Genomic DNA, 101960 nt, shown 5'->3' on the forward strand with positions numbered 1-101960 from the left:
GGAAAAGTTGATCTTGGGATGCTGGCTTATTAAGAGATTGTTTTTCCTGCTTCTAACAGTGGGGGTGGCTGCAGCTAACAGTTCCCTGGAACGCAGACTGGGAATTCTAATCTGTGATCAACAGTCTTTCCCATGTTGGTGTGAGAGAGAACAAGAATGTCTTAGTTCTGGCTGCTATAACAAAACACCATGGACTGGATGGTTTAAACAACATTTATTTCTCACAGTCCTGGAGGCTGGGAAGTCCAAGATCAAGGTCCCAGTAAATTGGGTGTCTGGTGAGGGCCTTCTTCCTGGTTTTCAGACAGCTGCTTTCTTGCTGTATCTTCACATCGTGGAAAGAGAGGGAGCTCTTGTCTCTTCCTCTTATAAGAGCACTAATCCTATCATGGGGGCCCTACCCTTATGACCTCTGACCTCATCTAAACCTAATTACCTCCCAAAGGTTCCATCTCCAAATACCATCACCTTGGGGATTAAGGCTTCAACATATGAATTTTGAGGGGACACATTTAGCCCATAGAAGGGACCATAAGTTACTGTAATTTATTGGTCAAACCTGTTGCTTCATCCAGTGGGTTGGTGAGGAATCTTATCTCACGATCTTGCCCTTTGGCAATCTTGGCAAATAATGTAAAGAGAGCAAAGTAAATTTATGGAACGTGATATATTCTCCCTACATATTCTAGGAGACATTTTTCTCTCACATTATAATGACAGTGTTTTAAATGCCTAATACAAGTCCCAAGCAACTCAGGCTAGGATATACCATCTCTTCTGAGCAGGAACATTGGAACTTAGTCTTGGGCTGTGGATTGCAAAGACACAAATACAGGAAAAGAGCAACATTAATATTTAAACCTAAACCTGCTGGGAGCACTTTACTTATATTAACTCATTCAATCAGCTCAAGGACACTAGGAATAAGTACTATTATTAGCCTCACTTTACAAATGAGGAAATGGAGGCATAAAGAAGCTAAGTAAGTGATTTACTCAACTTCACACAGATAACAAATGGAGGAAACAGGATTCAAATCCAAGCCCTTTGGTTCAGTAGATCATACTCTTAACCACTATTCTGATATGTTGAAGATGGTAATAGAACTTCTTGTTGATATAGGACGTTAACAGGTTCTAAATTTTTTGCAATACTTGGTCCTATTCAAAAATAAGCCAACATTCAAGATAAGATTTGGTTACTGAAATAAAAACACAGTAGTTAATTTCCATAACTTTTCAGAAAGATTCAGCTATATAAATATGATGAATTTCTCAAACTGATATTTTAAAATGGATTGAAATAAATTTTTAAAGCTCTAATGCTCCATGAATCTACTGTGTGTGTGTGTGTGTGTGTGTGTGTGTGTGTGTGTGTTTGGATGGGTCTAGGGGTATACTCACCTAGGAATGGGACTGCCAAGATTTTGATCTTGAGGATATGGAGATTTAATAAACACTGGCTTGTTCTTTCTTGAATAACATTTAATTCTCTAAATATTTTGGAGATTTCAAGACATCTTCCTGTTATTGATTTCTAGTTCAATTCCACTGTGATTAGAGAACATATTTTGTATGATTTCAATCCTTTTACATTTGTACACATTTGTTTTATGGCCCAGAATATGGTCTATTTTGGTGACTGTTCCATGTGTACTTGCAAAGTAGTTGCTTTCTGTTGTTCAGTGGGGTGTTCCACACATGTCAGTAAGTTCAACATGGTAGTGTTGTTCAAGTCTTCTGTATCCTTATTGATCCTCAGACTGCTTGTTCTATCAGTTACTGAGAGTATTGAGATCTCTAACTTTGTGTAGATTTAGGTGAATAAACTTTTAGGATTATTATGTCCTCTTGATAAATTGACCCATTTGTTGCCAGTCAAATGTCTCTTTGATATATTCTTTGTTTTGAAGTCTACTTTGTCTGGTATTAATATAGCTACTTCAGTCTTCATTTGATTTTAGAAGTACTGTATATAAATATTGTACATATAAGTAGAGTGTATTAGTTAGGGTTCTTCAGAGAACCCTACAATTATATATATATAATTTATTATAAGGCATTGGCGCATGTGATTATGAAAGCTAAGAAGTCCTATGATCTACCATTGCAAGCTACAGATCCAGAAAACCCCTGGTGTAAATTCCAGTTCAACTCTGAAGGCCTGAGAACCAGGAGTGCCAATGGTTTAAGCCTCATTCCAAGGTCAGGAGGAGACCAGTCTCAGCTCAAGCAATTAGGTAGAGAGAGAGAGAGAGAATTCAAACTTCCTTTGTTTTTTGTTCTATTTGGGTCCTCGATGGATTGACTGATCCTTACCTACATTGGGGATAGCAATCTGCTTTACTCAGTCCACCAATTCAAATGTCAATCTCTTCTGGAAACACCGTCACACACACACTCAGAAAAAATGTTTAACTAGATACCTGGGCATCCTACAGCCCAGTCAAGTGGACACAGAATATTAATCATCTCAAGTCCACCCCTTATTAACTTGGTTTAACTTATTAACCCCCATACACATCTCTATAAACCATACTTAATCTCCAAATAAAGATAATAATAAGGTCAGAATTCCATCTCACATGATACAACTATCTTACATACAACTGAAAACATACTAACCCTTTCCCCAGAAGAAGGGGTTGAGAACTTGAGGGATGTTTACACTTCCCCTTGATATCCTGTAACTTAAATACTATGATGTAAAATGAACAATACTTAAATACTATGATATAAAGTAAATAATCTTATGTTGCATGATAAGGAAATAAGAGAGGAAAGAAAAAAATGATATTTGCTTAATATACACACACAAATTCATAACAAAATAAAGAGGAAATATTCAGGACAATTACAGTCCTCATTTCTACAACTGGTCACATGGTTGTAGCTGGTATTTTAACTCTCTTCTTCAGCTACAAAATCTGTATTCCCTTTGCCTTCGGCAAGCACCTCAGCTACTTGTGGTTCTTTACATGATGCAGTGACCCACACCTTCATTCCTGAAAGGTCTGGGCCATTAGTAGTCCTGTCTGGATTGGGATGTTGTTGTTTTCCATTGACCTTAATCACAGGGCATGGTATCACTAAGAGAGGCCCTAAAGGATCTCCTGTATCCCAGACATGCTCTTCCTTCCCTCCACTATGGAGCAGTAGTCCAATTTCTCCTCGGTAGTCAGGATCAGTCACTCCAGTCAGCCCAGTTACTTCCTTCCTTGCCTGTTGATTCAGAGGCCTGAAGAGCCCAATGCGGCCAGGTGGCAGTCTTAACTTCCCATTCAATGGAATCATTTTTGTGTCTCCTGGTGGAAGCATTCACCCTCTGGAACTAAGACTTCTAGGCCAGCAGAGCATAAGATCATGGGAGCAGAAAGCAAAAGTTTTGCTAATGGATTACTAGGGATAATAACAGTGAGTGACGCCAGTGGGTGAGTGATGCCATTCGCATTTCCATCCCTTGGTTCTTGGATTTCTGAACAGTGGATGGGAGAAAGAGCACTATACATTGGATGCTGATTCAGAGCACATACAATCTTCTGCAGATTCTTGCCCCAGCCCTGCAAGGTATTGCCACCTAGCTGGCACTGTAACTAAATCTTCAAAAGGCCAGTCCACTATGCTGTCAAACCAGCTGTCTCAGGATGATGAGGAACATGGTAACACCAGTGGATTCCACGAGCATGTGCCCATTGCAGCACTTGCTGTGAAGTGAGTTCCTAGATTGGAAGCAATGATGTGTGGATAAGACATTCTGTAAGTCCACAGATGGTAGTCTTAGCAGAAGCATTGGATGCAGAGAAGGCAAATCCATATGCACGCTTAGTGTCAATTTCAGTGAGAACAAAACACTACCCCTTCCATACTAGATGTTTTGTTCAATGTAATCAATGTGCCATCAGGTAGCTAGCTGATCACCCTGGGGAATGGTGCTGTACTGAGGACTCAGTGTTAGTCTCTGCTGCTGGCAGACTGGTCACTCAGTGGTGGCCGTGGCCAGGTCAGCCTTAGTGAGTGGAACTCCATGTTGCTGAGTCTAAGCGTGACGTCTATCCCTGCCACGATGGCCACTTTGTTCATGAGCCCATGGCGTTATGATGGGAATGGCTGGGGAAAGAGGCTGACTGGTTCCACAGAACAAGTCATTCTCTCTACTTGACTATGAAAGCTCTCTGCTGCTGGGGTCACATTTTGGTGAATATTTACATGGGACACAAATATCTTCATTTTTTTTTTTTTTTTTTTTTTTTTTGCGGTACGCGGGCCTCTCACTGTTGTGGCCTCTCCAGTTGTGGAGCACAGGCTCCGGACGTGCAGGCTCAGCGGCCATGGCTCACGGGCCCAGCCGCTCTGCAGCATGTGGGATCTTCCCGGACCGGGGCATGAACCCATGTCCTCTGCATCAGCAGGCGGACTCTCAACCACTGCGCCACCAGGGAAGCCCTATCTTCATATTTTTTGAAAATTCAGAGAGGTCTATCCATGTTCCTCTTCCCTATTATTTTCTTGGTACCAATTTTCCAATCATGTCTTTCCAAGTCTCTGACCATCCAGCCAAATCATGGGACACAGCCCAGGAATCTGTATATAATCGCACGTCTGACCACTGCTCTTTCCAAGCAAAGTGGACAATGAGGTGCCCTGTTCAAAGTTCTGTCCACTGGGAGGATTTCCCTTCACTGCTGTTTTCAGAGAAGGGGCTGTAGTGTCACCGCTGTCTGCTCATGGGTGGTGGTTGCATATTGTGCAGACCCATCTGTAAACCAGGCATGAGTTCTCTCTTCCTTTGTCGGCTGATCATGGCGTTCATCGTGTACCATGGGGCCATAGGTGAACACGGGTGAGAGAAGGCAGTGTAGCAGGAGTAAGGATTATAGGCATTTGCATCACTTCTTCACATAACTTACTTATGCGCTTTGGCCTGCTCAGGCCAATCACATATACATCACTTCTATTTGATGATGGAGTGCCGCTGTGCATGTCCAAATTTCTGGCATGGTGGGTCAGATAACACCCTGTTCATGATGGGCAGCTCAGCTCACGTGGTAACTTGGTGGCCCACAATTAAGTGTTCAGTCTCTACTAAGGCCTAATAGCAAGCCAAGAGTTGTTTCTTGAAAGAAGAGTATTTATTTGCAGAGGATGGCAGGGCTTGGCTCCAAAATACTAAGGCCTGTTGCAGCACTTTTTTTTTTTTTTTTGCTGTGAAGTGAGAGGCCCACTAGACGTTGTGCTTTTCTTGGTTGTAGGAGTGGCAGGATGCAACAACTTATCCTTCACTGTAGATGGGATGTCTCCACATGGCCCCACACCATTGGACTGCTAGAAATTTCACTGAGATACTCTCAGTTTAGTCAGATTTATTTCCCAACCTCTAACATACAAATATCTTACCAATAAGTCTAGAGTAGCTGCTATTTCTCGTTCACTAGGTCCAATCCGCATGTCATCAATGCAGTTGGTTGACATGATATTTCATAGAAGAGAAAGTTGATCTAGATTCCTATGAACTAAGTTATGCCATAAATCTCACTCAAGCATATCATGGTGTATGATCCTTTTAATATAATGTTGAACTTGATTTGCTAATATTTTGCTGAGGACTTTTGCATCTATATTCATCAGGGATATTGGTCTGTAACTTTCCTGTCTTGTAGCATCCTTGTCTGCTTTTGGTATCGGGGTAATGCAGGCCTCATAAAATGATTTTGGAAGTGTTCTAGTTTTTGGAACCTTTTGAGAAAGATTGGTATTGACTCTCCTTTAAATGTTTGGTAGCATTCACCGGAGAAGACATCTGGCCCTAGACTTTTGTTTGTTGAGAGGTTTCTGATTACTGATTCAATCTCCTTACTAGTAATTTACCACCCTGTCATTTCTTTTTATAATAGCTCCTGAGTCCAAAAGTCTATCACCTACTGTCTGACTTACCAGTTTATCTAATCTGGTAATTACATGCTAAAATACTAAGTTATTATTTTATTACCTTGTTCAAGAACTTCTTCTGGCTACCCAGGGTCTTCCAGATATAGTGTAACCTGATTTGTCATTCAATATTTGGCCCTTTGCTATTTAGCCATCTTCATCTCTTAGTAACACCTTTCTGCTATTGTCACGGGGCTCCATTCCATCCTCTATGGAAGTTACAGACTGGATAATAGCCCCACAGGCCTGTCTACCTCCATCCACAGGTCTGGCACATTCTTACCATCCCAGCCCTAAGCAGAGTCACTGAGGGCTGGATGTGGGATAATTAATGACTTTCTTATAATTCCACTGGACTCAAGGTAAAGATAACTTTCAACTCTCCCATCTTTCCCAGAAAAATTTTAAAAGTCCTGGTTAAACTGTCCTGCAGACTAATAAGCAATTCTCTAGGTTTCCCATTTTTAAGATTGAGCTTCTTTTTGACCAATGTTCAATTGAAGTATTAGGGCATTGGTCAATTTAATCCTCAAGATTTACCTCAGAATATTTGGAGGAAGTGGTAGGTAGGGTAGAAGGAAGGATTTCTTATCTTGTGTTTTTCGGTGGCTCCCAAATTGAAAAAGAAACTATGAGTCACATATATGTAGAAAATCGTGCTCTCCAAATTTATCTTGCTTTCAGGATAACCACATAATTCAATAAATAAAATCCAGGACGTTGTGTCCAGAAGGAATACAAATAAGTAAGATTGGTTTTTTTTTTGGATAAATAAAGTTTGACAAAGTAGAGTTAAGAAGTAAACGCCATTTCTCAGGTCATGACTTGGTGATTTTCATATGTATGCAAACACACGTACATTTTTGTAATGAACCCCACTTTCTTTCCCTCATGTTGCTCCTGACTCTACCCATGTTTTCTACTGTCCCAGTCTTAGGGATACCTGCAGTAAATTAGAAAGAAAGAGAAATTCCAAGAAATGATAATTCCCAGACTGCAGCTATAGAAGATTGCTTGTCAGAGAGTTGCTTTCTGTCAGGGGTGTAGATCAAATCTCCTGATTAGCTCACAGGATGCTACCATGTGTGACTGACATGCATTCTCTAGTTTTATACTTAGGTAATCTGAAGGAGAGTGGCAGAGTTGGGGACTAAATCAAGTGATAATAAAACACTTTTAGAAAATAATTTGCTGCAATCTTGGAGTCTCTTGAGGTCTCCAGAAGAAGTGCCTGGTCTTGATTTTAACTTTTAAAACTATGGTGGCAAGGGGACAATTCCAAGAAGCAATCCCCCTGGCTTCTTTCTTTGGAAGCCTATTTCTTTCTTCCCATCTGTGATTTTTTATTTTCCTCTTTTCTGGTAAAACTGCCTTCTTAGCAAGGTCAGCCAAGCTAAACGTCCCTGATTTACCAGCAGAACACTGGCTCTCATTGTTGGGTTAAAGGGCAGAGCGCTGAATTGCAAAATAATGTGATTCAGAGCGCTTCAAAGTAGCGCTGGCCCATTAAGCAGTCTGTGAACATCATTGAATCTCTATCCTAAAGTAAACACAAGTTGAAAACCAATTACATGTGCAAATAATAGTGAGGCAAGCAGCAAGAGTAACAATGATAAACAAATCTGCATTCTTCACGAGTTCTTGAACATAATTTTTCTCTGTAACTCTTTTTCCCTAAGACCCTCAGTAAGTCTCTCTGCCCCAAGTAACATGGCTGTGTTTGAACCATAGAGATGAACCATGGAGGCCAGTGGAGGACTGACGGAAAGAGAGGCATCAAGGGGGGCGGGGGGCAACTCTTTGAGAGCGGAAGATAGTGGTTGGGCGGCATTACGAGAAATAATTGCTGGGGAGAGCAAATAGGTCTAAGTTTCGCCTGTCACACAGCCTGACTGTGGCTTATTCTGTATGATAAGAAAGCAAGTAAGAAGGCTGCAATGGGGAATTGCAGTCAGTTAGAGGCCGCCAGAGCAGCTGAGCTGGGATCCTCTGACTAGAGGGGCCGCCTTGTCTACATCCTCTCAAGAAGCGCAGCAACGTTCGCCGAGCCAGGAACGTGGCCACGTGGGGTAAGGATAATCAGCTGGCTTTATATGCAAGTCGCTGAGTTTATGTTAAAATTTGTGATTCTAATAATACATTTGTTACTGTAAGGAACGGCACCAAGAAACGGAGGAGAGCTTAAACAAGCTTTATTTGGGAACGCTCCCGGGCGAGGTTCACTGGTCCGAGAGAAAGGGGCCAGAGAAGTCGCGCCCGGGCGAGGGTTTGGGCAGAATTTATAGGGGAAGAAGGGAAAGGGGTGTGGCGAATCCGGGAGGGCGCAGGGTATTCCTTATTTGGTGATCTTTTCGGGTATCGTGGCAATATCTGGTGCCGGTTGCATCAGTCTTGGGACCATTAGTCCCGCCCCTCGAAAGGCGGGAAGGCTGGGCTGGGTGGAAAGTCCCCAGGTCAGTTTCTGGAACTGGGTGGTCCGGAAAGTTTCGGTCTGATGCAAGCTGTGAGTCTGATTGCGTTCTCCTGCCTCGCCTTACAGTTACTATATACATTGTATAGTTAACATTTGCTTAAAAATGATTCTGTGCGGGGTTTCTAAGTGCTTTACATGTACATTAATACATTTAATCTTCACAATAGCACCTTGAGGTAGATAATTATGATCCCAATATACAGATGTGGAAATTGAAGTACAGAGAGGTAAAGTGATTTTACCAAGTCACACAGCTAGTAAGGGGTGAAGCTGGAATATGATGAAAAGAGACTCGGAAATTCTTGTCAGGGTGAATCCTTCCAAGATTAGGGTTTAGACAAAGATTTAGCTGTGATGCGTGTTTCGTGGGGCCATTCTACCTAATTTCCACAAAGCAATGATAAGGAAGGCTCTGCTGGTTGCTAGGATGGGTGGAGAGTAATAGTGGGGATGGATATATAAAGAAGTATCAGACAAGGTCTTGTGTCAGTGAATTTATACTTTTTGAGAACGTCCTATAGTTCTGCGTGGCTCAGCCCAAATTCTGTTATGACTCTTTGCCCCATGTTCTGATATCGTCTTGTGCAATACTGTAGCTACTAGCTACATATGGCTACTTAAACTTAAAATTAAAAGCTTAATTCCTCCGATGGACTAGCCACATTTCAAGTGTTCAGTTGCCACACGTGGCTAGTGGCCACCATATTGGCCAGTGCAGATATAGAACATTTCCGTCATTGCAGAAAGTTCTATTGGAAATGTCATTTGACTTAACCCACCAAAGAGGTCAACTAAACCTGCGTCTCTTGCCTTCTTTTTCTTGCTCTGTTTCATGTATGTTATGCTTGGGAATAGCTTCTGACTCCATTAAGAATTTAATCAAAGCCATTACCCAGAAAATACACCTATGCAATTCTGCACAGAAATTTGCATACAACTTTGAGGGGAATCACAGACTTTCTGTGTAATAGTTATCCACTGGTGCGTAGCAAATTACCTTAAAGCTTAGTGCCTTAAGACAACATGGATTTATTATCTCATACAGTTTTGTGGTTCAGGAATTCAGGAGTGGTTAGCTTAGTGATTCCGGCCCAGGACTCCCGTTAGACTGCACTGGGGTTGCTTGATTTAGCAAATAAAAATATAAAATGCTCAGTTAAAATTGAATTTTAGAAAAATGATAAATAATTCTTTAGTAGAAGTGTGCCCCATGCAATAATCAGGGCATACTTTTACTAAAAACATTACTCATCGTTCACCTGAAATTCAAATTTAATTGGGCAGTCTGTCTTTTATCCCATAGTCCAGTTAGTGTGTCAACTGAGGCTTCAGTCATCTCAAGGCTTTACCCGGGGCTCATGGATCCATTTCCAAGATGGCTCATTAACGAGCCTAGTAAGTTAGCTCTGCTTGTTTGCAGGAGGCATCAATTCTTGGCCACATGGACCTCTTTTTGGGTCACTTGAGTGTCCTTATGTTGGCAGCTGGCTTCCTCCAGAGTGAGTGATTCAAGAGAGTGCAATACGATGACCTTGGCTTGGAAGTTACACTGTTATTTCTGAACCGTTGTATTGATTGCACAGGGCATTTCTGTTCACTGTGGGAGGGGGGTACGTAACCATCAGGAGGAAGGAATCATGGAGCCATCTTGGAGGCTGGCTCCATCCTCTGGAATTTCTACACAGATGTCATAGAGTATAAGCTCCACGAGGGTAGAATTTTTCTCCTCAACGATTGTAGCCCCAGTGGCTATAACAGTGCTTTGTAGATTATAGGCAGTCAACAAATATTTGTTAAGTGAATGAATAAATGGGACTCTGGCCTAAAATCTCTGACCTAAAAGATTCCTTTGGTTCTTAAAATGTTTTGTAGAAAGAAAAGATGCTTTTCCAAAGAGCTTGGGGATGAAGGGGTTAGAATATAGGTAATAGGGATTTATAAAGAGGAACATCAGTTTAATAAGTTGCCGCTGTTTGAGTAAAGCATCCTAGAACTTGTTTGGAAAACTGGGGATCTTTGAAGAATGCACTAACCATTCTGTCTCTAGACTGCTGTTCTAATCTACAGATCCTCGACTTGAGCTGCAACATTTCCAGCCTCCAGCCAACCCTGCTTACTTCAGACTGGCCTCCACAATCCCAACTGGCTAGAGCCAATTCCTTAATATCCTGTTACTGTTTGTCCTGAATTCAGTGGTTTTTGTATACTGACAGACTCCTGGTTTTTCTCAAGTCTGAAGTTAAGGGGAGATTCTGTCAGCAGCCAGGGACCTCTCTGTTCGGTCCTGAACAGGTCTTTTCCTCCAATTGCATGGCTTGTCCCTATACTTGTGCTACTAAATGTATAAAGGTATATAGTTATGCCACCCCTTAGATTTTCTCTAATTATTTAACATGCAATGTTAAATACATTGCACCCTTAAAGCTGTCTGTCCATTTATCTTTATTTCAAAAATCTGAACAAAGGGCCAGCATATACTTGAGTTCAGTGTTTGAAATTTAAATGTCAATAAGATAAAAATAATAGCAAAAAAATAATGTTGCTCATGAATGATCCTGATAGCGGTGGTGTTAAATGAGTCCCAGGCTCTGTGTTAGAAACTTCTTTGTCTGTACGTGATTGCCTGTATGTAACCTTTCAGGTGTGCATTGTGAAAAAAGAGTGAAGAGTTATTGTTCAGATGCTACGAAGGTTAACACATGCGCACCCGCATACACACAGTTCAAAGGGATCAATGTTCTAGGATAAAAATGGAAAGGAAACTATGAGATTTAATAGAATGTCAGAAAGGGGCTTTTGTAGAAAAGTACCTGGCACAGTCTCGACACGTAAATTACAACTTAAGAACAGACAGGTTAAAGTTTGTCGTAAGACTGTTCTTTAGAGAGAAAAGAGTGTGAGTAATAAGCCAAAGCTGGCAAAGATATGAGACAAAAGGGCTCCGTGTGGGAAATGGCAGTGGTTCTCCTCTTAATGGCGGCAGAATTGTTTCATGTTCTGTCATTTTTTGATATCTGCTGGGATGTAAGCTTCCCAAGATAGAGGGCTGTCCTATGCAAAGCCATGGGGCTGTCACCGCTCAAATCACAAGTTATTCCTCAAGTGAATTGGTGGGCGTGGTTTTTGCTAACAGAAGCCACCAGGGAGAGCCTGGAGGGTAAGGAAGATACCACCACTTCAGCATCCCCACACTAGGTGCCGTCTCTTTCCTCAAGATGTTGCAAGTTTGTGAGTTATGAGGATGAAGACAAGAGTCCGTTATAGAAAAGGCCTAGCGGTTTATTTCCTGATGGTTTACGGATGGTTGCTCATCTCTCTGCACCTTCTCGAGAGGGTCTGCAAGGCAGCTTCGGCTGCTCTCTGGACACTCATGCAGGGGTCTTTTTGAAGTGCTTGAAGCCCTGAAATGGAGAGAATAGCAATGTCCAGTGAATGAAGAAAGCCAAGGCCCAAGCTGTGCAGCACAGGAAGGCTCCCACTTAGGGTCAGTGCTGGGTGGGGCTCAGGCCCCCATGCTCACGTTTTACCCTAAGAGGTAGGATTTGGATCCACAAATTGAGCGTTTATTTTAACACTGAGATAAGGGAAGAGAAGATCCTTGCCTTGTGAGCAGTAGGTTTATAAACAATTGGAAAATCGAAGTCTGTTGGGAATGATGCCTGCAGTGGGATGGAGCTGGGGGTCACCTTACACTCTGGAGAAATTCCAGTATCTAGGGAGCATCAGAGACGATTGATAATGGGGTGCACTACGATTTTACACTACGATTTTATGGCTGACATGGGACTTGGAGCAGCATAGTTTCTCTTTCTCTAAGAATGTAACAGTACCCTGGGCAGAAGCTAGGGCTGGTACTCGCGTGTGGTCAGCTGTTCTCTGTCTATTAACTCCACATATTGGTAGGTCAAATTGAGAACAATGGCATCTAAAATCAACAGGAGAGAAAGTTACTGATTTCACTGTAGAGGAACAGGCCACGGAAAGCAGGTCGGGGCACACTGCACCTGGTAAGAAGTTAAGTGATCTAGCTAGTGAATGCACAAGCTATAGACTCCCTTTGCACCCCCAGGATGATGTGAGGGTGATGTCTCTGGGGTCTTGAGTGCCACGTCTGGAAGTGGTCACTCACCCACCATGTATTTGGGAAAACTCACACCGTGTCCTCCAGGGGGCGGCAGTTGTCAGGGTTTCACACGTGAATAAGCTATGGTCCCTGTCTTCCAAAAAGTTACAGTGTAGTTAGGGGGATCCTCTACATGATCCAGTAAGAGTCCTTAGGTTTTAACTCAATCTTAAATGTGGCCAACCAAGTGGGCCTATTTGCTGGGGGCTGGATTAGTTGGAATGGGTTTCATGATAAGACTTAGAATTTCCTAATAGAAGGATCCTCAGAGATTCACTTACTTTCCTCTTTTATTTTATAGATCAGACAGAGAGGCAGCACAGAGAAATTAAGTGACTTGTCCAGAATCACACAGCAGAGCCAAGGTCCGCTGGTCCCCATGCCCACACACTTTCCACTAGTATCAGATTGCTGCTAAAGCTGTCAGCTCGAACTGAGCTTAGAAGGTTGACTGTGGTTTATATTAAGGGATGATGCAAAGGAAAACACTTAGGCAGGGGCAGCAGGCTTGGATCAAAGACTTGGGGAAAAGAAGGAGCAATGACTTGGAACCAGAAGAAGCATGAAGGACCCAGTAGGGAGAATGGTCTGATGGAAAGAAAGTGAGTGTTGGCAATTCAGAAGCTGTTACTGTAAGTCTGCAAAGAGAACAGGTTCTTTTGAGGGAAGATGTTGTAAGATGTAAAATGAATTCTTTCTGGCTTTCCTGTTTTTCTTTTTTTTTTTTTTTTTTTGGTCTTCCCAGTCATATCGGCATTCACGCTGGGGTAGCTTCCAGGCAAAGCAAAACTGGATGGCAGAGAGCAGACCTGTGAGTGGAGAGCGTGGACGTGCCCTCACCTGTGAGTTTGGTGGCCACGCTCCTGATCAGCTCCCAGCTGCTGCTGAAGAAGGTGAATGAGTGTGTGTGGAGGATCCACAGGATTTCTTGGTTTTTCTTTGCCTGGAAGAGATGTGTGTTACAAAGAGGGCCACTGAAAGGGGGAGGGGGGAGGGGAGGGAAGGACTGGAAGTTTGGGGTAGCTGATGCAAACTCATATATAGGATGGATAAACAACGAGGTCCTACTGTATCGAGAACAGATCCCAGTGGGGACTTGGGGACAGAGCAGAAGGTGATGTGACAGGATACCCAGAATCACTGCTGTCCTTCTTAGATGGTTCTGGCTCTGGCTGGGATTCCTTGCTATGCTCTTTGCCTTCTGGGATTTGCCTGGACTCTTGGCCTGCATTTTTTTGGAAGCAGCACCTACTGCACACTCACCAGCTTCACACAGAATTGCCTGTAGAAATCCCTGGCCCTTGGTAGATCCTGACCATCAAGGAGATGATCTAATACCCCATAGAGTTCCTGGAGGCCCAGAAAAGGAATGCAGATGATCAGGACATCACGGCAAGCCTGAAAAACAGCTTTCTGCAACACAGTCCATAATGTTGGCTCCCCTTCCAGATGGGAAGACACACTGACTGGTTGTGTGTTGGGAAAGGAGCAGTAAAAGTCAGTGATGTGAGGGCTTTACAGTCAGTGCTGCCACCTTCCCAGTTTCAAAGATGGAAGCGCAACCTCGGGAAGTGATGGCAAAAAAGCACCCAGGATGGGAAAATTGGTTTTCAGGTTCATTTGCGAGTGGTGCCTTCAGACCTGGCTTCCGGTCCAGCTAGACCGGGCTTCCCGGCACCCTCTCGGCCATGGGGAGAGGAGGAGGTGCAGGTGTCTGTACAAGGGCCGCTTACAGTTCTAATCCTGGGATTGGGATTGCAGAGGTGGAGAAGGAACGAAATCATGCTCTTTTTTATTTCTTCAGCAAAAAAAATCTTCCACCTTCTTCCTGTTAGGGATGCCAGATTCTCAAATAAGAGGACGGCAGTCAGCCTCACATCATCCTGCTCCTGTGCTGACAGATACGTGTTGTGGGTGAGTCCTCCACACAGGCCATTCCCAGCTGGTACCCCTACCTTACCCACCCTTTCCCACTTCCGTAGAGGCAGGCTGGAGCCCTGGCGCACCTTTGGCATAGCCCCTGGGTGTCCCAAGAATGCCTTTCGTTTCCCAGCAGCTCTCTACCCACACGACATGAATTTAGAGCTGGAGACTTGGTTTCTGACTCTGACGAGCTAGTGGGGAAATGTGACCACAGGAGTAATAAACAGGGGGTGCTGGCAGCACAAGGCCGGGGAGGGCGCTTGTTTGTTCTGTGCTTTGTACAAATTAGCCTGATTGCGTCATTAGCCTGGAGTTATGGGGCCTCTGATCTAAATTGCCCAAGGCCTAGGACTCTTCTCCAAGATCCCAAATACTTTCCAAAGGGATTACAGGAAGCTCAGAAATGTGGGCCTTGTGTCTGAGAGAGAGAGAGCAGATAAACAAGTGCTTAGCCCTACTCTTGTATGTGAAGTTATGGAACTGCCTTGCTTGTTGTCCAGGAGGGTGGGCAGTGCTTTTTAGTAAAAGATGAAGGATGTATGTGATCTGAAGAGGAACCAGAGTATGGCAATGCTTTTTAGAGCCAAAGGGTAAGGTGGTGGAGAAAGATGGCCTTCTATTATCTCGGACACTTTGTTGATATGGTTCAGAGTTCTGGTGAATTTTCTGGAAGTATTCTTTTTTTGGGGGGGGGGTATCTAGAAAACTAGTTTCAAATACCCGTAGAAAGGCAGAGGGATGAGAGGAAAAGCCATTCTGAGTAGCAGAATATTATTTATTTATTTAAAAAATTAAAAAAAAATTTTTTGGCGGCGCCTCGCGGCATGCAGGATCTTAGTTCTCTGACCAGGGATCGAACCCATGCCCACTGCAGTGGAAGCGCAGAGCCCTAACCACTGGACCACCAGGGAATTCCCCAGAATATTATTCAGATTAGCAACAAACAAGGGCCAATAAAAAAGCACTCCTATGAATATGAGGGGGAGAAGATAGAGGAGTTTATTTCGATGGCAAAATAAAATGTGTGAGAAGTGGGCACATACACAAAAATGCCATGAAAAAGGAAGTTAACAAAGATCTTCCATAAAAGAATAAAGATGGCTTGTTAGGAAAAGGCTAGAAAAGTTAATTGAATAACATGAGATGTGACCTCATATAAGGGAAATGTAAGTAGAACTGTTCTTTAAATGTACTAGGAGTAAGGTCAAGGTATATATTTTAAAGATCTCTTTTTAGAAAAAGAAAGCAAACCAGTAACAAAGTATCTAAAAGGTAGAGAGGTATTTACTTAAAAAGAGTCCTCTGAATTTTCTAAAATCAAAGACCTAATGATAGGTCAAGGGAGAATCAACCAATTGGGATGATGAAAAAACAGAAAAGAGAAGGGGTAAAGTGTTTTGGGTGCTGGGAGAGATATTAAAGTTTTACTCAGGTGCCAGCATGGGAAATAGCAGTGAGCAGGTCCTAGAGCATGGGACAGCAGCCAATATTTTCTGTTCTACCACTTTTTCAAAGTGTAGCCATATTTTTAGATTTTCAACAAAGTACTTAAATATTGAAGAGAAGAAAGGGAAAATTTAGAGATTACAGAATTGTATGCTTAATCTACAGAAAAATATAGGGGCAAAGTATCATAGTTGAATATATTTGCAGAAAGAGAGCGTTATAGGACTGTAAATAGCATGTCATGACTAAGACTCAATTTTTGTCAAACTTTACGTTTATGCAAATGTGATGAAATCGATACCTATTAGGAATGCGAAAGGTCTAACCTAACAACCAGATAGACTTTAGCTGTTTTTTTTTTCTTATGCATTACGACTGAGAAATATTCTCTTGACCACAAAACTTGTAGATTGACTTGTGATTATTGGAGGCTCAGATCCAAGAGAGTTACTATCATTGGATCAGCAAAAGTCCAGGGAAACCTAACAGTTGGGGCTCTGTAGGGCTGACTTTAACCCTTTGTTGTTAAAGATTGTCATCAATTATTTGTGTAATGAAAAAAAGAACATCTTCATTATTTTACAGAAGATACTAAATTGAGTGAGAGCCCAGTAAGTATTTTTGGGGACAAGATGAGAATTAAAAGTAAATATTGGTACACTGGAGAAAATAGTTGGAAACCAGCAGAACGCTGCTCTCAAAGGCCAGGTTTAGGCTAGTACACAAACAAGAGAAACTGAAAAATACAATGCTGGAGGACGTTTGACTGAGGGCGAGTGTTGCAGACTGCAGTCTGGAGGTTCGTGTAGTTAATAAATTGCTAAAGAGTCAGGAAGAAAGGGCAAGATTAAAAAAATTTGGAGTGAATAAATAGGAAAAGATTGGATTTGAGAGGCAATTTTTCTTTAGATTGTATTTAATACATCTCAGGTCTCATTTAGGGATACAACACAGTCACTGGCTTGTAAAATATTTAAGGAGCTGAAAAATTAGGTTTATGGTAAATAATGAAGGAAATAAGGACTTTTCAGTCTGGAAACTATCAGGTGAATAGGTAATTTAATAAAGCCTTAATGTTTAAGAAGGATGCATTGGAGGAGGCAGCCAGAAATTTCCATCTCCTCTGACCACATAACAGGAGCAGGCAGGTTTAGATCACAAAAAATAGGTTTAAGTTAGATATGAAATAGATTTTTTACATTGATGTCAGTGAATAAACCAAAACGAAATAATAAAATCTGGTTTCCCAGAAGGTATAAAGAAAAATGACCTTCCTTTGCCTAGGATTGTTGTTGACTGATCTTTTTTTGCGGTACGTGGGCCTCTCACTGTTGTGGCCTCTCCCGTTGCGGAGCACAGGCTCCGGACACGCAGGCTCAGAGGCCATGGCTCACAGGCCCAGCCGCTCCACGGCATGTGGGATCTTCCCGGACCGGGGCACGAACCTGTGTCCCCTGCATCGGCAGGCGGACTCTCAACCACTGCGCCACTAGGGAAGCCCGACTGATCTTTTTTTAAATGAGGGCTATAAACCATGTCAGGGGTTGACTAATTTTTTCCGTAAAAGGCCAAACAGTGAATAATTTAGACTTTGCGGGCCACACGGTTTCTGTAACAACTAATCAGCTCTGCGGGACGAAGTGTGAAAGCTGCCATAGATAATATGTAACCAATGAGCATGGCTGTGTTCCAATAACACTTCATTTACAAAAAGATGCTCCAGGTCGAATTTGGCCGATGAGCCATGGGGCAGTATACTGACTCCTGGATGAAATCAACTGCGCGAGCATTTTGAGTCTTTGAAATCTTGCACGTGGAAAAGGTAGTGTTGGAGGCAATAACATCTAGCCCTGTAGGGTGTACTGTCAGAAGCTGTGTACCCCCAACAGCAGACTTTCTTTTTCCTTTTTTTGAATTTTTGAACTTTATTTATTTTTTATACAGCAGCTTATTAGTTCTCTATTTTATACATATTAGTGTATATACGTCCATCCCAATCTCCCAGTTCATCCCCCCGACCCCCTGTTTCCCGCCTTGGTGTCCATACGTTTGTTCTCTACATCTATGTCTCTATTTGTACCCTGCAAACCGGTTCATCCCAACAGCAGACTTTGAGATGGGGATTTAGGTGTAAGTCACTTATCTGGGAGGTGGGCCCAGGAAGCATGATAGGCAAGAGAGGAGAGCTACGAAAGGGAACATTAGTGAGTGTGGTACCCCTATGGGCAAGTGGAGCACCATCCTTCTGAGGGGTGAGGAAGCCAGGGAGTTTATCTACAAACTCTCTTTTCTTGTTGTTTGAGGGTCCTTTCCCAACACATGCGGCCCACCTTGCTCAAACCAATCATGATTCCTGGGCCAGAGAATACCCTCAGGCAGACACACAGGAAGCCAACAGGCTGCACAGGAATTGAACAGGTGACTTCTGGGCAGGTGATCTCTGGGGCAGGTGACCTCTGGGGCAGGTGATCTGTGGGACAGGTGATCCCTGGGACAGGTGACCTCTGGGGCAGGTGGTTTCTAGGGCAGGCCAAGGCATGCAAATGGACACCAAACTGGTCTGCTACAAGCACTACCTGAACCTCTTTCTGCTATAAGCACTACCTGCACTCACTTCTGGGGAGGGAAGATTCCTGAACAGGCTCACTTACGTCTTCAAAGAAGGTTCTTGTTTGCAGCACTATTTCTTTGAAGTAGAAGCTTACATCTCGGTCTGTGAGCAGCTCCAGGATCTTTTTTAGAGCCTTCAAGCTTTCACAGACGACCTCGGTGCGGGCCAGGTGATAGAGGCCTCTGACGATAGATTCTAACTTTATCTGCTTGCGCTTCTTTACTATTTTGAAATAAGGTCTCTTAATCTCGAAAATTGTTCTATGTGTATCTGGAATAGGGTAGGAGACCCCAGATAAGGGGATTGACATTCTTTTAGGGTCACATGTCCTTCAACCCAAGAGCCACCACTTCAGCGACTTATTTGGATTTTCACTTAATTTCTATGCAACCACAGGATGTGGGTTAGTAAATAATTATTTTAAAACTCTACTTAGATGAACTATTTTGCGAGCCCCCCCAAACTCCTTTTACCTTGTGAGGGGCTCCAGAAGCGCTATTACCGAGCCCTCAGATGGCCATTTGCCTCAGAATGGCGTTGGAGCCCCAGGCACTCTGAACCATCAAGATCAGCACATCCCGTAGATTCCCGTGCTTCCAAAGGATTGGCTCCTTCATGAGCTGAAAGTGACACACTCCTCTCCTTTAGTTCAGGGAAGGGCTGCCCTTCAGGAGAGTTCCAAAGGCATTATAGCTGTGATTAAAGAGTAGGGCCCCAGCTGCTTGTGGGGCAGAGGAGGGAGCCCTCGGGTGAATTCAAATGTCTGGCAGGAACTAAGCTCTGGAAGTGAGCACCCCGCAGGTCAAGGTTATGTGGTGATGAGAACCAAAATACCTAGTGAAGAAGGTATTTCTAATCTAAATGGAAACATGGAGCAGGGAAAACAGGAGTTACTGATAATTTCCTTCCTTGCATTGGCTGGGTCAGCCTTTATCCCGGAGTTTGAAAGGACCATAATATATTTGTTGGTTGCATTTTGTTTTGTCCCTTCCAGGTTGATTCTCTACCCTTCTCTGTCTTGGGAGTTGATGTCTGCAGACCACAGGGCAGGAAGAGGATGAGGCTGGGTTCTTTTTCCTCTCTCTTTCTCCCTCTCTCTGCTCAGGTACTGTGTGTCTGGCAATAGCTGGATCTCTCCATTGCCAAAGATCCCAGAGACGGTCCCTCTTCCGTGGCTCAAATTCCCACTGAACTCCTGAGAGAAATACCCCACTGGGTCCCAACGAGCCTGCTGGGATGGCTGTGCTCCCTTGCCTCAGAGAAGGAAGCTGCGCCCGTTATCCGGTAGTTCTCCGAGGAGGAGGTCAGGGATGGGAAGAGTTGTTCCGTGATGTCCGGAATGAGTCTGTGTTGCCACGCTGCCATGCTCCTAGAAAACCAAGGCTCCCACTGTAGCAGAGGCTTTTTTCTTTCTAAACAGTGGAAGACACTTTAGTTCTGTTTCTCTATCAGGAAACTAAATGATCCAAAAAGGGATGTTAAAAAGGAAAGAGCACCAAGGCTTAACTTTATAATAGCCTATCCAAGTGCCCGACTGAAGTGTAGTTTGCCTAAAAGTGTTCATTGTATCACTATTTAATGCGGGGTTGGTGAGTTTGGGGCTGATCCTGCTGTCTCTTCCCAACCCCTTTGCTCTTTCTTCCCTGTTTTTTTCTCCTGGACTCAGTCCTTACTGAATCAATTGCTGTCAGTGAAGTTGCCTGCGTTGAATTTTTACTTTGTCTTCAGTGTTTTCCTTCGTATCCAGTTCTGGAGTATCTGCACATTACCTGGCCAGTGCACAGACTCCTATGTGGTGCCTACTGGGACTGCTGAAGAGGGTCCACATGTTGTCCCCGTTGTCAGATTCTCTGGCCAGCCCTTCTTTCGTGGCCTGGGCCTGCACACACTTCAGAGTTGTAGTCGAGAGCCTGAAGGAGACAGTTGGCACCACAAAAGTCAGTCAGTACCATGCAAGGAATTGTGAATCCCCAAGTCCTTAATAAATATCATCAAGCTGTCTGTATTCTGTATTTTCACTTATTATGTCTTGGGGCTCTGTATTGATATGTGTGGATCTGGTCACTCGTAAACACTGTATTCTACAGAATAAATACAGCACATTGTGTTTCTTTTTTAAAAAAATGTTCCCTACAATGCTCGCTCACTCCTGGATGAATGGAGGTTGCTTCACTGGTTCTAAAACAAAAAAGCACCTTGGAAATCAGGATGCATCTCGCGATGGATAGTGCGTTGCAATTGTTGGCCAGACAGTAGTTGTGATGCAGTTGCTGTTGCCTGTGTATACAGTGCGTGTACATGCATGGATTTAGGTATGGCTCTTTGAGCTGTGGGCATTTTAGTAAAGTTACATGTTCTATTGGAACTACGTGCGCTGAGCCTAACTGCTATTTAAAATGTCTTTAAAAAGGTTGATTTGGGGGCTTCCCTGGTGGCACAGTGGTTGAGAGTCCGCCTGCCGACGCAGGGGACACGGGTTCGTGCCCCGGTCGGGGAAGATCCCACATGCCGCGGAGCGGCTGGGCCCGTGAGCCATGGCCACTGAGCCTGCGCGTCCGGAGCCTGTGCTCCGCTATGGGAGAGGCCACAACAGTGAGAGGCCCGTGTACCGCAAAAAAAAAAAAAAAAAAAAAAGGTTGATTTGACATCGGAACAAAAAGTTAATGCAAAAAAACAGGAAAGCAGAGCAGTGTGATAAAGGATAACTATACCTACTAATCCTCAAAGAGCTTTTTGGATCAATATAAAATGCAAATTTAATAGTATAAGAAAGCACTGATTCACGACTTAATTGGGACTCTTTTTTTTTTTCCTTTCTCAATGTTACACGAAATAATGTTGCTTCCTTCAACTGGAGAAGTCTTAGATTTGAGGAAATGTGGTATTTATTTTTATTTTATATTCTTTCCTTGGTGGCCTTGAAAATCACAGAATTCCAACTTTCCTTGAAAGGTCTCAATGAAAGAAAACAAAGGAAGTGGATTGGGCCCTCTAGGGAAGAGGACATAACTGCTTGTTCGTTGTATGACCGTTCTGGGCAACTATGCCGGGTACCCAGGGAAGAAGAGCTACGAGGCTCGAGGATGGAGGGGCCTTGTTCCTTCACGGGTAGTTGAGGCCATGCCAGCCCCTTCTGGAGTCGGGTCAGGACTGCTCTGGAAGTCCCTCTCCGCCTGGCTGTTTACCTGCAGGGGTCTACGATCTGCTGCCGCTCCCCTTGCTGCATCACCCGCCGGCGGCGGTTTAGGGTCGACGTGGGCATCTTCTGGCCCAGTGTGCAGCTGACCAGCTTCAGGAAAAGGGCGAACAGCTTTGGGTACAGGCCTGCGACAGGGGTGCCTGTCGACACCCCTTCACAAATTGCACAGGCCACCTGAGGGGAGAAAGGACCCTGTGGTCAGGCAGGGCTGATCTTCCAGTTTGTTTTCTCTACAAAGGATTGCTTTCCAGGTTGACCACACTTGCGGTAAAAGCACATAGAAAAGGGAGGGTTTATTTGTCTGGAAACTTCTTAACTCCTGCTGTGTTTCTCTCTCAGGGCTACCATGTGGGGCGACTCCAAACTCCAGGGGGCACCAGTATTGGGGTCTTTCAATAACAAGTGGATATCTTGAAGACTAATTTGGAAATACAGAGATACAGATTTTCTTTGGGCTGATGAGAAATTTCCTTCTGAACATGATCAGCTGCAGACAAAATCACTGCCATATTTGTCCAATATAAACTGGAATTGATTTAAAACCGGGGTATGAGAGGGGAAGAAGTGCGATTAATGCTACATCACCCAGTGCCAGGTGGGATGGAGTGGGCAGCATCCCGGGCGGGTGGCAGGTTGTCCAATTCACGGAGATCGCCTCTGTCCCCAGGAGGTCATCTTCTAACTCATTCTCCAGTTTGTCTATGAAGGCTCGCAAGAGTTTGCCACTGGAGGCTGGGTTCTCAGCCAGAGCCTTCCACAGTGTCTTTGTGTCACTAGGGAAGCACGGCAGGAAGCCGATAAGGCTCTACTCCTTGGGATGTGAGCTTTTTCATCTGATCCCCTCTAAAACCACATTATGACTAATCACAGTTGCAAGGACGGATGGACATGGGGATAATAAGGGTGTTTTATTTAACAATCTAGCATTCTGGCCTTGGGTTGCCGAGGTTTGTTAATGTCCATCAAGACAGAAACCTCTCATATAGATTCATTTTAGGCAACCAGAAAGGGAAGAAATATTCACTTTCTAATACTTATTCCTATTAAATAAACACACACACACACACACACACACACACACACACACACACACTCCTAAAACTCTCATCATCCAATGAGGACATATATTTGAAAAATACTTGGAAAACCATTACCTGTGATTCAAACACCATTTTTGAAATTATTCAGGTGAGGTGTTTTCAACTTTTGTTTGCTATCTTTCTCTCAAACCACAGATTCTTCCCCAATACCTTACAGAGTGGCCTTCCCTAGGAAAAGGGACCAACTCAGTTAGAATCTACCTGTCAAAGGGCAGAGGCTTCTGTAAAAGGTTGGCAACAACTGCATCCGTGTGAAAGCTGGCTATTTGGGAGATGGCTTCCAACATAAACTGAAAACTTTCCTCCTTTTGTCTGAGGACTGGCATGTGATGGTAAATTATGCCCAAGATCTCCAACAGCTAAAAAGAAAAAGCCAAATCAAACACTGAGTTGCCAGTTTTCCTCTACATGGATGGCTTAGGTCACGTACGGTCAGCATATTGTAGGCGGTGGTTGATGAATTAGAAATAATGTTAAAAAAGCAATTGATTCTACACATGGCCTATCTCTTGCTCAGGACGATTATCGATAAATTGGGCATTTATTCTTAAATCAATTTAGCAAACATTTAGTGAAAGGCTGCATTATGCCAGGTGCTGTGTTGGGCACTGTGGGGCATTTACTAGGGATGAATAAGATGTAGCCCTTTCTCAAAAGGAATGGGTGGTCTCATAAAGGACATCAGCCATATACCCAAGGGCTATGCAGAAGGCTCTGTATGGCAAATGGTGTACAAGAGGTACAGGACTGATAGGGGAATCCAGAAGTAACTGAGGTTACTGTGGAGGGACATCTGGTCTGGGTCTCAAAGGATATATAGCAATTCCAAAAGGCAAGGTGGAGATGGTGGGGAAGGTCATCATCATCAGAAGGAAGAGCACAGGAAAAGATGTAAAATCAGACACCCTGAGAATAGAGCACAGAGGGTTTAGAGAGCAGTGAAACTAATCTTTATGATACTACAGTGGTGAACACGTGTCATTAGACATTTGTCAACACCAAGACTAAACCCTAACGTAAACTAAGACTTTTGGGTGATTATATGATGTGTCAATGTGCGTTCATCGATTGTAGCAAATGTACCACTGTGATGTGGGATGTGGGTAGTGTGGAGACAGGAGGTATACGGGAACTCTGTACCTTCAGCTCCATTTTGCTGTGAATGTGATGGCTGTAAAAACATAAAATCTATATAGAAAAATGTCATGAGAGCATGGTAGAGGCAAATGTGGAAAAAGTTTATGGAATAGGAGAATGGTCCAGTTTGGAGCAAAGAAAGAACGAAGGTGATGAAGATAACTTGATAGGAATGATGAAGCCAGGTGCTAAAGGGCATTGAGGGCCACCTTTCTGAGTTTGGGTGTTAATCTGTGTGCAGTGGGGAATGATATTACACATCTGGCTTTTGACATGGGCAAGGGCATGTCTCCATGCTAAAGAACGTTTGCTTCTAGTGGAAATTTTTCCCGCTTACTTTGGATAGACACTTTTAGGTAAATATAATATTTTCTCAGAATTATAATTCCTTAATCATAAATATCCTGCAAACATGAATACCACACAGTCCCATTTCAGTGATTCTTGGAGAGGATTTAGGTCCCTCTTGTAAGCCTTTATTTAGTGTGTGAACAACTTCCCCTTTTATGCTAAACACACAAATACATGGACATTCCAAATCTATTAACCTTTGATTCTCTCATGACTGGCCCAGGGCCTGCCATGTAGTATGTACTCAATGAATGATTTTGAAAAAAGCTGATTGGACAGTAATTAGCACAGAGGTCATTTCTAAAAGCCATGCTTTGGAAAAATTTTAAATTTAGGGTGGTTGATTCTGGGCTATGGGGACCATAACTTCCTCCTCCTGTTCCCCTTGGAAAGCCTTTATTGAGTTAAAGATTCTTTTCCTCCTCAATCTCTGAATTGCTGGTGTTCTGTTTCTGGCTTTAAGAGAGAGAACAGAGTATCTCCATTTGGAGCTCTTAACCAGGCTTCCTGAATTTAAATCCTGTTCTCTCTGCTTTCCAGTTGGTAGGAGGGACTGAGACTTTTCTTTTAGTCAATTCCCCAATGACAGCCTTCTTTACCAGAAAATACCTATGGGGTGTTCAAGAGCAGCTCGCAGAGTGGCAGTGGGATTAGAAAATTCTCTTGGCCCTCAGTGGCCATCTTAAAGGCATTCGTTCACAAGGTCACGCTCATCCTTGCAGACCTCACAACCCAGTTTTCCATGATCCACATGCCTCTGACCAGAGAGTGGCAGTCTGTAAAGTTCTTATCATCACAGACTAGAGAAGCAATTGAGTGCCTAGACAGGCACTCAGTGTGAGCCTGGCTGTTCCCACGCAAATTGCGTCTCTGTTGAGGCCTCTTGAGGCCGTGTGCACTCCCGCCTGTGGCCCATCAGAGGACCAACTGAGAAGTGGCGACCTACTTCTGGTATTGGCATTTCAGGAGTGTTAGAATTCTGTTCAGTTGTCAGATTGGCTCTTGGTTCACCTGATCTTCTAAAGCAGCTCCCTGCGCCTTCAGGGCAGCGATCATCCAGATGCCACATGCCTTTGTACACGTGGGGTTGAGGCTCTCCAGACTGTCCAGGGTTTCCCCCAGGAACATGAGCATTTCTTCACTTGGAATGAGTCTACTGACAATCTGAGAATGAACCAGAAAGACTCATGTCATCAGCCACCTCACTTCATATCTGGACACCTATTCTTGGTTTTAGGATAATAGAAACCACTGGGATTTCCACAAAGTTAGCATGTGACTGGGGCCATAGAAACCAGAGACAATACTAAAATAGGACATAGATACCACCTTTCAACTTTAAGTAAACTTTCCTTGAAGTTATCTCTTGATCATTTCATTATTTATTAAATTTCAGGCCTGCCAAGGCAATTTCCTCTCCAAACCTGAAGTTACATCATACCCCATAAAGGGAAAATAATGCATAATGTTTATATGCCATTTTATATGTTGTAAAGTACTTTCACATACATTTCATGTATCATAGAAATAAGTCTTGTGTCTGCCAAAGAATAGCTAGGCTTGAAAATTCAGGAAATCACTGTGTACTAAGTGCTGTGCTAAATACCCGGTGCCTCACAGCATCCATACAGAGGGTGAATTATTATTATTTTTAACATCTTTATTGGAGTATAATTGCTTTACAATGCTTTGTTTCTGCTGTATAACAAAGTGAATCAGAAGCTATACATATACATATATCCCCATATCTCCTCCCTCTTGCGTCTCCCTCCCTCCCACCCTCCCTATCCCACCCCTCTAGGTGGTCACAAAGCACCGAGCTGATCTACCTGTGCTATGCAGCTGCTTCCCACTAGCTATTTTACATTTGGTAGTGTATATATGTCCATGCCACTCTCTCACTTCATCCCAGCTTACCCTTCCCCCTCCCCGTGTCCTCAAGTCCATTCTCTACGTCTGTGTCTTTATTCCTGTCCTGCCCCTAGGTTCTTCAGAACCTTTTTTTTTTTTTTAGATTCCATATATATGTGTCAGCATATGGTATTTGTTTGTCTCTTTCTGACTTACTTCACACAGAGGGTGAATTATTATGAACGCTGTCTTTTGCTTTTGCATGTTTCAAGATCAAGAGTAGTCAATAAAAAGTGAAGAAAAGAAAAACTTTGCAATTTTGGTCTCTAAACAAGAACTATACACAATGTTTGGTTGTATATGTCTCTCCGTGTGTATGAATGAAAAGGCAGGCAGGGGAGGTGAAAAGTTAGAAGTTTGAGTAAAGTCCAGGAGCATTATCTGGGGCTTTAGCCAAGCAAGATGGTCATGATTATGAGTTTGTGGGTATGAAAACATTCCTATTCACAACCAACTTCCTCCAGTATTAAATGGCCCGATGAAGTTTGGTAGAACCATCTTTGAGAGGAAATGAGTTCCTTTTCACGAGTAGTTGCATATCCCAGCCGGTTTCTGAGTTACCATGGCTCCAAGATCAAGGCCTAGACTCGTGCCTCTATTCTGTATAACACGAAATGCCTGCCTGGGTCCAAGCTCAACAGTTATGTTTTTTTTTTTCATATTGGGATGGATATTGGCTTAGGAAGAAAGGAAGAAAGGGAATTCATGTTTTCGAGCACCTCTCATGCATCAGACACTTTCTTAGGCATTTGACATATGTTCCCTCCCTGTCCCCCACGGGCTTGTCTCCTATGTCCTCATCACCTTCTCATCCCCGCTGCTGCCTCCTTAGTCCAGGCCACCTAATCTCATATGTAGATTCTTACAGTTTCCTTCAAACTAACCTCACTAGTTTCAGTCTTGCCAGCCTATAGTTTAGTCTCAACATGGCAGCCTGATGACCCTTCAGAAAATGTAAGTCCAGTCACATTCCTCCTCGCAGAACCACCACTAGCCCATAAGGAGCTTTTGCAAATTAGGAAAAGTGCCCTGTTCTCAAGAGAGTTCTCTGTTATTGTCATAGTGACTGAGCTTGTTGGACCCTTTACTGCCCTCTGTGGATAACTGCCATAATACACATATGAACCTATAATGTCCACGTTAGGAATGATGCTGCCTCACACAAGGGTGCCCTTGTACATTTCACAGCTGCCACAGTGTACCTAGTGGTCTTGACTCTTCTGTTCAAAACCCTCTGCTGGCTTTTGATTCCAATTGGAATCAAAGCCAAGATCCTTAACAAGTCTTGGAAGGCACTTCAGTCAGCTCTGGGCTGTCTCTTGGATCTCATGACCCACTTCTTTCTCCACCTCAGGGCCTTTGCACATGCTGTTTCCATCTGCCTGGAATGTTCTTTTCTAGATGTCTTCATGGTTCTCCCTTTCAGAGAGGCCTTCCTAGGGGATCACCCCTCCCGTACTCTTTATTCCCTTCCTTGATCTTATTTTTCTCAGTTGTCACTACCTGACATCATATTTATCTGGCACTCCATCTACTAGGATGCAAGCTCAAAGAGGGCAGGCGTTCCTATCCTTAGAGCCTAGAAAAAAGTGTGGCATGTGGTAGGTGCACAGGGCATATTAGGCGAATGAATAAATGAATGACTTGATAGACCAGTCCTCACAACAGCTCTGAGAGGGAGGTTATGCATTTTTTTTTTTAAGATGAGACTGATCACCCAGTGCACACACTTCAAGCAGTGCACACGGAGTGCGTCTGATCGACCCCAAAGTCCTGTTCCTTCCATTCCACCCCACTGCCTCCCTCACCCTGGAGAGGGCCACTTGGTTCCCCAGGTTTCCCAGAGTATGAAATGATCAGTAGCAGGTGTTGCCTGTGCACATGGACCCAGAGTTAATAAATGAGTGGACAAAGGTCTTTCATTCAGCTAGAATGGCTAGGCTGTTGCCCTCCTGGGTAGCGGGGTGTACACAGCTGACTCGTTTGGAAATCAACCCGGAATCATCCTTACATCCCTTGGCCAGTCCTCCATATCTTTCACCTTTGCTATTTTGGAGGAAATCTTGATCTGGACCTGCACATCATCACATTGCAGCCCTTCCTGCAAATCCTGTAGTCTTTCCACTTCCAGGCGAATGCCTGCAATCAACAAAGCGTGACATAGGAGCTCAAAGAGCTGATAGGGGTTGAAGAAGCTGTCTGTATTTTGATGTGACACTAATTCAGCTGCTGGATGCCTTTAACAAACCCACTGAAGCCTGTCTGATTAGATGGTGAGCATAAGATCAAACACCGATTGAGTAGTTTCTGCATGCCAGCAGCATGCTAAATACTCTGCATGTAATGATCTCATTGCTCCTAAAAATGATCTGAGGTTATTTGCAGTTGAGAAAGCTGAGGCAGAGAGGTGTAAAGCCATTTGGCTGGATCACGCAGTTAGTAAAGATAGGAGAGCTGGAACCTGAACCCTGGTCTGACACCAATGCCCAGGCTCTTACTCCTCTGCTATACTGCTGTCTCTGTTGGAGCTCCATTCTGCACTGAGCCACTCTGGAGGAAATGGTAAGGCAACCATTGTAATAGGAACATCAGCAACTGTGTTAAGTGACTGTTGATATCAATTTGTAAATGCAGACCTAAACGGTAATGATATTCTGTTTGTTGTTTGAATGGAGTATAGTAATTGTGGAAACGCACACCTGAACCACTCTGGAAGGCAGCCTAGCCAATGGGCAGACGACCTGGGCTCAAAGTCCAGCTCCACTGCTTTCAATTGTCCAAGCAGCTGGTAAATTTCTTAACCTCAGATCCCTCATCTGCTTTAACAACTGACTGAACAACACCCATGAGTATTAAATGGGTATTTAATTTAGTATCACACTAGTTACTTGTATCTAGTAAAAAAAAAATAATCATCGTTTTTCTCTCTCTCTACCGTATTTATTTGGTCAACCAAGAAAAAAAGTTATCGTGAATAATGAAGTGTGAGATTTCTTGTTAACAAAGAATATTTAAGGACCTGAACTTTGCATGTTTCAGGAAAATAAAGGACACTAAAGGGAGAATGGGTAGAACAATAATAGAATTCTAATTCCTTTCTTCCTGTGAGGTCCCTCTCTGGCACATTTCTTCTCTTATTAAAATGGTCCTTTAGTTCTCACTTCCTTAATTCATTTTTTTTTTCCTGGCTTTGGTAAAAGCATATACCCTTCATGAATTATCTTCCCATATCCCAAGGGACTGTCCCTTGACTGTCCTATAGCCCAAGAGACCTATTCGGGCTCTGTTGAGTAGTTTGGCCTTTTTGACTGACTCTACCCTCTGCCCCCAACCAAATTCCACCTTTTGGCTCAAAAGCTTTTGCACAGCAAACCTAACAGACTTTTCTTATGCGAATCTTAGAATTATAATATCTCTGTGCTTCCAGCATCAGAACAGTGCCTGACACATGAAAAGTCACTCAAGAAATGTTTGCCGAGTACCTAAGAGAATGAAGAGCCGAGGGTGGGCATGAGCTGCAGTCAACCTGGCTGAGTGTTCCTGGCTGCACCTGGTCTGCAGAGAACTGTGCATACGATGCAGGGCCCAGCTCGGCCAAACACCTGCTTATTTAACCTGGATTTAATCAGGAAGCCCTGAGTGTTGGTTTCAGCCTGAGACTGATGTTTTAAAATTCCTTATATTTCCTGACATTGACAGTTACTCACGTGTCCTGGCAGAGCAGACAGAGGTCCTGCTATGCAAGCTGGAAAAACCTCCACAAAGTTATCTCTCTTAGGAAACTCTGAAAGGCACTTTAGCACCATAATAATAGTGCAATTTCCTCTGGAAGAAAGCCGTGTGATAGAGAAAGCTTTGCTAATATGCGCAATTGCTGTGTGATTTAAATCAGACTCTCTCAAAACATTTTACCTGCTTTAATGACTCTTTATCATGCTCTGGTGGTGTTATCTTTATTTTAAAAAACCAGAAAGCAGAGCCACTGAGGAAAAAGGATCTACAAGAGAGACAAATTGTGTGACATAATTAAGGTATCAGAATTCAGAAATGGCTGAACTGGGGGAGGAGAAAGAGAGGAGGAAGGAGAGAGATAGATGGACGAGGAGAAAAGCTGAGAACAAAAGAAAACAGGTATCTTCTCTGCATCTGTGAGTTTCACATCCTTCCCTCACCTTTTATGCAGAACAGACTAATAGCCGAGCTAGCAGCCGCCTGGCGGATGGAGGTGTCACAGGAGTGAGGTGTCACAGGAGTGAGGAACCAGGAGGCCGAGGAGTGAGCCGATTTTAAAGTTCTCTGGTGCCTGCGGGACAAAGGGGGACCCCAAGGTGACGGGTGGCTTAACGATGTCCCAGGATAGTCCCGACGCTGGATATTAAGTCCCTTGTTCCTTCCGTGCAGGCCCTTAGAATAGAATGGACTCTTGGACTTTAAGGGCAGTGGTCAAGTAAGCGAGCAAGCGAGCAAAGACGCTCTGGGTTAGGACAGACCTGGCTGGTGGTTCTCCGGAAAGGCCCCACCCGGGACTGGAGATCCGTCACGCACAAGTTTTGGATTCCAGCGGCCTCAGGGGTCCCTGCTGTTAGCAAGCAATGCCATCCATCCATTTTAGGGGCTTCCTTACCTCAGTATCGTTTGTCAGCACTTTCGCGGTGATCTGGAAGGCTCTTTCCCTTTCCCACTCTTTTTGTGAAACAAGCCACATTCGGAGAAGCTGTTGGTCAAAAAGTAAAAGTCTTTCCTTAGTATCCTCGTATTCATTCGCTCTCGTTCTCTCGCTCTCGCTCTGCCTCCTCTGGAACAGGGTGCTGGCCTCCCCACGAACCCTTTTTAAGTGGGCTGGCCCTACGTGGTGGGCCACGTGGGTCGGGCTGGACGAGTCCCTGTGACGAGGATGAGGCAGAGTTTGGAGGGTGCCTTGGAGCACCGATTAGGGACTATGGGAGTCAGTTTGAGCAGTGGCCCTACTCACGTTGACCATTTCTTGACAGTCCTCTGCTTTCACGTTATGCCACATCATGGTCCTCAGCAGCTTCCCCAGAGCATCCATGGATCGTTCGTAGAGAAACTGAAATCAAAGTGAGTGTGAGGGTCAGGCCGAGGGGAGCAAGTTCATTCATTCTACTCCACTCTGCACTCCCCTCGGGCCTCGCCCCCTCATACATGAATGTGCTCCGTGTCCGTGTCTGTCTTGCCCTCATTTTTGAGTTTTTCCAGAGGTGGAAGGGGCAGCAGCTTCCGGATATTCTCCTCAAGAATATTAAGATGGTCATTCAGTGAGAGCTGAGGTTTCAGTTTACTGAAACGAGAACCACGGGGAGGAGTGGATATTATGTTGACAAACAAAACATAACCCAGTAGAATTCCCAAGAACTGCCAGTCTGAAGGGGCTGAAGGGGTCAGGTACATTTCTGATGCGCTGGGATGTTGAGGGAGGTGGTGATGGAAGTAGAGAGAGATTGGGGACATAGAACCAGACTGTAGCGGTGGGCATAGTCCACACGCTTCAGGTCTAATTTATTAGAGTGATAAGCAAACCATCACTTGGTTTGCATTACTTTACCCTTTACTATATGATCTAACATTAATCTACTTGTTTTCTTCAGCACTTGACTATGTGTGCGTGTGTGTGTGTGTGTGTGATAGAGAGAGAGAGAGAGAGAGAGAGAGAGAGAGAGATTGATTCTAAGTTTGGAGCAGTGAGTTTTATAAATTTCATATGTCCTCTCATGTTATATGTAATGTCACACATACTATAGGTTCTTATAAATGCACAAGTGAATAAATGATAATGGAATCTTCCTTCTTTTGTTCCTTTCTTTCCTTCCTCTCCCTCTTTCTTTCTTTCTGACATATACTATAGACATTACGAGGATATAAACAAACCTGTACATAACTTGGAAAAATGTAAATGTTCAATAAACATGAGAAACTCCATTTGTTATTAAATAAGTGTAAATTAAGACAATACAATACCACTTGTCAGCAACCAAATTAACAAAGAAGTTAAAAATGATGACACTGTCAGAGAAAGGTGAAATTGGTTCTCTCACTGGAGAGTAAAAGTCAGTAACAGCTGGGACAACTCTATTGAAAGTGTTAAATGTGTTGATAGATGCTGAATAATCTTCTCATCCTTACCGTCTGGCTGGCTGTTTAAAAAACTCAACTTATTGAGCTATAATTTATGCACAACCAGCTGCATCCATTAAAGTGTGCAATCAAATGAGTTTCATACTCATGGAACCACCACTATAATCAATATAGAACATTGCTATCATCCCCCAGTTTTTCCTCATGCTTCTTTGCAGCTCGTCTCTTCCTCTACCCTGGCCCAAGGCAACCACTGATTTGCTTTCTGCCATTAGAGATTAGTTTGCAAGTTCTACAGGTGTCTTGTCCATGTGAGGATAGCCATTAGCAACATGTGGCTATTGAACACTTGAGTTGTGGCTGGTTTGATTTAAAATAGGCTGTAATTGTAAAACACACTGGATTTTGAAGATTTAGTATGAAAATCATGTAAATTATCTTATTACTTCTTTATTTTAAATACTTGAAATAATATACTGAATATATTAGATTAAAATTAATTATTAAAATTAATTTAGCTTGTTTCTTTTTACACGTTTAAAAGTGGCTACTAGAAAATTTTAACTGGCATATGTAACTTGTATTATACTTTATTTCTACTTGACAATACTGTTCTGGAGCCTGGTTAATTCTTAATTGATCTTCAAGATTTATTTGCACTTTCTTTAAACCTCCCTCATCTTTGTAAACATGGCAACTTGTGCCTTCCCTTATTTTGCTTCTTATCGAGTTTTAGAGAAATTATATGAATGTGTTTGGCATTTATTTCCCCTAGTTGACTAAAACTCCTTCAGAGCAAGGCCGTATTTTGTTCAACATTGTCCTTTTAGAACCTAGCTCAGTGTCTGATACATGGATGCAACTCAATAATATTTATTGAAACGAATTGTCAACTTTTATAATTAGAAGTTCAGAGAACACTTTTTGCACAAGGGTGTTCACCAAAGTATTACTTATAGTTTTTAAAAACAAGAAATAATTAAATGTAGCAATAGGAGGTTGATTAATAATGAAATGTAACAATATGAGGCATATCTATGTACCAAGATATTAGGCAGCCATTAAAAATGATGTTTGTTACCTCAACATAATAAATGCCACATATGAAAAGCCTACAGCTAACATCATGCACAATGGTGAAAGACTGAAAACTTTCCCTCTAAGATCAGGAACAAGACAAAGATGCCACTTCTATTTAACATAATACTGGAAGTTCCAGCCAGAGCAATTAGATAAGAAAAATAAATAAAAGGCATCCAGATTGGAAAGGTGAAGTAAATTATCTCTGTCTGCAGATGACATGATCTTAATACATAGACAATCCTAAAGAATCTACAAAAAATATTAAAACTAATAAGCAAATTCATCAAAGTTGCAGAATACAGGGACTTCCCTGGTGGCTCAGTGGTTAAGAATCCTCCTGCCAATGCAGGGGACAAGGGTTCAAGCCCTGGTCCGGGAAGATCCCACATGCCATGGAGCAACTAAGCCTGTGTGCCACAACTACTGAGCCTGTGCTTTAGGGCCTGAGTGCCACAACTACTGAGCCCACGTGCTGCAACTATGGAAGCCTACGTGCCTAGAGCCCGTTCTCCGCAACAAGAGAAGCCACCGCAGTGAGAAACCCGTATACCACAACAAAGAATAGCCGCCGCTTGACGCAACTAGAGAAAGCCTATGCACAGCAACAAAGACCCAACGCAGCCTCAAAAAAAAAAAGTTGCGGAATACAAAATCAACACACAAAACTCAGTTGCATTTTTATACACTTAAACAATGAATCATCAAAAAAAGAAATTAACAGTTCCATTTACAATAGCATCAGAAAGAATAAAATACTTAGGAATAACCAAGAAGGTGAAAGACTTGTACACTGAAAACCACAAAATGTTGCTGAAGGAAATTAAAGAAGACACAAATAAAGAGAAAGACATTCCATGTCCTTGGATTTGAGTATTTATTATTGTTAAGATGTCCATACAAAGCAGTCTACATATTTAATGGAGTTCCTATCAGAATCCCAATGACACTTTTTGAAGAAATAGAAAAATCCATCCTAAAACTCATGTGGAATCTCAAGTGACCCCAAGTAGCCAAAACAATCTTGAAAAAGAACAAAGTTGGAGATCTCACACTTCCTGGTTTCAAAACTTATTACACGACCACAGCAATCAAACCAGTATAGTATTGGCATAAATAAACAGACATACAGACCAATGGAATACAATGGAGATCTCAGAAATAAACTCTAGTATATATGGTCAGATGATTTCCAACAAGGGTTCCAAGACCATTCAGAGGGGAATGATATTGGATTTGGAAATGATTTCTTGGGTATGACACTAAAAGCACAGATGATGAAAGTACAAATAGACAAATGGGCCTACATCAAAATTAAAAACTTCTGTGCATCAAGAACACAATTTAGAGTAAAAGACAACCTATGGAATGAGAGAAGATATTTGCAAATCATATATCTAATAAGGGGTTAATAACCTTATAGAGAATAGAAAGAATATAAAATATATAAATAACTCCTACAACTCAGCAACAACAAAAAGAAAGAACCAAAAAAAGGGACAAAGGATTGAACAGACATTTTTCCAAAGAAGATATACAAATAGGCAATAAGGCTATGAAAAGAGGCTCGAAGTCATTAATCATTAGGGAACGGCAACTCAAAGTCACAATGAGATACCATCTCACACCCATTAGGATGGCTACTGTAAAAACAAACAAACAGAAAATAACAAAGTGATGGCAAGGATACAGAAAAATTAGAACCCTTGTGCACTGATGGTGGGAATGTAAAATAGTGTCACTGCCAGAGAAAACAGTATGGTGGTTACTCTAAAGATAAAAATAGGCTTGACATGATCCAACAGGCCTACTTATGGGTATATACCCCAAATAATTAAAAGCAGGGTCTGGAAGAAATATCTGTGCACCCATGTTCATAGCAGCGTTATTTACAATAGCCAAAATGTGAAAAACACCCATCAGATGAACGTCCAACAGATGAATGGATTAACAAAATATGGTATACACATAGAATGGAATATTGTTCAGCCTTAAAAAAGGAATGATATTCTGATTCATGCTACAACATGGATGGACACTGAAGACATTGTTCTAAGGGAAATAAGCCAGGTGTCAAAAGATAAATACTGTATGATGCCACTTACATGAGTTACCTAAAGTATAAAATTCACAGAGACAGAAAGTAGAATGGTAGCTGCCAGGGCTGGTGGAAGGAGGGAATGAAGAGTTGTTTAACGGGTACAGAGCTTCAGTTTTGCAAGATGAAAAGAGTTCTGGAGATTGCTTTGCACAACAATGTAAAAGTACTTAACACACTGAACTGTACACTTAAAAATGGCTCAGATGATAAACATGTATACTTTACCACAATCAAAAATTAAAAAAATTAATAAAAAATGACTGATGTCTGTGAAGAGTTGGTAATAACATTGGAATATGTAAGATGAGGTGAGAAAAAAAAAACAGGATAAAAAATCATATGCAGAGTAGAATCTCAACTCTGTAACCAACATGGAAGACTAGAAATAAAGACCTGGAAATATACCAAAATGTTGATAAAAAGGGGGGGAGGATTGGGATGATTTTTATCATTTTTAAAAACTTTCTATAGTTTCCAGGTTTTAACAGTGAACTTCTGTTTCTTTTACTGCAGGGGAAAAATATTATTTTAAAAACGTGCTTAAAATTATTATCTTCTTCAGGTTTACTGCTGCTAACCAAACTAGGGTGTGATTAAGGGTTTCATATATTTCTAATGGGACGATTAAAATTTGCCTACAGGCCAAGATAAATTATTTTTGCACAGAAGTTTCAGTCCTCATATATCAGTAAGTCTGACTCTTGTAAGCAGCTCCGCTAGTCCCTGTGAGTCAACAAATGATCAGGCTCTCAGTCAATTCTGTCACTCTGGAAAGAGAAAAAGCCCCCATTTGAAATAACCTATTGATGAACTGTGCTCATGTTTGATCGGTGCACTAGAGTCTGCACCGATCGATAAGTCAGTTGATCAGAATGAGGATATGGGGGAGGAAATATTTTTTCGGTGAGAACAAACAAAAAATTCTCTACCTGAGGTATCTGATGGCGATTAAGACTTTCCACCGAACAGGGCTAGTCAAGGAATCCAGGGGCTCATCCCTGATGAAGTCCTGCAACACAGACAAGGAGGTAAACTGTCTCAGGAAGGACCAGGGGAGTTTCTAGACACAAAGAGGTGGAAACCTCATCGGACCGTTGGGCACCCTCAGGCGGAAATACGCCCAAGGTCTGTTCTTCGGGACTGGCGAGTTTTACCCATTACCTGCACTCTTGGTAATGAACTTCTCAGGGTTTTGCCCATGTCCTCCCTGCACACTCACCAGCATGTAACTCAGCAGCACCTCCTTGTAGGAAAACTTGAACTTCTCATCCTCAGCATCTTGGACAGCAATGCCAGTTTCCGTGATACTTCTTATAAAACTCATCTGCAGATCCATGTCCTAAAGCAAAATGACTCACAGTGCAAGCCAGGGTCTTAGGCACCACACCCGGCTCTACAAATAGGGTTGAAATATGTGCCCAGACAGGAGTGACACTCTGCTCCTTTTGCCATCTCCACCTTAGTCTCGGATCCAAGTTGCAGGGAAGTTGAGAAACTAAGGTCAATCTCCAGCCCCTCCAGCTCCCATCATAAACTGAGGTTTCTCTAGAGCAGTGGCTTTCAAACATTTTTGATCAGAAATCAAAATAGGAAACAGTTTACGATTCTACCCAGTACTTACATGCACAATATAGTGAATATATATATATAAAATACATAACTGAAATAAAAGTTTTATGATATTTATTATTGCTATGTGCAATGTACTCTTCTATTTCTCTTTTATTTCATTACAAACATTTTGCTGGTTTTGATCTATTAGCTATATTAAATTGATTTCATGATCTACTGGTGGTTTACAACCCACAGTTCTAAGAACACTGTTCTAGTTTACAGTCTAACTTCCAAACCACCTAGAACCAAATACAGCTCCTTGTTCTGTCTTAAATTAGGTTCAGGGTTCCTGGCTTCAGAACTGGATTAATTAGTTATATTTTGGGATCTTTTCCTGTGGAATCAAATCAAGAGAACATTTATGCTTACTGTACTTCCAGGGAGCATAATTTGTATTCAAATATATTTATACTCAAACACAGGTATTCAAATATATCACATATGCTGCATACCTTGTTCATCACAGCCATGCCCAGAACCTGAAAAAAATCAAAGGCAGAAGCAGACACTAGAGCAGCAGTTAGAGTTCCCTCATCCCAACAAAAAGACCGACCCATCAACCTGAAGGACAACAGTGAAGCAGGATGCCGAGTCCTTCCAACTGGTGGGAGCTGTTGCCTCCCTCCCCCAGTTTCAAAGGGAGACCCTGTACACTGGTAGATTCTTTGCCCTGGGTGAATCATGACTAAACTACAGAAAGCAGCATAAAGATGTCAAGCCTTTGGGCTTCAGCCTTCTCATTTTAAAGAGGCTCTATCAGACTTTGGTAAGAAAAAGGGTATTAAAGCTCTTGGCAGAAAAAGCGGTGAAAAGTTATAAAATGAAAGTTAATAGGGCAGCTGACTTTGGAATTGAGATATAGTTAGTTCTGCGACAACGCCTGTGTTGAAAATGGCAAATTTGTTTCAACGAAATTGATACATGAGGGAATACTTTTAGCATATTCTGAATTTTGAGTTTGCTTATGAACAGTTTTGTCCGTGAGAGCAAAAAGGTACAACAGTTGAACTGAGCCGCATAGGAAGACTTGTGCACATACCTCGAATATCCGTCAGTTTACTGTGTGTGATGAGCTGCTCTCATTCAAGTCTGGCATTACAGCTGTTTGTCAGATTTCAGATAACCCTCTTTCCCACCACCATTTCATAGTAGCTCATAAATTGCACAGCTGACTTCAGGTGTTTTGCAAGGAAACGTGCCGTCATTTCTTGGTAGTATTTATATATTTCCTAAATGTTTTTTAAATTACTTTTGAAAATTTAATTCCGTTTTTTTTTAATGTGTCATTGATGGGGTTTTTTTGAATGTTGTTCCCCTCACCCCATTTCTCCCATAATCCCTGTGGTTTTTCTGGTACTATCTTGTGCAAATGTTACCTTATAGCAGAACTGACCTCAAAGTGTCCAGTGATCTTTTTTTTTTTTTTTTTGCGGTATGCGGGCCTCTCACTGTTGTGGCCTCTCCCGTTGCGGAGCACAGGCTCCAGACGGGCAGGTTCAGCGGCCACGGCTCACGGGCCTAGCCGCTCCACGGCATATGGGATCTTCCCAGACCGGGGCACGAACCCATGTCCCCTGCATCAGCAGGCGGACTCTCAACCACTGCGCCACCAGGGAAGCCCCAGTGATCTTTATCTGAAACATCTTTGTCTCTTTCCTTTTTTATTTTTATAATGATTTTCCTCAATGATGGACTAAATATTAATGTAACATAAAACGTCTTTGAAAATTTTGTTTTCAGTTCTCATCATTGCTTATCAAATTTTGGGTATGTCAGAATCACTTTTTGAGGAAGGTGTTAAAATTACAGATTCAGTGATCCATCCCTGAAGACTGATTCATTAGGGATCTCCATTTTTAACAGGCTTTCCAGGTAATTCTCATGCAGCTGAGGTGTGAGGATCACTGCCCTACATCCTTCCACTAGCATGTACCTATATCTACAATACCGTGAGCTCCCTATGAGTCCATTCTTCTCACCTACACACATGAATAAATGTCAAGAGCACAGATTTATCAAATAGGTGGTTTGTGGAGGACACAGAAGAGGAGATAAAGGAACATAGTGTACAATCCCTAACATCAAGGTGCTGTCAATCTAATGGGAGAAGCAGATGTGCAGGTAATCAACGAAAACCCCTAAACCTGGCTGTGAATAAGAATCATTCATAAACCTTTAAAAAATACGAATGGCAGACCCCACCCCAGACTTACTGAGGCAACCTCCCTGGATAATGACTCTGGGAAGCCATATTTTAAACCTGATTGCTAGGTGGGTCTTAGGTGGCTAACTTGGTACTAATCAGCAAAATGGCTGAACTGACAACCTGTAGAAAGCATTTTATTAAAGATACAAAAAGTGCTATGGGGGACAGAAATGATTGGATGAATTCCAACTCGGTTTTGTGGTTCCGAGGCAGAAGCATCCTTGGCATGTTGAGGAGTGTCAAGGATGGTCAGCGTGGCTGGGATGATGGTGGAGGGGGAAATTAGTACAACTTGAGGTGGATTGAGTAGATTGACAAGTGATGCATTTTATTCACTTAAAAATACATAAATGGCTCTATTTGTGAGACACTCTTTTAGATGGCTTATAAGTATTACCCTATAAAAGGTTAAACAGCTACCATTAGCAGCTCATCAGAGACTATTACAGGGAAGTAATAAGCCAGCTGCCCTAAAGTAGTACAGGAGTCATTGCTTTAAGTTTAAATGAGGGTGAGATCATGGTGGGTACAACTGGTCTAGGAAGGCAATGCGGGAGTGGTGGGATGTGAACTGCCCAAGGTCTTAAGAAAGAAACAAATCACTCAACTCTGTTTCATAATAAAATGTTCTCTTTCCATAAGTTCTCATCCTCCAAACATACTATACCATACCCTATCTTTCCTTTGGTCTGTGTCCTTTGAGCATGAAGATTTCCAAGAGCTGAGTCCCTCCAAGTTTTGGGAACCCCAGCCTTGGAAATCGATGTGGCCCTGTGTTGGTTGTTACCTGAGAGCACTGGCCATAAAGAAACGACTTGGGATACAATGTCTTGATCAAGCCTGGGGAGGAGCTGCCTCTTGGGAGCATGGAGGGCCACGGCTCCATAGATTACCATGACGTCAGTCTTGGTCAGGCTCTTTTTCCCAGAGAAACTACCCTGAAGAGGAGGAAAGAGAGACATAAAAAATATGACTGAAGGAGTTTCTTTTTCTCTCATGTTTTTTCTTAATTCTATGGGCCACTAGGGAGTTAAGAAATGGGACTGAGATTATTACAATTAGTCTAAAGCTGACACTCTTGCCTATATAAATTTAAACACACAGGACAGTGTTGTGGATCTATCAGGCGTTAAGAGAGGTACCTGTGAGAAGGCTTGCATTAATTTTTACTCAGTAAATTCTTCTCCTTTAGGGGAAGCAGAGTGTACACAATGGAAACTCTCCATGAGGCCTGAGCAGCTGGGACAAACCTAGGCACACACGGAGCTCCTTAGGGCCTCCCAGGTCAGCATTAGTGACAGAAAGTGGGGGAGACTTGTTACCTAGCTGGTCATTCTTCAGGGCCTGGGTTCGGACAGTTCTGACCTGGAATAAAGACTTGGGGACGGGAGCAAGTATAATACGGAGAAAGGATATTCACTGAAGCAGTCAGTGTCATTTGCCTTTGCAATGACCAAGGGCTTTGGAGGAGCAAATTCTTCTTTTTACCTTGCATCGATTCATGAAAAACTTTTCCCGATCTTGGAATGTTTTAAGAACTTTTAAAACAATTTCAAAGTGGTTCTTGGCACAGTATCCTAAGATAGATGTTATTCCCTAAAATCAGAAGAGATAGGACATTTTGAGTTTATTCATCTATTCAACAAATATATACTGAGCACCCATTATGTGTCAGGAACTCTTCTAGGTGCAGGCGATACAGGATTGAACAAAACACATCAAACTCCCCAACCTTTTGAGTGTGCAGCGAGGGGAAGTGATGGGGAAGTGACTGAGAAGTGACATAAAGTGAACACAAATTTGGTAAGCATGTAAATGTAAATGTATAGTATGTCCGAAGGTGATAAGTGCTATGGAGATAAGAAAAGCAAAAAAAAAAAGAGTAGAAGCTGCACACTGGGGGGATATAAATAGGGTGCCCAGAGAAGGCCTCAATACAAGGGTGACATGGAGAAGAGTCCTGAAATAAGCAAGAGACTGAGCCATTGGACTACCTGGGAAGCAGAATTCTAAACAGATGGAGTAAGTGCAAAGGCCCTGAGGTCCATCGAGGAGGGCAGAAGGAACAATCAAGGGGAAGTGCAGGATGAGGTGAGAGAGGAAGTGGGGGTTGGTCTGAGTAGGGCCTTTCAGGCCACAGCCAGTCATTTGGATTTCTAATCTTAGACTAGTGGGAAGCCAGTGGAGGTTTTTTTGAGCTAGAGTTGACTGTAATTTCTATAGGATCCCTCTCCTGCTGAACGCTTACTGTATCTCAAGTGGCTAAAATGTTGAAATCTGGTAGCTCCTGTTTCATGCTCTGTGGTCATATTCCCCCCTTGCCCACATTCTTCCCACCTCTCTTGCTCGAGGCTCACATCACCACTGTACCTTCATGGCAGTTTGTTTATGAGTCCTGTTACATTTCATCTGATTGTATAACCCGGCTAGAACCACCATGACCACTGTCACCAAGGTCTCAACCAGCACTGTTCTTAGTCCTCAGATACCAGGCCACATACTCTCCATTGTCAGAAGATGCTTGGAAGAGATCTTTAAAGGCTTGTGGCCTGATGTCTCTGTGTTCCTTGGCCATCGCCTAAGATATAAACCTGTGTCTTTCAGCCTCTGGGTCCTGTCACGCCACAGTGCTCTGTGTTTCTCCTCTCCCAACCCATCTTCCTAATGTTTTAACTCCTTCCCCTACTTTTCCACCTATGTCCCACTGTCCCTCTATCATGTAAGTCTGGCAAAGCCCTGGATAAATCTGACTCCCCATTTGCCGATCACCTGTCCCTACACCTCATCTGCAGGAGGCTACTGGAAAAAAAAGTGACCCCACGGAGAAAATAGGTGCAGTAGAAGATAATTTCAACCCCCAATGGGGCCCTCAAATCTGCACAGATGTCCTACATCTTTCCCTGAGTCCATTTTCTCTCTCCAGTTCCTCACAGTTGCAACCTCAGCTCTCTTCTCCTGAAGCTGTTCACTAAGCATTCTCCAAGAATAAGACTTTGAGAAGGGTTCTATTTTCCCTTATTTTACTTGGAAGAACCTGAGGGATGTAGGTAGCATGTTGTAGAGGCAAGATTTGAATCCAGCTAGTCTGACATCAGAATCAGAGCTCAGGTGTCACCTGAGGGAGAGAGTCACGCTCGGGAGATGGAAGGCCAGCAGGCTCAGTGAGACTAAGAAAGTTACGCGTTAACACCTTACCCATCCAGAGGTCATTCACTAAGTGACTTGAGTGTGTGGGACACACTCAAGAACTTGAAGTAAAGTTAAGTAAAAGAGGAATTTGAGAAGCTCAAATGGATGTCACAAAGTTCATCTTTTCAAGTTTGTGAACCCCTCAGACGTTGAATGACGGCCATATTGTATGCTTATATCTGAAATAAACTGACATTGTTTCCTAGCCCAGAGCAGAACTGAAAGGGCAATTAGGATGGGAAAAATGGTGCTAGGAATAATGCCAATGAGAAATGTGATGACTGAATATCTGAGAAGGAACAGTTTCAAAAGTTCAGTAAGTCTAGTGGTTTCTAGCCATTTACGATGGGGAAAGGACCCTAAACATCTGAGAATTTCTGAGAAGAGTATATAACAAGACAGACTATGAAAATATATTTTTTACTAGCTGGTCTTTATTAGCCTTGCAGAGTTTTTTTTTTTTTTTTTTTTTAACAGACATTCTCCTTTTTCTTCCACATTCACATATGCTCTCCAGCTTAGGCTAGGGTAGGGAAGAGGCAAAAACACTTTGCAAAAGCTCTTCAGGTTATACTTACATTTTCTCTAGGTGGAAAACCAATCGTATATAAGCTTACTTTCAGCTTACAAGTTTAATGATTTTGATACTTACAATCATACTCTTAAGTTATAAAGCCAAGGTCAAAATATATTTAAAATACTCTTGTTAAGTGAGCGATTAAAATTCATTTTTCAATATCTTCACAAACCTGGTTAGATAATGAAGCACTGATACTTAAATAAGGAAGTTTCATTTTTCTGAAAAATTCTGTTGGACTCTCTTGAATGCATGGATAATTCTGAATGAGTAAGACATTAACATAAGAACTGTCAGAGGTTTTCCAGAAGGAATTCATTATCATTATCATGAGAGGAAATTGAAAGAAAGGGGTCCCACCTGGCATTGATCCCCCAGGTGGTTGGGAGCAGCCAGAGCTTCCTTAATCTGTGAGCTTACAAAGTCTGTGTCTTGGCAGGATGCTAAGGTGGTTCCCAAGGCTTTCCAAAGAAATTTCTGGAAAACAAAGGACAAGCAACACAGTTAAAGGTTGGAAAGCAAGACTGATGAAAAATGGAAAGAGTTAAAACAGTCATTTGAAGAAAAGACATTGAGGTAACTTATGACTGCTTACTAACCATGTACTTTCCTATACTGTCTCTTCAAAGTGTCCCCCCCGCCCCGCCCCCCGCCAAGGCTCTGTCCTCTACCTGTGTTCTTCTGCTCTCCTCTATGCCATGTGCTCCACCATCATAATACCTTTCACTCTACTGTAATTTTTAATTTTCTTATTTGTCTCTATGCTCAGAACTTCAGTTCTTGGTTGCAGAGGGTCTTATTGATTAATTCCAGTGGACGGTCACTGGTAGCTAATAAGTGCTCATTGCATTAACATGCTCAATAAAATTGGGTAATTTTGAAGATAATGCCATCAGATATTCTCAAACTCCACAGTATATTGACTTAGTTTATCGTTTAGGAGATTTAGAGTATAGTAATTTTGAAAATAATACTTTGTATGCTCTACTATTATCTCTCTCCCAGGAGTAGAGTGAGTTGTCCAGAAGTGCTGCCAGAATGGTATTAGGAGTGAAAAAGAAAATTCACATAGGAACTTGTACACACGCATTGTGTCTTTAGTACGGAACTCTGAACTGGGGAGGGAAAGCACCCCATGGAGGAACACTGGAGGCGGAGCATGTGGGGAATCATTCTGTGGCTTCCATCTCCCTTACAGGTGGTGAGAATGTTGGATTCATTATGCCAGCCCTACCCTGGTTACTTCTGCAGTGTCAGGATGGAGAAAAGGCAAGTAGGAAAGTCGTGTCTTCCTGTCATCTTTCGTTAGAGGCCATGTATGATGCAGAGCTATGCCTGGAGGTGTGGGGCAGCCCCTCAGTGGCTTGTGTTTGAACAGTATAGCACACTCCTGGATGTAAATAGGTATATGAACATGTGTGTATATATAGCTATGTAATACCAGATTGGCATCTCTTTATTTAGACTGTCCATCTTGTTACACACAGGAGAGTAAAGTGGCCAGTTGGAAGTCCACTCTAAGGACCCTGCAGAGCTCCGAGGATTGTAGCTATGGAGTGGTCATTATTGATCAGAAAGGATGTATGGCACAGGAGGAGAGGAAAATCTAGTAGTAACAAATGAAGTTAAATTAGTACATTCAGGAGAAATTGTACGCATTAGTCTGACTTGGGATGAGGGGGGACCTAAGGTGATAAAACAGGTGGAAGAACTACCAGAGTAAGAGTAAAACCAGAGTAAGAATCTGACAAGGTAGCAGCCACTTCACTCTCGGTTGTCCAGGCAAAAGACCCCCATGATCATGGAATCATAATGAGGAAAACTGTTTACAGAACTGGAGTAAATATTAATTGGGGTCAAAGCTGCTAGAGTCTATTTAACTCCATCTTGGGAGAAGGACAGGAAAGAGTCTGGAAAAGTCTTGTGCTGAGAAAAAATTGATTTGATCAGGGGGAAATATGACTTACGTGTGAAGGGCTAGCTAGCCTCAGTGGCCCCCAGTACTGCTGATCTGTTGCTTCTCTGCTGAATTTGGTCAGGTTCAATGTATAGTGCATTCTTACTTGGGGACTTGGCTAGGAATCCCAGAAATCAGAAACCCAGAATTGCGGAAAAAAATGTCATTGATTGCAAAAATAGCCATAACCTTTCTATCCCACCTCTATCCACGCCTCCCTGCTATGGGAGTTTGCAGCTCCTATCAAGATGACTCTATTTCTCCATTCCTTGCATCTGGGCTGGTCTTGTGACTTGCTTTTGTCAATGGAATTGGTAGAAGCAATAGTATGCCCCTTCTGAGCTTAGACCTCAGGAGACATTGCATACTTCATTGCCCCCACCATGAGAGCAAGCCTGGGCTAGCCTGCTGGAGGATGAGGGACTGCAAGTAGCAGAAAAAAGCTGTCCTAGTTAAGATCATCCCAGACCAGCCAATCCCCAGTGCACTGCAGTGAGGCTAGTTGAGATCAGAAGACTGCCCAGTTGAGCCCAACTCAAACTGTCAACTTGCAAAATTGTAAGCTAACTAGGTGCCTGTTATTTTAAGCCACCAGGGGTAGTTTGTTATGCTTCTAAAGCTAGTTGGTACACTTACTTTTCTGGTGTTAAGTGTAAAGGTTTAGAGCCATCTAAGCAGCTCATTGCTTGAATTTCTCTGCCTACTCATACAACCATTATCTTGGACTAATCTTGTGGGTTTGGAAACTGTTGGATGAATGGTACTACCTGAGATGCACAAGGCTAGTTCGTGTATAAGAAGATGAGTCATTGCTCACCAAATTTTTCTGATGGGTGTGTCTGCAGGCTGGATAGACCAATTTGGAGAATCAGTACTGTGTACCAAATTAGAGAGTCAGTCAGTGAGAGGAATTTTGAAAATTACATAGAAGAGTTAGAGGTTGCTAATAAAGAATTTGGGGGAAGAGACACTTAATACTGGGAACACTTAATGACTTAGGAAATGTTTTTTCAGAAAAAAAAAATAGGAATACTATAACCACAATGATAACCACCATCTGCTTTTTATTAAACACATGCCATGTGCCAGGCACTTCACTTGGGACTTTATATACTTTATCTCATTGAACCCTCGTAACACTACAATCCTCAGAGGTAGATAAAATTTCCATTTTGTTGGTGAGTATACTGAGGCTCCAGAGAGGTTAAAAAATTTACCTAAAGCTACATAAGCAGTAAGTAGCAGAAGCTGGATTCAAACCCCATTTGGAATGGATGGTTACAATGTGGAGTGTTTGGTAGAGGTCATGTGGAGAGAGAGGAATGAAAGAAGTGGCCTTTGAGCATTCTTTTTTTTCAAGTTTTTAAAAAATTGTAGTAGATTATTTCTCGTAGCCAGCCTCACAAGACTGGCCCAATGTAAACCAAGGCATAAGCTGCATTAAACTAGTGCTATGGTAGGGGCTGCTATTTGCCTTCCAGTATCCATTTTTCTTCCTTCTCTAGAACAGAACCCCTGAATTTTAGTTAGGCATGTATTTATCTTGAAGGCACTATACTCAGCAGTTTTCCTTGCAGATAGGTGTGGCCCTGTAACTTTTGATCAAATGTAAGGTGAAGGGAAGGGAGCATTTTTCTAACCATTTCTCCCTCCTTTTGGTCATAAAGTAGAAGCTAAAGTCCCTGAGCTAAAAAACCAACCTTCTCAACAGAGGTGTTGCCGTAACTGTCCATTTGCTGGTTGAAATCCCGACTCAGTTGAATGGTCCAGGCTACGTCATTGATCTTCCATAACGACTCTTTGAGCAACTGTTGTAGGAGGTGAAAGTCAGATACTAATGTGACGGTTTAATGTGCTTTCTTGGTGCTTTTTTTGTTACAATGTATTCTAAAAGCATAAAGTATATATTACATGGGATTATTCCTTTTCTCATAACAACCTGTTCCAAATTCCCATTAAGAATTAGATGCACAGGAAGGGCAAGTAACTCCGTGTAAGTGCCTTCCTTTTTCCTTTTAAATAAAAATTGCCAAAAAACGTAAAATAGAAACTCATCCAGTCTGAAACTTAAAATTGAAGTTAACATCTTTCAAGGTTTGGGTAGATTTGGAAAAAAACTCCATTTGTCAAAGTTAGTTTGCTTTACACCATACTAAGAAAAAGGGACATTTTTGGAATAGTGAATTAAATGCCTTGAAGAATCAATTAGATATACAAGCACAAGTTGCCAACTTCAACTCGAGTAGTGAAATATTCCTCATTTCATCAATTATTTTGAGCCAGGGCCACAATCAGTTGTCTGAACCCATGTCCCTCTTCATTGAACAATACATAAAAAGGTGTTTTTGTCTTTCTGGAGGACAAAATCCATTTGCAATTTCTAAAATCTACAATTTCTCCTGTGTTTTCTCTACCTTAAGCTTGGAAAGAACACAATGTCAAAACCAATGAAAAGATTTGTATTCATTGTCTTAATAGAAACTCATTGAGTGGATCCTTTGAAGAGAAAAAAATTGTACAACCTTGGCAGTATAAGGGAAGAAAGCAAATGCAGACAGTTTGGAAAAAGAAGCCAAGAAGTATACTCAAGATTGGAGGAAGGAAAAGAACTGTTCTCAAGGCTTCTCAAGAAAGAACCTTCCTTCCTAGTAAGAACAGTTATTTTAAAATGGTAGCGGGGGGCTTCCCTGGTGGCTCAGTGGTTAAGAATCTGCCTGCCAATGCAGGGGACACGGGTTCAAGCCCTGGTCGGGGAAGATCCCACATGCCACGGAACAACTAAACCCATGCGCCACAACTACTGAGCCTGTGCTCTAGAGCCTGTGGGCCACAACTACTGAGGCCGCGTGCCGCAGTTACTGAAACCCGCGTGCCTAGAGCCGGTGCTCTGTAACAAGAGAAGCCACTGCAATGAGAAAAGCCCACGCACCACAACAAAGAGTAGCCCCCGCTTACCGCAACGAGAGAAAGCCCACGCCCAGCAACAAAGACCCAATGCAGCTAAAAATAAAAAAAATTAAAAAAGAAAAGAAAAAAAAATGGTAGCAGGGGAAAATAAGAAGAAAATTTTGAGAGAGGGAGGGGAAGATAAAAGAAGCCAGAATATAGGAGGAGAGGTGGATCCCAGAGTTAAGAACCAGGAAGCATAGAGCCATTGCTTTCAAACCTCATATGGGATAAGATTCACTGTGGGTATCACTAAGACCTGTGAGCTCGCAGCTACCCCACCTAGAAATTCTGATTCTGGAAGGCGGGTGTTGGGGGTGGGGTGCTGTGGAGAGGTCACTGAAATCTGACATTTTAAAGAAGCCATAGTTCACATAAAAAGGTGCTCAACACTGCTAATTATTAGAGAAATACAAATCAACCCTAAATGCCCATCAACAGAGAAATGGATAAAGAAGATGTGGTACATATATACAATGGAATATTACTCAGCCATACAAAAGGATGAAATAATGCTATTGGCAGCAACATGGATGGACCTAGAGATGATCAAACTAAGTGAAGTAAGTCAGACAGAGAAAGACAAATATCATACGATATCACTCATATGTGGAATCTAATTTAAAAAAAAGGTACAAATGAACTTATTTACAAAACAGAAGCAGACTTAAAGATATCAAAAACAAACTTATGGTTACCAAAGGATTTGGGGGGGAGGGGGAGGGATAAATCAGGAGCTTGGGATGAACACACGCACACTACTATATTTAAGATAGATGACCAACACGGACCTACTGTATAGCACAGGGAACTCTTCCCAATATTCTGTGATAACCTATATGAGAAAAGAATCTAAAAAAAGAATGAATATATGTATACATATAATTGAATCACTTTGCTGTACACCTGAAACTAACACAACATTGTAAATCAGCTATAATCCAATAAAATTAAAATATTTTAAAAATCTAGTAAACTTTATAATCAAATTCTTCAAAAACATTTGACAGGTATTTTTTTAAATATAAATTTAAAAACCATTAAAAATACCCTGAGCTTTCTCTAAATAAAAGAGTTACCTATTCTATAATAAATAGTAATAAATACAGAAAAACCCCACAAAAAAACAGAAACAAACTACAATGAGGTACCACCTCACGCTGGTCAGAATGGCCATCATTCAAAAGTCTACAAATAACAAATGCCAGAGAGTGTGTGGAGAAAAGGGACCCTTCCTACACTGTTGGTGGGAATGTAAGTTGGTGCAGCCCCTATGGAAAACAGTATGGAGGTTCCTCAGAAAACAAAAAATAGAGTTACTATATGATCCAGCAATCCCACTCCTGGGCATATATCCAGACAAAACTATAATTCAAAAAAATACATGCACCCCTATGTTCATAGCAGCACCATTTACAATAGGGAGGTCATGGAAGCGACCTAAACGTCCATCGACAGAGGAATGGATAAAGAAGATGCGGTACATATATACAATGGAATATTACTCAGCCATAAAAAGGAACAAAATAATGCCATTTGCAGCAACATGGATGCAACTAGAGATGATCATACTAAGTGAAGTAAGTCAGAAAGAGAAAGACAAATATCATATGATATCACTTATGTATGGAATCTAAAATAGGACACAAGTGAACCTATCTATGAAACAAACAGAATCACAGACATAGAGGACAGACTGGCTGTTGCCAAGCAGGTGGCGCTTGGGGGAGGGATGGAGTGGGAGGTCGGGGTGAGCAGATGGAAGCTTTTATATACAGAATGGATGAACAACGAGGCCCTACTGTACAGCACAGGGAACTATATTCAATATCCTATGATAAACTGTAACAGAAAAGAATGTTAAGAAAAAGAATGTATATATATGTATAACTGAATCACTTTGCTGTGCGGCAGTAATTAACATAACATTGTAAATCAACTATACTTCAATTAAAAAAAAATAAAGAAGCCATAGTTAATTCCTATATAGGTGGCTTATGAACCAAAACTCTGCTGGATTAAAAGCTCCCTGCCCATGGGTTCCTTGATCTCCTGTGGGCTCCTGAAATCAAAATGCTCTCTGTAAAGCCAATGTCCAACTCCTGTCTGCAATTTACTCTTTTGGGGATTTGACATTGTCTGTGGCACTGTTTGGTTGTCAAGGTCCAGAAAGTTATGGATGAGAGAAAGATTCTTTTCTGGAGAAGGGGTACAACATGGCCTTTTGGTGTTTAGACATCAGGAAAAAGATAGTGAGAAGCAGATAGAGGAGGAAATGGAATTGTATTCAGGAGCAAAGAAGTGGAAATTATGTTAATCTCTGTTTCTTTTTATGAATGGTGAAATAATGCAATTACAAGGAGAGGAAAAAAACAAAAAGAGAAGATTTAAGAAAGACGGAAAAAAATATTAGTAAGAAAAATATTAGTAAGTGATATCTTCAAAACTGTCTTAAATTCTGAATCAAATTGAAGACTAAAGATTATTGTTCAAATTGTGATTTAAAGAGCATAAAATTCTTATGTGATCATGTCTAACAGTCTAGTGATTTTCTCAAGAAAAGGAAATGTTGTTTCCTGTCCTTTGGAATCTAATTCTTTTTCGTAAAGATGGGTAACTTTCGGTGATTTCATCACCCCATCATCAACAATTAGTCTAGGAGCCAGCTTTACCTGAAGCAGCATGGTCTCCCACAGCACGATACTAGTGTTCTTTCCTAGAAATAGAAATTGATGCAATAAGTGCCAAAATAAACAAACCCCAGCCCAGTATCCAGGTCAGCACTGACTGCTACTGTTCCATTTCAAGCTTTCTCCCTATGCAGGATGGTTATTTCAGATTAAATTTACTATGTTGGCAATCCTAAATTGCTAGTCAGCTGGACAGAGGGTCTTCAATCCATGATAAAAATCCAGGCTTTTTGCCAATTTCAACAGTAACTACTGAATTACCATATCTTAATATTCTAGCATGGATGAATAATAACTTTTTAGAACAATACCAAAAGAGAACTTCTCTAAATACAAAAAAAAAGACCAGAGCAAAAGTAAAAGTTCCTGCTAAATATGTAACACACCTGGTCCTCTTAAAATGTCAATATAAGTATTTGGTAGAGAAATAGAACATAAGGAGTCCAGGACAAAATAGAGCTGTCTACCTTGCATGTCAAGTTCATTGTTTTTATTGCCTAATGTGAACATTAATGGCTTAAGACATAGAAGTGGTGCCTCATTTCCTTGTGTTCTTGCCTCCTTGGATAAAGACCTGACCCCACTCCTTTGTACCTTCCAGAGGCTGCAGGAGCTCAGGTATGCGTGTTTTCCATAGCTCTACCAAATTTGGGTGAATTATCTCAGGCAATATCTTCAAAAGTCCTATTGCACCGACCCCATGTAATTTCCCTAAACTGGCGAGCATAGATATTACCTGGAGGAAGGAAGAAAAATTGTTACTTAACTCAGGGATACTTAGAAGGCTCACCTACCTTTTCCTTTTTATCACTGTTCTGGATTCTCTTGAATCCTTCATTAGATAATCTTTTAACAAACCATCACAGTCTGTTCTTACTTATTCTAGATCAAAGCTAATACTTAGACAATCCATCTGCCCAATTTTCTTCTGAGGATAAAGGTGTAAAAATATATGGAAACCATCAACCAAAAATAAATGAAACATACCAACACTTAGATATATCTATTAATTAAATAAGGGCATGTGGAAATAGTGCTCAAGCACATATGTGGCCAAAAAGAGAGAGAGAGAAATCTAAACAACAGATGTGGAATTTGTTTGAACGGTTCTTATGGATCAGATCCAGTCTATGTTTATTTAAAAAATCATAAATGAAGTTTAACAAACATTTCAGAGTGAGAAGATAATCTTGCGAATAATAAATCTTCATCAGAGTCATTAGTATAGCAGAACATTTATTATGCCATTTTAGTGTTTCTTTTGTTTTGGAACATCTATGTAATTTTTATTATCATTTATTTGGAGCTGAATTGTCTATATTGGTTTAAATTCATACCACGTTGGTTTTTCATAACTCACTCACCAGAAGTCTGGCCAGTAGCTGTTGTGGTGAAGGAAGTTTCACTAGAAAGAAAAAGCAATTTTCATTACTGCTATGGGGCCTAGAAAAAATCAGATGGGGCTTGGGTTTACAAGCAAAGCCCTGTAGCCTTTCTGGAAACTAGTCTCTCATAAGAGAACTGCTTTGCTTTGTTATTGAATGTACACACCAGCTCCTGTAGAGATGACAAGTGCTGTTGAGTCCTTGGCATTCTTCTTCTTCCTCTCCTCTGCCATAAACAGAATTCTGATGATATTAAACAGGTATTTCAGCATTCCCGTATATTCCCGTATATTCTGCGTATATATACAGCGTTCCCGTATATTCTGCAGGTACCACAAGAGTCAGAATTCTTGGCCATAGCATCTGTGGAAAACATAAGGCAAGATGCAAGGATTGCTTATTCCTTTTCATTATTCCTCTTTGGTCCTCTCCGTGTGTTTCCCTCTAATTTAGAAAACTTTCTCTCACGTGTGATTATTTTGCTCTTCAGGCCAAATCAAAATGAAATCATGAAACACAGTCTCTGCACAGCACATTCACTTTCAGGTGCCACTTGCAGTGAGTGATGGTCAGTGTTTCTCCGTGAGGTTGCTGCTGGAATTTGGGACAGGACAAGTTGTCATTGTGGGTCACTGCAGGGAGGGCTGGGCTCCACTCACCAAGTGCCGTTAAACCCCTTGTCAATATGACAACCAAAAATGCCCCCAAATATTTCTGCAAACTCCAAGACTCGAGTGGAACTGTCCAGAGTGAGAATGACGGGGAGTGGATGGCGCCTGCGCTGCTGCTGCTGGCTGTGCTCCAGGTGCTGATCTTCTCCTTCTTTTTTTTCAATTAATTTATTTATTTATTTTTGGCCATGCCACATGGCTTGCGGAATCTTAGTTCCTTTACCAGGAATTGAACACAGGGCCCCTGCAGTGAAAGCGCCAAGTCCTAACCACTGGATCACCAGCACCAGGGAAGTCCCCAGGTGCTGATCTGCTGATCACCTAATGGAAACTTAGGTGTCCACTTGGACTCCTCCCTTTGTCTTGGCATCTGTATTTAATCACCAAGCCTAAGCCTAATCCTTTTCTTTTTTTAAAAAAACAATTTTTTTTTTTACTTATTTATTTTTTGGCTGTGTTGGGTCTTCGTTGTGGTGCGCGGGCTTCTCACTGCAATGGCTTCTCTTGTTGCGGAGCATGGGTTCTAGAGCGCAGGCTCAGTAGTTGTGGCACATGGGCTTAGTTGCTCTGAGGCATGTGGGATCTTCCCAGACCAGGGCTCGAACCCGTGTCCCCTGCATTGGCAGGCAGATTCTCAACCACTGTGCCACCAGGGAAGTCCCAAGCCTAGTCTTTCTTTTTTTTTGCGGTACGCGGGCCTCTCACTGTTGTGGCCTCTCCCGTCGCGGAGCACAGGCTCCGGACGCGCAGGCTCAGCGGCCATGGCTCACGGGCCGAGCCGCTCCGCGGCATGTGAGATCTTCCCGGACCAGGACACGAACCCGTGTCCCCTGCATCTGCAGGTGGACTCTCAACCACTGCGCCACCAGGGAAGCCCCCTAGTCTTTCTTAAACTGTAAGATTTCTCATGCCCTTCCTACTATTATGACCCAGTTCCAGTCCCTGTGAATCTCATCTCATCTCATATATAGACTCTTTGTGCTTAGTCTACTCTAGAATCAGTGTCTACTCTTAAATCAGTGTCAACACACTGATTTCCTACAGTTATCATTTAAAATGTTTAGCCTTTGCTTAAAATTTTCATTGGCTCCTCAAGGACAAGGAAGGAATTTGGCATTTCAGACCCTTCAGAGTCTGGCCTTAGACTACTCTTTCATCATTCACTGCTAGATCAGAATTCCCCAAACTTTAATATGTATCAGAAATGTTGGAATTTGTTTGCATGCAGATTTATGGGCCCCATGCCCAGATACGCTGATTCATTTAGGTCTGGCACGTGGCCTGAAAATGTGCATTTTAAATAAATAGCCCCGGTAATCCAAAACCCACACCTTAAAAAACCATCCTAGACAAAGCCTGTGATCCCCTTAAACTGGCCTTCTGATTGTCTCCTGGCTGTGCCATGTATTTCTGGCCATTAAATCCTTTTCCAGGTTGTTTTGCTTAAGCAGAATGCAGATTCTAAGGCTCCTCCCCTTGAGGTTCAGGTTATATTAGGTCTCAAGTGAGGTCTGAGAATGTGTGCTTTTAACACCTTCCCAGATAAATGGGGAAAGTTTAGCATTCACTGTGTTAGAATCACCACTTACAGTATGTGTCTAAGTACGTCAGGGGAAGAAGAAAAATAATATATTAAGATGCTTATAAACTGCCATTTGCCATCCAGATATAAAAGATTATTTAGCTAATTTTACACCTGTTTTTGAGGAACTATTATGTGCTGGCACTGAGCGTCCCAACATACTTCCTCTAGTCAGAGCATCAAAAAGCTGATGACACATGGAGTACCAACTCGTATCTTTACTCCTAAATGTTCAGAGCTTTAGAAAGGTGATCAAATTAACTATGAGTGGTGACAAAAGACCCCTCACCTGAGGCATTCCAATGATCAGTGGGTCCAGGGTTTTTAAGACCTCCAGGCTTGTTTCTTGGATACCTTTCTCTCCCTTTTCGGTCTCCTGGGAGTTAGGTTTTATTGGTTTCTCTTTAAGAAAGATGAAATAGATGACTTGTTCATAATCCTTGCTGTCGGTCGCCTCTGACCTTACTTGGAGGAATTCTTAGCCTCTGGGGTGGAGGATGCAGTCACTCAATTTAAAGGGCTTGTGGAATCCAGCAATCTTAGTCTCCAGTATCTAATCCTGTTATAAAGTGCTCTTTGGAGGAATGGGTTAGAAAAAAACACCCCTGGCTGAAGCAGAAAAACAAACATTGTGAGGATCCTTGGACTGCAGTTACTCCTTTTCTCCCTCAGGCCTTTCCCCTTTTTATCTCTGGGGCAAAAATTTCCAATGACACTGCTTCCTAGTGGAGTGGACTGTAATTTCAGCTACAATGAATTTGCTAAGATTACTGAGATCTTAAGCACATGTTTTTCAGGCTCTTCATCCAAAGGAACCGGTGTAACAAGTATGGATGTTTCTTGTTTTCTAGAAACAATTCACTTTCTCTGCCTGTCTCCAAACCACCCCCAAGCTTTTGAGGCCAGGTTTCCTCCTTTTTAGGAAAAACTGATTTAACCTACCTTGGGTTTATTATAAGTTAAAAAGGATATCACTGAAAGAAAACCGAGAACACTAGAAGCCGAAATATTTATTAGTGAAAGTGATAAGGCTGAAATGTAACCTCTAAGTCAGTTTCTAACTTGGACCACAGATATTTTTTTAAAATCCAGTTGAGTCAACTGAACTTGCTACAGGGCAGCACTCAAAATGGCGCCCTCTTCGTACCAGATTCTTGTTGGACGTTGCAAACTGCGAGAAGATGTAGTCAATCAGTGGCCAGCCTTCCTGGGCTTCAATGTAGCGTTTTTCACACATGGTTTGGTTGAGGAGAAGGGTGGAATTCCTCACCTAGAGTAAGGAAAACGCATTCACAACATTTTACTCTGAATAGAAATTAGATTCTCCTATTCTGTAACCTTCATGGATCATTCAGTGGAATCTTTCCAAAAAAGAGTATAAATTGAATGATCTTACTGTAATATATGGAGCAGGAAGTAATCTACAGGTTATGATTTAAGTGTCACTGGCAAAGCTCTCTTTAACCAAAATCTTTCTTCCTAGTTCCCAAGACATATTCTCTATTACTATATATTATGAAACATTAGTAACTTTGGGCTAAAACATGGCCTCGCTTTAAAAATCTTCAGTGAAAGACACCACACTGAAATAAAGTTCCACAATTCCTTATCCACAAATTCAAACTAAATGACTCTGAAAACTGGAATTTTGTTTCTTAAATTTGGTGCCAACTCATTGGTAGCAAAACCCAAACTGAACTGTTTTAAAGCTATTTGTAGTCTTTACCTCTTATTTATTTATTTTTAAAATTTATTATTATTATTATTTGCGGTACGCGGGCCTCTCACTGTTGTGGCCTCTCCCGTTGCGGAGCACAGGCTCCGGACGCGCAGGCTCAGCGGCCATGGCTCATGGGCCCAGCCGCTCCGCGCATGTGGGATCTTCCCGGATCCCTGTCCCCTGCATCGGCAGGCGGACTCTCAACCACTGCCACCACCAGGGAAGCCCTACCTCTTTTATGTAGTGTGATATGCATACATGTTCTTGAAAAAATATTAATAGGTTTGATTGTGGGCTACTGTCACAGTAATGTTTTTCTGAAATCTGGAAAGTTGTGAATTCTGAAATAAGTCTGGCTCTACGGATTCGAGTAAAGAATTATGAACCTGTGTCACAGGTTTTTAATAATTTGGCTTCAATTAATTTATTGGATTGCTTCCCTGGAGGATAGAAATCTCAGATCTAATTCCTTAGTGAACGGGTCTTTTAATGGAGGGTGGGAAGAAAATAATTTTGCACAGGGAGGAAGGGCCACAAGGTGGCAATTAACAATTAGCATACAGGGACTCAGTAATCTCCCTAATTAAGGAGAAAGAGGTATATTTTCTCTTTATTTTTGCCTGATTAACTGGCCTTCCTTAAAGTTTCTGTGCTCTTTTATTCTACCCTAAATCCTAGCAATTCTTTGATTGGCTTGATCAGTTACTGGGTCAGGTTTTTATATATAATCATTCCATTGTTATTTATTGCATAGCTTTGGTTATTTTAAACATAGTTATTGGTGACCAAAGCCTCTTAGGGGAATTTTTTCCTCTTCATTGGCTTCTGTGTAGGGCTTTGATCCAAACAAAATATGGTTTTCATACAAATAATACCACAACTGCTAATTTTAAAAATTGTTCCCATTTAAGTTCTATGTCTTTTCCAACGTGGAATACTTTAATCAAATAATCAGGAAATAATGACAAATCTATTGTGTGCAAGACTTGCTCTAGGTGCTCCCTGATTGGAAAATAGGATGTCTCTGCTCAGAACAGGGTTCAGGGGTTATTATTTTCTGGAGGAAGAAGTATTATCTTTATAATTAACAATTAAGTTTTCAACTAATTAAATTTAAAACTTTTTGAAGAGCATGGCAGAGTGATGCTCTGGGCAAAAATCTTTTTTTTTCTACTGAGAAGCCCTTGAACTGAATGTGCTTTAGAACTTTACTTCGATAGAGTTTATCTTTTGGGGAAAGATGGAGTTCTTTTAAAAGTAGAATTGATAACTGAATTCTTTATAAAGCAATCTCATAAGCAGATTGTTAAACAGTCAAAACCATTTCATTTACTCCTAAAACTATCATTATCCAAATAAAAGTCCCCATTAATTCTCTTACTTTAATACTGAGGTTGCCCATGACGACTTTGACTGTTTTTTCTATTCAAGTGATGTGATCCCTCAACTTGGGCTCTGAAAGATAGAGGGAGAAATTGAGAGACCCACTTCAGAAGGACTACAGTATGTTCTAGAATTGATGAAAACCCATTAGAGTTATGGTACATAGTTGCAAAGTCTCTGGTCCTTAACATTTTATGTTATTCAGTTCCCTCCTACATTCTCCTTTTCCAACTCTTTACACATGTTTATTGCTTTTTTTTGTTCTCTGTTACATTTTGTTTCACCTTGTTTAAAATGTTAGATTCTTAAGTGGATTCAATACATCATGCCTAATGGATTGGCTTTAAATTTCGTAGACAACTTCATGTTTCTTCTGCCAAGTCTTCAGTAAATCCCAGGGTAAACTGGATTTTAAAAAACTATTATAATGATTCACTTTGTTATAAAGTGGAAACTAACACACCATTGTAAAGCAGTTATACTGTAATAAAGGTGTTAAAAAAACTATTACAATGCTGTGGAAAAATGAATTGTCATATTTTATTGAATCCAAGATATAATTTTATGAGGCATCATTATCTCATATTGTGCGAAGTGAAAAACTCTATGGCTGATGATAATTAAAGATGCTATCAATTATAAGATGCATTCTGATACTGTGAAAATATGTGCCTTTTGGAATTAATGAAATATGAAAATTTATTAAATTCTCCTCTTTTCTAAATGTACTAATTTTTAGAATATTGTACATTCTTCCCACCCACTCCCTGTTTATCAGGCTACTTAACCAGTTTACTAGCTCTTTTAAATTCTAGATTCAATTCTCAAATATTCTACTCATTTAGTGGGTGCATCCGTAAATAGCATGAAAGGAGAGAGGTAACTAGAAATGCCTGTTTAGAAGTAGTAGGTTGTAGACAACTAAGAAAACCAAGCTTCACCTGAATATGATGCTCTATAAATTTCCCAAAGACATGGGATAGAATTAGAGACAATGCACAAGTTTCAGTTTGCTTTTTGGTACAAAATAAACAAGTCTGCTGTCATCTTTACTGCTTACCTTCAGCACTGATAGCCGATCTTAATAAAGTCAAGATTCCCATTCGAGTGGCTTCATTATTACTTCTCATTTGTTCATCAAAAAATTCTATCAGGTCTGCAGGGCTGGAATGGGCTGTGGGTTTAAGAAATACTGGAGTCATAAGAACTCATTCTCACCTTAGGTAAAATACTTGTGAATGGGAAGAGGATCATTCCATGAGGATTGTCAAAGTCACTCTTTGGTTGCTAACCAGATTTTATTATGTCCATACTTCTTTAGTATCACAGAATTAATTAAAGAGTTTGGTCACTAAGAGAGCTAGACCCACTTCTGTTCATACCTGTGAATGTAACCTTATTTGGAAATTAGGTTCTTTGTAGATGAAATCAAGTTAAGGTGAGGTTGTCTTAAATCAGTATGACTGGTGTCTTTATAATAAATGGATAGAAGATACAGACAGAGCCACAGAGGGAAGCCTTGTGAACATGGAGGCAGAGATCAAAGTGATGCTTCACCAGCTGTGCAGCTGGAGACTTGCAAGGGTAAGAAGGAAGCAGGGAAGAGTGAAGAAAGACCTGGATGGAGTAGAGAGGTTTGGGTTGGAAATGTTAGAGATGAAGTGAAGAACTTAATTAGGCTGGGGCATAGAGAAGTGGAAACTATAGAAACAGAGGTGGTCAGTTAGGAGAGAACTAGAGCATACTAGAAAGGTATGCAGTGAAGTAGAGGAAATGACATATTTTGGGAGGGTGCAGGTGTGGGAGGTCTAGGATTGCTCTTGTCTCTTGCCCTGAGGGACTATATTAGAGTATAGTTTGGTATCCTGACCCTGGGAACTTGGTGCTTCCTCGACAACCTGTGTCCAGTATTCTAACCAGGTGATGGGCGGGATTGTGACGTGAAAGCAAGAACAAAAGGGAGAGAGTGAAGGAGGGAGAGAGAGACAAGGGATAGATACTAAGAAATGACAAGGAGGAAAAAAGACGACTGGGGTTTGATAGAGTTTCAAATAATCTCAAATGCCAAGAAAAAAGCATTTCCTAGCCTTAGGGTTGCCAACTCTTACAGGTTTGCCTGGAAATAAACCCATGCATATATAGTCAATTAATTTTCAATAAAGGAGCCAAGAATAAACAATGGGGAAAGAATAGTCTCTTCAATAAATGGTGCTGGGAAAACTGGACAGCCGCTTGCCAAAGAATGAAATCGAATTCCTACCTTACACCAAACATGCAAATTAAAGCAAAATGGATTTAAGACTTGAACATAAGACCTGAAACTGTAAAACTCCTAGAACAAAACATAGGAAGAAGCTCTTTGACATTGGTCTTGGCAATGAATTTTTTTGAATTTGATACCCAAAGCAGAGGCAACAAAAGCAAAAATAAACAAGTGGGATTACATCAAACCAAAAGGCTTCTTCTCAGACAAGGAAACCACCAACAAAATGAAAAGAAAACATATGGAATGGGCAAAAATATTTGCCAACCTTATATCCAGTAAGGAGTTAATATCCAAAATATGTCTGAGACTTTTCTGGTTTTAGAACTGAAAGTTCTATTTTCCTGGAAGTCCTTTAGTCCCGGGCAGATCAGGATGACTGGTCACCCTACCAGCTGCACTCTTCTTGGGAGCAGGGAAGATAGGGAAAGGCACAGAATACTTTGAGTTGAAGAAACATTTTGTGTGTAGGTGTGAAAGTAACAGATGTGACAGTTTGCATGCACTTCATCCTTGTCATCATCACTTGGAGACATTTTAATTAAAAACCCTCTGGATGCTGGGTCCTACCTAGAATGAGGAAATAGTCTGAAGCTTCGATTTCATTTTCCTTCACTGGAGGATCTAGAACTCTGCACACCTGAATGAGAAGAAAAAACTCAGGTGGTAGATGTTAAAAAGAGAAAGCTGTTGAAAATGAAACAATCAGATCTGACAACATGGTCTTCTTATCTGGTGGAGTAAATTGATAAAGATGGTCTTCCTCAAGGCCTTTGGAAGGCTAACGTCATAAAGGACTGCCGCGGTCAATATCTGTCTTAGACTCTGGAATGGAAGCTCTCTAAGGTTAGCTGGAGGCTGCCTACGGAGCAACAGCACAGGATGTGGAAAGCAAATCATTACTCACTACCTTTTGTGAGGAGAACAAACCCATAACCTTTCTGTGGTTACCAGTTGTCTTTAGTGATTCTGCTCCTCTACCTTGTTTAGTTCCCCAGCAGCTTGAACAGAAATTCCTTTCTGGAGTTTCCACCACCCAGCTATGCCACTGACCGCTTCTCTACCTCATATTTCCCAAGAGGTATTTAAGTTCGGCTGCCCAAACACGTGTTTGGGTTCCTTGACCCCCCCCCCCCCCCTTGAAAATTAACATCCTCCAGGATGATTGCTGGTCAGCTATCAGAATCGGTTTCTTTAGGGTGTGCCTCTCACCTGAGTGACGTGGAAATCAATCTCTTTGTCTTTATACTGCTTCAGGAGCCAAGGGACCTGGCCCAGGGCGTATTCACAGAGGTCTTCCCGATGCAGCAGCAGGCTCACTGTGGGGCTGTGAGCCTTAATGATGGCCCAAATCTGCAGAGGCAGCAAACAAATACCGTTTCTCACACTTCACTATGCTTTTCGTACATTTCTCAGTATACCAGAAGCTTTAGATACCCCCCAAAAAACTTTCCTCACTGCTTTCCACCGAGCAAGGTTTCTTCAAACAATGTTTAGGTTAAGATCATTGTATGAAGGAGAGTTATATTTGTATCTACATCTATATCTATATTGATGCTCATTTCAATATTTGTCCCGCTCTTCTATTTCTTTAACCTCTCTCTAATGGTCACTTTCTTTTACTATATTAACAAATTTTAAATTTCCCTTATATTAAAAAAAATTCTTTGATTCCATATCATTTTAGCCCCACTGTTACCCTCATCCAATTCTGTTTCTCTTTCCTTTCTCGCAGAGCAAAGCTTTTGGAAGGAGTGGTCTACCGTTTTTACCTCCACTCCCCACCTCCCCTTTATTTCTCAATCCACTGTCATCTGGCTTCCACACGACATGAAAAATGAACCAGTACAAAATATAAATGCAATATATTGATGATAAAATGTAGAAATCATGGGCTTCCCTGGTAGCACAGTGGTTAAGAATCCGCCTGTCAATGCAGGGGACATGGGTTTGATCCCTGGACCGGGAAGATCCCACATGCTGCGGAGCAACAAAGCCTGTGCGCCACAACTACTGAGCCTGTGCTCTAGAGCCCGCGAGCCACAACTGCTGAGCCCACGTGCCACAACTACTGAAGCCCGCGTGCCTAGAGCCCGTGCTCTGCAACAAGAGAAGCCACCGCAATGAGAAGCCCATGCACTGCAACAAGAGAAGCCCCCACTCGTCGCAACCAGCCTGTGCGCGGCAGTGAAGACCCAACGCAGCCGAAAATAAATAAATAAAATAAATAAATTTATTTAAAAGTAGAAATCACAAAAATTAGGAGGAAGCAGAAAACACAGTACCCACAGTACTCATAGATAAGCACTGTCTGGTGTATTTTTAATAAGTTATTTCTTTATTTGTCCTATTCTTTCCTATCTTTTTCTTATGTATTTTAATTTCTTAAAAATTGATACCATTTAATCTATAGTTCTATATTCTGCTTTTTCTACCTAATAAATGCTTTTTTTTCTATTAGCTAAATTTTGCTATACAGCAAACCATGTCAAAACTTAGTGGCTAATAACAATAACCATTTATTTCAACACTGTGTGTCAGCTGGAAGAATTCTTCTACCACATTTCTATGCAGTAGACACGTTTCAAGATTTTTCTTTCTTGAGCACCATAGCAATGTCCTCTGTAGATCTGTCTCTGCTTCTTGAAAATCACTCCTTTCTTTTTTTTTTTTCTCTTTTTTTTTGCGGTATGTGGGCCTCTCACTGTTGTGGCCTCTCCCGTTGCGGAGCACAGGCTCCGGACGCACAGGCTCAGAGGCCATGGCTCACGGGCCCAGCCGCTCCGTGGCATGTGGGATCTTCCCGGACCGGGGCACGAACCCATGTCGCTCGCATCGGCAGGTGGACTCTCAACCACTGCGCCACCAGGGAAGCCCGAAAATCACTCCTTTCTTAGTTTCTAAGATCTCATTCTTCTTGCTTAAGCCTTTCTGAGGTTTCTTTTCTTTTGGCTTTTTAAAGATTTTTTTGATGTGGATCATTTTTAAAGTCTTTATGGAATTTGTTACAATATTACTTCTGTTTTATGTTTTGGTTTATTGGCCGCGAGGCATGTGGGATCTTAGCTCCCCAACCAGGGATCGAACTCGCACCCCTGCATTGGAAAGTGAAGTCTTAATCACTGGACCACCAGGGAAGTCCCCCAAGGTTTCTTATTTCTTAAAAAAAAAAGTACTGTGTAGCATTCTTTATTATGTGGCCAAGACCACCTTCTGAGTTTCTTTTATTTCTGCCTCTTTATATCCCCTTTCCTCTCCACACTTCCCCTTCTCCCACTGGACTCGGTCAAGTATCACGTTATCCCATCCCTAACCTATGCTCCAGTGGGTTTTATCCCCTCTTTAGGGACTGCATGTCTCCTGTAGTGATGACTTCATGGGTTGCAAGCTCAGTTCCAATGCCATGGCCTTTCCAGTGCTCGCCAGGGGTTAAGTGCTTCTCTCCCTGTGCTCCCTTATTACTTTGTGCACCTTCTTGTTACTTGCCTAACTTCCTGTGGGAGGCTAGGAAAGTAGTCAGCAAATTTGCATTGAATTTTGTTTTTCAAGTGGCTTGAAGAAAAGACTTCCTCAGAATATTTTAAAAATTTCATGTTTGCTAATGATTTAACTATCCCAGCATGTTAAAAAATGAATGCTTTAAAAGCTCAAAATATAGAAAAGAAACTGAACTAGAGAAGGTAGCTAAGTGTTAAATCTTTTATAATATAGCAATAAAGAAATTGAAATAGAATATAATTTCACCTACTTTAAAAAATCATAGCTGGAGCTTCCCTGGTGGCGCCGTGGTTGAGAGTCCGCCTGCCGATGCAGGGGACACGGGTTCGTGCCCCGGTCCGGGAAGATCCCACATGCCGCGGAGTGGCTGGGGCCCCTGTGAGCCATGGCTGCTGGGCCTGCGCGTCCGGAGCCTGTGCTCCGCGACGGGAGAGGCCACAACGGTGAGAGGCCCGTGTACCGCAAAAAAAAAAAAAAATCATAGCAATTAAGCAAAATAAGGATGGGATTATATATGTGAATGCACTTTGTAATCTATTCTTTATAAGTCATTACAGTATTTTGAAGCAGACACGCTCCTTCTTTAGATATCATTTTAATGCATTGTGATATTCACAGACACAGGAAATTTCTCTGGACTGGTGTTTTCCCTAATCAGTGACAGCCCAAATATGGGTTATGATATAGCTAAAATTCTATATATTTTGCTCATTTTAGTTAGTTATTGTTCTCTGCACACTTTGGCATGTCCGTTCCATGAGAGTGGGGATTTGGGTCTGTTTAATCTCTGCTGTATCCCCAGTATGGGAATGATGTCTGGCATGTCATGGGGACTCAATAAATATTAGTTGAAATAATGAGTAAATAGTGATTTGAAACAGGAAAAACAAAAGATTTTATAAACATGATAAGATACAACCCACAGCTTTCCAAGAGAACTAAGATGAATTATCATGTCAAAAAGAGAAGAGGAAGTTCAACCAGTATGCCAGGAGAGCTAGCTGGAGGCATGCTGAACCCCACTCACTTGTGTGGGCAAGGTCGTGGCAGCCCACTTGTCCATGATATACCGGAACAGCATGAAGATTTTGTCAGAGAGGTGACTGGCATCCAATCTGGGGTAGGGGAAGTCTCTCCAGTGGTTGACATACTTGTAAATGGCTCTGCTGAACTTCTCAAGGTCTGCATTTAAAAAACAACCACAGACTGAGAAAAATATCAAGGTAGGTAGGACCATAATGTAATTTGAGAAAAATGTACTGATGATTAGCAAATGTGTAATAGTTTCCATAAAATCTTTTGACGCACCAAGTAAATATATAAAAAGTATTCAAGCCACTTTAGTGAACTGTAAATTAAAACCATAATGAAATACTACAACATACCATCTGGAATTGCTAAAATTTCAGATAGTCAATGTCAAGTGTTGACAGGACTAAGGGGCAGCTGATATTTTTACATTCTGCTGGTGAGAGTGTGAATTGATTACAAACACTTTAGAAAACTGTTTGGCATTATCAACCAAAGTTGAATATGCTTTGTCTATGACCCAGAAATTCCACTCCAAGGTATATATATGGGCACTAGATATGCATACATAGGGGCACTAAAAATCTTGTACAAGAATGTTCCTATTCAATTATTTTTGTAATAGCCTCAAACAAAGAAAATGATCCAAATATTTGGTAGAATTTCCATTCTACCAACAGGTAGAATGGAAAAATTGTAGTATAGACACGTAATAGTGTACAGAAATGAAAATGGACTACAGGTACACAAAACATGTACGAATCTCACAAATAGGCAAAGCTAATCTACGGTGTTAGAATTCAGGATTGTGGTTACCCTCAGAAAGGGTGGAGAGGTGATGACTGGGAGAAAAGATGCGGACTTCTAGGGAGTTAGTAATGTCCAGATTTTTTCCTGAGTTTTGGTCAAATGGATGAGCTACTTCATGACAATTCATCAACCTGTATATTTTTGATTTTTATGTTTTTCTCCATGTATGTTTTACTTTAATAAAATTAAAAAATCTTGGGCCTGCAAAAATATCATATATATCACAAATATATTTGCATCAAGTGCATTAAATAATATGTTTTCCTTCAGCCCCTCATGCTATCCCTTTCATTAGATAGTAAAAAAAACTGTAGTTTACTCTCTCAAGAATACCTCATCTACAAATAACTCTATGGAAAAGATCCCAAGTATCTTAGCTTTAGAGCTGGTCAGTTTTGGTTTATTCCTATCCCCTCCAAACTCTCTCTGATAATCTCATGTTACATTTTGTCAAATCCATTTTGCGTGTGTGGGGGTGTGTGTGTGTGTCTTGCACTGCCGTATAATGAGAAGGGATGGTGCCTGGTTCGTTGATGGTATCTGAAACAACAAGCACAATGTCTGTTTATTTGCTGATTGACTGAACACATAGCTAGATGGATGGCTATTAAATTTTATACCTTTTCTTTACTGGCAGTCGGGCAAAGTTGCTTTAAGACTAAAGCACACTTAGATAAATTTATAACACACAGATGAGAATTCCCTTATTCATTGCCATGATGATTTCTGATTTTATTTTCTTTTACCTTCTTGGTTATTGATATTGGAGGTAGAAATGCACTTAGTGGCACCAATATTTTTTTGCTGGGACACAATGTTTGCTGTGATAGTAAGTAGGGAAAATAAAAAATATTGAAAAGTGGGCTAATCTAGTATAGTAGTTTGAGTCCTTGAGTCTGACTGTACGTGTCTCTGCCACGTACCAGCTGTGTGATTGCAGGCAAGCTGTTTAATCTTTCTAAGCCTCAATTTCTCATCTGTAAAATGAACAGAAAATGTTAGCCACCTAATGGGGTCGCTATGAGGGTTAAATGAAATAATAATCTTAAAATACCCAAGGCAGTACCCAGGCACATGGTAAATTCTCAGTATTTATCAGATACAAATATTACCTTTATTGAGGACAGACAAGAGGAAATGGGTAAAACAGAATAGAAAAGACTTGGTTGATAGATAAAGAAGATATTCCTAACAGTATAGGCTTTAAAACATTATAAAAGAGTAGTGCTGGGGATGTCAGAGGTGGAAGGGGTCTTAGCAATCACTTCATTTGTTGTTTTTAGAGGTGAAATTGAGGTTGAGAGAAGGGCAGAATCACCTGATGGCTCAGTGACTGATCGGAGAAAAGAGTCCTGGTCTTCAGACTCATCCAGGAAGTCTCTCACTGTGCTGAAAATGCTTTTTCCAGGAGCTCAAGGGCATGTTTTTCTCTGTAGATTGTCGATTACCGTAGATGTGTTTCAGTTTTGGGGTTGAGGGATTTGTGACCATAGCTTGTTTACCCATTTTCCTTGATTGTATAGTTGCTTGTATTTTGATTAGATTGTTTACTTATCACTTTCACAATATTGCATTACAAAGAGATGCCAGAATTTAGCCTATGGCTAAGAGCTCATAAGCTCTCATAATCGTTTTTGAAAAGTGTGATCCAATTGAAGAAGGAGGCTCGTATAAATGGACCTGGTGTAAGACAGTGGGAAGAATATGGACTGGGTGGTCATGTAGACCTGGATGCCATCTCTCCATCTCACTGACTGTCACCACCCTGAGAAAATCGCTTAACCTCCATGACCCTCAGTTTCTCATCTGTAAAATGGGCTAATAGTACTTTGCAGAACTGCTGTGAGGATTGACAGAGATAACTCCTGAAGAAGGCCTTCCATGTGGTAGGCCCTCAGTAAATGGTAGCTACTATTACTAGAAAGGACAAGACTGAAGTAAAGGGAAAAATAAGACATTTGCTCCATTCATAGTCTGGTCTTAACAAAGAGGAAACCACGGGGATACCCACCGATACAGAAGGCTCCCTTCATCCTTTCCTCCTCCGCCAGCCTGAGCATGGTTTGCATGGTGAGCAGGGTCATCATCATGAAGGGAATGCTTTGGGATGCTGCAGTGAGGAATCGATAAGCATTTCAAGGCTTCATAGGGGAGGCAGATGAGGTGCAGCGGGAAGTTGTTCTCTATCCCTCCCCCACTGTAATGCCAGGCTGTAGTTAGGGAATCAATCTGTAGTTAGAGTACCTTAAGATAAGGTACTGGCTATACGGCCATCTGTACCTGTTGCTTAGTAGCAATTACTTACTTGAATAATTATTTTATTTATGTTCGTCCCTCCCACCAGAACTTGCCTGTATCCCCAGGGCCTAGCACAGGTGATAGGTGCTCAATAAATACCTGTTAAATGAAGTGGTTTAGAAAAGAACATCCTAGGAAACCCTTACTTCATGTAGGAGTTGAGTGGTTTGCAGAATACGGCTTGTGGAAAATGTGCTTCTGCAAACACAAAGCCAGACGAAAGGAAAAATGAGGGTGGGAGAGAGTCCAGACAAATTCAGAGCAGTGTGGACCCGTGACTGGCCAACAGGCTCATCTGTGCTCATAAACAACAGCCCAAATGCCGCTATCAGTATTCTTTAGTATAAAAGAAGGGAGAGATCCTCTCCCTTCTGCTGTTTGCTCCCATTTGGGTTTACACAATTAGAATGATTGTTTCCCAGGGAAAATGTGGACACTATTCCCTCCGTACCGTAGCTCGTTGCCAGTTCAGCCAGGGCAAGCACCACGAATTCATTTGGTAGCTCCAGGATCCCGAAGTTACTTTGTACCTCATACATCACAGAGTTGAAATCATGTGCAGCGAGAGACACCAACACCTCCCCAGTTAGCATTCTTATTTCTCTGAGGATCTGAGGAAGAAAAGGAAAATAACAATAACGGCTAGGAAGAGCGGAACGAGTCAGCAGAGGGGAAATATTGATAGTTTACATAATATTTATAAGTTCCTTACCTTTTCAATAGAGGGAGAACAGGCTGTTACAAACCCAGCGTGTAAGACTCTAGGGTAGGTGTCAGTAGCTGGGAAAGCAGAGGTAATTCAAAAGCACCTCAAAGCCAGGTTTTAATAGGATTCTTGTAAACTTGGGGCAATACATGTTTTCTTGTTAATTAATCAGGTACCGTGAACATAAGATTTACGTTTTATGTTGAAGTGATATGAATTACTGAAGGGAATGGAGAACGAAAAATGGGCTAGGATTTGGGCTAGAAAAACCCAAAGCTAGCTAGAGATTTGGGTTTTAGTATTGTCCTGATCTAATTATCCTTGATGTTGGAGATATTCGGAGGGACTTCTGCTTTTGGTAATAGTGAACAAGGTCAATTTGATCAACTTTCCTGCTCAGGAAAATAAAAAGTGCTGGGCAAGATATTAAAAAATATACTCATAGAAACATCAAAGAGATCACAATATAAGGTGGAATGAATTACTCAGTTGAGAGCTGGACAAGACTGGAAATCCAGAGAGATAAGCCCTGCTTTTGAGGCTGCTTTGTAGCCAACCAATGGTGAGATCCTGGTCATCTCACCTCTTATCTTTTTGGCTAAGACCTCAAAGGGCTGCATTGATATGAAAGGTTAAATAGGCTCTCCGTAGACTGTAGTACAACGTTGAGTCACAGAAGTTGCCCGGAAAAATCTCAAGCCCTGAAATTAATCATAGATTGTGCCCTTGGCAGGTAAACAAGTAAAAATTCTTTCTGGAAGGAAATAACATTATTTTAAGACTCAAATTATTTCTACAAATAATTTTTCAGATACAATGTCTAGTAGATATAGACAAGTAGGCATGAGAAGAGATAAGAATTCATACGGGAGCCAAGAAACTTTGGTTCTAGTTATTGGTTCTGTCAATAGATAGCTGTATTACTTTGCAAACAATCTCTCTAAGCACCAACTTCCTCATCTACAAGTGGATGGAATATTACTCCTAAAGACTTTCTTAACTCTACCTCGGTTTCCTCATCTGTGTTGGGGTAAATAATATGTGCTGTAACTGTATCCGGGTTACCATGAAGATCTAATAAAAGTGACCTGTGGTCCTGGCAGTGATGTAGAAAAGTTTATGGGTGTCTGCATGGGTGCAGTTGGGTTAGGTAAAGACCTGTTGCTGGTCCTGACACTGACTCATCATCAAGGATCAAACTTACATTGTCATCTCTCATGTCCTTAGAAGCATAATAAATCAGCCTTTGGACAATTGCATCATCCAGGATGTCAGTATTCTGAATAACGGAAGTGAGATGACCATAAATGTCTTCCTGTGAACATACAAGGTTACACACAGAAATTTGAGTTGCAAAACTAAAGGAGTCAGATAAAATCCAAATGAATAACACGGTTAAACTAAGCAACATATCTCTACTACACAATGGATTTTATATATCCTAAGTGGGACTTCCTTAACATAATATTTATCCTTAGGAATCAAAGGCTTATAGGTAAAGCAAAGTTCATTCTAAAACCTGTTTTAATTTGACTACATTTCTATGGCAAAATCTAACTGAAGGTAGGCGTGGGCTACCCAACATACTAAAGTCTCTTGAAATTCACTGTTGTAGGGCACTCAGGGCAATGGAAAACCCAATTGTTGCTCTTACTACCAGAGAGTGACTATGGCATTAAGGAATGCAATGCGATTCCCAAAGAGGCTGCTAAGTTATGAAACTTGTTCCTAAAGGGGATTTACAGGCCCTTCCTTCGTTCATGCCTTTGTGGAGAAGAAGTTGTAAATTCTTTTCCACAGAGCTGCAGCCTCTGGCAATTATATGGCTTGGCAGGTGCTGGTGTGTGAGGGCTCTTCTCAGTCTCTTAGGTGGCCACATGGCCTTTGGAAGATGAGAGACTGGTGTCCTGAAATCTCCAAGAGCCTCAGGCATGCTACCTTGAGGTACTATGCCTATGTTTAACATGTGAAATAACTCGCTTTGCATAAGGGATTCTAATTTGGAGTCAGGGTTGAGAACCACTGGATTAAGGGATAAAGGTGTAGGCATTGCCCTTCACAGGGAAGCTATGTTGAATAATGATTAGGAGCATTATTCTGGAGTCAGGCTTGTGTTTGGATTTAATCCTGCTGTTCTTAGGCTTGTAACTTCTCTGGGCCTCACTTTTCTTAGTTGTCAAATGGAAATAACAATACCTACATCATAATGTTGTGAGGAGTGAACATAATACAATGCACTATTGTTTAGGAAGCATCTAGCTCTCTCCAGCCTTAGGTAAGTGTTCAATGAACAGTAACTGTTGTTATTTTACAAAAGGTTGCTGAAGCCAGAAAAGCCTTCAGATTCAGAGAAATAAATCTCTAATTGTGAAACAGCATTATAGATGAGTAGGGGGAGATATTTGGGGATTTTCATAGGAGCCCTCAAATTCCTTACAGGACATTTGGTCCTGTCCAAAACGTTCATAAGACATTTGGTCCACACCAAAAAGTCCTTGACATATTTTGGACAGGACCAAATGTCTGCTAACCCTCAAATTCCACAGGAGGAGGCTGTAATCCACATGGTTGTAAGTCTGACATCTCCCTTTTTCCACATCTATCTGTGTAAGGTTACATAAGGGGGCATTCTTTTGCTAGCTTCTACAGTTGGATACTCCGAATCCTCAAATGTCAAATATCATTGTTTAAACATTACAATGACTTCCATTAAAACTGCATTTTCTGAAAAACTGAATGCCACTTAGGAAGCGGGAGAGAAAAGGGGAAGTTGAAGCAAAGAACGATGTAGATGAAATGTTGCATTAACTGGATTAGAAAAAGTGAATGGGGAAGAGACTTTTCTCTATTTTCCTTACCTTGCTAATATTATCTTCCTTGTTCAGCATGCCGAGAGTGAGGTTAATCTCTCCAAAAATCTCTAAAATGGGCAGGAAAAGAAGAATTAAGAACATGCTGAAATGCCCTCCTGTGAATTACTATGCTATGGTTACCTCTCTCTCCTTCTCATTCTGTCCTTCTCTCTTTCTCCTTCTCTCTCTCTCCTCTCTTTCCTTCTCTCTCCTTCTTTCCTCTCTCCCCTTCTCCCTTTCTCCTACTCTTCTCTTCCTCTTGACTGCCACCTCTTTGATGGCAGAAACTGTATCTTATTCATATTTCTTATAATTGACATACTTGAAAATAGAAGATGCTTAGTATGTTTCAAAACCTGAATTAAATGTGGAGGGGAAGATAAAAGATGCTAGATCCCTGTTTATCTCTCCAGTCATGTAGGCATCACCCTATATCCTCTTGAGACAGGCTCAGCTCTCAGATTCCATGAACTGAATTCCTTACACCTGACTTGAGTAGGGGAGGGCAAGATTGTAATAGAGCTTGTTATTTCCCACCTCCTTCCTCATTGCCCCCACCCCCCAACTTATTTACTCACATTCTCTTTCTCTCTGACTTCCCTTCTGGCCCTCTCAGGTCCCTCTTCTGGTATCATGCTCATGCAACCTTGTTCTTTTCTGATAATGATCTAAATATTTTTGACTTGTACCTTCCAGGAATTATTTGAATAAAGCTTGTTGGAAAACTGAAAACACATATTTGAGTCCAGGGAATTGAGCAATTTCACACCACATGGCAAGTTGGTAGAAGAGATACTTCTCGATGTAGTGATTTTCCACAAGCCAAATCAAACAACATAACCCTTTAGAATAGTCTTTTTTGGCAAAGCAGAATATTTCCAAAGGACTCTGCCAGTATTGAAGATTAAATAAGAAACTGCCTTTCTTTGTGTTGTAGCCCCACTTTCTCCTCGAGTAGACTATACATTTTTAAAGAAGGTAGGACATAATCATCATTGGTCCTTTACAATCCATGTGATTTTATTATTTTGGAATAAAGGGAGAGTAGAGAGAAACAATCTTGCTTTAGCATAGCTTTTCATAAAACCTTTTAAGGTGTACACATCTCCCTCAGTGATGTACACTATTCCTCACCTCACATATGCATATCGTCACACAGACACAAAACACCTAATTCCTCAGGATCCGACGATGCTCACCTGCAGATTCCTCTGTGTCCTTGGCCATGTCTTGGCTGTTTCAGGCTCTCTAAGAGACAGCACCTAAGTATCAGAAATAATAAGGCTAACAAATCGAAGAAGCAGATTGGCAAGTTTCTCACATAAGGTTCACATAAGGGTCTTTAAATAAAAGTCCCTCCACCACTTGATTGGCACAATGATCTGGAAGCTTCCAGTGATGGGCTGCTGCTGAGAAAGATGATGCTGTATTCTACCACTAGGACATTTTCTTGCTTCTGAGCTCCTGCTGACCAACAAAATGGCTTCATCTCACTGAATAGTGTCCCTTTGGTGGAGACCAGAGTATCCGAGAAGGAAGAAATTAGAGACTGAAACTCAAACAATTTTGGTAGACCAAAGGAGTTCTTCTCCCTAAGCCTGGGTCCATTGATCACAGATTTGGGAATGGCTTTCAGTGGTCACTTTACTGGGCTGGTGTTGGTCAAGCCTTTATGGTGATCTTGTTGATTGTTCTACTTGGTGAAAGTCAGTCCACAAACTGGGCATGCTCAGTGGACCGGAATGCCCGTCAGGGGCAGGTGAATGGAACCTCCAAGTGACAGCAGCAAAGCAAGACCTTCTCAGCCCCCCTCGCCTTCTCAGCCTCCCCCGCCTTCTCAGCCCCCCGCCTTCTCAGCCCCCCCCGCCTTCTCAGCCCCCCCCCCGCCTTCTCAGCCCCCCCCGCCTTCTCAGCCCCCCTCGCCTTCTCAGCCTCCCCCGCCTTCTCAGCCCCCCTCGCCTTCTCAGCCTCCCCTCGCCTTCTCAGCCCCCCTCGCCTTCTCAGCCCCCCCGCCTTCTCAGCCCCCCCTCCCGCCTTCTCAGCCTCCCCCGCCTTCTCAGCCCCCCCCCCCGCCTTCTCAGCCCCCCCTCCCGCCTTCTCAGCCTCCCCCGCCTTCTCAGCCCCCCTGGCCTTCTCAGCCTCCCCCGCCTTCTCAGCCTCCCCCGCCTTCTCAGCCTACCTCGCTTTCTCAGCCTCCCTCGCTATGTCCCCTATCACTGATTTGATCTGGATGCTGCCCTCACTCCAGGCTCAGGCTTTTTTCTCTGACTCCATTCTCTCTTCTTGTTTTCAAATCATTCTTTATCTAGACCTCTTGGCTATAATGCTTTCAACTTTACTAGTACTTCAATCTGTTCTCAACTCCCCCCCCCCACCCCAATCCTAAATCTATATACAGTTTCCAATGTATGTCCAGATTGTATGTTAAGGTGGCAGATGTCAGAGAGAGTAGGAACTGGGTACCAGCAATCTATAGGTCTGGGTGTGAAAGGTGCCAAGGAGAGGCTCATGACTGTTCTCAGCTGCTGCTGCTTCTCCAGCTGTCATCTTCCCTTCATTAAGGATATTTCTGATTCAAAGGTTAACTGCTTCCAACTAAACCTTTGGACTCATCTTCCTTTTCATAGATACTTTGCTCTGGATCTATTACAGAGGTCTTCAATAGGCTGGTGGTTAAAAACATTTTCAGCTTCCCAAGTCAGCATCACTGTTTCTCAGAGTGTGGCCCACAAGTGTCTTGTAACAGTTGTCCTTATTTAATCTGGTGTCCGTATTTAAAATATCCATTCCCAGGGATACCTCACACCTGGTAAATTACAGCGGGGTTTGGAATTTGTATTTTTAATGAGTACCCCTAGTGAACCTTAGGTTCACTAAAGTCTGAGAGGCACTGGCCAAGATCCTTGTGCAGTCACCCACTAGTGGATAATTGAGAATTTAACACTTACTTGAAGGGTGTTCATTGTGTTTGGGCAAGAACAGCAGCTGCTCATCTCCAGAACCGTGACTCACTCACCCACTGGAGAATAGACCACGAATTAGTGGGTCAGAGAGGTAACCCGAATCTCTTAATGTCTTATAGGGAAATAAAAATGTTGGAAATGATGTACCCTTAGAATCTTAAAGAACAATGTACAGAATCAATACTAAGAAAGCCAGCCATTTAGGTGATTGTTATAATCAGTTTCTTACTCTTTTCGTGAATTGTGACAAATGATTTTTTCGAGTGTCTGTACATAAAGATTTTCTCAATTTCATAGAGATTTGGGAAGCTAGGAGATGATTGATTTATACTGACTTTGTAATTTATTCATTAGGGCAATCAAAACATCTTTTCTGCTAAATATTCTTTCAGATAAAGCAATTTACCCATCAACCTCTCTTTTCATAAGGTAATATTGCAGAGAGATTTTTTAAGTCATTTTCCCATTATTTCCTACTCTTTATGCTAAGCTAGCACAATATGGGTTTGATTTCTCTGAAGCCCTAGAAGCGTGCTAAACCCTAATTCTCAAAGCTAATAGGATGGCAGGTGCTAACTAATGAAGTATTGTTTCTAGATATATGATTGCAGGGGAGCTGATATTCAACTTGCTAAAGAACTGAGGTGTCTCCCTGGGTATAGTGTAACCACTTGCTTTCAGTGTGACTTGTCAAACGATACTACCCAACCCTAGGAGTACTATGTTCCCAAATGCAGTGTTATCGGGCAAGAATATTAATAAGGCAGTAAAGGAAAAATATAAAACTATGGGAGAATAGATATATGAAAATATTATCAAAATATAGAAATTTAAATTTTGTGAAAATTAAATTTTAGCGGTTTTAATGGTTTCATCATAGAGTACAATTCACTTAAACCTTAACATGAATCTTTTTATTCTTTAGAATAAGTGCTGGATTTTATAAAAGGTATTAAAAATGAAATTAGGCTCTGATTTTTTGGGTTTGTTTCATGATATAAGCCTACTTCCTCGTACTCTAGTACATAAACAGGCAGTAAATATGAGATAGCAGTTTCATACAGAAGTAGATTAAATATGTCTCTGTTGTAAGTGGGCTCCCGTTTTCCTCTTTTAATTTTCCCTTCCTCTTTCCTTCCTCCCTCCTCCGTCTCCTCTCTCTCCTGTCTTCTCTTTGCTTCTCTCCTCCTCTCTGGTCTCTCTTCCTCTCTTCCTGTTTCTCTTCCTCTTTCTTTGCTTTTTCTTCTTGTAGTAAACAATAACAACAAAAGAATGATGTCCAGTATAGTTAAGTGTGGTTCAATTCAACACACATTTACTGACTACTTGTTGGGCAAGAAGCCCTGTGATGGAGGTGCATGGATGTACCATCATGAGAGGTCACGTCCTAACCTCAAGGAATTTGCAATCTATGGGGAGAAGCCAGTCCACTGACACAACTAACTGAGAAATGATCCAGAGTAGTGATGATTATGCTAAGGCATAAACAAAGAGCATAACGAATTGTGAATTCTGTCCACAGAGCACAAGGGTAGTGCTTGAGATGGTCTTTGAAAGTAGAGATGAGGCCTCTGGACAACATACAGAGAAACTCATCTTCTTTCTCTAAGTAGAAGACAGCAGACTCTCTAATTAACCTATTAACCTCTAATTAACCTATTTCTTCATCAATATGAATAGTGAACATAAATAATAACATTTTGATTTTTTTCTATTTATTTACCACAATTTAGACTGCTATTCAAAGCAAATGTACAGTGTTCAGCCATGATACTATGATAAAATATATATTCAAAATACTTTTTTTTCTTCAGAGCAAAATTCATATAGGAAACAAATAAAATGAAGAAACAGTATGAGATTTGGAGTTCAGAAACTTGGATTGTGTCTAAATTCTGCTACAAACTAGTTGTATTACTCTGGGAAAAATCAGTCTCTCTGGACGGAGTTTGAGTTTTCAGTTGCAAAGATGAAATGATCAGGTTAGTTAACATAAAAATCATTCCCTGCATGAAGCAACTTGGTTTTCACTTTCTCAGTGATACCAAAACCAGGTATACTGTTGTTTTTAATCCCTAAACAACAAACTTATAAATGAATTGTATGGACTGTGCCCTTTTGTGGATAGGGAATTTCTGATACTCTTCCCCACATAAACCCAGCATGGAGACTTCCTTCTTCCTTGCACTGATAGCAGCAGCCAGTGATGTAGGGAGAGGAAGTTGGAGGAGCATCTAGGGATTGAATACAAGGCAACCAGCACTGTGGACAGCAAAGGAAGACACATGAATGTACTTTCACAAAGCCTCATAAAATGACTTGAGCCTCAGTTAATGATTCTTGATTAATAATCCTCAAGAGACATGAGCTATGAATTGCTAATCTGAAACATGTATAAACAGCAGTTACTCTCCTGTATATTATTAAGCATGCTGCATTTTAAAATTGAGGCTATGGTTTTAAAGTCATCCCTCAGGAATTCAGAAGAAGCTTAAGAATTTAGTCTTGACAAGGGAACTTGCTGATGGATTTATAAAGTGGTTTCACTCTCAAGTGATAAATAATTCAAGCTCTGCAGATGAGTAAGTAATTTTCTAGCAAATTGTTTCCCCAAAGCCTCTCATATTAGGCATTTCTAGCTTCATTACTAACAGGTGTCAGGAGAAGAACACAGCCTGACTTTGTAATTTGGAGTAGTGAGAGAAGAGACAGGAGACCTTTGTACCTCTGAACACCATGCCTGGTGGCCTGGCATCATGAGAGTTGGTTTTCTGCTTTCTGAAGCTTATTCAACCCTAGTCAGAGATTTTAGAAGGACTAGGTCTTAACTGTCTCAGTGACCTCTTGGACCCTCAGGTTGCATTAGTGAGAAATGAAACATCATCTTTTTGGCTGAGGAGTTCACCTTTAATGGTTTCTAGATAATTCAAAATAAGATTCTTTCATTACCACAGCATTTCAGAATGAATTACTTGGGTCGTGTAACTGCATAAGTATACAAATCTTAGAAGAAACAATCATCAGTATATTTTTAAGGAGTAGAAAAATAGTTCTAGAAATACAATATTCTTTTCAGCTGTTTCATTCGTTGTGCTCTTATATCTCCAACAAATATTTCTAAGTTTTGCTTTATTAATTTTTGTAATGATTATTTTTTACTTCAGAGAAAATAAATTAAAAATACTATAAAAAAGAGACAATTCCATTGCCTGTGGGTGATTATCTTATATTTAGAAAGAAAACTCTTTTGTTTTTGAAGAAACAATCACATTTCTGTTTTGTAATAAGTAATTTTATTATTTTTATAAGATTAAAAACATTTCTAATTCATGATTTTGATGGTTTCAGTGGCTTCTAGGTATGCTGTAAAAATGTGGATATCTTTTTTTTATATCTCTTTTGGAGTATAATTGCTTTACAATGTTGTATTAGCTTCTGCTGTACAACAAAGTGAATCAGCTATACGTATACATATATCCCCATATCCCGTCCCTCTTGAGCCTCCCTCCCACCCTCCCTATCCCACCCCTCCAGGTGGTCACAAAGCACCGAGCTGATCTCCCTGTGCTATGCAGCAGTTTCCCACTAGCCATCCATTTTACATTTGGTAGCGTATACATGTCAATGATACTCTCTCAAAAATGTGGATATCTTCACATTAGACTAAGAAACTTTTAAAATTCTACAGTTGGGCTTCCCTGGTGGTGCAGTGGTTGAGAGTCCGCCTGCCGATGCAGGGGATGCGGGTTCGTGCCCCAGTGCGGGAGGATCCCACATGCCTTGGAGTGACTAGGCCCGTGAGCCATGGCCGCTGAGCCTGTGCGTCCGGAGCCTGTGCTCTGCAACGGGAGAGGCCACAACAGTGAGAGGCCCGCGTACCGCTAAAAAAAAAAAAAAAACAACTTATTAAATAAAACTGTTCAAAACATTTTAATCAAGTGATAGTGAACTGTTAGGTAAAATTTCAAATAATAAAATTTCTGGTTACAAGTCACACTCAAATATGAGTAGGAATTTTTGCTGGAAAGAAGGCAAATCACAAGATGATACTCTGGATCCAGGATTGAGAAACAAACCTAACCTTCATGGCTGGTCCTTGTGTTGATGTATGTAATTCTTCCTCTGCTTCTGTAGTGCACAGAGATGAACACACAGTTCAAGTAGAGGAAACTGGAGCCCATGACAGCATTTTGTGCTGACTAAAATAGAAAAGTAGATATATTCATTAATAAATGTGGGAGATGTTTAGCAATAAAGTTTCTTGATCTACCCAAGGTTCACTTTTGTCTTCTATAAAATGGTTAAGTGAGAAGATTAAATGGGTAATGCAAGGGAAAGGCATGGCACCAAGTTTTCATTAAGTTATTGTTATTTTGTTTGTGTTGTTCTTGTTCTTGTTGAATTTATAACGTAAACAGAAAATAGACTAATCAGGCCACATTATTCCAGCAGCATTATGCTTATTGAAGTTTTAAGAGTATGGTTTCTGATTTTAAGAAAATGTGTTTTTCCAGGACTCTTTATGAAATAATCACACTCATGATATAATCAATCTAATTGTTACTCAATAGTAGTTACTTCTTAAGCATTTCTCATTTATATTATATTTTGTCAAATAATATTCCTTAAATCCTCACTGCTTCCTGTTAGGATATTAATTCAACAAAAGCAAATACACAGATCATTTTACAACCTAAACTATGTGATTTCTAAGTCTGTTTCTCTTTATTGATTATTTTTATTTCTCTTATCGGTCATATTTTCCTGTTTCTTTGAATGTGTTTTTTTTCCCATTAGATGATGGGCATTATTAATTTTTTTCTTGTCAAGTGTTGAATATTTTTGAACTTTGTCCTGTGACACAGCTAAGTCACTTGGAAACAATTTGATCCTTTCTGAGCTTGCTTTTAAGTTTTATAAGGTGTGGGGACCAGGCAACCTTAATATAGGTCTAATTTGGCCCCATTACTGAGGTGATGCCTTTCTGAGTACTGAGTCCCATGAATTATGAAGTTTTCCCCTTTGGCTGGATTCTCTGTTCAAGAGTTCAATCCATCTCTAACAATACCTACCCAAAGATAGCATCAGATTCCACAGGTAAAGGGTTCAGTCCCAAAAGACTGCCCCACACCCCACTCCCCACTTTACATGCCAGTCACAAGCCCAGGTTATCACCTGTGCTTCTGACCTACGAGCTATAGATTGGAGGTTCCCATGAACCCCTCCTCGGGTTCCGCTAATTTACTAGAGCAGCTCACGGAAACTTAGTGAAACATTTTATTACTGGATCACCAGTTTATTGCAAAAAGCTATAACTCAGGAACAGCCATATGAAAGAGATGCATAGGGCAAGGTATGGGGAAAGGGCACGGAACTTCCATGCCCTCCCCAAGTACATCATTCTGCCCACATCTCCCAGTGTTCACCCACCCGGAAACTTACTGAACCCTGCCCTCTTGGGTTTTTATGGAGGCTTTATTGCTTACGCTTCATTGATTAAATTGTTGACCAATGGTGATTGAATTCAATCTCCAACCCCTCTCCCATCTGCAGAGGTCATGGCCTGAAAGTTCCGATCTTAAGCTGGCTCTATTGGCAACTAGTCCCATCCTTTGATGCTTTCCAAAAGTCACCTTATTAACATAACAAAAACTTCTTTATCACTCTTAATACTTAGGAAATTCCAAGGGTTTTAGAAGCCCTGAGCCAGGAACCTGGGTGGAAAACAGATATATATGACAAATATGTTTTGGTTATCTGAACGATAAAAATATATATTTTTATATATAACAATATTGCATATGATTTTAAGGCCAACATGAATCAAAATCTGCTACTGCCTACTGTAACTTAACAACATGTGGGCTATATCAGGATAATTGTTTTTCCCAATTTACAAAACATTAGTGCAGTAGAAAAGACAATACGAAGGAAAAGAAGAGAAAATAAGCTTAAAGACAGCAACTGTAAACTGTACAATTTAAACTATAAACATTTGCTTTATAAAGATAAACTATACAACATAAGAAGGCATACTTTTAAAAGCATGTGTGTATGTCTACATGTTTGTGTCTGTGTCTGTGTGTGTATGTATATACCTTATTTGCATTAAAAATTGGCAAAGTATCTCATTCACAAGTTACAGTATTTAGACATATTTGTAGCTCTGAAGTTGGAACTTAAATATTTCCCTTGCTTGTCAAGAAATGTCACTTATAAGATTTATTAAATGAGTACCATATGCACATCTAAATTTAGACAGTTTTATTTAAGCGACTGAACTAGAAATTCTCACGAGGGCCATTTTGCCTCAATTTGTGCTGACTGCATTGTTGTTAGATTTAGCTTTCTCCACTGCAGGAGGATCATCAGGCTTCGCTGCGTATTTTGCTTTGTCTGGGAATATCTCTCCTTCCTTTGACATATGGTGGAATAGCATGTATGTATGAGAGAACCTTATAACTGGAAGGGATGTTAGGTGGTTGTACAGGCTCACCTACGTCTACTGCAGGACTCCTACTCTCCTCCTCACTCTTTCAGTTCTTATCAGGTGGCAACTTGGCCTCTGCTGGGAAACGTCCAGGGACAGGAACTTTACTGCTTCCACACAGCTAGACTATACCATTTTGACACAACTCCAAATCATTAGAAAGCCCATCTGATGAGTCCATTTCTTTGGTTTTGGAAAGCCTATGTTTGCTGCAGATCTGTCCTTTGTAGTAGGAAAATTCTGTTCTTGCTTCCATATGATAGTACATCAAATATTTGGAAAGGTTTGCAGAACCATTCTACACCTCACAGATTTTCTGTTTTCTAGGAAATTCTCTAAATGTTCTCTTAAATAGTTCTTCCAATAACATGGTTTCCACCTTTCTTACCATCCTTCTCATTTTCTTCTGAATACTTTCTAGTGTTTAAAAGCCCCTCTTTACTGTCTGTAACTGATAACAATATTTCATATTGATGTGGACATTGAATTTCTCTTACTTCAGCATAAGATTTAAGGATTTTTTGTTTTGTTTTGTTTTTTGGTAGTTGTTAGCAGCTCCATTACATTGGGTTTCTATGCTGTAATTAACTCACAGATGCTTTTTCACTTGAACTGCCAGCATACCAGATCTCCCCCAACTTACATTTGTGCAAAGGAGTTTTAAAAGCCAATCCCCAAATGTATTACTTTGTTAAATATAGTCTTACTTATTTTGGTTTATCATTATAATTTACTTTGATCATTTTGTCTCCTAACTTACTGAATATACCTCCTAGTTTTTAGAAAAAAATTAAATATATCTACCTTAAATGAGGGCAAGGAATTCTACTTGCTTATTCATTTCTCTGTTTCTAGTTCCTAAAATAGTGCTAGGCATATAATAAGTGCTCAATAAATATTTGTTGAATGAATAAATTAAAATAAACATTTAAAAATATTTTAGAGCCTATAACTTGGGTATCTCCCCCACAGGAATATTTAGGAATTGATAACACTGGCCAGCCACTAGGGAGAGAATATTAAGGGACCAGAGACATATTTGTTGAGATGAAGGATAAATATTTTTAGAGAACTAAGAAAATAAGCTTACACTTACCCAGGTAGGTGAGCCGACTTCTGGATCCTGGGATTTCAGGTGACATACAAATATAGAACAAATCATAGCTACATATGACACGAGGAGAGACATACTTGTCAGCAGGAAGGAGAATTGAGTTTGTGAGGACCAGGGACTGTCCCAGAGAGGAGCACAGCAGGAGCCTGAAGGCCTCAACAGCCCCAACCCAATGGACAAAACTCAGCTACTAGAAGGAAGAGAGCAGAATAATAATTAATGGAAAACAGGGTCATATAGGTTTACAGATGGACTGCATGGGGAAGGGAGTGGGTCTAGCACTGCATTTTGAGGACTGCTACCCTGGTGCCCAAGATTTACTCCTAGTTCTTGAGATCTGGATCTAATTGGAAGAAGACCTTGAGGGATAAGAGTGTCAGTGTTACGGACTGAATATTTGTGTTCCTTCAAAATTCATATGTTGAGGATGGACCTAGAGATTATCTTACTAAGTGAAATAAGTCAGGAAGGGAAAGAAAAATACTGTATGATATCACTTATATGTGGAATCTAGAATATGACACAAATGAACTTATTTACAAAGCAGAAATAGAAAACAGACTTGTGGTTGCCAAGGGGGAGGGGGATGGGAGGAAGATGGATTGGGAGTTTGGGATTAAGATGCAAACTATTATATATAGAATGGATAAACAACAAGGTCTTACTATATAGCACAGGGAACTATATTCAATATCTTGTGGTAAACCATAATAGAAAAGAATATGAAAAAGAATATATATATATATATATACATATATATATCTGAATCACTTTGCTGTACAGCAGAAATTAACACAACATTGTAAATCAACTATACTTCAGTAAAATAAATTAAAAAAATTCGTATGTTGAAATTCTAACCCCTAATGTGGTAGTATTAGGTAGTGGAGCCTTTGGGAGGTAATTAGGTTATGAGGGTGGAGCCCTCATAAATGGTATAAGGGCCCTTATAAAAGAGACCCCAGAGAGGTCTCTAGCCCTCTTTCTGCCACGTGAGGTTACAACAAGAAGCTGGTGTATGTTCTGCTGTCAAGATTGGCTCGGGAAAGGGGTCTGGTTCTGGACTGCCTATAGGGAGAATTTGGAGAGTCACTTTCTAGAAATGGGACAGATGGAGCAAGGAAAATCACGCAGGAATTGAAATTTGAGGCTGGACCCTAGATTATTCTGTCTTTATTGACATTGATGAACCACCTATTTGAGGATTGATTCTCAATAATTCTATGAATTTTTCTCCCTGTATGTATCCATTACATAGTTTTCTCTCTTGACTATATGGTTGTGAGAGTTTTTGTTAATTGCTCAGTTGAAATAAAACTATGCTCTTTAAGGCACTCCTAATGCTTTTGTTTTGTTTTATAAAGATTGTACATTTATTTATGACTGTCCATATCTATCAAAGTAATTCTCTATGAGCCTAGTTCTCATTTTCACTTTTTCTTTTCCCCTTTATGCTCATTCTTCCTTCTGCACCCCTAATCAAAACATCAGACAGTAAAATTTCACAGAGTGTACAAGGGGAGGAAAGTAGGTTTATTGAGCACATACTAGATGCTAGATACAATATCTTGGTGTATTTAATTATTTTAATGTCTAATCCTCCAACAGAACTATAAAGTGGGCATTACTATTCTTATTTCACGAATGAGGAAACCAAGGCTGACAGAAGATATAATGAAAGGGACTTGGAAAGAAAGATAATTAAATTTCAAAGGCAAACTTGGTCTTTATGATCTAAAATTGAGTCAAGTGGTTAAGTAGAGGAAGTTTCTCTATAGTACTGCCTTCACATTTTCCTTTTGGGACCGATTCTAATGTCTATCCTCCTTGTGTCCTACCCAAGCACATAAATAGTTCAAGCTTGAATTCAGTCCAAATTTACTTATGTCATATCCCATTCTCTAAGGTATGCCTTCCACTTGGCAAGATCAGAATGGAATAATCCAATAAATGTCTCTCTGCATCTGCCCTCGAGGTTCAGATGTTACCGATACAGGGTAGATCTGTGTATTTTCAGGGGGACTTCTTGAGACCCCTGAAAATGACAAGTGTGCAAATTTCAGGTATCATGATAAGCTGGATTATTCTGAGATTTGAGGCAGGAGTAAAGTCATGAAGACAGCAAGACTTTCAGAGTCTTTAAAACATCCCATGCCCAGTGTGTTCAGGGGATACCTTGCTTCTCATGTCTTTGGCTTATATAGTGTACGTTGTCATCTTTCCAATGCTTACACATACCTCATCTCATCAAAGCCCCACAAGGTAAAGAAGGGCATCTATTTTTAACTACATTTTACTGTTGAGGAGGCCAAGGCTTCCACTGACATGGCAACTTGCTCACATCTCCTGACTTCAGGAAAAATTCCCTTCCTTAATTTCTTTAGTGAAACCAGCAGGTGCTCAACATGAGTTGGAAAATGGATTGATTGAGTGTTTAAAAATTTTGTTGACTGGGCGCCTTCAAGATGGCGGGGGAGTAAGATGTGGAGATCACTTTCCTCCAAACAAATACATCAAAACTACATCTACACGTGGAACAACTCCTACAGAACACCTATTGAATGCTGGCAGAAGACCTCAGACTTCCCAAAAGGCAAGAAACTTCCCAAGTACCTGGGTAGGGTAAAAGAAAAAAGGAAAAACAGAGACAAAAGAATATAGATGGGACCTGCACCTCTGGGAGGGAGCTTTGAAGGAGGAAGAGTTTCCACACACTAGGAATCCCCTTCGCGGGCGGAAACTGCAGGTGGTGGAGGGGGGAAAGCTTCGGAGCCGTGGAGGAGAGCACTGCAACAGGGATGCACAGGGCAAAACAGATTCCCTCAGAGAGGATGGGTGCTGACCAGCACTCACCAGCCTGAGAGGCTTGTATGCTCATCTGCTGGTGCAGGTGGGGGCTGGGAGCTGAGGCTCCAGCTTTGGAGGTCAGATCCCAGGGAGAGGACTGGGGTTGGCTGCGTGAACACAGCTTGAAGGGGGCTGATGCGCCACAGCTAGCCGGGAGGGAGTCCGGGAAAAAGCCTGGAAATGCCTAAGAGGCAAGAGACCATTGTTTTGGGGTGTGCAAGGAGAGGGGATTCAGAGCACTGCCTAAACGAGCTCCAGAGACGAATGCAAGCTGCGGCTATCAGTGCAGACCCCAGAGACTGCATGAGATGCTAAGGCTGCGGCTGCAGCCACCAAGAAGCCTGTGTGTGAGCACAGGTCACTGTCCACACCTCCCCTCCCGAGAACCTTTGCAGCCTGCCACTGCCCGTGTCCCATAATCCAGGGACAACTTCCCTAGGAGAAAACATGATGCGCCTCAGGCTATTGCAACGTCACGCTGGACTCTGCCGGCTCGTCCTGCATGCCATACCTCTCCCTCCCCCCGGCCTGAGTGAGCCAGAGCCCCCAGTCAGCTGCTACTTTAACCCTGTCCCATCTCAATGAAGAACAGACACCCTCAGGCGAGCTACACACAGAGGCGGGGCAAAATCTAAAGCTGAACCCCAGGAGCTGTACGAACAAAGAAGAGAAAGGGAAATTTCGCCCAGCTGTCTCAGGAGCAGAGGATTAAATCTCTGCAATCGACTTGATGTACCCTGCATCTCTGGAATACATGACTAGACAACGAATCATCCCAAAACTGAGGTGGCGGACTTTGGGAGCAACTGGAGACTTGGGGTTTGCTTTCTGCATCTAATTTGTTTCTGGTTTTATGTTTATCTGAGTTTAGAATTTAGAGCTTATTATCATTGGTAGATTTGTTTATTGATTTGGTTGCTCTCTTCCTTTTTATATATATTTTTCCTTTTTCTCTTTTTGTGAGTGTGTATGTGTATGCTTCTTTGTGTGATTTTGTGTGTATAGCTTTGCTTTTGCCATTCGTCCTAGGGCCCTGTCCTTTTTTTTTTTTTTTAGTATAGTTTTTAGTGCCTGTTATCATTGGTGGATTTGTTTTTTGGCTTGGTTGCTCTCTTCTTTCTTTCTCTCTTTCTTTTTTTAATTACTTTTTAAAAATTTTATAATTTTTTTCCATTTTAATAACTTTATTTTATTCTTTCTTTCTTTCTTTCTTTCTTTTTTCTCCCCTTTCTTCTGAGCTGTGTGGCTGACAGGGTCTTGGTGCTCCGGCCAGGTGTCAGGCCTGAGCCTCTGAGGTGGGAGAGTGGAGTTTGGGACATTGGTCCACCAGAGACCACACAGCCCCATGTACTATCAAATGGTGAAGCTCTCCCAGAGATCTCATCTTAATGCTAAGACCCAACTCCACTCAATGACCAGCAAGCTACAGTGCTGGACCCCCATGCCAAATAACTAGCAAGACAGGAACACAATCCCACCCATTAGCAGAGAGGCTGCCTAAAATCATAATAAGTTTACAGACACCCCAAAACACATCACCAGACATAGTTCTGCACACGAGAAAGACAAGATCCAGCCTCATCTACAGGAAAAACAGGCACCAGTCCCCTCCAAAAGGAAGCCTACACAATCCACTGAACCAATCTTACCCACTAGGAGCAGACACCAAAAACAACGGGAACTATGAAACTGCAGCCTGTGAAAAGGAGACCCCAAACACAGTAAGTTAAGCAAAATGAGAAGACAGAGAAATATGCAGCAGATGAAGGAGCAAGGTAAAACCCCACCAGACCAAACAAATGAAGAGGAAATAGGCAGTCTACCTGAAAAAGAATTCAGAGTAATGATAGTAGAGATGATCCAAAATTTTGGATATAGAATGGAGAAAATACAAGAAACATATAACAGAGACCTAGAAGAACTAAAGAGAAAACAAACAATGATGAGCAACACAATAAGTGAAATTAAAAATTCTCTAGAAGGAATCAATAGCAGAATAACTGAGACAGAAGAACAGATAAATGACCTGGAAGATAAACTAGTGGAAATAACTACCACAGAGCAGAATAAAGAAAAGAATGAATAGAACTGAGGAGAATCTCAGAGACCTCTGGGACAACATTAAACGCACCAACATCTGAATTATAGGGGTCCCAGAAGAAGAAGAGAAAAAAAGGGGACTGAGAAAATATTTGAAGAGATTATAGTTGAAAACTTCCCTAATATGGGTAAGGAAATAGTCAATCAAGTCTAGGAAGCACAGAGAGTCCCATACAGGATAAATTCAAGGAGAAACATGCCAAGACACACATTAATCAAACTATCAAAAAGTAAGTACAAAGAAAAAATATTAAAAGCAGCAAGGGAAAAGCAACAGATAACATACAAGGGAATCCCCATAAGGTTAACAACTGACCTTTCAGCAGAAACTTTGCAAGCCAGGAGGGAGTGGCAGGACATATTTAAAGTGATGGAAGGGAAAAACCTACAAAGAAGATTACTCTACCCAGAAAGGATCTCATTCAGATTCGATGGAGAAATTAAAAACTTTACAGAGAAACAAGAGTTAAGAGAATTCAGCATCACCAAACCAGCTCTACAACAAATGCTAAAGGAATTTCTCTAGGCAGGAAACATAAGAGAAGGGAAGACTTACAATAACAAACATAAAGCAATTAAGAAAATGGTAATAGGAACATAGATATTGATAATTACCTTAAATGTAAATGGATTAAATATTCCCACCAAAAGACATAGACTGGCTGAATGGACACAAAAACAAGACCCATATATTTGCTGTCTACAAGAGACCCACTTCAGACCTAGAGACACATACAGATTGAAAGTGAGGGGATGGAAAAAGATACTCCATGCAAATGGAAATCAGAAGAAAGGTGGAGGGATTCACTGGCGGCGCAGTTGTTGAGAATCTACCTGCTAATGCAGGGGACACGGGTTCGAGCCCTGGTCTGGGAAGATCCCACATGCCGTGGAGCAGCTGGGCCCGTAAGCCACAATTACTGAGCCTGCGCGTCTGGAGCCTGTGCTCTGCAACAACAGAGGCCGCGATAGTGAGAGGCCCGCACACCGCGATGAAGAGTGGCCCCTGCTTGCCACAACTAGAGAAAGCCCTCGCACAGAAATGAAGATCCAACACAGCCATAAATAAATAAATAAATAAATTTAAATCATATGGACTTCTAAGAAGACCTCTGCTTAAAAAAAAAATAAATGTGGAGGAGCAATTCTCATATCAGAAAAAAATAGACTTTAAAATAAAGACTATTGCAAAAGACAAAGAAGGACACTACATAATGATCAAGGGATCAATCCAAGAAGAAGATATAACAATTGTAAATATTAATGCACCCAGCAGCGGAGCACCTCAATATATAAGGCAAATGCTAACAGCCATAAAAGGGGAAATTGACAGGAGCACAATAATAGTAGGGGACTTTAACATCCCACTTTCACCAATGGAGAGATCATCCAAAATGAAAATAAATATGGAAACACAAGCTTTAAATGATACATTAAACAAGATGGACTTAATTGATGTTTATGGGTGTCATGGAGGAGGCAGCAGTGTAGAAAGGGAGCAATTAGCCCAGGAGGCAGGGGACTGAGTGAGGTTTTGTGAGAGCAATAGCCATAAGATATTAATAGTATTAATAAGAAAATAAGAAAAAAATTAGGGTTCAGAATTGAAACCCTAAAAATAGAAACCATAGTTCACTAAAATATCCTGGCTCATGTATAATCCAGAAGTGCTACTTTATTTTGGACCTTACTCTCCTTCAGGAAAAACCTGCTGCTTTTAATTTACACCCAGCATCTTGGCACAGCAGTGGTAATTTCCCAGCATCCTCTTGTTCAATTTCTGCTGAGCACTGACTGTTGGGATGCTCTTGATGAGGTCTATTATCATTTTGGCAGCTCAACAAGACTTCCATGAAAGAAGCAGAGACTTGGGACAAACACATCCCTGAGCTATTTTCTATTCATATGGACTACACAGCTTTTTTGGTAGAGAGCTAGACTGGTGTAAAGATTAATTGGTATATTAATAGAGCAGGCCTGAAAGTCATAACTGTGGTGCCAGGAAGCTAATAAGCTACATTTCCGAGTGGCATATTCTTTGGAAATCCCTTAGTGTTTCCCTCAAAACAAAAGATACACAAAGAGAGCTAGGGTTGGTGCTTGAGTATTAAAGGAGAAGCTTTTTGTCTTCTTTAAATTTATGGCCAAATGTTTCAGTGATATTTCAGGTACAGTAATGTTGGATAGAATACAACCTGGAAATCTCATGGACATGCAACCACAAACATCTATGTTTCCTGCTCCTGAGTCTGCAGGTCAGCTGGGGTGGTTCTGCTTTAGGTGGCAGGTCAGGGGATTCTTCCATGTGTCTTTCATTTTAAGATCAGGGGCTACAGTGGCATGTTTACAGCTCTGGTTAGACATGGAATACAATGATCACTAATTGGAGCAAGCCACATGGCCAAGCCCTTCCTCAGTGGGGATAGGAATTACACTACACCACAAGGCAGTGGGTGTGTAATTCAGAACCATAATGAAATCTCTACCACAACATTTAAAGTCGGTGATTTTCACATAAAAGTGGACACATTTATAGAAAAATCTGGATTCTCAAATCTTAAATTTGATAGATTTTTCTTCTGAGCCTGTATTTCCCTACTGGCAAAAATTAAGTGGACCCGAGTATAGCTTCCACCCCTCAGAAGAGATGTGCTCTTTCAGATAGCCAGGAACTCCACCACCCAGAATTGCCATTTGTCAACTCTCTTTACTCATCATTATCCTTCTGGTGTTTGGAGGCAATTCAATTTATGACCTGTTGTATTGCAGATGGGTCAAAATGCACAAAAATACCTCAAAGTCCAACTGGAAAGTATCAAAAAACTACTAAAAAAAGTGCAAATAAATTTCCAGGGGAGAACTCTGGGACAGAGATTATTTTTGGCTAGTTGGCAAGTCATTAGGCTAGAAAGAGAACAATCTATGGAACTCCTTATTAAAGAGCAAAAATTGGAGTTGAGTCTCAAATCATGGGTAAAAAGTCTTATCCTAATAAGTGGCCTTCAGACACTAAAGAATATGCAAAATAAAAACATGCCCTGGGTGTTAGTATAAGGGGCAATAATAAGCAAAAAGAGAAAATATAACTAATCTGTTTATCTTTACATAGTCATTTTTCTCTTACATAAAGTCATTTTTCTCTTACATAAAGTCATTTTTCTCTTACTTACATTAAGTAAGTTCTTTGGAGGAAGAGAGACTATGAAACTGTAGGAATAAAAGATAAAAACTAGTTAAACTTTCCCTACAGTTATTGTATTTAAAGTGTGATTTTCATAGGTTGAAATTTTTACATAACCCCTGCTTTCAGAGTCATAGCTGGCCAGTGTCTCTTAGAAACACATCACCCTTATCCCTGGAATGTTGATTATATTCTGTGAAGTCAAACGACTGCTGATCTTGATACTTATTATTTCATAATTGCTTAACTGTGTAGTGTGGCTAACATTTTAATATTTTAAGAACTCTTAGGGAATATTTCTAGGAATAATTGTTTGACTGAAGGATTTTCCTTCATTGTGCATAGAAGCAACATTCACTGTTTTGTAGGTTTTGCAACCTGCAGGATTAAAAAGAAAAATACAACCCAATTCCTGTGCTATGTTGGGACAGGTTTGGGGGGTAGATTAGTCAGCTATTGCCACAAAACTGCTGTGTAACAAATCACCCCAAAGCTCAGTGGTTTAAAACAATGGGATTTATTTTCACAGGTCTATAGGTTGGCTGAGGGTGGCTGAGTTAGGCGCAGAGTATGACTGGATGGTTCTGCTTGTCTTGGCTACATCTACTCATGTGTCTGCAGTTTGCTGGGTTCAGCTGATCCAGGCTGGGTGGATTTGTTTCATGTTTTTCTCATCCTCCCTCTGGACCAGTGAGTCTTTCTCATGGTTCTAGCAGAGGTACAAGAAGGCAAACCCAATCTTGCAAATGCTTTAAAGTGCCTGCTTGCATTATGTCTAGTAATATCCCATGGGCCAAAGCAAGTCACATGGCTGAGACCAGACTTGAGATGTAGAGTTTACTCTCCATCTATAGTGAGAGGGCCCTATAAAGTTACCTGGCAGAGGGTGTATATGCAGGAAGTAGTAAAAAACTGGGAGCTACATGGCAAAGGGTGGTTGTACAGGAAGCGGTGAAAATTTGGGAGCATTAAGGCAATCTATCACTAAGAGATAGATCACACTCTCATTCAACAGGTGCACTACAGATCTCAAGGCTGAAAAAATAAATGGTTTTGGAATTTAAACGGACTTGGATTCACACATTGGCTCTGCTCTTTATTTGCTCAGTTTTGTTAACTTTAAAATGGGGATGGTAACAATACCTACTTATGCTGTAGAAAGTGCTTGGAACCTGGTAGGCACTTAATAAGTGCTAGTTCCTCCCTCTTCAAACATGCTTTCTTTCAAATATCTCTTCATCTTGCTTTATGGAACTGTGGTTTATTTATCAGATTCATTTTATAATCTCTATCTTTAATGAAACCCTCACCTGATATTGTTTGGTGGCATGAATTAACTACCTAGAAGGACTCTTAATAATCTTACAAGAGGGATGCAGATGAACATATTCTACCATCATCATATCTCCCCAAGAATAATTCCTTCAATTATTTTTCAAAGCCTGCTCACTGAAAACTCTCCTGACAAAGAAGATTTTTTTGTCAGAACACAAGTCTAAACTGGGTTAAGATAGATTTGTGATTTCTAATGAAAGCCATATAACTCTAAAAATAAACATGAATTACAGACACACCACAGTGTTCTCTGATCCTGCAGCAGACTGAAATAACAGAGAGATGCTGCATGCTGGGAGTGCATGAGGTGGTATGCTTGCAACCAAACTGACATTACAGAACAGGATGGAATCAAATTTGTTGTCATGGCAGAATTGTCACGGGCCGTATCAAATTCCCATCAAAGAAACAAACAAAAAAATATATTAGTTTCTAGCAGGAATATTTTCAGTGCTAGGAAAACGGGCTTTGGCTATGAAAGGATGCCAGTTTGTACAGTTGAGGCAGAAGAGAAGGATGAGCCCAAATGAAAGTTCTGCTCAAAGTGAAAAAATAACTCTGGGGACATACATCCTCTCTACTAGAATCGTTAGATCTGTTATCATACTTTCCTTTCCTGGAGCACTGCAATTTTTATTCCAGTGCTGAGCAGGAGTAATACAATCACTTTTATTATATTAGAGGTGAAAATTATCCATGACATTTTGTCTAAACTCATCAGCACTTGGAAATTATTTATGTGTATGGAAGAAAAGTCATCTGACTTTAAGGATGGTAAGGCCATTATCTGGTTAAAGTCAGAACTTGTTCTTAGTGGCTTTTTTTCGGTAATATCAAACTTAAGCACAAGTATGAGAGTAAAACTTCGGCAACATTCATTTAAAAAGGGTTAGTATTGATCCACATATATATACAGTATTATATCAAGTTGAAAGCTGTGGAATAAGGAGAGTGCACATGCATTCATTCACAAGGCCTGTTTTAATCTCAGCTATATAGATTATTAACTGATACGTTTGGAACACATTACCAATGGTAATATCTTCTACAGAATTGTTTTGAGTATGAGATGAAACAATATATAATGAGAAAGTTCTTTTTAAAGGTTAAAGTGCTGTATCTATGTCAGGAAAACCCTCATTCGGGAGTCTCACATTTTCAGGATCTTTTAGCCTTTGAGGTTCCTTTGTTATATAAGTTTCTTTTCAAGTCAACTCAGTGCCATATTTAAATATCATCACCAAGGTTAGAAAGCATATACCAAGGGCTTCAGCATTGTTCATCCTTGTGTGACCTAGTCACAATCTCCCAAAGAAGCAATGAAACAAAGATGTTTATCACGGTAATATTTACAAAATAAAAATATTTAAAAATTGTTAAAAAATAAGGGAAAAATTGAATAAATTATGGCATGACCACAGCATGGACATTATAAACATTTTTAAAATTTTAAAATCCTACATGGCATGGTAGAAGTATAGTATGGCACAAATGCTACTGGTACGGCACAAGTACTAATGTATTTGTGCTGCAGTAGAGTTCTGGAACCCTCTGGCAGTGTCAGACACATTCCTCTAGTTTCTGAAATGTGAGGGAGTCTGAGTAAGTTCTCGGGTGGAGCCACACCAAATTCAAGAGGGGCATATGGAAGAAGCCTCGGGGTAGCAACTATTTCCAACCACTATGGAAATATTTCAATATTTTAGTAACTGAAATGTTTGTACTGTGCATTCCAGCTTAACATCAACTCATATGTGAACTCAGAAGGACAGGATGTAAAACTATGTGTAGTATTATCCCATTAAATTGTATTTATACATAGGAAAAATACTGAAGACAATGTAATTATGATTTTTCTTTATTTTTGCCCATATTTTCTAAATCTTTTACAATGTTTCTTTTTAGCACCCTGGCTATTTCCAGGTTTTTTTTGTTGTTGTTGTTGTTTTTAATTACAACCTAGAAATGATATGAACTTTTTTCATGTCTTTAGGTAAAATGTGCAGGAATTTCTCCTGGTTACAGCCCTAGGAGTGGAATTGCTAGATAGTAAGGTATATGGCTGCTCAGCTACCCAATATAATACCAATGTATTTTCCCAAGTGTCACAATTATACCGCATCAGCAGTAGATAAACAATCCCAATGATATAGCTATTCTTTCACATTCAGTATTGTCAGAGTAATTTTTCCTAACAATATGAGGTACATTTGTTTATCATTGTGCTCTTGATTTGCATTTTCTCATACATTTTTTAAAAAAAAAATTATTTTTGGCTGCGTTGGGTCTTCGTTGCTGCATGCAGGCTTTCTCTAGTTGCGGCGAGCGGGGGCTACTCTTCGTTGCGGTGCACGGGCTTCTCATTACGGTGGCTTCTCTTGTTGCGGAGCACGGGCTCTAGGCGCGCAGGCTTCAGTAGTTGTGGCATGCGGGCTCAGTAGTTTTGGCTCGCGGGCTCTAGAGCGCAGGCTCAGTAGTTGTGGCGCACAGGGCTTAGTTGCCCCAAGGCATAGTTGCCCCAAGGCATGTGGGATCTTCCCGGACTAGGGCTTGAACCCATGTCCCCAGGATTGACAGGCGGATTCTTAACCACTGCACCACCAGGGAAGTCCCTCTCATACATTTTTGAAATGCCCCTTTCTGTAACCTTATATAGGCATGTGTGGAAAGAGGAGGATGTCAGACTTAGAACCATGGGGATTAATGCCGCCTCCTGTGTAATTTGAGGGTTCCTATGAAAACCCCTCAAAGGACTTCCCTGCTGGCGCAGTGGTTAAGAATCTGCCTGCCAATGGATTCGAGCCCTGGTCTGAGAAGATCCCAGATGCCACGGAGCAACTAAGCCGGTGCGCCACAACTACTGAGCCTGCGCTCTAGAGCCTGTGAGCCACAAATACTGAAGCCCACGAACCTAGAGCTCATGATCCACAACAAGAGAAGCCACTGCAATGAGAAGCCCTTGCACAGCATCGAGGAGTAACCCCCGCTCGCCACAACTAGAGAAAACCCGCGTGCAGCAACGAAGACCCAACTCAGCCAAAAATAAATAAATAAATAGATTTATTTAAAAAAAAAAAATAACAACCCAAATCTCCCCTACTCATCTGTAATGCTCTTTCATAATTAGAGACTTTTTCCTCTGGAAATTTGAAGGCTTTTCTGGCTTCACGAACCTTTTGTAAAGTAGCAATGCTACCCTTCATTGAACACTTATCTAGGAAGTAGAGTTAGATGTTTTTCAAACAATAGCACATCGTATTATATTCACTGCTCACAACTTTATGAAGTAGGTATCGCTATTTATACCTGACAACCAAGAAAAGTGAGGCCCAGAGAAGTTACATGACTTGCTAAGAATAGCAGGATTATATCCAAACACAAGCCTGTCTGACTCCAAAATAATGCTCCTAATCATAATTCGACGTAGCCTCCCAGTGAAGGGCAGTGCCTACACCTTTATCCCTTAATCCAGTGGTTCTCAACCTGACTCCAAATTAGAATCCCTTATGCAAAGCGAGTTATTTCACACGTTAAACATAGACATAGTACCTCAAGGTGGCATGCCTGAGGCTCTTGGAGATTTCAGAACACCAGTTTCTCATCTTCCAAAGGCCATGTGGTCACCTATGAGACTGAGAAGAGCCCTTACACACAGCATCTTCTCAAGGCATATAATTCCCAGAGACCGCAGCTCTGTGAAAAAGGAATGTCCAATGGGCAGTGTTTAAGTTACATTTAAGTTTTGGATCTCCATCCCCTATTATATGTCAGATTTCCCTTCCTCCCTCTCTGTCTCTTCCTTCTCCCCTTCTCTTCCTTGGCTTTCTCCTTCTCTCTCATGTTGCCCACTTCCATTATATTTAAACCTTCCTTCCTGCCTTCTATAAAAATATCCAAAAATGTTTTCATCTTGAAACGCCATAGGAAAATAAAAAATCTGAAGCTCTCAAATTCCTTGTTGCTGTTTATCTTTTTATTTTGGAAAATTCCAAACATACTCACAAAAAAAGAAAACATGTAATAAGGACCACACATAGGCCTTCATAAGTCTATCAACCAGCTTCAGTACTTATCAACATTTTGGTATTCTAATTTCTTCTATCACTTTCCACACATGCATTTTATTTCCTTTACTTTTCTATTGAGTGTTTTAAAAAAATTCACAGGTGTCAAACCATTTCAGTTGTAAGTACTTTATTTTGTAGCTGATATATTTTTAAAGGTTTTAAAGTGTTATCCCTTAGGGTTTTTGAACTACTTGTTGGAATGTAAGACAACATAAGCAAGAATTCAGTGTTTTAGGAGCACTTTCTCAAACATGGGATTTAACACCCTGCTAAGGACCCCAGAAAATGGGGGCAAGTTAACTGCTGGATTGGTTATTAAAAGCCTGGAGAAAGTAGTAGCTCACGCTGAGTGAAACTGAAATGCTTGAGTTGCTGAGGCAGATTGTAGAGGAAGCAAAAAGGCTGAGGGAGTTATGCCTGCTGGAGGAGATGTATTATGTGAGGTCAGCAGATCCACCAGAAGACTGCATTGCATAGGTGGACCCAGAGAACACTCCACTCATTAAGACCATCTGCCCAAGAGGGGCAGCCAGTGAGGGTGCTGCTTCATTCTACTATCAGAAGAAGGCAAGAACAGAGGAGTACTTGTAGCAAAGGAGGGGAAATTTGATCGATGTGGAATATGCTCACATGATGAATGTAGCCACATGTGTGAGCCCAGGCAAGACCAATGTAGAAACCATCAAGCCAAACTATATCTTTGTGGGAAAAATACAAGTGATTATTGTTTGAAGTCACTAAGTTTTGGAATGGCTTCTCATGCAGCAAGTAAAAGCTGATATGTGTCCTCACCTCTCTTCTTTCTCTGAATCTTCTGGAGCATGAACTTTTTTTGACCTGTAATCTGTTGTCTCAAGAGAAAAAAAAAAATCCTCCCTTCTTTATTTACTTCAGGTTTTATCAATGGGTTTTGAGTTTGCTTTATTCTTTCATGAAGTAATCCTATGTTTAAAGAAGTTTGAGATGCACATAAAAAACTAAAAAACAATAGAGGAGCAAGAGGGTGGGGACAGTTGCCCAATAAAATGTCATGATCCCTTGCTCAGCCAACTTTTCCTTGATGAGCCCATTTTCAGATCTGGAACTCAATGAATCAAGGGGTGGTCAGGTCAAAAGGAAGGAACTTACAAAGCCATGGCAAATGCATACTATAAAAGTACCTCTAGTCCTTCTCCAAAGGACTTACAGCCATTTATTCAGGTCACTATACACTGTGAAAATAGGGATGTCAAATATTTTGAGGACCGTAGGACACAGGGTCTGAGTTGATACAGAGACTCAAAGCATCATTGAATCTTTCTTGTTAGAGTGGAGACACACGGGAGCTAAGTAATAAATGGAGTCCTGGCCAAAGCCTGCCTTACAACAGGTCCATTCCTTGTCACTGATTGGAATCGACACACTTGGCAGTTAGAGTAATCCTCACATTGTGTTTTTGGCCTGTGGGTTGACAGCTACTATGATGGGGAAGGGCAAGTTTAAGACTCTGAATTGTGTTAAACCTTGAACAAGATGTTAAATATAAAATCCTGGAAGGGGGGATGGATATTCATGTTGGACATAAAGATCTAAAAGATGCCTGGGTGGTTGTACCTAACCTATCCCTCTAATTAGCCAGTCCAGCCCCTGAAGAAATCTGATGGATGCTGGTGAGTATAGACTCCTGCACTCTTATCCTTGTAGGAGTCCCAATTGCATCTGCCGTGCCAGACATGACATCATTTGTAGACCAGAATAATAAAGTCTCAGGTACATACTATGTGGCCTTTTATTGGGTGAATGTGTTCTTTTCCATTTTCAATGGAATAGAAACAATTTGCATCCATGTAGACAATTCATTTAAAGTTTTGCCTCAGGGCTATGTAATTCTCTCATCTTCTGTCACAACATCCTTCAGAGAGATCTGGACCACCTGTATCATCTGAATATCCCACAGAACACCACACTGATGATGCCACGCTGATTGAGCAAGATGAGCAAGAGGTAACTAGCATGCTTGAAGCCTTGGTACTTCAGAGGATGAGAGATAAATCTTATAGAGATTCAGGGACTTGACACTTCAGTGACGTTTTTAGAGGATGTAGTCAGAGATGTGTCAGAATATCCAAAGTAAAAGACAAGTTGCTGGACACTACCTGATGGTCATTTTCAGGCGCTGGAGGTGCACATTCAGTACCTAGGAATTGTGCTCTAGCTCACATACAGTAACATGGAAGGCTGACAGCCTTGACACAAACACCTTTGTCCATTGGGCCGTATGATCTAGTCAACACTATGGTATTGAAGAGTCTAAGGTAAAAACGATTCATTATGGAGTTTATGACAAGCCCCACTGGAAGAATTACAATCCAGGACTCTGGTGTTCTAGAGAAAGACAAAGTCATGTGTGGTGGAGAATTACACTTTTTGAGAAACAGCTCCTGGAGTGTTAATGAGTCCTGGTAGAACACTTGACCATGGGTACCGGGTGACCATCCCTTATTTGCTGTTATGATCTAGGTTCTGTCAGATCTAAAGCCAGAGAGACCCAGAAGCAGTCCATCATAAGATGGGAATGATACATCCAGGATCGAGACTGTAGGGATCAAAATGATACAGCTGGGATCCATTAGGTAGGGCTGCTTATACACAGTGGGGGCAGGAAAGGGTATGTATAGAATCCAAGTGATCCAATTGGGTCCATTTTGTTACTCCCTTACCCAACTGTAATTGTGAATTGACAAAAGCAGCAATCCTGAACAGGAAAGGTGATGATTACCAGGGTCTCAGACCTTTCCAGAATGAGGCTTTGGGTAATATTACCACATAGCACTAAAACCTGCAGGTGATGGCTGAGGGTGAGGGGAATTGAAAATGCAAAGCAGAGCAGAGAGACAAGGAGTGCCAGTTGTCACCCCCAGATCAAAAGTAATGACAGGGGCTGTCGTTCGTCTTCTTCCGTGTTTACCTCAGGACGAAAGGCCCACGAGCAGGTGGTCTTTGAATAAGTGTGGAAGTGGATCTGCACAGGACAGATGGGGGACTGTGGCATCTGAGAGGTATGTTGTCGGATCTGTCTTTAAAAGAGAAGCTGCCACAAGGAGTGTAATTAGCTGACAGCCTCCAGCTACTTTGGGTAGATCCAATTCCCTGCCTTCAGCCCAAAGTCATCCTTACTTGGGCGGCTCCCAGCAATGAGTAAGCACAGCAAGGGTAAAGGAGCCAACACTTTCTGTCCATATAACGGACAATCTTTGCTGTGGGCTCCACGTCAGCCTGGCTGAGACTCTCGCCGAGCTGCACTGCAGTCTGAGGAGCTTCTTCTGCAATCCTTGCTTCCCCCTACTGTTTTCACAGGTGTCAGATCTGCATTGTGATCTGAGATTCTCTCTGCATACTGTTTCCTCTCCTCTTTTATTTTTGTCAATGAATCTTTGTACCTCTCATTCCATCTTGGTGCCTGCTTCCAGGAAGACTCAAACTGACACAATATAGTTGTTTGAAATTTAATGTAATTACTGATATACTTTTAAATTTATCGTGTTATTATCTTTCTCCTTGTCTTAACTATTCTTAATTCCTTTTGCTCCTTTTGACTTTTTTAAAATTGTAGTTTTAATCATGATACCACTTATTACCTCGTTAGTTATATATGTTTTTACTATCATTTAGTAAATATGGGTTTAGAGATTACAATCTGCATCTTCAAGTTATTAAATTATATTATAAATTAATACTTTTACCACTTTCTAGACAGTACAAGGACCTTAGAACATTTTAACCTTATTTACCCTTTTCTCCAATTATGTAGTGTTGTTTTCATATATTTTCTCTTTATTTTTCTTCATGTTTTATTCAGTCCTCACACATGTTATGAGGTCTATATTCACTTACCCACATATTAGCTTTTCCACCTCAATCATTTTCCTTCTATCTAAAGAACAGCTTTTGTTATTTCTTTTAGTGTAGTCTGCTAATGATGAATTCTCTCAGTTTGTTTCTTAGAAAATATAATTACATCATTTTATTTTCAAAAGGTATTTTTTGTATATAGAATTCTATATTAATAGATGTTTTCTTTCTGTCCTTTCACAATTCTCTTGTCTTTGACTTCCATTATTTCTGTTTAGAATTAAGCCGTAAGGTTAATTGTTACTACTTTGAGGGTCTTTTTTTCTTTCATAATGACATTAAAGATTTTTTCTGTCTTTAGTTTTTAGCAGTTGGACCATGAGGAACTACATGTGGTCTAATTCAGCATTGTTCTTAGGGTGTAGCTCTTCACAGGCTCAATCAAAAGCCTGGCATATTTAGCAGTGCTCTCTTTTTTTGTGATTCCTGAACTCAACTGCAGTAACATCACAAATTGCTCTAAAGTTTTGCTCAGCTTCTCAACCCCTCAGCTGCCATTTTCAGAGTTAGCAGTTATCTTAACGGGAGGCGCTGGCTTCTGTGCCTCTGCTCTTTGCATGGATCTTGATACCACAGATCCTCATCCCCTTGGTAGCTCTCTGATGCTTTCATATAAATCTTGTTAACAAATTATCCAGATTTCCCAGCTGTCCTCATTGCCATTTCTAGAAGCAGAACTCCTATGTGAGACAGTGCAGTGTGCAGTGCTATAGAAATGTCACTCTTATTTATAATCAAACTCATAGGCGTAGGCTTGTTATGATTTGTTCTGTTGTGTACCAAGAGTTTTCTTTCTGATAATTTCTGTCTTCCTTTAATTCAGGAAAATTATTAGCCATATTCTCTAGTCTTTAATTTTGGAAAAATGGTCAGGTATATGTTGGAGCTTCTCATCTATTCTCCTTCTCTCACATCTTCTAAGTTTTTATCTTTATTTATGCTCTACATTTCATTCCAGGAAAATTCTTGACTGTTATCCTCCAATTTCCCAGTTATCCCATCAGTTAGATCCTTATTCTGTCTTTTCTTATTTCAGTGATTGTATTTTTCATTTTTGTGATTTGTTTTCCTCTTGCTCTACTAAATCTTGATTCCTGTCTTCTGGTCATTGTTTCATGATGATTGATTTTGTCTTATAGAGGTGAGAGTGAGATTCAGGGGAGAAAGTTCACAAAGGAGTGTTCAGTATTTGGCAACATTTTTGTTTTCCTTGAGGTGTTTGCTGATTCCAAAGTCAAGAAGTTGAGAAGTTAAGCATTACTTTTAGTGGAAGAATGGGGTCCAGGTAAAAATTATATTTTTTCCTTTATTTTCCTCATTGATTTGTTATAGTAAATGAATCAGTCCACTTGAGAATTGTGGCAGAGGTACTCAATTCATTTTAGCTGCTATTATTTTGTTGTTGACTTTATTATTATTCTCCTCTCCCCACTCCCCTCCTCTTTATGGAGATTTTAAAGTCCTTAGAAGAATGTTTTAATATTTGCTATTATTTTAGAGTAATTTCTTGTTTTGTTGAGCTTTATGATGTTTATTATTCTCATGTGCTTTGACATTTTTACTTGCAAGTTTAACTTGTATAGGATGTATGTGTATGTGTGTGTGCACTTGTATGTGTTTTCTTTCTTCCTTGCCTCACACATATCTCTATATTAATATTTTCCAGTTGGCTTTACCCAGTATGCTGGATCCTCATTGTGGAACCAGACCTTACTTTGGTAACATGGATCCACTATGCTGGGAGAATATCAAAGACCCATTTTGTAAGCCAATAGGCTAGCTTGACCCAAGTTTGGGGTCTCAAATGCTACTACTCTCTCCAGATAGGATGGGCTTTAAAAAAAAAAAAAAAAAAAGACTTTGTTGAGACAAGAAGCCTCTGCTGGTCTTTGAATTCATGCCACAAAACTAACCCTGGTTGTCTAAAATGTATGTGACATTATAATTTCTAATCAGCCAGAAATTGATGTAGATGTTTGGTTTGGTTCCATCCTTAAGTTTAGTAGGTCTGGGGTCCTAACCCAGTGTAATTCTCTTTCTGGTTCATGAATACCTGGTTAATATCATTTTAAGCACAAATACAACTTTTAAAACATATGCAAATATTTTATTTATCATTGTTATGTGTTTATTTTAAAGTTGTTTATTTAATGGAAAATCTTATATACCACCTTGACTAGAGTAAAGTATTGCTGTTATTATCAGTGGTAGTAATAGTAATAGAAATAATACTAGTAATTAGTGCTGTGTAGGCTCCCATTAAGATTGTCATCACCTAAAATTCTTAGATTATTTTCATACAAACTATCGGCAAGACAGCTTTTGATTTTCTACATGCACAACAATACTTTTGATGTTCATTCATATATTTTTGGAAGCAGATGAAGGGAAACAGTCATGTTTATATAATCACACTAAAGTTACTGCTTATAACAAAACAGCAGAAGAAATAGATCAATCAAATTGCTCACTTTTATTAATGAGTGGAAGGAAATAAATTCATCAAGTCACAACAGATATATTGAGAGCTCCCCCCCAAAAGATAAAATGTTATGAAAAAACAGATGCAAAAGTGATAATAAAAATTCTAAAATATTAACTTGATAATGACAATCCTGTGGGTCATATGCTTTCAAGATGTTTCATTTTTATTTAATTATTTCGCTTTGTGGATTATATAATGAATTGAATTTTTGTCCTTTCATTAAATACATTTTCAAAAATTAAACATATAAAAGACATTCAGGAATTTTGTGAAAAACACACTACACTGATATCCTGCCAAATTTGGTTCTATATGAATGAATTTAGAAATTATAAAACTGGCTAGAAACATTTAAGCTGAATGTCTTCCCAGTTGAAACATACAAAAATTAAACATTTTCTTGAGGCATTAAACAATTTCATGAAATAGGTGCAAACTAGGTTTTTTTATGTCACAATTTTTTCCCATTGCTTTCTTATTGAATACCCATATGTTAGTACATCACTGGCAGCTTCCATTTTGTAATCATGCTTTTCTTCCTCTTTCTGTTGTCTGTTCCTAAGTGATGAGGTTGAGGGTTCCCGGTATCATATCTCAGGAGAACAATAAGTGCATCAGGCAAGATAATCCAGTTAATTG

The 101960-nt window shown here is 40.9% G+C and overlaps 1 protein-coding gene across 1 annotated transcript; it reads right to left on the reverse strand.

Annotated features, from left to right (window-relative positions):
• Positions 1-11691: 11691 nt before the first annotated feature.
• On the reverse strand, positions 11692-72075 carry MROH2B (maestro heat like repeat family member 2B). Its single transcript, XM_019929167.2, is given in 45 exon segments — positions 11692-11798; positions 12257-12322; positions 13361-13463; positions 13784-13918; positions 14254-14409; positions 18541-18714; positions 18965-19120; positions 19755-19869; positions 20270-20410; positions 21686-21873; positions 22346-22472; positions 23001-23158; positions 25299-25451; positions 28240-28337; positions 30371-30425; positions 30427-30501; positions 30823-30912; positions 31171-31266; positions 31362-31497; positions 36402-36481; positions 36692-36811; positions 37539-37565; positions 40080-40101; positions 40103-40230; positions 40781-40888; positions 43419-43535; positions 46716-46823; positions 50634-50677; positions 51246-51387; positions 52016-52056; positions 52203-52306; positions 52347-52399; positions 54579-54689; positions 55437-55559; positions 57391-57464; positions 58453-58566; positions 60226-60292; positions 60385-60480; positions 60868-61008; positions 64181-64335; positions 67004-67102; positions 67742-67901; positions 69201-69311; positions 70855-70916; positions 72048-72075. Coding segments are annotated over 45 exon segments (4764 nt in total).
• Positions 72076-101960: the final 29885 nt, after the last annotated feature.

This window comes from Tursiops truncatus, chromosome 3 (assembly GCF_011762595.2).
Source record: "Tursiops truncatus isolate mTurTru1 chromosome 3, mTurTru1.mat.Y, whole genome shotgun sequence".
Classification (NCBI taxonomy): domain Eukaryota; kingdom Metazoa; phylum Chordata; class Mammalia; order Artiodactyla; family Delphinidae; genus Tursiops; species Tursiops truncatus.